At 41.7% G+C, this 104,041-nt stretch overlaps 4 protein-coding genes across 9 annotated transcripts in view; 2 read left to right on the top strand and 2 right to left on the bottom strand.

Moving 5' to 3' along the window:
• The first annotated feature begins 875 nt into the window (after nt 1-875).
• On the top strand, nt 876-10,147 carry GCM2 (glial cells missing transcription factor 2). Of its 3 annotated transcripts, none has more exons than XM_057555728.1 (6): nt 876-1,242; nt 2,642-2,766; nt 6,139-6,391; nt 6,524-6,636; nt 7,061-7,186; nt 8,241-10,147. In XM_057555728.1, the coding sequence occupies exons 2-6, from the start codon at nt 2,677-2,679 to the stop codon at nt 9,177-9,179; spliced, it is 1,521 nt and encodes a 506-aa protein (XP_057411711.1). In that variant the 5' UTR covers nt 876-1,242; nt 2,642-2,676; the 3' UTR covers nt 9,180-10,147. The 3 variants fall into 3 exon arrangements, with proteins under 3 accessions (XP_057411711.1, XP_007174005.1, XP_057411712.1); XM_007173943.2 differs by lacking the exon at nt 876-1,242 and adding an exon at nt 1,821-2,363; XM_057555729.1 differs by lacking the exon at nt 876-1,242 and having other exon boundaries at nt 2,407-3,110; nt 3,208-6,391.
• A 16,967-nt stretch (nt 10,148-27,114) lies between these two features.
• Nucleotides 27,115-77,837, top strand: MAK (male germ cell associated kinase). Of its 2 annotated transcripts, XM_007173940.2 has the most exons (16): nt 27,115-27,153; nt 27,728-27,958; nt 33,148-33,477; nt 40,342-40,396; nt 41,436-41,557; nt 43,443-43,522; nt 46,159-46,291; nt 50,783-50,954; nt 51,945-52,112; nt 56,186-56,497; nt 60,347-60,519; nt 62,502-62,650; nt 66,352-66,483; nt 68,157-68,231; nt 71,391-71,510; nt 76,410-77,837. In XM_007173940.2, the coding sequence occupies exons 3-16, from the start codon at nt 33,377-33,379 to the stop codon at nt 76,562-76,564; spliced, it is 1,947 nt and encodes a 648-aa protein (XP_007174002.1). In that variant the 5' UTR covers nt 27,115-27,153; nt 27,728-27,958; nt 33,148-33,376; the 3' UTR covers nt 76,565-77,837. The 2 variants fall into 2 exon arrangements, with proteins under 2 accessions (XP_007174002.1, XP_057411158.1); XM_057555175.1 differs by lacking the exon at nt 68,157-68,231.
• Nucleotides 77,838-89,638: 11,801 nt separating this feature from the next.
• Nucleotides 89,639-96,636, bottom strand: LOC103013328 (transmembrane protein 14C). 2 transcript variants are annotated; one of them, XM_007173939.2, is made up of 6 exons: nt 96,523-96,636; nt 95,385-95,454; nt 94,987-95,063; nt 94,055-94,156; nt 91,165-91,252; nt 89,639-90,160 (listed from the first exon to the last, which is right to left on the bottom strand). In XM_007173939.2, exons 2-6 carry the CDS (start codon nt 95,405-95,407, stop codon nt 90,106-90,108), a joined length of 345 nt encoding a protein of 114 aa, XP_007174001.1. In that variant the 5' UTR covers nt 95,408-95,454; nt 96,523-96,636; the 3' UTR covers nt 89,639-90,105. The 2 variants fall into 2 exon arrangements, with proteins under 2 accessions (XP_007174001.1, XP_057411159.1); XM_057555176.1 differs by lacking the exons at nt 89,639-90,160; nt 91,165-91,252 and adding an exon at nt 91,775-93,261.
• A 4,332-nt stretch (nt 96,637-100,968) lies between these two features.
• The window catches only part of PAK1IP1 (PAK1 interacting protein 1), a 13,346-nt gene continuing 10,273 nt past the window's right edge, over nt 100,969-104,041 (bottom strand). For both annotated transcript variants that reach the window (XM_007173938.2, XM_007173937.3), the window contains exons 9-10: nt 103,095-103,218; nt 100,969-102,614 (exon numbers count right to left, since the gene is read on the bottom strand). In XM_007173938.2, the coding sequence (XP_007174000.1) occupies nt 102,406-102,614; nt 103,095-103,218 (333 nt within the window). In that variant the 3' untranslated portion in view covers nt 100,969-102,405. The remainder of the gene's footprint in view (nt 102,615-103,094; nt 103,219-104,041) is intronic.

Raw genomic sequence — 104,041 nt, forward strand, 5'->3', positions numbered from 1 at the left:
AATCAATTATTTTCAGACTTTGGGGAAAACATACATCCTTTCAAACTATATGGTTGTTAACATAGTCAAAAATTCAGGAGAAATTAAAGATAACATCACAGACAACAGCATTTATTTATTTTATTTTGTTATATTTTCACTTTGATTAGCTTCTTTTACTAACATGTTTTACCCAGACATAGTTTTAGGGCAACTTGGAATATGTATTCTAATTCTGCTCAAACTAAATATGGTGGAGACAATGACATTTCTTTGGCCACCGGAATCTATTTAGGAAAAAAAGTATTTGATTAATTGATTTAGCTTTAACTTTTAAAAAATTGTACTTATTTATATTTTTGAAGGGTAAGGACTCTCTAGAAATATTCCAAAGTTACAGAGACAAGAAATAGTCTTAACAATGGTTATAATAAGACCAGAAATTAGTTTCTATGAATTCTCAGAAGTAATTTTAAGTTAGTTTTTGAAGTTATGTTAAAAACATTTTAAAGAGTGCATTATCTTAAACTTCACAAAGAAATGTCGATTTGTAAATAAATAGAGAAGTGTCAGTAATTTTAACCTTTGAAAAACAAAACAACGCAAAAAAGCAATTGAATAACAGGAGCTGCCGGGCCTTCGGTAGGTGGTTAATATGATGAAAGTTTGTGGATGAAACTAGTAGGTGAAGAGTGAACGCGTTTCCTCCTTTCCTCCCAGACCTTCGCGGCAACTCTGTGAGAGTGATTTTAACCAGAAACGCTGACCGACGCGACCAAAGAGAACTTTGGGGACGAGGGGGTGGGAGGAGGCTGGGGGATGAACTAGTCACTTTCTTCTTTGAGAACTTCGCGCCTCTGCTTGGGGGTGGGGGGAGGGTGGGGAGAAATCCCAGCGTGAAACCAGAGAAAGAAGAAAATTCGTGTAATTACCCAAATCTGGCCTTTCCTGTCTCGGGAGTTCTCTGCCGGTCGGAGGCTCAGAGGCGAACTTCACTATCGGGTTGACTTTTCTAACAAGCCTGACTGTGCCCCCGACCAGGGAGGTTAAGAGGACCGGGAGCGGGGACGAGGTTCGCTTCCTGGGGTTGTAAGGGCGCATCTGCTTTTGCCGTCTTTCGCCGAAAGAAGAGGCTGTAATCCTGCAGCGGGCGCTGGCCTGGGCGCCCTCCCCGCCGGCTCCCAAGTACCATCAGTCCGCACACCCGGTGCGCGCTCGGCGATGCTGAGTCTAGGGCCCGCAGGTCTCGGGATTTGCCGGCATGTAGGTTGCGTGCATCCTCCTCTAACAATGATCCGCCCTTAGAGGCCGGCTTCTCCCTGGCTACGGCTGGGAACTGGAGCGTGTAGCCCGCAGAACAAGGGCGCAAGGAATAAACTCCGGACACCCACCTTCCCTTGCTGCCCAGAGCGGCTAAAGAGCGACTTAAGCCACTTCAATCGGTTTCTTGTATTGGGCGCTTCCAACCACCCTAATGAAACGGAGGCACCGGTGAAGAAGGCCTGGGCGCAGCCCTGGGGAGCCCACGGCGCCCTGCGCTCTCACCTGGTTCCTCCGGTCTCCAGGAAGCCTCCGCAGACGGAAGGGGTGTAAATAGAAGGTTGTCGTGGTATTTTCACGACAATACCGATGCAGACTATTTTTTTAAAGGGTCCTTTCAGGTGGATGGCGATTGAGAACTCCCTGAGCCCCAAATCCTCTTTCAAACAGATAAGGAAACAGGCTCAGAAGTAGCCGAGGCGGCAGAGAGAACTACGGGTTTGGGGGCAGAACGCAGCCCCTTCCTCCCCCTCCGCCTCCCCCTAGCTCATCTCCCCCACCTTCTCCGGGTTCACTTTCCAGGACTCTCCTCCCACGGGGCCAGGTCTCTCCGCAGCCCCCGGGAGCAGGCGGCCTCCTCGGCCGACGACCACACGGGGACCTTCGGCACCCCCTCGGGCGTCCCTCCTCCCCTCCCCCCGAAGATGAGCACAGATTCCAGACCACGCACATCAGCTACAACAAAATCTCGGGAAAGGGCCGGCCCAAAGCCAGCTGGCTTGGGCGCATCTACTCAGTCTAGGGCGCGCGGCAGCCGAGGCTCTTACAGGTGGTGCCCGGGCTGCCAGGGAGTGGAGTACTGTCTCTCGGGACTTTGCTGCAAAGGCTCTGTCTGAAAAGCCTCCCTCTAGATCCAATCCGAAACCCCAGAGGCGGGGCGCGGTTAGGGAGACAAAAATGATTTTCAACTTACATGAGACACTCCAACCTCCCCCCGCCCTGGCCCGCCTTGGCTTCAGTTTCCCGTCACCCCGAGGGCTCGGGTCAACCTCCCCCTCCGTCCCCAGTTCTGCCCGGGAGGGGATGACGGGCCCTGCGAGGGCCCGGAGCGTGGGAGCTGGCGGGTGAGCGAGGAAAGGCGGAGCGGGGCGGGATGGGGAGGGACGGGGTGCAACCGTATAAACGTGCGGGCAGCGGCCGGGCGCCCGCGCTGCGCTCCGAGGGGCGACCTCTCAGCACCGCGGCCGAGGACATGGCTCCGCCCGGGTCCTTAACCCTTGTCCGCCGCTTCTGGATTTCGACATCAGTCTCTCTGTCTCTGTCTCTCTCCACTTTCCTGTAAGACAGGGGGAGAATCACCTTGGGCACCTCTGGGTTGGTTTGTTTTTCTTCTGTCTTTCAGGATCCCGGGCGGAGAGCGCCAGCGAGGAGGGCCAGATGCCGGCGGAGGCGGGGCAGCAGGCGGACGGCGCGTGTTCCCACGGGATGAAGCTAGGCTGGGACATCAACGACCCGCAGATGCCTCGGGTGCGTGAAACCCCCGCGCGCGCGGCTCTGTCCATCCAAGGAGGAGGGATGTCCTTGCAGAGACTGTGGACAGACCTCACCTCCACCCCCAAACACACACCCCTGAGAGTCCTCCAGTGTACAGGGACTCCACAGATGGCAGAGCTGGGTTCAGAGATGTGTCTTCTCCCAGCTCTTACCTCGCGCTCGTTAGAAAACACAGCGAAAGCAACAGGAACTGTCAATCAGGCTCCAAGTTCCAGGTCATCTGGCGGGAGCCGGACACCTCGTCCTTCACTTTCTTTTAACCGAGGTGGAAATCCGCTGAGTCTCTCCTTATCCATTATTTGCCATCCACGAGAAAGGTAGGGGAGAATCTTGGCTAATGTAGACACCAGTGCTTCTCACGCAGCAAAACTGTGAGATAGGACCGTAAATCGCGGTGACCCGACTCTTAAACAGCAGGACTTGGGCCATCAGACGCCTGCCCCGGCTGCCTGGATGAAGCACAGCTCCTGGGGGGCCTCTATAGTCATGCCAACCAGGGCACAGGCGCCCGGAGAGCCCCTGGAATCCGGCTTTTGGACGCAACTTCTGAGATTACTTCTCTAATGACAAGGAAATCACCATCATCCGTTTAGGGTGAATTTGTTTTATTTTGTTTTGTTTTAACCGAACGAAGGGGTTTGGAGCCTAGTACAGGGAATGAGCTGGGCAGTTATAACTGGTCATACTGGTTTGGGGCAAAAACTGAAAAGTGACTTTAAAGTCCTGGGTGTAGGTGGAGGGAGAGTTAGGAGCGACCTGGGAAGCATTCGCAAAGGTGGATTCCTGGCAATACTGTGGTATAGGGGTAAGAGACTTGGCCTTTATTCAGCATCTACTGTGTGCCGCGTATAACAATTCATTAGCAAGGGTGTCTAGCCTCTCAAAGAGATCAGTACTTTTGGGGATGTACGTATTTGCAGTAAGTTTGTTTATCTTCAAGTCTGCCTACTTTAGAGTCACACTGTGCTATTTTTGTGAAAGTGGACCACAGTACAGAAAGGGCATCTCATTCTCACTGACTTCTGTCCGCATACATCTTCATAGGGAAAAAAATCTAATCTTGCATTTTAGAAAAGAGCCGCATCCAAATAAGGGAAGGATGGTTCCTCTCACGAGTATTATTCTAGACTTCCCATGTAAATGTGAATAATTTTTCCTCTGGGAGATTGGTTGTTAAACAGAGAGAACGTGTGTGTGTGTGTGTGTGTGTGTGACATCTCAAAAGAGGCAGGTGCACTGGGCTATAGAAGGAGAACTGGAGAAAGAGGATCCTAGCCCTGCTCTGGCTAACCAAAGGAGGAAGCGCTAAACTAACTGTACGACCTTGAGACAGTTCCTGAATTTGCCTTAGTCTCAGGTTGCTCACCTGTCATCAAGCCGTGGAATTAGATAACAATCTTAAATTGTCGTCCAGATCTACTGTCATGTTCAGTGTGTGCACGCTTGTCTGTATGACCACATGTGCTCCCCTGCACCAAGACATTAGAGCAAATGAAACCCAATCTAGGAGTCCTCCATTCTTGTTTTGATTTTAAAATGCAGTCTCTGTGTCTTCCTTTTCAGTGTCACTACTTTGGTAGTGGGGGTCTAGTCTGTACCCTTGCAGGGGAGTGCGAACAAAACATTTTCTTCTGGAAAACTGTCTATTTGTTACTAAGGTCCTTAAATTGAAATATTCACTTTAAAAACAAAGATATAGCATTTAGCATAAACTTAGAGTTGATAGCACATCATTATGTATTTCATTTGTGATGCACCTTAAGTTAATGTATTGATTTATGTCAATTATATTTCTGAGAAAAGATAAATAATGCCTATTAGTAATAATAATGATTTCAACAATATCTCTGCGGTTTTGGAAACAAAATTGCCCATTTACCTATTACTGTTAGAATGTACAATACTAACGTGGTACACAAGTCTGAATTGTCCAACTAAGAATACTTTTGCTTTGCAGATGTTGGATCTAATTATCCTGGGCTGGGGGAAGGGAGAGAAGGTGTAAATGGCTTATTACTGCGATAATAGTTTACTGAGCCTCTATCACACCAGGAAGGTCAGTGGGGCCTGGCTGCCACAGATCTTCTCTTTAAACCCCAGCTCTGCCACTGGAGAAGGTTATCCATCTAATGTCCACTTCCTTATCTATTAAATAAGAGGAAGGATGGATGCTTAGGAGGCAAAGTTGTTGTGAGGATTGTAGGTACTGCATAATGTGGCCTTATGGGCCATACTGTCTCTGTCCCAAATACTCAACTCTGCACTGTAGTGTGAAAACAGCCACAGACCATACATAGACAAATGTACATGGCCATGTCCCATTACAACTTTATTTATGGATACCGAAGTTTGAATTTCATACGATTTTCGTGTGTCACAAAATGTAATTCTTCTGATTTTCCCCCCAACCATTAAAAAATATAAAAATCATTCTTAGTTTGTGGGCTGTACAAGTGGCAAGCTGGATTCGGCCCATGGTCCCTAGTTTGTACAGGAACCATATTGCAGTATAAATAATGCATAATATGGACAAAGGACCACCAAACGTGAACAGTAAAGCAGTGCTCAGTATCTTATATATAACATTATTTTAGCCATGCAGTTCTTTGTGTAGTAGAATGACGATCCGTATTGCTCTGGGAAGAGGTTAGCTTAACAGGCTCCACCAAATGCTCGGGTTAACCCTATGGTTAGGCTGTCATCATAACACCCTTGTAAACCTGGAGGGCTAATTTGGGAAACTGTTCATGTCTCTCTGATGTTGTGCTGGGTATCAAGCCAAGAGCTTTTGAAGAAAAAGCACTGGATGGAAGTAAAGATATTTACAGGCTCAACTGTATGTCAGTGATGGAACTTTCCAATCACTTTTTGCCCTGGTGCTTTACTGCTTAACTGGAAAATATCTGTAACATTTAAATACACCAAGAAGTGATATAACATAGTGGTAAGGAGAATAGGCTCTGGAGTCAAACTGTGAGGGCTCAAATCCTAGAGCCAAGTCTTACTAGCTGTGTGACCTTGGGCAAGTCAATGAAGCTCTCTGGTCTCCATTTACTATTCTATTAAATGGGGATAATAATAGTACCTATGGTCTGTATGCAGTATGAAGGCTAGATGAACGAATACATGTACAGCTTTTTAGAAGATAAGCACTATGTAAGCATCAATTTATAGCCAGTTGTCAGAAGGGCATACACAGGATGAGTGACATTTTCTAAGACCATAGTTTCTGGAATTAAAAAGACTCAGTTTTTATCCTAACGTGCTTGGGGAAGATAAAAACCGTGCTGTCTGTGGTTCGGGCTTGATAAACTTGACTACCCGTCCCTCTGGGCGCCTTCCCAGGAGCCGGCCCACTTCGACCGCTTCTGCGAGTGGCCCGACGGCTACGTGCGCTTCATCTACCGCAGCGACGAGAAGCAGGCGCAGCGCCATCTGAGCGGCTGGGCCATGCGGAACACCAACAACCACAACGGCCACATCCTCAAGAAGTCGTGCCTGGGCGTGGTGGTGTGTGCGCGGGACTGCGCCCTGCCCGGCGGCTCCCGTCTGCAGCTGCGGCCTGCCATCTGCGACAAGGCCAGGCTGAAGCAGCAGAGTGAGCTATGGGACTGGGAACGGGGTGGCCTTGCGGTCGTGAGTTCCCTCTTCCCAGCGAATTTCCCCTTCCTTCCTTCCGCAGGGTCTGGGGTCAGGGTGTTATTAATATTTCTCGCCTCTGGCTTTGCAGAGAAGGCATGCCCCAACTGTCATGCTGCTTTGGAATTGATCCCCTGTCGAGGGCACAGTGGGTACCCTGTAACCAACTTTTGGCGGCTTGATGGCAACGCAATATTTTTTCAGGTAGGTGGTGGGACACCACGGTTTGTGATGGACATTCTCATCATGTCACAGGGACCAAACCACCTGCCATGTGTCTCAGGAGCCCTGGACCAAACCAGATACAGCTCTGGTGGCCAGAAATAGGTGCTGGGGCTCCCAGGGCCTTACCAGGCTCCTAGGAATTAGTTCACCTACTGTGTGCTCTCTAAGGGGGAGAGGGTGAACCTAGATATAGTTGTTTTCATATGGCAAAAGGACTGTTAGGTCATCTTTTAAGATGTCTATTATTGGTGCACTTTTCATTTGTTCAAGAATTTTTTCCCTGTCTCTTTGAAAAAACAAAAAACAAACAACTTGGGGTATTGGGAAAGGCACACTCAATTTTTGATCAGCGTTGCCAGCTTCCCTCAGAGGAATAATGTGATTCATCTCCTTATTAATGCAGGCCAAGGGAGTTCATGATCACCCAAGACCAGAGAGTAAATCAGAGACAGAAGCTAGAAGAAGTGCTATCAAGAGACAAATGGCTTCTTTTTACCAACCCCAGAAAAAGAGAATTCGAGAACCCGAGGTAATAGGGAGCTGTCGTTACACTTGTGGTCTGTGTTCACCATCATTACCAAATGCACTGAGAATTATGTAAGATGTGAATGTCATACCTTCATTTAAAAGGTTTGATTTAATGTGAAAATTATATATCTCTAACAATGTCATTGAATCAACATTTTGAATAGGGTTTCTAATTCCTTTTTCTTCTTGATAAAAAAGCAGAATATCTCTACAGTTAATGATAGAGTGAGGATGTGAGCTGACATCCTAATACAAGGGCAATTATCAAATGGTCATACGGAAAGAAATAGGTGCATACCAATGACTTAACGGTGCATCTTCGAGAGGGTCCTTTACATTGTTTACATAGAACAGATAAAATTTCTTTGGGCAACTTGATCCAGTTTGGCTGTTCAACCACAGTATGCCAAGGAGGCAGAATATTAGTTTGAGATAAGAGACACTGGCCTTGTTTGAGAACTTTCTATGTGCCAGGCACATAGGGTTTAAGTCTTATACGTGAATTGGTCACAAAAGCCTTAAGAAGAAATTACTCTTATTAAGCCCCATTTTTTTTAACATTGTTATTGGAGTATAATTGCTTTACAATGGTGTGTTAGTTTCTGCTGTATAACAAAGTGAATCAGCTATACATATACATATATCCCCATATCTCCTCCCTCTTTAAGCCCCATTTTTAAGTGAGGAATCTGAGGCTCAGAGAGGTTAAGTAACTCGTTCAGTTCATGAGGGACAGTCAGGATTTGAACCCAGGTCTACGTCAGGTTCCTGAGCCTCTGCTGTATGCACGTAGTATAGGGAGAACAGACCATCTGCCACTCAGACCCACCCTGCCTGGCTACCATGGACCCTCCTAGTTCAGCAGCATGGAATCCAAGCCTGAGCTCAAGCTGTGAAATTCCTGGACCCTGTGCTCAGATCACGTTTCTGAGCTCCTAACACACAGCCCACCAACTGAGAGCTTGTTATTTGGTTGGTTGATGACTGTTACAGGTGAGGGTGTCCACACAATTTACATCTTTATTTACAAATAAAAATTTGTGTCATTTCTTTAGGCAGGAGAGAATCAAGATAACGGTGGCCATTTCAGCAACATACCTTCCCTGGAAAACCCAGAGGAGTTTGATATAATTCCTGACACTGGCTTCCCTGTTCCAGGGCAGCCTTGCTTTTCCTTTCCAAACTCGGATGCTTACAAAGCTACCTGTGACCTAGCTGCCTTTCAAGGAGATGTAGTACCACCCTTTCAGAAATATCCAAACCCAAGAATCTTTTTGCCTAGGCCACCCTGCAGCTATGAATTGGCAGGCCCTGGTTACACAAATTCAGGCCCGTATCCCACCCTTTATAAAGATGCCAGCAGTATTCCTGATGACACAGACTGGGTTCATCTGAATGCACTGCAATACAACATCAACTCCTACGGCAGCTTTGAGAGAAGCTTTGATTTCACCAGTAAACAGCCTGGCTGGAAACCAGCTCTTGGAAAAGCTGACCTTGGGGAGAGCACTGACCATGGACAGTTCCAGGCCGTGGCCACTCGCCCTTATTACAACCCAGAGCTTCCCTGCAGGTACCTCACGACGGCCCCACCAGCTGCTCCAGCCCTACAGACAGTAATCACCACCACCACCAAAGTGTCCTACCAGGCCTACCAGCCCCCTGCTCTGAAATGCTGTGACAATGTGCGGGAAGTTAAGAGCCTTTCTGGCTGTAACTATGATACTGAAAACACCCAAATGTCCATCTACCCGGAAGACTTGGACCTTCCAGCTACTGTCGCCATGGCAGCCTCTCCAACAGCATCACTTCCTTTGAAAATTCCTGGAGATTGCCGGGCCATCAGACACACTTTGCCTTTTCCTCAAGACTCAGCACCCTCCTGGACAGACGGAGCAGAGACATGGGATGTGTGTCCATCTGGACTGGGGTCTACAATTGGTTATTCAGGGAGAATCAGTCCGTTCTTTAGCTATGACCATGAGGACTTTTGAACAACAGTCCTGGGGCACAGCATAAGATTGGTCTCCATGCAGGCAGTAGAACATGACATGGCAACTCTCTCTTAAGTTGGGAGATTCATTTAGCATGCAAAGAAATATATATATTATATATGTATATATATAATAGTAAAACCAATTATCAGTGGAGTAAATTATAGGTTGGAAATGTTTAGATAATATAGGGAAATCTTGCACAGCATTTTACTTACTTTTTTTTTTTTTTTTCTGCCATGCCACTCGGCTTGTGGGACCTTAGTTACCAGACCAGAGATTGAACCCGGGCCCCCTGCAGTGGAAGCGCGGAGTCCTTACCGCTGGACCGCCAGGGAAGTCCCTGCACGGCATTTTTAAACCCATTACAGCACATAGAATTAGGTCTGGAATGAGACTGTTCCAAATGAACAAATAAGCATGAAAGTTAATGAGCTAAGTAAGTCCATTTAGTTTGTTAGCTGGAGTAGAAGTCAAGAATCCTGGTTCTCACTCCAAGCCTTTCCCCATTGGATCATATTAAGGAATTTCACAAATCTCTCTTCCGCCCTTAGGGGTTGTCAAAATAGCTTCGGGAAGAAATCTTTACAATCTTAGCTCCTGAGTCATTTCATAAGATTTTATTTAGCATTTACAACCTGTTAAAATAACTTCAGGAAGTAATTTTGATCATTTTACCTGCAAAGTATATATCTATAGCTTTTTAAGAAATCTACCGTGTTGCAATGATAAAGTGCAGTTGTTTTTAAGAGAATTTTGTTTTCCAGTATCAGCTGAATACCTTTTCTTAACATTTATGAATGTTTTCCTAACAGAGACAGCCTAACACTGATGATATGTATTTAATGCATTTTTATTGTACTATAATATACATTTTTTCCAGTTAGGTTTCAAAATTAGAATAGAGATGTTTTATTCAAATTTAGCTTTACTGTTCCTTTGTTACTCCTCATAAATGTAATTGATAATGTTATTCAATTAAATGTAATGAAGACATTTAAAAATAATGTAGCTGATGCTTGAGTTATTTCAAAACAAAAATAGGAAAAAAATGTTCATATTATAACCTGGGAAACAGTTGTTATAATAGATTAAACATATTAGTTTATTTAAGTTTTGTACTTTATTTTAGAAAAAACTATTTGCTATGCTGATAACGGAAATCCTCTTCAAAACAGTGCACATACGTGCACACACACACACTTTTGCACAGCTCCCAATGCTTAAGTGAAAATATTCAGTTTTCAAATAAAAACAAACTACGTAAATAAATTTTTGAGAATGGAGTGGGGGAAGGATTATCCTCAAATTTGCATAGAATACCCAATTTGCACAACTAAATTGCAGTAAATCAGATGTCATTTAAAATCTTTGAGCCTTACATACTGCTCACCTGATTCAGAAAGCCCTCATACCCTGATGTAATAAATACACGCAGTACTGGCCACAAGATTAAATATCAGCACGTGCCTATTCCTTAGCCAACTTTTCCTCAAAGGAAAAGATGCCTAGTACACTCACGGACTAGTTTTTTCTTTAGACTTCCATTGCCAACACTCGCAGCTTCTAATCACACCTAACATTTATATAGCACTTATGTGGGGCCAGACACTGTTCTAAGCCCTGAACATGTATTAATTTATTTAATCTTCATAACAGTCCTCTGAGCTACCTGAGAGAGGCCAAGTGATTTTCACAGTAAGTGGCAGAGCTGGAATTTGAATTCATCTCCAGAGACCCTGCTTTTAAGCACCACATTACATTAGCTTTGATTAGTTATTTATCAATGAAATCCCATTCGTACTTAGCAAGTATTGTACTTGGCATGAAGTAGAGAGTTTTATTACTTCTAAGCATTTATGTCCTAACACTGAATGCAAAGGATCCACGCAGCGTGGGTAGAAAGGGCAGGGAAGGGAGTGAGCAGACTCTAGGCAAAGCCCTGAGGTAAGCATTTCCCAAAGTGTGGTACAAGTGTGCTCTGGGTTACAGGGTGATTCTACACGGTCCACAAATATTTTATGTTCGTAGTTACGGATTTATTTTAATGTGTAATAGGGAAAGATATAAATAACACATCAAACCTATGATTTCAGGATATTTTTGCCTAGACAAAGCAAAACAATGTTTGTTTTTGTTTTAAGGCAAGGTAATGTAAGGGAAAATATTAAGCAAATAATAGCACAGATGTTACAAGAAAATGCAAAAAAGGAAATCATCAAAATGGTTGAGAGCTTGTGCTCTGCTGCTTGTGCTTAGTCATGCTGGCTCTGCACCTTTGTAAAAGAAGGTTGCCTAGAGCCTGAAATATATGGGATAGCCCATTCTCAAGGCTCTGCCTCCCAGGCTTGACCTTTAAAGGTATGACATTTTTCATTCACACAAAGATAAAAAGTTGCAGAACAGAGAATAACATTTGTCATGTTGGAGGTTTATTGATGGACCTACCCGGACAACTGCTAGAACAAAGGACTATCACATCCCCTCTGGGTCTGGCCGACCCCAAGAAGTTTGCAGCTATCAGCTATACTCCCTCCCCTTTTAGTATAAAAGAAGCCTGAACTCTAACTTGGGTAAGATTCTTTAGGACACTAGCCTGCCATTTTCTCTGTCTGCTGGCTTTCCGAATAAAGTCGCTATTCCTAGCCCTAACACCTTGATTTATTGGCCTGTCACTCAGCAAGCAGTATGAGCTTGGACTCAGTAACAATAGTTTCCTAGAGCAAGGGGTCAGGGGGCTGAAAATAATTGACTCAGCTGAAAATGGGAAATGGTGATGACAAGATTGCATAAAGCTGGAGCCTATGGGGCAAACAAGCCCAGGTGTGACGTTGGACATCTGCAAGTTTAACCCCAGTATTGAGGAGTCCAGAGAGTGGGCAACACTCAGGAGCCAGGCTGTGGGACTTGATCCCAGGGAAGGGGGTGAAGACAGAACATACCTCAAGTGTTGGCTGGGGGCCCCAGCTATGCCATCCTCCAAGGAGCCAGGGTCCAGGGCAGAGTGTCTGTGTAGCACAGATGAGTTCTTGCAAACTGAGCCACCTGAAGAAGGCGCAGGAAGATTTAGACACTGGGTCATAGCTATTGCTCTAAAAAACTGATCTTATTAGGGAGCAAAAGAGTTTTGTGGAAAATGAAAGGAAGTAGGAAACTTACAAGGGCCTAAATGTTATATTACTAATACGAAATATTAATTATGACTATGAGTTATGAGTAATAACTATTTGATTCCTAATTTAAAGCCTTCAAATGCGGCCGGTGTAAATTAGAGCAGCCAAAGCTTCTGACATAACTTTGTTCTGATCAGCTCATGATTGGGTTGAGCCCAAGCCTTCAATCAGACCCCTGACTATATCAGCTACTGAGAGCAGAGGAGGATAATGCAAAAGAGGTGAGGCCAGGCTGAGAGGTGACACCTGTGATCAACTGTCCCCAGTTAGACTTAACCAGTGCCACGGGACACTGAACAGAAACACAAGTTATTCACTTGCTAACCATTCTTTCCTCTCCATGAACAGTGCATAGTCTTGGAGTAGACTTGATATACTTACCTGGAAGAACTTCAAAGTATTGAACCCAACCTCTGACAAATTGTTTCTATGGAACATCTGTTGCAGAAGCTAACAGAATTCTTTTCAAATTTTAGGATCTTATGGAATGATTTTAACAAATATTCTGTGAGACGTTGTGCTAAGAAAACCACTGGAAATAGAATTTACAAACAACAAAAGAAAGATTGATAAATGGTCTCTCACTGCCTCTCTCTTTCTATGGTTCACAACCTCCCTCTACACATCAGAATCACCTGGGGAGCCTTAACAATCCTAGTATCAAGGCTGCATCTCAGGGACTTCCATGGTGGTGCAGTGGTTAAGAATTCTCCTGCCAATGCGGAAAACACAGGTTCTAATCCCTAGTCCGGGAACTAGGATCCTATGTGGCCCGCAGTGCGGCAAAAAAAAAAAAAAAAGAAGTATCAATTAATTATAGCAAATATACAACACTAATGTTAGATGTTAATAATAGGGGAAACTGGGTGCAGGGCCTATGTGAACTCTGTACTATTTTCTCCATTATTTTGTAAATGTAAAACTCTTCGAAAAAATAAGGTCTATTTAAAGTAAAAAATAGGGACTTCGCTGGTGGTCCAGTGGTAAAGAATCCACCTTCCAATGCAGGGGACGTGGGTTTGATCCCTGATAGGGGAACTAAGATCCCGCATGCCGTGGGGCAACTAAGCCCACACAGGACAACTACTGAGCTCATGCACCTCAACTAGAGACCCCCAGCCGCAAACTACAGAGCCCACGTGCCCTGGAACCCGCACCACAACTGGAGAGAAGCCCACGTGCCACAACGAAGATCCCGTGTGCTGCAGCTAAGACCTGACACACCCAAAAAATAAATTAAAAAGAAAAAAGTAAAAAATAAATATTCCTCCTCCTGGGTCCCACCTTTGACAGCAAAATCCCAGGCACAAAGGAATGACAGAGCAGAGCCTTTCACTAGGACAAAAATGTCCTTATCTATGTATCAAAAACCTTATGTCCCGCTTATGTCCTATTTAAAGGCATTTTTTTCTTGTATAGGATTTTGATCAGACTGGTGGTGCTTGGACCAAATTTAGCAAGAACCAATAGGATATATCTCTAGATGAGTATATATATATATATATACATATATAGAGAGAGAGAGAGAGAGAGAGAGAGAGAGATTTTAAGAAATTGGCTCACATTTGTGGGGTCTGACCAGTCAGAAATCTGTAAGGCAGGCCCACAGGCTGGAAATTCTGGCAAGAGGTGATGTTACAGTCTTGAGTCCAAATTCTGCAGGGCAGCAGGCTGGAAACTCAGGCAGGGTTTCTAGTTCCAGTCTTGAGGCAAAATTGCTTCTTCTTCAGGCAACCTCTGTCTTTCCTCTTAAGACCTTCAACCGACTGGATGAGGTCCAGGCACATGATGGAGGGCAATCTGCTTTTATTCGAAGTCGACCAATTTAAATGTGAATCACATCTGTGAACACCTTCACAGAAACATCTAGAATAATGTTTGACCAAACAACTTAGCCTAGCCAGTAACCTCATAAAATTAACCATCCCACTTGATAAAGGTGGATTAAAGGGACCAGGGATATTTAGCTTAGAAGAAAAGACTCAGATGGGAAATGATAAAATCTAGAAATATTTGCAGTCACCTCCAGCAGAGATGGGATTGTAGTATAGTGTGGCATTTAGGGTCATGGGCTTCAGATATAACTGAAAATAGTAAGCAGAGAAAGGATTCCACCAGGGCTCCCACAGCTGTTTAGAGGGAGCTGGGATTTGGACCCAGCCCTTCCATGCACCATGAACATGGGGAAGGCAGTTCCTTTTTGGGAAGAAATGAGGGCTGTAGTTCCATCCTCTCAGGGGAACTGAAATCTCTCCTTCTTATTCAGGGGCAGAGGTTCTAAATTATTTGGAGGATTTGTACAGAAATATGGGAAACGTGCTTTACAATCTAAAATAATTAAGAGTGAAAGTGAGCCAGAAAAAAGGATGTGGTCTAGAAGTTTGCTTAGAAGCAACCCACCTAAGACACGCAGGAAAAGACTGGAGAAAAACGCATCAGATTAAGCAAAAGCAGTTTGTTATCATAGAATCTTTTCCATGGATCTTGGAAGCCATGAATTGAGCTAAGCCCTCTGAGAATGGGACTCAGGACATCCTTAGAAGGAAGATACATGGTAAGACTCCAACATTTCCAATATCGATTCCATCACACATCTCCTGTTTTGTATTCTTCCATGATTCCCTCTGGACAAAAGTTCAGGCCAGACTTACAAACTGCCTAAACATAAAACACAGCTTACAATACTTAGACTTTAAAGGCTTGGTTTGTTTTGACAAAATTTAATTAGCATAATTTAAGATTAGACCAGATTATGCATTAAAAAACTAAAACATATTTTATGTGGAGAAGAAAAGAGAACTAATAATACGCAAAGTTAATATATGTAAGACTTTGTCTGCTCATTAGCATAGTAACCTCACCATAGTAATCTGTAACTCTTACTTTGCTACTATTTGGTAGCAAGTGATATCCTTCTACACTCTGCACTGCTGGTGGAAAATATTGAAGAGATACGCATGATTGTCATGAGACCCTGGAGATTCATTTCTTTAATGAGGACAAGTTGCCTTGAGTCTGGGAAATGTTATACCAAGCATTTGCTGAACTTGAAGGGCGGAGCAAGTGGTGACAGAATAACAAATGTTATCAGTGACCTGTATCAGCTGTGCGAATGCCAGGAAAATAATTTCAAGGTGATTTCTCAGGTATTTGTAATAGATTGTAAATCAAAAATGGCTGCTGGCTAGTAACATCAGGCATTCCAAAACCTTGAGTTTCTAGAGTATTCCTTGGACTGTAAATGTAAAAGTTGTTCTCAAAAATATAAATATGCCTACTTTAAATAATCCAGCAAAGAATGGATAAATATAATTTGAACTCCCACAATTACCTCTTTCTCTTCAAGTGTTCTCCAAGGGAAATTCTAAACTAAGTAAGAAATCAGTTCTAAAATGTAGAAATGGGGAATTCCCTGGCGATCTGGTGGTTAGTACTTAGTTTAGAAATTCTAAACTAAGTAAGAAATCAATTCTAAAATGTAGAAATGGGGAATTCCCTGGCGGTCTGGTGGTTAGGACTCCATGCTTCCACCGCAGGGAGCACGGGTTTGATCTCTGGTCGGGGAACTAAGATCCCACAAGCCACGTGGCACACACACCCCTCTCTAGAAAAAGTAGAAATGGAGTAAGGGATGAATTATTCTTTTTTTAATTGGACATTTGCAGTGGTGATATATCTATATCAACTGAGTTGGGGACAGCTGAAGGGGGAGCACTTTGGGGAAGTGGGGCAAGGAGAGAGTATTAGGAGCTGAGTTTGAACATGTTAAGTTCAAACTCTTAGATTTCTAAGTGAAGTGTTGAGTAGGCTGTTGGCATCTGAGTCTAGAGTTCAGGATGGAGGCACAGATTTGGAGATCCAAGTTTGGGAATCGTCAGCATACAATCAAACTTGTAATTGGTAGGCTGTAAAATGCTATTCAAATATAAAGTATCATTACCTAGTAATTACTCATGAATATAACACAACAGCAATCATTGACCCACTAACCCTTCTGTTTGGAACATCAAAGATACTTTCTGAAGAATGAAATAATGCCATTTGCAGCAACATGGATGGACCTAGACAAGTAAGTCCAACAGAGAAAGACAAATATCATATGATATCACTTATATGTGGAATCAAAAAAAAATGATAAAAATGGACTTATTTAGAAAACAGAAACAGACTCACAGACATAGAAAACAAACTTAAGGTTACCAAAAAGGAAAGAGGGGGAGGGATAAATTAGGAGTTTGGGATTAGCAGACACACACTACTATATATAAACTAGATAAGCAACAAGGTCCTACTGTATAGCACAGGGAACTGTATTCAATATCTTATAATAAACTATAATGGAAAAGAATCTGAAAAAGAATATATATATCTGAATCACTTCGCTGTATACCAGAAACTAACAGAACATTGTAAATCAACTATACTTCAATTTTTTTTAAAGTTACTTTTTGAAAGATATTTTTAATAGAACATTTGTTTTTGGAAAATAGGATATATACAAGTGTTAAGTTTTTCTTGTTCTTTCTTTCAACAGATTTTATATTATTGCTGATCTTAAGTACTAAGAAGTTCAGAGATTCTCTATTGATTTTAGGCTTACAAAATATTATCAATTGGAAGTTCTGAGAAGGCTATGTAACGACATCTTCAACAATGCTTATCTTCCTAGGAAAGGAAAAGCTCAAATGTGAAATGCAGTCTTAAAGAACCATGAAGCTGCTAGGTCAGCCCTTGTCTTGATAGGAATCAAGTACTGAAGGATATGCTGCCAATCTTTGATAAGGAATATGCTGGTAGTTTAAAAATATACACACTTCTTTTCAACACTCCATCCTGTAAGGAGAATTGGAAGAAACATCAATTAAGGTTTTTTTTTAAAGGATTTTATTTATTTTTTATTTTTTATTTTTTGGCTGCGTTGGGTCTTCGTTGCTGCCCGCAGGCTTTCTCTAGTTATGGCAAGCGGGGGCTACTCTTTCACTGCCGTGCATGGACTTCTTATTGCAGTGGCTTCTCTTGCTGCGGAGCGCGGGCTCTAGGCGTGCAGGCTTCAGTAGTTGTGGTGCGTGGGCTCGTACTTGTGGCTCGCGGGATCTAGAGTGCAGGCTCAGTAGTTGTGGTGCACGGGCCTAGTTGCTCCACGGCATGTGGGATCTTCCTGGACCAGGGCTCGAACCCGTGTCCCCTGCATTGGCAGGTGGATTCCTAACCACTGCGCCACCAGGGAAGCCCTCAATTAAGGTTTAACCACTGAAAAATTTATTATTTGAGGATGAAACAATTTATGGAAAGCACAAGGATGAGGATGTATAGGAGGGACTCCCCAAAATAATGATTACATTAAGCCACTGCCAATCCTGATGTTATGTTGAGACTCAGAATACATATTTTGCCATTTTGCTGTTACACATCTACACATCAGTCCTTCAAAATACAAATAGGAATATTAAGGTCATAGAATACAATATTGCTCTGGAATATTTGAAGTATCAACACTCAAAAGTAAATTGTTGAATTTCTAGTTCTGGAAATGGTGGAGTGGCTTGTATTGAACTAACTCTCCTTCAGGAAACAGTTATAAACTCTGAACAAATATAAAGCATAACTATTTGAAGGCCTTAGAAAAATCACCAAGGTCAAGTAGAAATTGGAGGGAATTTGGAGGGAAGGGAACCACGATGGCTGTGGTCCACGTCTACACAGCTTCTCTCCTCAGGACACATCCCCGTCCACACGACACGGGGCAGCTAGAACCGGAGCAGAACCCAGCGTTTCTGGCTTGTCAGAGGATGGAGTCTGGGGCTGCCAGAGCAGCTGGAAATTGAGGGAGGAACCTTGGAAAAGAGGAGCCACAGAGAGGAAGCCTCCTAAATCTAGGTACAAACTCACTTTAAGTTGACCCCTGACCTGTGCCTGCGTAGACGAGACTCCAAGGAGACTGTTAAAGCAACAGCTGGAAAAGCTGCAGAAACCCGGCAACCATCTCATCTGCCGGCTGCAAGGGAGACAGAGTGAGGAGTTAAGTCTCTCCAAGGTGGGCCTGGCAAACACCATGGGCTTTCCATCGAAACCCTAGAAGGGCCGTAGGGAGTAAAGTTTATATCCTAGGTCCGAAGAATGTACCCTAAAACTAATGGCAAAACTAAAACAAATCCATCTTCAAAAGTGCAATACCAGGGAATTCCCTGGTGGTCCAGTGGTTAGGACTCGGCGCTTTTACTGCAGGGGCCTGGGTTCAATCCTGGTCGGGGAACTAAGATCCCACAAGCCGAGCAGCCAAAAAAAAAAAAAAAAGTGCAATACCAAGCATCCACAAATGAGTCAGTAACATAACTGACTACTTAAAACAAAAATCACCACTCTATTAAATTTCCCAAAACTGGTGGAAAAACATCAACAGACAGATTTGAAAAGATCAGCGCATCTCAAAAATGATAAACACAAAGAAAATCACACCTGGGCTCATCATGGTCAAACAGTTGATAGATCAAAAATAAAGAGAAAATCTTAAAATCTTCGGACAAAATGAGGGAAAAATAATAAGCATAACTTCTGACTTATCAGAAATAATGGAGGACAGAATCACATCTTCAAATATCCAAAAGAAAAACGAAACAAAACACGTCAGCCCAGAATTCTATATCCAGCAGAAATGTGTTTCAAAAGTGAAGGCACAATAAGGACACATCCTATAGGCATCCAAAGGATAAAAGGAAAGATTATGACAACTGGAAGGCAATACATTAGACAAGTGCAATGAAATGAGAAAAATTCCTTGAAAGAAACTTACCAAAACTGATGCAAAATGAAATAAAAATTATGAATAAACCTATAATTATTTTAGAAGATGAATTTGTAATTAAAAACCTTCCTACAAAGAAAACTCTAGGCCTAGATAATTAAACCATTGAAGGCTATCAAACATTTAAAGAAAAAATAGTATCAGTCTACCCAAATTCTCTCAGGAAATAAGAGGAAGGAACACCTCCTAACTGTTTTCCCAAGTTTAGCACAGCCTTAATATGAAAATTTGACAAAACACTACAAGAAAAAAAAAAATTCAGATCAATATCCCTCATGAACATAATTGAAAAATTCTTATGGAAATATTATTAAACTGAATCCAGCAACATATAAAAAGGATAATACATCATTTTCAAGTGGGGTTTATAACTTTGACTTAACATTTAAAAAATTAATGTAATCCTGGATGGATCTAGAGATTATCATGCTAAGTGAAATAAGACAGAGAAAGACAAATATCATATGATATCATTTATATGTGGGATCTAAGAAAAATGATACAAATGAACTTATTTACAAAATGGAAATAGACCCACAGCCATAGAAAACAAACTTATGGTTACCAAAGGGGAAAGGCAGGGGATAAATTAGGAGTTTGGGATTAACAGATACACACATATAAAATAGATAAACAACAAGGACCTACTGTATAGCACAGGGAACTATATTCAATATCTTGTAATAACCTATAATGGAAAACAATCTGAAAAAGAACAGATATATATATATATAACTGAATCACTTTGCTGTACACCTAAAACTAACAGAACTTTGTAAATCAACTATACTTCAATTAAAAAAATAATTTAAAAAAAGAAAATAACCTTTCAAACTCATAAAATATGATCCACTTACCTAGATGAGTGACTAGAATGTAATACATTAAATACTTGTATATAATCTGTTATATTAACATGTGTAAATGAACATTAAATATTAATACTGATCATTATAATTGTGTTAATAAATATTAATATTAACATATTTTTAAAATTAATGTAATTCATTACATATCCACCTGGGGGGAAAATAAACCGCAACTCCTACATATACAGAAAAAAATTAATTTGTGTTGGGTAATAGACCTACATGTAAAAGCTAAAACTATAAAGCTTCAAGAAGAAAACATAGGAGAATATCTTTGTGACCTTGTGGTAGGCAAAGATTTCTTAGAACATGAAAAGCACTAGCTGTTAAAGAAAAAAACTTATAAATAGGACATTATCAGAATCTAAAGCCTCTGCTCATCAAATGACATCGTTAAGAATATCAGAGGGCTTCCCTGGTGGCGCAGTGGTTGAGAATCTGCCTGCCAATGCAGGAGACACGGGTTCGAGCCCTGGTCTGGGAAGATCCCACATGCCACGGAGCAACTAGGCCTGTGAGCCACAATTACTGAGCCTGCGCGTCTGGAGCCTGTGCTCCGCAACAAGAGAGGCTGCGATAGTGAGAGGCCCGCGCACCGTGATGAAGAGTGGCCCCCGCTCGCCGCAACTAGAGGAAGCCCTCACACAAAAACGAAGACCCAACACAGCCAAAAATAAACATAATAAATAAATAAATTAAAAAAAAAGAATATGAGAAGGCAAGCCACAACGAGAAAATATTTGCAAAACATATATCTGACAAAGAACTCGCAGGCAGAATATATAAAGAACTCAAGCTAATCAGTAACAAGAAGACAAACAACCCAATAAAAAATTGCCAAAAATCTTGAATAGTCACTTCACAAAAGAAAACGTATGAATGGCTAATATATACATGAAAAGAGGCTCAAAATTATTAGTCATCAGGGAAATATAAATTAAAACTAAATGAGAAATTTTGCAATCAGTGGAATGGCTAATATTTTTTTAATGTACAGTGCCATATGTTAGCAAGGATGTGGAGCAAAGTTGAATTCTCATACGCTGCTGGTAGAATTGTTAAATGGTACAATTACTTTGGAAAACCATTTGGTAGTTTGTTTAAAGTTTAACATACACCTCCTTTATGATCCAGCCATTTCACTCCTGCATATTTACTCAAAAGAAATGACAACATATTTTCATTTAAAAAATTTGAACAGGAATTATCATAGCAGCTTTATTTATATTAATTAATGTCAATTGACAGGAAGATGAACAAATAAATGATGGTAAATTCATATGATGGACTCCTATTCTGTAATTTCAAAACTGAACTACAGATAAACACAACAACACAGATGAGTTTCAAAACACTATGTTGAGCAAAAGCATCAGGGCACAAACGACTAAATCCTCTATGATTCCAATTACATTAAGTTCAAGAACAGGTAAAACTAATACATGATACTAGAAATCAGTTGAAGTTTGTGGAGAAAAGGAGTAGGGATTGGCTGTTGAGGGACACCAGAGAGCTCTCTGGGATGATGGGAATGTCCTATATCTTGATCCAGGTGGTAATAACACAGGTGTGCACGTTTATAAACACCCGATTAATTGTACACTTAAGGTCTGGCATTTCACTGTATGTAAAATTTGTCTCAAATTTTTAGAAAGTAAATTCTTTGCATTTCCTAGAATAAAATAGTAGCTTCTCTATGAACATTTCTCTAGAAATATAATAACTTTGGAGAGAGGCAAATAGTCTAAAAATAAATCCTTTAATCCTACTGAAAAGTGGTGAGAAACTGCTATATTCTTGAAGATGGGTATCCATTTTGGGATTATGTCAAGGCACTTAAAGAAAAAAAAAAACCTCTTTAGGTTGATGGAAGGAGTATGAACTAAGGTCACACATTGTGGCTCACTTAATGTCCCACCCCTTCTTGCTAATGCAAAGAGCAGAGAAATACGTCGCGATCCTGCACATTTTGATGTTACAGCTTTCTCCTAAAGTGACCCAGCAAGAGTGATACCCACTGATCAAATCCAATGATAACCCTTCTCCAGCATATATCATTTGGTACAAAGTGGATGTGAAAATTGAGGAAACTGTCAATATAAGTCAGGTTGCTCCGAAGTTAGAAATCTGGAATTGTGTTTGTTGAGGTGTGGAAATGGGCAGCTATTGAATTTATGGTCTCTTCATTGCTAAGAGTTTTTTGTTTGCTTGGATATTTTCCCAGTTTCCAGCATCATTTACCACTGTGATTCCTAATCACATGTGTGTGACCTGTTTTTTCTTTTTGGAAGCTTTTAGAATCTTCTATTTATCACTAATTTTTTGAAATTTCAGTGATGTGTCTTTGTGTGGGGTTTCCCCCTATTGTTTTACGGGGTGTTTGGTGGGCTCTTTGAATCTGGAAACAAGTGTCCTTCAATTCTGTACTATTCTTGTGTTAGTTTTTTGATTTTTGATTCCACTTCCTCTTCCTTTCTTCTGCACATTCATTAGTTAGAGGAAATACTTGATCCTCTTATTTTCTAATCTTTTCTCTTGTTTTTTTTTTTTAAACTATATGTTGTTTTGTCCTAATTTCTGGGAGTTTGCCTTAAATTTATCTTCAACTATTTTATTAATTTATTCTAGATTTCTGCCACCCTAGTTTTATTTTCTAAGAGCTCTTTATTATTCCCTGAATATTAATTCCTATTATAGGATCCTCTTCCTGTTACATTCATGGATACAGTATTTTCTCTTTATGGCTTGGAGAATATGAATTATAGTTTTGGTTTGTATTGCCATTTAAGAAGATGTTCCCTGTATTGTTTCTGTTTCCTCTGAGTCACAGAATCTGCTTAAGAGTCTCACAGTCCTTATTTGGCCTTGTTTGTTTGTTTAAATATTTTTTTATTGTGCTAAAATATACATAACATAAAATTTACCATTTTAGCTACTTTTAAGGGTACAATTCAGCAGCATTAAGAACATTCACAGCGTTGCACAACCATCACCACTATCCATTTCCAGGAATTTTTCATCATCTCCAAATTGAAACTCTATACCCATTAAACAGGAACTCCCCATGCATCCTTCTCTCAGTCCCTGGTAAGCTCTATTCCCCTTTCCATCTCTACGAATTTGACTATTCTAGGAATTTCATATAAGTGGAATCATGAAGTATCCGGCTTATTTCACTCAGCATGATGCTTTCAGGGTCGATGCATATTGTAGCATCTATCAGAATTTCATTCCTTTTTAAGGTTGAATAATATGCCATTGTATAATATGTATAGACCACGTTTCGTTTATCCATTCACATCCATCAGTGGGTATTGGGTTGTTTCCATCTTTTGGCTCTTGCGAATAATGCTGCCATGAACGCTGCAGCATGTTTTTATACAAAGCTATTTAACCAGAATTTGGGCAAGGTGAAAAATGGGTTTAAAATCTTCTCTAAACTAATGGTTCTAAAACTTGGCCATACGTTAGAATCACCTGGGGTGGTTTTAAAACCTTCCAAAACCCATGCTGCACCCCAGACCAATTACATCAGATTACCTTGGGAGCGGGACACAGGCCATGAGTATTTTTGGTAAATCTTACCAGTTGATTCCAATGTGCAGCCCAGTTTGAGAAGCAGTGCCCTAAATAGTGGTCACAGTCCTTATCTGGATGGGGCTTGTCAATCCGGGGGACTCAACTCTCAGTACCTGCAGGATTTTTTCTTATTCCAATCCACTTGCCCAGAAAGTACTGCTCTAATCTATGACCTACGGCATGAGCCAGTTGCCATCTTTCTGGAAGCCAAGCAGAGAAAGTGGTCCAGGGTCTCACCATTCAAAATGCACTCTCTTTCTTTTTTCTTTTTTTTAAAATTATTTATTTATTTTTGGCTGCGTTGGGTCTTCGTTTCTGTGTGAGGGCTTCCTCCAGTTGCGGCAAGCGGGGGCCACTCTTCATCGCGGTGTGCGGGTTCCCACTATCGCGGCCTCACTTGTTGTGGAGCACAGGCTCCAGACGCGCAGGCTCAGTAATTGTGGCTCACGGGCCCAGTTGCTCCGCGGCATGTGGGATCTTCCCAGACCAGGGCTCGAACCGGTGTCCCCTGCATTAGCAGGCGGCCTCTCAACCACTGCGCCACCAGCGAAGCCCTCTCTTTCTTAACCTGCCTATTTTCAGCAGCTGCCTCATCCAGCCTTCTGCTGTGCTAGCGAGGGGCATCGCCCGTTTGGACAGGCTAGAGGATAAGAAGACCTGGGGTCTGCTTCTTTTACAGACTTTCAGCCAAGCCTCTTTTCTTCAGCTCCACCTCAGCCACTCTCTGGGGTCCCGCGAAAACATTCAATTGCTGAACTTCATCTGGGTTTGGAGTGTGAATCAGGTTCCTTCTCCTTTGCCACTTAGTCTTTGCAGTTATGTTTTTACATTTATCCTCAGGAAAAAGTACTTTACTTGTCCTAATTCACCCAAACTTAGGCTTTGTGAGACTGTTTACAAGTAAACAAAAAATGAGCATGAATTGTTGTTAAAATATCTAGTGAATTGGACTAATTTTTATTTTATTTTAATTATTTTATTTTATTTTATTTTATTTTAAATATATAGCGCCTCATGGCTTTTATTTATTTATTTATTTATGGACTAATTTTTAATTAATAAATGGTAAACTTAAGAGAACAAACTCTTTTCTGTTAAAAAAAAAGACTATAAATCTTGACATTTAAATAAAAACATATCTGGAATTCCCTGCACTCCAGTGGTTAGGACTCCACACTTCCACTGCCAGGGGCCCTGGTTCAATCCCTGGTCGGGGAACAAAGATCCTGCCAGCCACGGGAGATGCAGCCAATAAACAAACAAACAAATAAATAAATAAATAACATATCTAAATAAATACCTCTAAAGTCTCCATCGTATGAAGCCAATTAAAAATTATACTTATCAATCAAAGACTTGTGTGGTGTTTTAAAAATGTGAAGCTGGGCTTCCCTGGTGGCGCAGTGGTTGGGAGTCTGCCTGCCAGTGCAGGGGACACGGGTTCGAGCCCTGGTCTGGGAAGATCCCACACGCCGCGGAGCAACTAGGCCCGTGAGCCACAACTACTGAGCCTGCGCGTCTGGAGCCTGTGCTCCGCAACAAGAGAGGCCGCGATAGTGAGAGGCCGGCGCACCACGATGAAGAGTGGCCCCCGCTTGCCGCAGCTGGAGGAAGCCCTCGCACAGAAATGAAGACCCAACACAGCCAGATAAATAAATAAATAATAATTAAAGGTGCTAATAATTTTTTTTTTTAAATGTGAAGCTTACATTTACCTCCTGTACTTTAAAAAGCTGCATTGATTTCCTGAGTTTTTAAACTTAACCTCCCCCAAATGTCCCATCATAACCCAAATCAAAAAGTATGCATTTTAAGAAATGAAAAAAGCTGGGAATGAAAATTTTAATTTCAGTAGTCACTTGTCTTTATGATGTCCCTGTAGTATTTAAAATTTTTTATTTCAGAGCTTTCAAACTTCATTTTGGGCAGGAATTTGATGATATATCACATTACAGTAGAATCTTCTAAGTCAGTGAATAAAACATATAAACAAAGTTGCTGGACCTAGAAACATATTGATAAAGATCAGCTCCTCAAATTCATTTGACAGAAGCAAACACACTTGAGGGGATATAATTTATGACTTCCTCTGAAGCAGGACAGACTCTAGACTTATTTGCAAAAGGAACGAAGTGAACTGAATAATCTGTTTAAACATAACGCAGTGAAGTACCTGCTTCTTGACAGACAGGTCAGATCTCAGGTTCCCAACCCTGTCCTGTGGCCCTTCAAGATGGTCAAAGTCATCCATAGGGATGTTTTGTGGCTGAAGTTCCAATTGAGTGCTTTGGGTTCAATGTCTTTTGATCTCCTAGGTATGAGCCCTCCCTGGCTTCCGCCTGAAACTTCTGGGATCACCCTGAGGCAGGTGCAGAGGATCTTAGCACTGGAATGACACCACTCATCTAAGCCACATGGTCCTGTCAATTTTAACTCCTAAATATCCCTTGGATTCTCTCCCTCTCTGTCCTATTCCCAGCCTCACGGCTATAGTTGGATTCTCATCATTTCTTCCTGATCAATTGCCATAGCCTCCTTTTTATTCTGTTGCCTGTACAGTCACTGCTGAAATCTACCTTACCCACTGCTGCTTTTGTGATCTTTCTGAAATGCAAACGTGAACATATCACTCCTCTGTAGAAAATTCTTCATTGGTTCCCCAGTTACTGCCTGATAAGGCTTAGGCTTCATAACCGGGCATATAAGACCTCCATGATCTAACTTATGCTTCTTACTTCCCCTGTCTTTTTCGCTTTAAGCTGTGAGAGGACCATGAACATGTCTGTCCTGCTACCCTGGCATTATTCTCAGTGCCAGGTCCAGAGCCTGACACCTAATGGATAATTACTAATAGGTACATCACTACCCCATGTCTCATGCTTCTGATTTATGGGCTTTTTTTTTGCTAGCCAATTGAGCTTTTTTTTTTTTTTTTTTTTTGGTAATAACACAAGTGTGCCCTTCTTTCACAACTCATTTATTCACACATTCACTCATTTACCTTGGGATCACTACGATCTAACACTGTGACTGGTACCAAGTAAGTACTCTGAACGAATAAGTGAAAATGGAGATAACACAGGCCTGAGGAGTTGACTGCTCTGCATTGCAACTGGACTTGCAATCCAGTGCAGTTTTTCCCCAGGCAGTACATGTATAGACAAATACAAGGACTAGGAGGCAAACGTTGCCTTCTACTTGCTCTTCACAAGTCTGGGAAAAAGATTCAATAAATCAAGACTTTGTAGAATGAATCGGAGCAAACAAAATAAAGAGCAAACAAACCAACTTCCAATAAGTAACTACAAAGGTAATCAGGACTCTCCCAAGCCCCAAATTAAACGGCAGAGAGCGCTAACTCCACTGACACCCAGGTGTTCCGGAAGCCCCGCCCCTAGGGAGGCGGGGCGTGCACGTATTGGGCGGGGCCTTCCGGCTCGATCACGCCCCGTGGGCGGGGCGTAAGCGGGAGGTCTGAGCTGGAGCATCCCCGCGGTTTCCTAGGAGATGAAACACACAGCACGCCACAGCTTGACAAGGGAGTGAACAAGGTAAGCGGCCGGCGCGGGCAGGTAATCCCTAGCGGGCAGCGGGGCCGCCACCCTCCGTCCGAGCCAGCCCGAGCCTGTCCTGCGAGGCGGCCCGGCATGTCCCCTCGGCTCTCTGTCCTACCAACGCCAACCTCCGCCGAGAGAAGGGGCCTGGACACCGGTAGGGGGAGGGACTGGAGGGAGGAGAATTCGGGGAGGGGCGGGGCGGGCAGGAGGCGGTCAACCTGCTCCTATAGCTGTCGGTTCGCTCCGAGACCCCCTCGACCACTTCCCTGCGCTCCTAGACGGCGCGGTCAGTCCTGGGTTGGAGGATGACGGCGGAATCCATCAGTCTGAGGGACCCGCACCCCCGAACCTCTACCCCAGGGTCTCCCAACGCACCCCCCGCCCTCCCCCGCTCCCTTGAGTGCTTAGGCTGGAGAGGACGCTACTTCTAGGAGTGAGGGGCGGGATCAGGTCTGGAGAAGGCAGTGGAATTGAGTTCAGAACTGTTACAAAATTAAAAAGGAGAAAGAAGAAAGAGAAACTGAGTCCAAATTCAGTCCTCATTCGTGCATTCCCAAATGACTCCCAGGTACAAGCGGAATCCCGGCACCGGGTGGACCAGCGGGCGCCCCCAGTCCTCACGCCGAGCCAACCGCGGGGGGGTCAGGGGCTCACCTGCCCGCTGCGGCCGGACACGCAGGGCCTCGGGGACGAGCCCTGCCCGCAGACTGGAGTCTTTTAAAAGCCCCAGTTTGCGAGAAAAGATCAGAGCGTCTGGGAACGAAAACTGCTTCTTTACTGCAAATAAGACGGAGACATGGTCAGTCTAAGGACAGGGCTGGAGTCGGGGGAGGGGAGGCAATAAAACTGGCTTTTTAGTGGTTCGTAATCTCAATTCTAAAAGGAAAGAAATGTATGTAATTGTGTTTAGATAACCTTTTAAAATGATCAGGCATTTGTTCTAATTGTAACGGAATTCTCATAAAGAGAGTCAAAGTTATCGGAGTGATTTTAATCAGAAAAACAACCCGTTTGGTCGAAATAGTGGCGGAGGCAAAAGTTACTTTCCAGCCTTTTGGCCTTCCTTTATCGGCCCCCCGCCCTGTTCACCGCCGAGTGACCGGGAAGGGACAAACCCTCCCCTCCGCCCCCAGGGCGGCCACCTTCTGCCTACGCAAAGCTGGCTGTTACATCTCTTCGTTGGGGTGGGTTATTTCGGTTTGGTTTTGCTTCGTTTTAAAACAGATTGTGAATATTAGCACAAAGCACCATGCTTTTATTTATTTTTTAACACAGAATCCTGTTTTCCCATTGTAAAAACTCCCCTTTTAATTTCTGTAAACGTATGATTTGGTTAGTTTGAAATCTTTTTTCTCTTTTGCTTTTGAAACAATGGTTTTTATGGCGTTACATTTTTTTTTTTAAACAAACGTTAATGCCAGCCTTAGCGTAATAACATTACAGCAGATTCTACAAAGACAAGTTGAAGACATGGAAACGTTATCTGCTCAGTGATTGGGCGGACACAAATTTTACCCTCCATTTGCCCTCTCTGTTAATCTTCTTTAATCCTATCTAAATCCCTTATTAGCTGGCAGGAGCTGTTGAGAATAAAGCTCAAGTTTACAGTAATTGCACACTTAGATAAAAGTAAGACAACTAGAATGGGAGAGAAATGATAAGGGTATTTATCTAACGTAGGCCTATAATTGAGCCTCTAAGTAAATGTCTTTTTCCTTAAACCAGAATATAAGGTTTGTATAACTCATAAGGAAGTCAGTAAGTATTGGAGCTTGACTGCAGAAAACCTTATATTTTTAGGGGGATAAGGGGACAGCTGAAATGGTCAGCTTCTCACCCTGGAGAGCTGTTTATTTTGTATTTAACATGACTCAAAAGAGGCCTTTTTAAAGTTTTGTTTGGGAGCATAGTATGTAAACTTGCGTTACTTAAAGGTTAGTAAACTGGCCCAATTCTCTGAGAGCCACAAGTCAGAGCTTTTTAAAATCTATGTCATACCCATAATCTTCACCCCTCAAATGAAAGAAACTGGGAAATGGCTGTGTCCCTTACTTATTTTTCCCTGAATATAAGTATCCTATGCTAAAGCGCTTGAAACAAACTTTGCGTTTCCAGTGTTTCTTTGGAAGATGATTGGTTAGGCTTGGAGTGCAGTTTCTACAATAGCCACTCCAAAACCAGTTGGGCTTCCAGGACAATGCAGAAAGGAGTCAATGACTGAATGGTCTGTTGTGCTAATAGTACTGATGATGGTGCGCTGATGGTCTTAATAGTGGACCAGAAAGAGGCAGTTAATTCCACTTTTGCAGGTTGTTGAGCCGCTGCAAGGGAAAGTTTCAATGTTTCTGGCACCTCTTACCTCTGAACTTCTCTCCCCATCTGGGCCGCTCCCTCTTTCACTCCCTTCTCAAGCCATTTGTCCTTTTCCAGAAGTGCCTACATAACTGCCGACCTCTCAGACCCTCAATGCCTGTCCTCAGTGAGGTGTTAACATGAAAATAATTTGTTGCATATGCAGCAGATTTGCAAAGAAAAGAAGATGCTATTTATCCCATTAAAATTCTTAATTAAATAATTTTGGGGGGTTGGGTAAAAATAATAATTTTCTTAAGGAACTCCAGGAAGACTCCCTTGTCCCCCACTCACACTCTTTCCCTTCACTGTTTCTGGCCTATAATTTTTCACTAAGTCCTTCCAGGTATCAGGATGAGACAGATGTAGCCCCAGGGCGTAGTGAGGGTGGGGAGAACCCTGTGCACTTTCCCGGCTGTTTATAGCATCTTGGCGTTTTAGGGTGAGGAGTTAGCAACCTTTAGGAGGTGGGGGGGCTGGGCAGCTTTCATTGAGGGGTAGATTCTACACGGTTTGGCAGTGAAGAGGGGTGGTTCCTTTAGCTGCACCAGTGATTGTAAAAGCTGCCAAGAATGGGTTTTTTAGCAGTTGGGGACTGCACTAAAAAACCAAACAGCTTCAGGCTAATGCAACTATTAGACTGACTCCATCATTGATTCTCTGATTGCTCATAGGTCATTTAATCCCTCTGTGTTTTTATTGTATAATTTTCCTGATATGATAAACACCATGGCCTTTTGGACAAATTTATTCTCTGTATTCTTACTTAACCAGAAGGAATCAGTAAACCTCTAGAAAGCACATTTCCTTAAAAGAGATAAGTGTATGTCACCTTAAATAGAAAAGCTAGAAAAGAATGTCAAGCAATTTAGGGATTCCCTGGCGGTTCAGTGGTTAGGACTCGGCACTTTCACTGCAGTGAATGGGGTTCAATCCCTGATTGATGAACTAAGATCCCACAAGCTGCCCGGTGCAGCAAAAAAAAAAAAGAAAGAAAGAAAGAAAAACAATTTAACACGCTGATAATAAAATGCAAAATACTGATTTAATAAGATTCCAAGTGATCAGAAGAAATACACTTTATAGTCCGTGTTTTGTTTAATCACAGCACAGGGTACAAAACAAACCCCCAAAGAGCTTTCAAAATTATATTTCCTTATCCAGATAAAGGAAAAATGAAGAAAAGCAAATACACGTTTTGGTCAGGAAATAGGTGAGGAGGCAGGGGGTGTTACCTTTCTCTATATTAATGCCTTAATATTGAGAATCTGTATCTATGTATAACGTAATGACCACTTACCAAAGAACTTCATTTTCAGGCAAATGGGGAACCATTTGCTGGCATGTGTTAAGACCATTTGCTCAGATTTAAGCTGAGAAAAATGAAGGAGCCACTAAATAGAACTGGAATTTACTATTGTGATCTCTTTTTCAAGATCCTGGCCACGGAGTTAGCATGGCCTAAACTACCTCTCATGTGCCTTTGAAGTGGTTATTATCTATATGAAGTAAAATAAATGACAAATTAACACACACTCCCTGTTATTTAAAAGCCCCACAGCTTCTTCCAAAGTTTCCTGTGAACAAATGTGTTCCTGTATAAAGGAAACAACATAGGTTTAGTGCACTTCTCTGCCATGTTTCCTCAGAAAGCCTATTTTTGGAAGCCTTAGGTACTTTGACAACTACAACATATTCTTGTCGCTCCTAAATTTCTGCATCTAATAGAGAAGCAATTTTTATGATTTTATTTCGTGGAAATCGTGCTACAGTGAAAGAAAAATAATCTTTGAATGAAGCACCAGATTATAAAAGGCATTTTATTTTTTGGCCACACCGCACGGCTTGTGGGATCTTAGTCCCAAACCAGGGATCAAACTCGGGCCCTTGGCAGTGAAAGCATGTACTCCTAACCACTGGACCACCAGGGAGTTCCCTGTAAAAGGCATTTTATTTTATTTATTTTCAAATTTATTATTTATTTATTTATTTATCTATTTTTGGCTGCATTGGGTCTTCGTTGCTCCACGCAGGCTTTCTCTAGTTGCAGCGAGCAGGGGCTGCTCTTCGTTGTGGTGCACAGGCTTCTCATTGCGGTGGCTTCTCTTGTTAGGGAGCATGGGCTCTAGGCGCACGGGCTTCAGTAGTTGTGGCTCAGGGCTCAGTAGTTTTGGCACGCAGGCTCAGTAGTTGTGGCTCATGGGCTCTAGAGCACAAGCTCAGTAGTTGTGGTGCACGGGCTTAGTTGCTCCACGGCATGTGGGATCTTCCTGGACCAGGGCTCAAACCTGTGTCCCCTGCATTGGCAGGCGGATTCTTAACCACTGCGCTAGCAGGGAAGTCCCTGTAAAAAGCATTTTAAAACAAACTATTTGATAGTGCCAAACATGTTGTTACACTTTGTAACTAAGCATACAGCCTTGTAACAGAAAGATAGAGATTTTTTAAAGCAACATAAGAATGATAAACAGGTATGAAACGAGAAATTGTTCCTTGAATGCAGAACTAAGACAGAACAATGGGAGGAAATTATTGAACGCTGTTGTAATGAGGTAGACACTAAGGCTTTATTTGCTTTGTGTGTTTTCTTTAATCATAGTTATAAAATCAGAACCTATAGAAACCTGTACCCTTCAAATATATACAGATCCACAATCCCTTTTCTGTAATTTTGAAACCCATAAAGCTCTGAAAGATGAATTTTTAAAAATTAATCTGGGGCTTCCCTGGTGGCGCGGTGGTTAAGAATCCGCCTGCCAATGCAGGGGACATGGGTTCGCTCCCTGGCCCGGGAAGATCCCACATGCCGCGGAGCAACTAAGCCTGTGAGCCACAACTACTGAGCCTGCGCTCTAGAGCCCGCGAGCCACAGCTACTGAAGCCCGCTCGCCTAGAGCCTGTGCTCCGCAACAAGAGAAGCCACGACAATGAGAAGCCCGCGCACTGCAACAAAGACTAGCCCCCGCTCGCCGCAACCAGAGAAAGCCCAGCACAGCAACAAAGACCCAACACAGCCAAAAATAAAAACAACAAAAAAAATTAATTTATTAAAAAAAAATTAATCTGTGCAAATGCATCAAAACATGACCCGAATGACGCAAGGCCATTTATGGTCTTCATTTATTTTACTTAGTGTACTTTTCATACATTTTTCTACGGGCACATTAAGATGCTGCTTGGGAGGTGTTACGTACTATATTACTTTTCTAAAATATGCAAATTCCTGGATTCCAAACACGTCTGGCCCAGGAGTTTCACATAAGGGATTATGGTCCAAATTAAATATGATGCAAACATTGATTCAAAGAATGGACATATTAGAGTGTCTGACTTCCCAAAATCTGATTTGGACTAATATAGATTATATTATATAGTCAGTAAAAAAGCAATCATGCAAATCATTAAGCCAGTATTGAACGTTCATGGGATAAGTAACATGGTACCGTGTAAATGAAGCATTCACCAGTGAGTACCATCAGTCTTTTATAGGTGAACATCATTCGCATCACACAATTGATTTACTGACACATGCTTAACACGTTGGTATTTATAATTTTCCTAGGTTACCAGTAAATTTTTGGAAGAGGTTCTTTAATGAAAATCCCTTTTATTCTTGTTTTGTTTTTTTTTTTACAGGGTGTTCATAAGAATGGAAGCACTGTTTCCTTGCCAGATTCCTTATTGCTATATCTTATGAACCTACATAATCTTGGGGAAGAGCCTGTGTTTAATGATGACAAGACTGTCACCAGTGTAGCAACAACAGTCTAAGGGCAAAAACGAACAAAAATAAAGAAGCATTTATAATTGTATTCAACAAGGAAGTCATTTCAGTCAACAACTTGTGCTGCATTATTTTTCCAAGATGAACCGATACACAACCATGAGACAGCTGGGGGACGGCACTTATGGGAGTGTGCTGATGGGCAAGAGTATCGAATCAGGGGAGCTGGTGGCCATCAAAAGGTACCATGGGCAACACTGCCAAGTTTGCCGATCTTTCTTTTCCTTTGCTTGCTCGAGACTATATTCAAGTACAGAGAGAAGTCTGGTTTAGACCCCATGCTTGTTAGGCTAATATGGAATGCCATTCTGGAGAAAACACTGCCAAAGAAGGAGTTCAGCTGATCCCCACATAAGTTAATTTTCTGATTTGTCCAGCTACATGGACAAATCAAAAAATACAAGGGCTCTGCTTTTTATGCATGATACATTTGAACTGAAACTGAAGGTAATTTTGGAACTTAAAGTTGAGTACAGGGCTTCCCTGGTGGCGCAGTGGTTGAGAATCTGCCTGCCAATACAGGGGACACGGGTTCGAGCCCTGGTCTGGGAAGATCCCACATGCTGCGGAGCAACTAGGCCCGTGAGCCACAATTACTGAGCCTGTGCGTCTGGAGCCTGTGCTCCACAACAAGAGAGGCCGCGATAGTGAGAGGCCCACGCACCGCGATGAAGAGTGGCCCCCACTTGCCGCAACTGGAGAAAGCCCTCACACAGAAACGAAGACCCAACACAGCCATAAATAAATAAATAAATAATTAATTAAAAAAAAAAAAAGTTGAGTACAGAGTAGAGCTTATTGTCTCTTTGAAACAATAGGTCTCAAAATCAGATGGTATTCATAGTATCAAACTGAGTTCTGAGTGGCATATGGAATTTTCCTGACCGTACCAATTAAATAGAATTAATTATTATTAACTTATTTCTTTAATCCACTGTATTTGTTATCTATCATATGTAAAAAAAATTACCCCAAAGCTCAATGATTTAAGACAAGGACAAACATTTATTAATTCACAGTTTCTGTGAGTCAGGAATTTAGGAGTAGCTCAGCTGTGGTTCAGGCTACAGGTCTCCCATGAGGTGGCAGTCAGAGGTGGGCCAAGGTCACAGTCATCTGCAGGCTGAACCAGGGCTGGAACATCCATGCCCAAGGTGGTTCACTGTTATCAGTCTGCTGGGGGTGCTATAACGAAGTACCACAGACTGGCTGATTTAAACAATGTATTTACTTCCTCACAGTTCTGGAGGCTAGAAGTCAGAGATCAAGGTGTCAGCTAACATGGTTGGTTCATGTAAGACCTCTCTCCTTGGCTTGTAGATGGCTCTCTTCTCCCCCTGTCTTCACATGATCGTCTCTCTGCGCATGTCTGTGTCCTCATCTCGTCTTTTTTTTTTTTAATTTTATTTATTTATTTATTTATGGCTGTGTTGGGTCTTTGTTTCTGTGCGAGGGCTTTCTCTAGTTGCGGCAAGTGGGGGCCACTCTTCATCGTGGTGCGCGGGCCTCTCACTGTCGCGGCCTCTCTTGTTGCGGAGCACAGGCTCCAGACGCGCAGGCTCAGTAGTTGTGGCTCATGGGCCTTGTCGCTCCGCAGCATGTGGGATCCTCCCAGACCAGGGCTCGAACCCGTGTCCCCTGCATTGGCAGGCAGATTCTCAACCACTGCGCCACCAGGGAAGCCCCTCATCTCTTCTTATAAGGACACCAGTCATATCAGATTAGGACCCACCCTAAAGACCTCATTTAACCTGAATCACCTCGTTAAGGGCTACCTCCAAATACACCCTGAGGTACTGGGAGGTTAGGACTTCAACACAGGAATTTAGAACATCATTTGGCTCACATTCAGCTTCTGTAGCAAAGTTTAAGCCACAGACTGGGTGGCTTAAACAGCAGAGATTTATTGAGACAGTTTTGGAAGCTAGAAGTCTAAAATCAAGGTGTCAGCAGGGTTGGTTCCTTCTGGGGGCTGAGAGAACAGGATCTATCGTAGGCCTTTCTTCTTGGCTGATTCATGGTATTTTCTCTCTGTATCCCTCCCACATCAACTTCCCTCGATGCCTATCTCTGTGTCCAAATTTCCTTTTTTTATAAGGACAAAAAGAGGTCTCAATTTCTCTCTATATGGGGCTCTACAGACAGTCACTTGAGTGTCCTCATGACATGGCAGTTAGCTTTCACCAGAACGAGTCTTGGAAACTGATTACAACATCAACTAAATGATGATCATCTAAAAGTTAAATGCTTTAACAAATGTTTATCAAATGTTAAAAACTTTACACTATCATGATCTAAAACTTTACATATATAAGAAAATACTTTTATAAAATATTGTTAAATAGCCATTATTATCAAATAAGTAAATGTACAATGTACAATAACTGAAATGAAAAATAGGAATAAGAAGAAACTTCCCTGACCTGAAAGGTGAAATATTACAGGTACTTCTTGTAAAGTTGGTTTTAAGACCAGAATGCCTGCTATATCCCCTACTGATCAAGATTGAACTGGAGACCCTAATTAAGGCAATAAGAGAAAAAAATAATAAATGAGGTGTAAGTATCAGCCAAAATGAGATGAAATCATCCTTATTTGTGGGTTAAGCAATTATGTAAATTCACACAAATAAATACATCATTACACATAAATAAATTTATATGTAAAAATATCTTTAAAAGGACTGTAAAGATTTACATAAACTTTATGAAAGCTGTGGCTTCTGGGGAGAGGGGGTAAGAAAATGAGAATGAGGGTTGGGTCTCGTGGTATCATTTAAGGTTATTACCGTTGGTTTGTTTTCTATAACAAAATGTTCATTATTCCTTCTGTGTGGCAAGATCATGTGTTTGTTTCAGTCTTCAGTTTCATAAAATGGGGAATTGGGCCTTACCTGCATAGAGCTGGGTAAGACCTTGAGAGAAGTGAGAGGTCAAATACTTTAAGAAGTCAAATAGACTGAATGCTGAGAAGAAGTCATACGTGTATAATTTAGGAATGCTTTCGGTGTATGAAATAAAAAAAACTGGGCTTCCCTGGTGGTGCAGTGGTTGAGAATCTGCCTGCCAATGCAGGGGACACGGGTTCGAGCCCTGGTCTGGGAAGATCCCACATGCCACAGAGCGACTAGGCCCGTGAGCCACAATTGCTGAGCCTGTGCATCTGGAGCCTGTGCTCCAACAAGAGAGGCCGCGACAGTGAGAGGCCCGCGCACCACGATGAAGAGTGGCCCCCACTTGCCCCAACTAGAGAAAGCCCTCGCACAGAAACGAAGACCCAACACAGCCATAAATAAATTAATTAATTAATAAATTAATTAATAAATTTAAAAAAAATAAAAAAATAAAAAAAACTAACCAAAAGTAAATTAAATAGGGATTTATTTGTTTCACATTGTGAAATGTTTTGAGGTAGGCCGCCCAGGGCTCATACCTGGTCTTAATGCTGTTATCACAGACCTAGGTTCTTATGTCTTCAAAAAATAGCTGCAGTAGGAGAGGGTGTGGAGAACAGGGAACCCGCCTACCTTGTTGGTGGGAATGTAAATTGGTGCAGCCACTATGGAGAACAGTATGGAGGTTCCTCAAAAAACTAAAAATATTGTTACCATACGATCCAGCAATCCCACTCCTGGGCATATACCCAGACAAACCTATAATTCAAAAAGATACATGCACCCATGCATTCATAGCAGCACTATTTACAATAGCCAAGACATGGAAGCAACCTAAATGTCCATCGACAGATGAATAGATAAAGAAGATGTGGTATATATATGCAATGGAGTACTACTCAGCCATAAAAAAGAATGAAATAATGCCATTTGCAGCAACATGGATGGACCTAGAGATTATCATACTAAGTGAAATAAGTCAGAAAGAGAAAGACAAATATCGTATGATATCGCTTATATGTGGAACCTAAAATATGACACAAATGAACTTATCTGTGAAACAGAAACAGACTCACAGACATAGAGAACAGACTTGTGGTTGCCAAGGGGGAGGGGGTCAGGAGAGGGATGAACTTGGAGTTTGGGATTAGCAGATAGATGAAAACATATATAGAATGGATAAACAAGGTCCTACTATACAGCACAAGGAACTATATTCAATATCCTATAATAAACCATAATGGAAAAGAATATGAAAAAGAATATATATAGATACATAACTGAATCTCTTGGCTGTGCAGCAGAAATTAACACAACATTGTAAATCAACCATACTTGAATAAAATAAATTTTAAAAAATAGCTGTAGCAGTCTAGGCCTTGAGTATGAGTTCCAAGTAAGAAGAAATAAGAGCTGAAACAGTTACTGTTACTGTCAGTCAGCTGCTGTACTTTCTTCTAATTAGGAAAGCAAAAGCTTTTCCCCACCCCTCTCCAGAAGACTTCTGGTTACTCCTCAGTGGCCAGGGGTGTGTCACGTGGCGCACGTAGCAATAAGAGAAGCTGGGAAACTGAGTACTTAGGTGGCCATTTTGTATCCCTGGGTTAAAGCTGATCTGTGTTACTAAAGAAGAGAAGTGGCTCTTGGATAGACAAGTCATAGCGTCTGCCACATTCAGTAACTACTATGTGCCGGACAGTGTTCCTACCCTAATTAAAGACAGAGTAAAAATGAAAGAGAAGAGGAGGAGTCATCTGGAAGGCTTGCAAAAAGTTTAAAAATTCATTGAACACGTAATTGTTAAGCTCCGATTACACTTGGTGCTCCGGACAAATGGGGATGGGATAGATGAGTTATAAATAGACCAACAAATTAGAAAAGTTACAACACAAAATATGATAAGTCCTATGATGGGGAGATACTGGGGCCTATGGGAGCACAGAGAAGCAGTGCTGGAGAGGTATCTTGGAAGGCTTCCCCCATAAAATGAGATCTCGAGAATGACAGAAATTATCACGAGGAGGGGAAGGATATTCCAAGCTGTAAGAATAATATGTATGAAAGCCTAGAAGCAAGAGAGTTTTTCCCTTGGGAAATTTAATTTAGGTCACTGGTAAGAAACCTTGTGGTATCTGCTGCCATCTCCAAAAAAAATCTGTAACAGAATTCATTCTAGGGGGTGCTGGTAAGATCCCCACACCTCATTAAATCAACAAATATTGGGGCTTCCCTGGTGGCGCAGTGGTTGGGAGTCTGCCTGCTAATGCAGGGGACACGGGTTCAAGCCCTGGTCCGGAAGGATCCCACATGCCGCGGAGCAACTGGGCCCGTGTGCCACAACTACTGAGCCTGTGCTCCACAACAAGAGAGGCTGCGATAGTGAGAGGCCCGCGCACCGTGATGAAGAGTGGCCCCCGCTTGCCGCAACTAGAGAAAGCCCTCGCACAGAAACGAAGACCCAACACAGCCAAAAATAAATTAAATAAATAAATAAATTTTTTTAAAAAAAACAAAAAAACAAAAAACAAATATTATTAAGCTCTCTGCCCTTTAAGGACCTGAGAGGCCATTCCATCCCTGAGGATCTCCCGTTTGTGGGACAGTTCCTCAGGAGCCCAGCTGTGGGTATCGAAATCCATCCACCCATTTAGTAAACATCGATGGAGCACTTACTTATGTGCCAGAAACTGAGCAGGCATGTGGAGGTGTCCTCAAGGAGCCTGTGTGTGAGGAGAGGGGAGAGGACTAAACATAAAAGTACACTCTGTGGTATGTAAGAAGGTGGGTAAAGTGCTACGGGAGAAAAAGCAGAGCAGGAACGGTGACCTCACAGCCGTGAAAATCAGCTCCGGGCACTGAAGGAACAAGGATCGGCCTGAGGTGGTCCCTCATTTCCTCTAGCCAGCCCAGCTCTTTCTAGCTGTTTCTCTCTGGCTGAATCTTCTGTTCAGCCTTCACATGCTAGCACCTTCTGTCTTTCAGGTCTCACCTGAAATGCTGCCTCATCAAAAAGGCCTGGGGCCTGGCCAATTCATCTCATGATCCTGAAAGCTCATTTGTATGTCTGTTTTTGTGTTAACTAAAGTCTATTTCCTGTGAGATGGGAAGCATCAGGGTAACCATCTCTGATTTCATCACCCTGGTGTGTAGGTGTTGGACGAATCAATAAATGAAAGAGAAGATGGCAGGGAATCTAAAAGGAATTCTAACAAATTGGTTTAATTTTTTATAATTAATTTCTTTAGAAATCGGGATCATTGTTTTGCAAGGAAACTTCTGTATTTGCTGCATATAGATACATGCATTACCTTAGGGTAGTATTGATAACTAGTAATTGCTGAAAAGAAAGTAGCATATTAGTATATGTGGATGCAGCTAGTACAGATTTTTAAGAAGAATAAAAGTTTCAATTTGTACTAAATTTTGAAAAGGAACTTGGATATATTAACTAGCCTCTAAAACACTGGATTAAAAATTCTATAATTACTTTTTAAGAATCATAGCGATTATACGTATAGTTTTGCATGGATTTGATCAATTTACTAAAATACTTTTATACTATATTTGAATTGACTTCTATTTTATCTCAAATTGAGCACTGTGCTAGATTTACTTTTATCATTTTAGCAAGACATTTATAAATCTATAGTACTGAAACGTATCTTTTGGTAAGTTGGTTAAGCCCTCAATTTCTTCAAGCTCCTTCATAAATTTCTAGCACCTGAATGAGTATAACTGAAATTCTGATTCACTAAGGATATTAGAGATAATAGTAGTGATGCCCTTCATACCTTATAGCAGCTGACCACAGATACCGGTAAAAATAAGGATATCTACTGTAGTATTTACTGAGTGCTGAACTAAGCAGTCTACAATAGGCTTTTCTTATGCAGTAGTTCCTACTTTATAGCTCAGCAGTTTGCAGCACAGAGAAGTCATTAGGCAATTTGTCCAAGAAGTGACACAGTCATGAACCTGCACCAAATGGCCTTGAGATACACAGAAGGGAGATGATCTCCTTTTAAGGAGGAAGGAAGAGAGATATCACAGCTTGCCCACAGTGAACTAATTATAGGGTAAGAAAGCCAATGGTGTAAATTGTGTCTTCAAATCCCCAGTCCCCACACACTAAACTTTTCTTCTTTTATTGCAGAATGAAGAGAAAGTTCTATTCTTGGGATGAATGTATGAACTTGAGAGAAGTTAAGGTAAAATCCCAGAGATGAAAAGAATCCCAGAGATGAAAAGAACCCCAGAAGGCCTTAGCGCTACCTCACACGTGTCTCATTTCTGAGGATGGTAGCTAAGGAGATGGTTCTGTTCTCTGCGGGAAGCAGACCAAAGATAATTATATTTCTTATGTTTTTCTTTATGTTCCTAATTTCTCATTTCTCATCAGAATGTCAGTGGAGAACAGAAAGTAACTATACCCTCATATTTAAAAGTATACTCTCACTTTTAAAAGAGCATTTTAATCCATATTGTCAAAGGAAAGATAATTTTTTAAATTACCACATACCATTTCTTTATATTTTATGTTGCATAACTTGGATAAATTTTTGGAGACTTTTGCATGGCATTCCACATAGTTAAGTCAGAAAAAATTAAACCTATTTAATGGCCAAGAAAAAAAAAAGTGACAGACTGAAATGTTTTGTAGCTATTGTTGACCTGGTTTATTTTTGCACTTATATTCGTTACTTAGACAATTACTGCTTACTTTATATATTTTTTTAATTTATTTATTCAATTTATTTATTTTTGGCTGTATTGGGTCTTTGTTGCTGCGTACGGGCTTTCTCTAGTTGCGGTGAGCGGGGGCTACTCTTCGTTGCGGTGCGCGTGAGCTTCTCATTGCGGTGGCTTCTCGTTGTGGAGCACGGGCTCTAGGCACGTGGGCTTCAGTAGTTGTGGATCGCGGGCTCTAGAGCGCAGCCTCAGTAGTTGTGGCACACGGGCTTCGTTGCTCCGCAGCATGTGGGATCTTCCCGGACCAGGGTTTGAACCGGTGTCCCCTGCATTGGCAGGTGGGTTCTTAACCACTGTGCCACCAGGGGAGCCCACTGTTTACTTAAATAGATGTTCTAGATGTTTTTAGACATGGAAATTTTTATAGATATTAAAAATTTAATGAATTTAGAAGAAATGGAAAATTACTGAAGGTACTTATCATCCTAGCATTGATGAGATTGTGCCAACTTGTATAACTTTGCTTTAAGAATTTTAAGCTCATTTGCTCTATTGCAGTCTCTGAAGAAACTTAATCATGCCAATGTGATTAAACTGAAAGAAGTTATCAGAGAAAATGACCATCTTTATTTTATATTTGAATATATGAAAGAAAACCTCTATCAATTAATGAAAGACAGGTATGTCTTTATGAAAACTAATTTTTTCCTTATTGTCTCCTCCACGAGTCCCTTGGATCCCTTCATTATGTCACACTTGGCAATGTACAGATTTATCAGTCCATGAAGTAGCTTTAGTTATCTTTATCAAAGGATAATATCTAACGTTGAAGAACCATCATTTTTCCGTGGTAATATCTTAAAAGTCAAGGTAAATATTTCATATAAGCACACTATCTATCTATACTTTTTGAAACAAAAATCTATCTATAGTTTAATACTCAATAATAAAGCTGGCCTGGGGCAAAATTGAGAAAATTGTCTTTCTTACTCTCCCAAACATCTTGCAAAAGGTTAATGAAGGAATGGAGGAAAGAATGAAGTTGCTTTTAAGAAAGGATCTAATACACTTGTTTATTAGAATGCTTAAGTGAATGATAAAAATGTGTTACCAATCCCAAGGAAATTCTCATTTTAATTTTTAAACATACGAACAGAATCTCTAAAGAAGGAGAGTTCAGTCATCTGCCATGAGCTTGGAGAGGATAACATTTTGGTGGTAGCTGCTGGTCACATCTGGGAGTTTAATGTCCATTTTGGCTGTTTTTAAAGCCAGAGTTGTTCAGCAAAAGAGCCTAAAATAGGAAATGAATTTCCCAGTAGAATGATGTTGATTTCTCTCTCTCTATTTCTTAAACACACACTCTCTCTCTCTCTCTCTCAAGGTCTAAGGATGGTCAGTGAATTTTTCTTTAATCATATTTTTCCTTCTTTCAAAAAATACTTACTGTATTGAATGCCTATTATGTTTCAGGCTGATATCATTATGACATTAATAGCAGTTAAAATAAAAGTAAAGGATATTCTACCTCTCAAATCAGTGTTTATTTTTCTAGAGTTCTTTCTAGCTCCTGTATACAGACATGCATATTTTCTATGTAGTTGTAATTTTAGTGGTGATACATTTTTCTGTTTGATTTATTCACTTATAGGCATTTTTTAATGCTGATACATAATCTTCATAGTTACCATAGCTAGTATGTTCTGTTAAATGACTATACCAAGCTTCACTTATCTCTTTGAACTATTTAAAATAAATAACTATCAATGGGAGAATAGGTTGGTAATTACAGTGTATACTACTGATGTAATTATTTTGTAGCCATTAAAAATGATAATTATGAAGATTATAAGAGTGCTTATAAGTGCATAAAAACCAGAAACCAAAGTTGTATTTATGTAACATTGACACCTAATATAAAAGTTATACACACAGATGGATTAGGGCTGGATTAGAATACTGAAAAATCAAAATAGTTTCCTTATCAGGTGGTGGGATTATGGGTAATCTTCTTGGCTTCTAATAATAATTTATGCTCTTTAAAATATATGAAATGATAAACATATGCATGGTATATTGAGATATAATTTTGAAGAAAAAATTAAGTACATGTAAATACATGAAATATTATACTTTCATATAATTTTAAATATATATATAAGTGGAAGTGGTGAATGCAATTGCAAATGAACATTAAAAACACTCAGCTTTGGAATTTCATGATTCAATTCTGGATTTCTAAATTAAAAGGAAATTAAAGTGATATTGTTTAGAATATTATTCAATGTCAAAAGTATAAATTAAACCATTAACAACTGTACATGGTAAAGGGCTATTTGAGGTTAGTGGTATTTTTACACTTTGTTTTTGGTAGCTTAACTTCCTGAAATATTGTTTTTGAGGATTAATTTACAAGCCTTTTTTATTCAAGTAAACTTCTTTTCCATGTCAACTGAAGACCAATATACAAAACCTTTGCTCTGATACTATAACTGTACCTTTAGTGTACACCATTCTTTTTACAAATTGAATTACATAACTGTTTATTTGTTCATTTCTTCACAGAAACAAGTTGTTCCCTGAGTCAGTCATCAGAAATATTATGTATCAAATATTGCAAGGGCTGGCATTTATCCATAAACATGGTAGGTTTCATTGCCCTGCCTCTTTAGATTATTGTCACGGTCATGCATAGGAATTATATATAAACTGTTAAATAATATTATATTGGATAACTACAAGTTTGGAGTATGTGCCTACTAACTGACAGTTTTATTTTAAAAATTTAGAATTTCAATAATTCTATATAAAATAGAATTTCTATAATCTGTAACTATCTTCCTCTACAGCAGAATTTTTTTACAGTTTGATCATCAGCATTTAGTCTCAGTCATCATAACCCCATCCTGCTACCTCATTCCACCTAATTTTACCATGGAAATGGAAAAAAAAAAAAGGTCCCTCTTTTGGAAAAGATTGGAATGCTTTGATCTATCATGATCAATTATTAACACTTAAATAGTTTAAAGCACCTGTGCTATGGTATTTTCTAGTTTTCCTTAGTATTTACATTTAGTTGTTTCTATATTTGGAGAAATTATTTTTATGCATTTCTTATTTATGTAATCTTGATTTATAGTTTTTTGCATATCTATCAAACCAAAATAAAGTTAATATTATTATGAAAATTTTTAGTGATTTAATGATCATTAATTTTTAATGATGCTAGTTTAGCATCACTAGATGTTTAGACAGATATTAAAGATGTTTAGATAGATATTTACTAGATATTAAATTAGGATAGTTTATATCATACCATTGCTGCATTCTGAGCATTGGCATTCAAAAATCACCATTATTAGTCTCCTTTCATGTTTCATCCTATATTTTATATTTTCTTCTCTCCTTTCTCTTTTTACTACAGGAAATAATTTATTTTCTAGCAATGCTATGCAGAATTCCATATAAACATTGTAAGAACATTCCTGAATCCCCAGGGTTATTTTGTCTTATGTAAACTATTAAGGTCTTTAAAAGCCTAAAACCCATGAAAATATATTACAATCCATTGATAAAAGTCAGTCATTTATTAATTACATGGAATGTAAAGGATATATGCTATTTTAATTGTTCATATTGGATTCCTTATCTTCAACTCATTTTTAAACTCTGGTCAGCATGGTTAACTCTTGATATTTGCCTGCATTAATTTATGCCAATGGAAGCAAGTGTGATGTGGAAAATCAAAAGCCTCATGAATTCTCTGATTTTTAGAAAGAGTTTTGTGTTTTGATCATATTTTTTAGGCTAGTAATAAAATTGGTTTAGATTCCTTGGATATATACCAACTATCAGCAACTTCAGAGCATAAGGGATTGAAGGAGGAAACCAGCTTGGAATTTAAAAATTGTTGCTGAAAGCAAATAACATATGAGTAATCTAGAGTTGGCTTTATAATTGCCTACATAGTGATTTGGGAAACCAGACTCCAAGAACAATACACATTTTTACAAAAGCTAAATTATTCTTGCCATAGTTCGTAAACATCTCAGATGTAATCCTTTGAGAAAATAGATATTTTAAAGACAGTAGCTGTCAAAAAAAATGGACTAATATTTTAGTTAAAGTTAGGACCAAGTTACCAATACATTTATATTAGTGAGGATGGGGAAAACCTCAACTGTGGTTTAATTAAGATTTTATGGAGTAATGTCACTTTACCATCACACGTGCTCCCATTCCTGTCTTCATATTATGAAATTACGATGTGTTTCTCTTGGAAGTTAGTGAAATGGATGGATCTCAGTAGCTATTTTGAGTAAGGAGTACCAGGTAAACAGAGTACAAAACTGTTGTAGATGTCATGGAGAGCCCACACTGGCTTTGAAGGGGTTAAAAAAGTTTAGGTTTAGAAAAGTCTTCCTAGCTCAAATCTGCATGAAAACCCTCTGGTGATAATGATGATCACCTACAATTGATGACCAGGCCCGTTCTTAATTCTCCACCCTACAAAGTCATTAGGATACAAGTCATCTGTGTACAACCAGTGTGCTTTACCTACTCCTTAGACATTTGCAAGGAAGGCTTTCTGCCCTCATTTTCACTGGGCTGCCATGTAGCTTTGGTAACTAGCCTTTTACTTTATACATTAAATTGGTAAATAAGCATTATAATTATTGGGGTTGTTTCAACAAGGCAGCTACCAGGGGAGAACTGAGCTGTTAAATAATTTTAAAAGAAGGAGTTGATTCAAATGTGTGGTGTTCCATTTGTGTTTAATGGACTTCTCAAAGTTATTATACTCAAGGAATCGCAGGTTAAACTACAATGTGGTAGAGCAGTAATAAGACCACCTTCACTGACTGAAGCCTGATATGCAGCGCTCCTTGAGCTTTCACTAGACTGCTTCTCTCCAAGCTTCAACCTCCTCATCTGCTACCCACTCGTCATCATAATACCTCCTTAAGGGTGTTGTTCAAATTAGCGGAGATAATCATAATGTGGCAGTATCTAACCCAGTGCCTGAACTCACCGGATCCACAAAGAGAAATACATGTGGATATTTATTTTTAATGGCCATATATACTGTATGAACTTCCTCGCCAAATTATTTTGAAAGCAGGGTCCCCACCTCCCATCACTGTGTAGACAATAAATGTGGTTTATTTTTTCCTAAGGTCACCTTCCTGATTAGAACAGAGAGGCTCAGCTATCTTGTTAGTAAATCAAATATGTCTAGATATGATGATTTATTATTGTTTTTCCTCTCTATATTACCAAGGCTTTTTTCATAGGGATATGAAACCAGAAAACTTGCTTTGTATGGGCCCAGAACTTGTGAAAATTGCTGACTTTGGACTTGCAAGAGAATTAAGGTCACAGCCACCGTATACTGATTATGTATCCACCAGATGGTGAGTAGTTTTTTGCAACTGTCCAGAGGCAAATGTCTCTGTTGACGTTTTCCTACAGTAGATTGTTACACATCTCTCTGGAGGTTCCATATCAAGTATTTAAAGCAAAATGTAGAACTGAATTTTTGTGTATTCTTTGGAGAGACAGAAGGATTGCCTCATGACTCTTGTGATAAATGAAAAGGGAAGGAAAAAGGATTTCACGCATCCATTCATTCATTCAACAAACATTTACTGAACCCCTATTACGTGCTGGATACTATTTTAGGCACTGGGAACACAGACGTGAACTAAGCAGAAAAGAATCTCTGCCTCATGCTGCTTACATGACAGCCAATACGTAAACAAATAGAGAATGTCCTGAGTCACCAACAGAGAGATACACACACGTTCATCACAAGACACGTAACTGTCCCATCTTGCACACTACCCAAATGTCCATCACCAGAGGCATATATATTCACCCAGTGGACTGCTTCACGGCAATGAGAACGAAAGGCCTACGACTACGTGAACAATGTGATGAATCTCACAGAGACAATGTTGTGAGCAAGAGGCCAAACAGAAAAAGAGCACATATAATGTGATTCCATTTATATAAAGCACAAAAGTAGAACGCACCTGTTAAAAGTCAGGATAGCGGCTACATGGTCGGGGTAGGGGCAGTAGCGACTGGAAGCGTGCAGGGGAGGGGCCTCTGCGGAGCTGATAACACGCAGTTCCCTGATCTGGGTGCTGGGCCCACGGGTATGTTCTAATCGTAAAAATTCAGCAAGCTGTACTCTTAGGACATGTGCATTTTTCTGTATGGATATTGTATTCCAATAAAACCAGTTAAGAATATTTGAGTATCAGATAGTGATACCTATATATCTCTACATATTATTATGCAGAAAAATAAAGTCTGGAAAGGGACAGGGGGTTGGAAGAGACAGGGGAGGGAAAGGGTATGTTGCTGTTTTAAACAGGCGGTCTCACGGATGCCGGGCTGGGGAGACGTTGGGGACGCAAGAGGTTTTCAGGCAGAGAAGATGCTGAGTGCAAAGGCCTGCGGACAGGAACGCCGCCGTGGATTCTGCGAAGAGCAGAGTGAATAAGGAGGGCGGGAGTGGGAAATGAGGTCAGGGCGTCTGTGGGGCGCTGGATGTAAGGACTGGGGTGTCGTGCTCAGCTGAGTGAAGCAGGGGGCCCCTGGAGGGCTTTCTCTAGTTGTGGCAAGCGGGGGCCACTCTTCATCGCGGTGCGCGGGCCTCTCACTATCGCGCCCTCTCTTGCTGCGGAGCACAGGCTCCAGACGCGCAGGCTCAGTAGTTGTGGCTCACGGGCCCAGCTGCTCCGCGGCGTGTGGGATCTTCCCAGACCAGGGCTCGAACCCGTGTGCCCTGCATTGGCAGGCAGATTCTCAACCACTGCGCCACCAGGGAAGCCCTGGGTGTGTTTTAAAATAGAGCAGATGTGATTTCCTGGTGAAGTAGATGTGGGGAATAAGATGAAAGAGAGAGTTCAAGGTCTTTTCCACGAGCAGCCAGAGGGCTGGAGTCAGCCCTGAGGGAGCCGGGGCTGCTGTGGGGCTCGTGGCGGGAGGCGCAGTTGTGTTTCGGGTTGAGGGGTGCCTCCGAGACAACCACGGGGAGACGTCACGGTAGGCGGTGGGACCTGTGACCTGGGGTTCAGGGAGCAGGGCTGGGCTGGAGATGTAAACTTGGGACACTTCAGTGTTAAAAATTACAGGGTTGGGTGAGGTCACTAAGGGACTGAGTGTGGTTAGAGAAGAAAAGAAGTCTGAGGACAGAGCCTGTAAAGAGTGATAATATGTCCTGGTTTGCTCCGGACATTCTCGGTCGATGCCTGTTATCAATAGTTTCATTAAAACAAGCTGGGACACGTCTGATCGACCTCCGCTGTATGCTTCCTGATTCCTCCCTGGTCTGATCTGGTAACATGAGAGACCCATAAACCAAGTTCACACTTTAACACATGGCTAATTAACAATGTCAGTTTTAAATGAGTGCCTTCCAACTGGCTTCGAAGAGAAAAATCAGTTACCTTATTTCTAACAATGGTTTGATTTTTTTCATCACAATTCAGAGAATCAAAGTGAAGCTTTTGGAAGGTCATTCCTTGAAAAGCGAAATGTCTGACATTATTATGAAGGCTATTTAACTTCAGTTAAAACCTTTGAAGACAAAATTATTTTTGCAGTGGTAATACATATACAAGTTTTAGTGAAGCCTAGCATCATAAAAACAGTATTCTTACTAAATTAAGAAACCTAGAAAGCAGAAATTTATTTGGATTGGTTAAGATGCGTATCTATTTTGTAACTGCATCCAAATAAGCTGCTAAATTTGCATTCTACCAATCAAAATAAGCTGCAGTTGTCAGAATTTGCACATTACACATACACGCAGAGGGTAACTGCACTACAAAATTTTTGTGATGCTATTGATGTTGACTACAAAAACGGCTGAAACATGGCTGTATGTGCTTTCTCTCTTTGCCGTCTGTCATTCGAATTTTAGAATTGTTTGAGCCTTTGAAAAACTACTTTGTAAGTCAATTTAAATGATTTACAGTGATATCTAGCTTTTTTGTAAATAATCCCTTCATATTTTGGTTGCATTTTGTTTCAAATCACTTGGAAATCTTCATTCAGAATTTTTGATAAATGGATGCCAAAAACCCAAAGCTTTTGACGTTTATAGGAAACTGCAATTATTGAAAATGAAGTTTGCAAACAGGAAGATAATGATATTTATCCCTACAAAAGCAAAGGAGGAACTGAACAAATTAAATAAGAGCTCAAAGTGTTCTAGTTTTATCTTTTTTAAATGTATAATTAGAATTGGAAAATCTCTTGCAGGAAAGAATCTTTTTAAGGAGCTTCTATTTTCAACTGGGTAAATTTAGATTCTATACTGAAATGGAATGAAATTGAGAATACTTGTTTTCAGTATCTAAATTTGGCAAAACATTCAAAACAATTTTGTCTCCTAAAAATATCAAAACATAATAAAAAGTGTTGGCAAGGATGTGGAGGAACTGGAACCCTCATACATTGCTGGTGGGAGTGTAAAATGGTGCAAAACAGTCTGGCAGTTCCTCAGGGGTTAAACATATAGTTACCATGTGATCCAGCAAAATCCCACACCTAGGTATATACCCAAGAGAAATGAAAACATATGTCCACACAAAAACTTGTATATGAATGTTCACAACAACATTACTCATAATAACCAAAAAGTGGGAAAAACCCAAATGTCCATCAACTGATGAATGGATAACCAAAATGTGGTATAGCCATACAACGGAATATTATTCAGCAATAAATAGAAAGAAGTACTGATATATGCTACAACATGGATAAACCTTGAAAACATGTTCAGTGAAAGAAGCCAGTCACAAAGGACCAGACAGTGTATGGTTCCATTGATATGAAGTGACAGAATAGGCAAATCTATAGATAGACAGTAGATTAGAGAAATGGGAGCGTAGGGCTATTGGAGAGGTGTGGGGTTTCTTTTGGGGGTGATGAAAATGTTCTAAAGTTGATTGTGATGAAGGATGCACAACTCTTGTGAATATACTTAAAGCCACTGAACTGTATGCTTTTAAATGGATGTATTGTATGTTATGTGAATTATATCTCAAAGCTGTCAAAGAAAGCTACTCTGAATGGAAGCCAAAGGACAATACCGCAAAGCATTTAGGCTGAAACGTTTATGCATTTCAACATGGAAAAAAAATTGAGAATATCCTCCACCAGCTACCTTTGCCTTATAAATAGAGTATTTTTCTAATTAAAAATATTATCAATTAAGGAAATTGAGTCAATTGAGGAATCAGCACTTTCAAACAGATAAGCCAAAAGAAGGATGGATAAACAAGCACAGGGAACTATATTCAATATCCTGTGATAAACCATAATGGAAAAGTCTACAAAAAAGAATGTATATATATGTATAACCGAATCGCTTTGCTGTATGGCAGAAATTAACACAACATTGTAAATCAACTAGACTTCAATAAAATAAATGTTTTTTAAAAAGATAGGGAAAAGCCCACTACTCAGGGATAATCTTTGTTAATCTTTTGTTTTCGATCCTTCATGTGAATATATCAGGATTTAATGCGTTGTAAAATTATACGACTGCTCCCATTCAGAACGTATCTGCTTCCATTCAGAGCTTCTCCGCCTTTTCTTAATGTATTATATAGCATTTCCACATTTATTTGTTGGAGTCCCTATCTTAGGCCACTTGGACATTTCGTTTATAGTCGTCTTGAGCTCCACTACTTGTTTGTGGTCAGGAAAAATGTGTGCTAGTCAATATAAACCCAACACATTGTGCAGATAGATGCCTGATACACAGAAGGCAGTTAATATCTGGTTCTCGATTGAAATGCCTGACCAAACAAAATCCTACTGCCATTCCACCTCTGAAACTACAATCAAAATGGCCTGTTTTGTTTTGTTTTCTATTTTCATAGGTATCGTGCTCCTGAAGTTTTATTAAGATCTTCAGTTTATAGCTCTCCCATTGACATGTGGGCTGTTGGGAGTATAATGGCTGAACTATACACGTTAAGACCACTTTTCCCAGGGACAAGTGAGGTTGATGAAATCTTTAAGATCTGCCAAGTTTTAGGGACTCCCAAAAAAGTAAGTACTTTTGTCCTTAAGTTGTTATAACTTTTGATTATCTGTAACTTTTGGCCAGCCAGCTGATATTTTCATTTTCAAAAAGGCTTATGCTTTAAGGGTTAATTTTCTTATAATCAGTCTTTTTTTTTTATTGGGATGGGATGAGGGTTGCAAGAAGCCAGAATCCCACCAGACTGTAGAAAAAGGGGCTTACCTTTCTTTAAGAACTTAAGGGAAAATTCTCTATATTTAGAATTCTATGTATTTAACTTTGGTCTGATGACCAGACGATGACTACATGCTTAGCCTCTTTCCTACTTGTTCTGTGAATGTCCGTTGGGATCAACTCATTAATGCCAGGTGCCCTGGATTTTATTTTCTCTTAACCTTTTCTTGTTTACATTTATATACCTCTGCCATGGATATTTAATTTCTTGAACTGAGTACTTTTCAATTAACTATTGCACTCAGCTAGACTTCACTTTCTGAGATGCACTTATTTAATAAGTTTAAGTATGTATAATTACACCTGAATTAAATGAGTGTGTGCCTCGTAGTTAACATTAGTCAAGTTAACGCAGCTATTAAAGCTTTAACGTAACTCATTTCCCAGCTGTGTGCAGTTTTTGACATTGGATGCAATGTATAACATATAATGAGGATCTCTGTAATAATCAGTGTCTGTAAATCGCTTGTCCTTACTTGTTCAGAGCTGCCTGGGTACCATCATCACCATCGAGATCCAAAAGACCAGAGTTTAACGTTTTGAAATTTATAAAAGTGCTTTCTCATTTTTTCCCTAATTCTCAACTCACTGTTTGTTCTATACTGTTTATAGCACTGAATTGTGTATGTGGTCTGGTATTTCATTTTCACATTTATTTATATGAGTCAACATTAAAATTTTCATACACAAGTGATTTTTATATTATTACTCTGTTTTAAATTGATATTTAAAAACAAATTACTTATTGTCTCCCCTCCCCCACTTATATATTCCTTAAACAGAGTGACTGGCCAGAAGGGTACCAGCTTGCATCCTCTATGAATTTCCGCTTTCCCCAGTGTGTTCCTATAAACTTAAAAACTCTTATTCCCAATGCCAGTAGTGAAGCTATTCAGCTTATGACTGAAATGTTGAGTTGGGATCCAAAGAAACGACCAACAGCAAGCCAGGTAAGACAGATCTCCCTGGTATAGTTGTGTGTGGGTTGTTTTTTTTTTTTTTAATTTGAGGTTTTACAGTATCAGGGATATTTTTCTTTACAAAGACCTGTCTATTTTCAACCAGAGTTTTACCGAGAGAATTAAGCCCTAAAGCTTAAGGCATCCAGTGTATGTAATGATTTAACTTCTAGGCCTGTAAGATTCTTGGGAGAATTGCAAAAATAGCCGCTCCAATGATTTTCTGTTTTGTGGTTCAAATGAGGAACCCTGTGGAGGTTGAGGCTGAAAGGAATTAATCTCTAATGGTAAAAATTCAGGCATGTCGACACTTTGATCTCTGACTTCTAGCCTCCAGGATGGTGACAGAATACATTTCTGTTGTTTAAGCCACCCAACCTGTGGTACTTGTTATAACAGCCTTAGAAAACCAAACGGTGGGGATAACTATCTGGGGGAATAAAGCTGTATTTCTCTGGCTTTTGAGGTGAGGGTAGAGGCATTTGAATTTACTATTCCACTTATATGACGTACACTAGGAGAAAAATGATCCCGCCACCACCACCAAAGGAAATAAGTGGTTGGCTATGAAGGCACAATGGAATCTGGACAGAGAATGAATGTCCATTTCAGTAACCTTTCAAGAAAATTTTGAAATCACTATTCTTTCAATATTTATTGAGCACAAACTAAGAAACTAAGTGCCTGGTAGTATGTAAGGTGGTGGGAATTTCAGATATGAATATACGACCCCTTTCCTGGCCCGGTGGAACATTCTGCAAGTACTCAATCTCCTACCACACTTTTCTGGGGGACAGAGTGCTTTGGTAATTTAGAGGCAGTTAACAGAGACAGGTATAGGGATGATCCTTCCACCCAGAGGAAGGATGGTGGTAAAACGTAAGGAAGAATTTGCACAGGAAATGACATTTACACGAGGCATTAAGAATGTTGGAACTTGCTCACACTTGTTTTCCTTCTAGCATCTTCCGTTCCCTTCTTTCTCCGGCAGAGCGATAGAGCTCTAAACGTTGAGGCAGTGGCAGAACCGGAGGGTTAATGGGAACGGGGGAACGGTGGGAAACAGGCTAGAAGGACAACTATGAAAGAACAAAAAATCAGATTTAGAGTTAGAAGAATGTTGACCTGATTTGCACAGGATAGTCTGTATTTTCTGTAAGACTCCAAATGTTTATGACGAGCTTGTGTTCATTTCATAGTTTAAAAGAATAAAGAAGAAAGTAAAAGTCAAAAAAAAAAAAATTCAGGCGTGTGACAAGCTAATTAGGAAGAAACTTGTCACAGGTAGTAAAAGAGCATCTCTTCAGTTAGACAGCCTAGTAGACTTTCCCACGCTCTCCTACCGTGTAGAGGACTCGGGTTCCCTCTACACAGCAGTATCATCCCTCCACAGGACCGGAGTACTGCTCGCTCCCACAAGAGGGCAGCGTGTGGGCCTCGCTGGTGGCGCAGTGGTTGAGAATCTGCCTGCCAATGCAGGGGACACAGGTTCGAGCCCTGGTCTGGGAAGATCTCACATGCCGCGGAGCAACTAGGCCCGTGAGCCACAACTACTGAGCCTGCGCATCTGGAGCCTGTGCTCCGTAACAAGAGAGGCCGCGATAGTGAGAGGCCCGCGCACCGCGATGAAGAGTGGCCCCCGCTTGCCACAACTAGAGAAAGCCCTCACACAGAAACGAAGACCCAACACAGCCAAAAATAAATAAATAAATAAATAAATAAAAATTAAAAAAAAAAGACTGCCATGGATACTACGTAATGAGGATAATAATGTTAAAAAAAAAAGAGGGCAGCATGTGATACCTACGCTTGGCTCCTTTGTGACTATACCCTCAACACCTATAGATGAATCCTGTCTCATGGTCTTAAAAACGCCATGGTTTTATCTGCAAAGGGCTTAAATTAAAAAGTCATAACAGGCTTTATGGTATTCTCATTGTTATTTAAATATAAATTGAGGACTGAAATCAACCAAATAATTATTTGGCTTTTAAAAAATTTAATTTGAGAAGATATTTTCTAAAGGTTAACTGGAAGAACAAATAGGAAAGAATAGCCAAGACAGGTTTGAACAATAATAAGTAATCAGAGGACGGTGGTAGGGTTAGACAGCTTGCCCTGTCAAACGTTAAAATAATCTGTAAAATGATAGTAATTACAACAGTGGGGTACTGGCATGAGGTACTTAGAGTTGCAGAAGCTGCAAGTCTGTGTAAGGCAAAATCTCTCTCTCTCTATATGTGTATGTATATGAAAGACAATGTATATGAAAGACTAGAAAGAAGTACTGAAAAGAAAAACATCAAAATGTGAGCAGTAGTTTTCTCTTGGTGTTGCCTTTAGAGGTGATTTTAATTTCTTCTTGAGAACTTTCTATACATTCCTTATTCTATTCAATCAATATTCCCTTAACAAACAGGAAAAAAGAAGTTATTATTTTTTAAAGATCCTCTGTTTCTTTAAGGATGGTAGCTCGTATCTTAAAGAGGAAAAGTTACAGATGAAGCCTTGAAATTACAAAACATTCATAAAGCTTCTAGCTCCAAAATGTACATTATTGACTTAGGAATAGTGACATACTAATTAATGGGGCTACTTAATTCAGAACTTGAGTGCCTTCTATGTGTCAGGTACTGATGTATTTAAATTGTCTACAGTTGTTGAGTTCCACTTAGCAATGTCCAGTCAGGTGTGGTAGGGGACACAACGAAGTTTCTAAGGGGAAACTCAGAAGAAAAACTTTTTCTACCTCTGCCAAAATATACACCTCCCTGCCCTTCACCTCTTCCTTGTTCACTATTTCATTGCCCTGCTTTTTAGTGGAAGCAGGGAGACAGGGAGACGTTAAGTTACAGGAGTTGCGTCTGTCCATCTAAAATCTGCCCCTGCACGCCTGAGAAGTTAACTGTGGGTCAGGGCTATGCCTCCACGTAGGTGGGTACTGGCTTAGGGCAGGAGGTGCAGGGGAGCAGGGCTTGATTATCTTAAGGAGCAGCCCCTTCCCCGATACACACACACACACACACACACACACACAAAAAAAACAGCAGAACTGGGAACTTTCCTCCCCACCCAGACGTGTAGTACTGATAAGGGGACCTGTATCCACAGCTGAGCTGCACAGAGAGCTTCAGACACTCTCCAGACCAGTCTTCACCAACCTCGGTACTACTGACATTTCTGACCCGCTAATTCTTTGCTGTGGGGAGGCTGTCGGGTTCGCTGTAGGATACTGAGCAGCAACCCTGACAGCGTGCCTAGGTGCCCGGAGCGCCTCCCAGCCCCCGAGTTGTGACAATAAAAAAAAATGCCTCCGAAGGGGCAAAATACCCCCAGTTGAGAACCGCTGCTCTAGCCTGTGTCACCCAGATGGTCACCAGCTCTGTCCCCTACCCCCCACTTCCATGCAGTAACAGTGATTTGATGACTGATCTAGTTACAACTCAAACAGTGACCATTTTTACTTGTACTTTTGTAGTTTATTGCCATAAGTATTTTCTCATTGCTGATATATTGTTAAAGCTTATTTCAGTTTCTTAGAATTTTTTTTTATTGCGAGCAGACATGTACTTATAGTTAGGCTAAAAATAACCCTGAATTTTATATGATGTTAGAGTTAATCATTTAAAATAAACTATGTAGAAGGCTTTCTTAACTCATTTCTTAATGCCTTTACGGAGTCTAAAACATTATCAGAATCTAGTGTTTTAGTTTGAGTTAATCACATCAAATTCAGCCAATGCTTATAAGCTAGACTTTGTTTTTTATACAGAGTCTTTAAAACAACAGTTGCCTTGACTGGATGTTAAAATTACAAGTGAGTTATACATTCTTTCTACTAATATGTACTTTTTCATTTTTTTTAATGAAATTTACTTCTCAAATCATTTTTTTTTCTGGGTATCTTTTTAAAGTCATCACATAAGGGGAAAACTGGATGCTTTCTAAATCTCTGAAGCTTACCTAGACTAGTGATATATGCCTAGCCCAGCGCTGGACAACAGTTTATATGCAATAAATTCAGGTGAAACCATTTTCCATTTGTTATTTCCATGCTTCTTTAGGCATTGAAACACCCATATTTTCAAGTTGGTCAAGTATTAGGCCCTTCCTCACATCATCTGGAATCGAAACAGCCTTTAAATAAGCATGTGCAACCACTAGAGTCAAAGCCACCTGTAGTTGATCTAGAACCTAAGCCTCTGCCAGACATAAGTGACCAGACTGCCGGGCAGCCCCAGTCGAAAAATAGCCACCAGCCACTGCAGTCCATCCAGCCGCCACAGAACACGGGTGTCCAGCAAGCGCCCAAGCAGCAGAGTCAACAGAAACAGCCGCCAACGCTATTTCCAAGTATCGTCAAAAACATGCCAACCGTAAGTAGCCCATAATGACACTTCAGATGCGATGGTTTGGTTCCATTAGGATTTTGTTTCTAGGCATTCTAAAAATGTTGAGGAAGATATAAAAGATGTCTGTCTGTTTGGTTTCTCAGTACAGACCCAGAACCCAAAACAGTGTCTAGCACATGGTAAATTCTCAACAAATATCTGTTGAATGAATAATTGTCCACACTGTTTTTGAACCACCTCCAGGGTCTTGAGGAGTCCACATTATCTTTGGGGCAATTCTGACTACTAGAAAGTTCTTCCTCATACTGAGCTAAAATCTGGTTTCTGTAGCTTTTAATAAAAGTTAATCACTCTTCCAGAAAGGCAGCCTTTCAGATATTTGAAAATCGCCCTTATATTATCTGCCCCCTTCTCTAAGAGAAACACCCTCAGTTCCTTCACGTACTCCACTGGGATGTCATTCACCGATGACTGAGTGACCCTCGGTTCCTGTGTATGAAGGAGCCTTTGAGTCCCCTCACCCTCCTGCTTCCCCTGCCAGAACTAGAGGCAGACAGTAGGTAGGAAATATAAAACAGGGTGAATCACCGCCAACATTCCAGAACCCTGTGTTCACTCGTGCCATCAAGGACTACTTTTTTTTTCTTGGAAGGCCCATAAAATGTTGACTCACACTGGGAGGGAAGGAAAGGAAGTTAACATTACTAAATAGCTACTAAGTGCCATGCACTATGCAACACCTCCCGCCCTCTCGTATGCATTCACTAAGTACCCAATAAACTAGCCCGAAATTTTTAGATGGCTAATGAGTTCCAGAGTTGGGATGAGCATCCTGTTAACTAAAATTCCCGAGTCTGTTTTTTACAAGTGCTTCTGCTCAATCACATATTCTGTACCTCCTGTACCTTCACGATGAACAGAATAGCAATGTGCCCTTGGGATAGCAAGCCACTAGAACCTTCTTCTAGGTGGATACTGATCCATTCATCAGTACTCTTGGTCAGATTATTGAACTATGTACTTGTCTCAGTCTGCTCAGGCTGCCATAAGAAAATACCATAGACTGGGTGGCTTAAATAACAAAAATTTACTTTCTCACACTTCTGGAGGTTGGGAAGTCCAAGATCAAGGTGCCAGCCAACTTGATTCCTGGTGGGGCCCTCCTCCTGATTTGTAGACAGCACCTTCTTGCTTTGTCCACATGGCAGAGACAGAAAGCAGCTCCCTGGATTCTCTTCTTCTAAGGGCACTGATCCCACCATGAGGGTCCCACCCTCATGACCTCATCTCATCCCCAGTTACCTCCCAAAGCCCCATCTCCAAATACCAACCCATTGGAGTTGGGGTATAAATTTTGGTGGGACATAAACATTCAGCCCATGACAGTACTGATGCTCCTTTGTTGTCCTTTCATTACTTCATTTCTTTGATAGCATGAAAGAAGACCCTGTCACCTCCTTTGCTGAAGGCCATATAGACTACATGCATTCACTGTCTGCTTTTTATGAAAAATGGTTGCCTGTGCGATCTACCACCTTTCTTCCTTAGTGCTCAAAGACTTTCTCTTTAATAACTGATGTTAGAATCTTTGCCCTCAGCTGGTACCAAACTTATTAATGTGGAGTTTGCAAAAATCCACCTTCTACTTTATAAAAATTATTAATATTTGTCCCTTTCCAATCTTCTTAGACATGAGACGACTTGATGTTGCTGGCATTGTTCAGCAGGACCCTAATATACAGTTCCACTGAAATAAGAGTCTCGGACTCAGCCAAGTATAACTTTTGATTAACTCTACTCACCTGGGGCTTTAGGTCTTCTTATTCTCCTTAGTCTGGAGCGCATTCTCTCTGACCAAGAAGCAACAGTATAAGAGAAGCTGGCAAACACCACTGTTTGTTCACCATCCATCACTGTGGCACCATCAGCTTCGAGCAATGGCATATCCATTCTCTAAGCATCTTCTTACTTCAAACACAGCTGTCTTTGCTGACCCTGCTTCCAAATTCCCCAATTTTCAATTGCCTTTTGGATTTTTCAGTTTATATGCCCCCAAACCACCCCATGTAAATTTGAATAAAACCACCTCATGGTCTGCCCCAGACCAGGTCTTCTTCCTCATTCCTTATTTCTGTTCACAGAGCTACCGTTCTGAGACAGTCAGGCTCACATTTTTCAAGTCACCCCTGCCTTTCCTTCTCTGTGTCCAACAGGATTACATTCAGTGGCTCAGGACAGAACCTGACCACTGTGGCTTAAACCACGAGGGGTTGTTTTTCTCTCACAGCGAGAAGGCGGGTGGTGGGTAAGCCAGGGCTGGTGCCGCTCATAGAAGGAAGCAGGCTGCTCGGTCCTCCTGCTCTGCCGCCCGCCTCGGCAGGTGGCTCTCGGTCCTGTGGCCACAGCTGGCTGCTCCTCTGGGGTTGCATCTGCCTTCCAGAAGGGGGAAGAGCGGCAGACACTGGCACAGGCTGCCAGAGCCTAAACTGTTTCTCGTGGAAGCCCCTCCCGACAGACTTGCACTTACAACTCACCGGCTAGGTCGTGTCCCATGGCTACATTGAGCTGCAAGGGAGGCTGGCATTTCAGATCTTTCACGTGGGCATATTGCTGCCCTGGACAAAATCTTAGCGAGGAAGCAGTGTCTGCTGCACTCTCCTTGACCTCTGTTCGGAGAGACAGAAAAAAGTCCAGACCTTTCATTTCTTGTTAACAGCAAAGGTATTCTTTCCTGAGCGTTCCAACCACTATGAACCCGTGGCTCTTGTTACCGCATGCCACTGTTAACTGCAAAGGCCTCCTATCTGGGGAGCCTGACCTTTCTCGAATGCTGCCTTTATCACTTTTTTTTTTTCTATTTTAAATATTTAAATATTTATTTAATTTTGGCTGTGTTGGGTCCTCGTTTCTGTGCGAGGGCTTTCTCTAGTTGCGGCGAGCAGGGCCACTCTTCATCGCGGTGCACGGGCCTCTCACTATCGCGGCCTCTCTTGTTGCGGAGCACAGGCTCCAGACGCGCAGGCTCAGTAGTTGTGGCTCACGGGCCTAGTTGCTCCACGGCATGTGGGATCTTCCCAGACCAGGGCTTGAACCCGTGTCCCCTGCATTGGCAGGCAGACTCTCAACCACTGCGCCACCAGGGAAGCCCTATCACTTTTTTTTTAATCTCAAAAATATCCAGAGTTCTCCACTACCCATAGGACAGCCGTGATGTCCCAGGCATACAAGGAAGGCCCTTCATCATAGAGCATTGGCCTGTCTTTACAACCCTGTCCTCCATCCAGCACGAACCATCTGCTGCAGGAAACGCAGTCTGCCCTTTCCCCTGGAACACGCTCTGGCACTTTCCTATTAAAAAGCCGTACCCTATGCATCTCCTCTTCCAAACTCTAGAATAACAATCACAACAATAATACCTAACCTACAGTAACGCTTATGTGCCAGGCCCTATCCTAGAAACTTTTGATGTATTTTACTATCAAATGCGAAAACACTAAGTTAGATAAATACTGTATGTCGCCATTTAAGGAGAAGGAAACTAAGGCTTTGAAAAGTTAAGTCATTTGCCCAAAGAGACACAGCCACGCGTGGCAGTTTTCCAGATTACACATCAACGAAGAGTCAATTCTGATCCTACGTATTCAAGTTGCCCCCAACCCAAGTTCACAGAGATCCGTCCTCTCTCAATTTCCTATCATATTTTTAGCACGTGCTACCTATTTTTGTTAATACTTTTAAATATGTATATATGTTATCTCCTTAACTGTACGGAAAGCTCCTTGAGGATGGGGACTTAGCATCAAATGTAATAGCTTGCACGTAGAAGGCATTCGGCACCCGATTAAAGAGGACGATACTGGTTTCCCACCACAGAAGCCAAGTGGCACTCTGGGCCATAAAGGTGCCAGGAGGCGCTGGGGTCAGGCTGTGTTCAAGGCTGAAGACGGCTGGGAAGTGTTTGAGGACTGTGACGTCGGAGTCTCCCATTCCAAGAAGCCAAGCATCAGTGTTTTCAAAGAAACGAGGAAAAAAGATTCTCCATTCCGGTAAGATTTCACATTTCTCGGGAAAATATGTTTTCATCATGCATCAGCTTTACTCACTAAGTATAAATGAGTGTACATATTAAAAGACAAGAAGTAGCCTAATGTTGTTTCTTCTGTCAAATCCATATCTCCGTGCTTTTACCTCTGAAAAAGCAGGACTCCTGCCTCCTCACAGTAACGATTCTCAGCATCAGTGGCTGAGCGTGTGTGCAGGGAGGAGTTCTAGTTCAGTCTCTCGTGGCCCCTGTTAAATTACGATCACCATAATTCCCACTTGAAATCCACATGCCTCTTGGCAAAAAGCAAAGCACAATCTACAAAGGTAATGGTTTCCTCTGGTGGTGGCGTTCAGAGTTAATCATTTATTTGCTTGCTGTTCTAAACTTTTTTGATCATTTTCTAAACTTTTCCTGGAAGTTTGATATCTCTAGCAATCCCTTTTCAGTTGCATTATTCAACTTTGAGGTGAAGATGGGTGAAATTTTGGTGACTATTTTGGGAAAATATTTTCCTTGTCCCTGCCCCGCCTTGGAACAAAAGAGGAATAGGGAGAAGAGGTGGCGCACGAGTCAGGGAAACTTCCCTCATAGCTGTTTGGCACTGTACAGTGCAGAAGTCTTCACTTTGGAGTACACATAACTCTGAAGGTAGATGAAGACTTTCCATGGGGAGATAATTCTCAGTCAGTCAATTTCCAGATCCCCAAGTTCCATAGGTACTCCTCCCTAAAATCCACAAACTTGAGAATAAACAGAATAAACCTGCTTAACCCCCCTCCCACTTTAAGTCAGAAAGTCCCACCTCTCAGCCACTTCCAATCTCGCCCGGCACGAGGGTGTAACAAGCGTTGTGGTGCTACCCAAAGGGAGAGACTGGAAGACTGGCTCTTCGCCCTTCCTTGCCCTATATGTATTTCTCTCAAGGGGAAAACCCGGCATTCAGAAATAGGGTATTTTAGCCTGTGTTGGAAAGCAGGGTGTAAAGACAGTGGCCGGAAATGAGTAGGGCTGTTTCTAATGAAGGGGGCTCCCTGTGTCCAGGGCCACCCCAAAGTGGTGGCCAGCAGTTCAAAGGGCCAATCACATCAGCGTCCATCTCTAAGGGGGTCGACGTGGTGAGCAGGGCTTTCCCGGGGGGGAACCGCGGAGGCCTGGGGTCAGACAGGTGACGAGAGCTGGCCAGGGGGGCCAGGCCTCAGCACGGGAAGAGGCCCAGTCACAGGTGGGAGAGAAGGTCGTGGTGCAGGGCCACACACAGAGCGACAGGCAGCAAAACCAATCGCAGCCCCGTCCTCTGGCAGCGAAGGCTGCCGCTCGGACAGACGGCCTCGGGAACTAGACAGAGCTAAGCCTGGATGCCGGAAGGCCTCCGTTCCTACACAGAGCTGGGGCCGTAGGAGGCCGGGCCCTGGGGGACGGAGGCACCCCGCCTGGTCCCCGCCAGGCACCCCGCCAGGCGCTCGCCACCGTCCAAGTCGATTCTGCCTTCCTAGGAGCAGGCACATGTCAGCAAATGCATGGTGTCTCTGTATGTCATTAGGCTCTTTGGAAATTCTGTTTGGGGACTTGCCTAACACTTCAGTTCTCTTAGCCCAGCCTAAACCGTGTTCTAACAACCTTGGTGGTTACACACCGCTGGAGTAGCCAGCTGGAGATGGCTGTGATTCTCTTCCCTTCCAACATGCCATCTTCCCACATCACAAATCCACAGCTGCAGCAGTCGCAGGAAAAATGGAAACATACTGTACATGCTGCTTAGTTACAAAGCTTTCTGCCTCATACTGTCCAGCATTAGGAATGATTCTAGGCACTGCCCAGTATCTACTCGGGAGAGGGGCTGTCATTTAGTGCTCCTGTCAGCAGAAGGTCTCTGATGGAAACCACTGACTGCTTTGAAAAGATGTGCGGAGGGTGGGCGAGAGCATAGCAGCCGTCATCTTCCCATTCTTCACCCGGTGATGCTACTTTATGTTGACTTTCAAGGCTTCCAGAGTCAGTACCTGCAGGCCCCAACCACTCAACAGGGGAAAACAAGAACTTACCCGCTGCTATTTCCCTAAAATCTGATTCTGAATTGTCAACTGCTTCAACAGCTAAACAGTACTATTTGAAACAATCAAGATACCTTCCAGGTAAGCAGAGAAAATAAAATGTTTCCTGGTAACTAGAATAGTTAATAGGTCATGCTCCAGGGTCTTTGAATCCCTGAAGAAAGGGCACCAGTGAAATACAATCACAGCGCTCTTTTCGGGCTCAGCCTGTCCCCGGGGACTTTTCTGGACCTCCTGCCTCTGTGAAGTCTGCTCAGGAAATGCCTGGCAGTCACCAATCAAGATGACGAGTATGGTTCAGAAAATACCACCCTCCCCCACCAAAGCTATGCCTTCTGTAAACTGTATTCAAACAATTCTGCACTCCCATTACCAGTTCTTATAAAAGGTAGAATTTTATACTGTTTCCTAAATGATCTGATTTGTGTTTTTAAAAGACCATTCTGGCTGTTAGGTAGACCACGCTAGGGGCTCAAAAAGGGTAGGGGACTGGTCGAGGGGCCCAAGGAGACTGGTCAAGAGGCCACTGCACACGTCTGGATAGAGAGGGTGATGACTTGTTCCTTAGGACGGTGAGAGGGGTGGGAATTAAGACCATAAGAGAGGGTGCACTTTTGAAAGGTGCAAAGACACCAGTTGGTTAGTAAGTTTCGGTGCTGAAACCATGAGGTAGTTCTGATCTGACTGCAAAAGCAGGAGTGTAATAAAGTTTCCAGAACACAGATTCATGGGGGACACTTTTCCCTGTTTAAAAACAAAGAAAATTGAATCCATTTCACTGAAATAAAATCAGTGCTTCATCTTCGCTGTAGAAGTGCTCCCTCTGGTGGTGGGAAAGGGTATTGCAAAATTTTTGGCAGACACCTGTTTTCCCAGCTCTGCTTGCTCCCTCATGCAGTTTTCAGGAACGTATTTCAGGGTATCTGAGACCCATCCGATCATTTCCTTTTTCACCAGGAAGATCTAACAAATTCTACTAATTACTCTGGGTCAGAAGCATAGCTGTAATTGAAGCCTAAGAAACAGACTCAAAATTAGAACGAACTGTTTGAAATCTAAACCTGAGCCTGACTGTACCCTATTTTGGCATGTTTTGTCTCAAAGATGGCCCCTCTAGAGCTGGGTGAGATTTGAAACTAGAACTGAGCTCAGTTCAGTCACTTGCACAAACATTTATTGAGCACCTATCGTGATCCAGCAACTGCAGAGGACAGAAATGCAAAGAAGAAGTGATCCTTGACATTTATTTATGGTCTGTAGTTAATTCATTGAATATCCTCAGGAATAACAAAGAGTATTATCTTTGGGAGGCTTCCATTTTTTTTGTTGTTTACCATAAAGCCAAGTATTAAGGTCTTATTAAGCATCAAACTTTAGGATCAAGGGAGCTCTAGAAATGTACCATATAATTTCAGGGCAGCCTGACATTATACTGCAAGGATTGGCAGATCTGTGGCACTGGCCTTCAGGGAGAGGGACGCAAGAGTCATAGTTACTGACCTGCTACTGGCCGGCTGTGTACTGGAGCGCGACTCTGAGATTCTGTTTTCTGTTACTTAACGATGGGACTGCAGTCATCCATCAGCTCGCCCGTAAGCCTTAGGTACTTAATTATCACAAGGTAGTTGTTGCAAATAGAGTATACAGTGGAGGTGCTAACGATCTCGGCGGTGCCCTCTGGTCTCACGCCCGGTCCCAGCACTTTTGAAACCCTGTTCTGTGGATCCTTCTCGAGTTCCATTATCACTTACGGTCCTTCCTTCCACCCGGTGTATCCAACGTCCTGTGTCATTTGTATATGTGCCTCTCCTACTGCGTTTTAAATTTCTTAGCGAGACACACGAACTCCCCTGTGATCTGCTGCCTGCTCCCCTCTCCAGCCTCACTCTGGGCCACGCCCTGTTCCAGCTCCATCCTTGCCTACCGACTCTGACTCCGAGTTCTTCCCCTTCCCAGGTCCACTGCCCACACTGACGCCTCTGCCAGGAACACACCTCCCCAACTCCTACCAAGTCCTTATCATGATTCACATTCCAGCTTAAAATTACCTTTTCAGAAGACTGGCTTTGTTGCTTCTGTTTTTTGCAGCCTCAGCACCAGATTCTTCTGCATAATTTGCACACTGCTAATTACTCACCTAATTATCTGTAACTGTTCATGTCTCCCTTCTCACTAGAGTAGATTATAAGAGCCACAAGGGCAGAAACTGGTCTACTTTGTTCACCACTTTTTCTCCAGTGCCACACACACTGCCTGGCACATGGTAGGTGCTCAGTAAATATTTGCTGACTGACTTTTTAATCTCCTTTGAGGGGACGGATGATAGTATATTAATTTTTGCTTCTCTTTAACGGTGTTTGGTTATAGAAGGTACCCCAGAAAAGCTTGTAAACTAATACGTTTTAAAATTCTAGATTTTGTCTATTTCCAGGAAAATTGAAATCTTTTAACAAAGAGTTAAAGCAATTATTTTCAATAGTGTAGTATGTATTTACTGAAAAAAAAAAAGACTAGGGATATCGCAAGGCTAATTGTATTAAAACAATATAAGTATTCAGGGCCCATTCTTTGTTGAACTGTATTTATAAAAAATATTCACCTAAAGAGATTTGTAGTTTTCTCCCCAACCTTGCACCTTCTTTGGGGGTAAATATCTTTTGTGTGTGGGTGTGGGTGTGTGTGTGCGCGTGTGAAGATGTTTTTAACCTGAGTAATTGCTACCTAGTGCATCTTCTTTATTGTCAGGGAATTACCTATTATAGTTCTATTTGTAGGTATTTATTAGAAACCAAAATCCGTAAGGAGCAATATCCTATAATAAAGGGAAATGATCTACCTGATAGAGTGTTTCCTTAGAGAACAGAGAACTGATGACAGGTAACCTTGAGGCTTGGTTCGGAACAACCAGGCTTGTTTCTGGCTTTAAAACAAGGAATATTATTATATGTCTCATAAATGTGAAACCTTGCCAAGGAGTTCACTTTGGGAAAATTCAAAGCTCCCTTGAAACAGGGACTGACCCTCTCTGTACATTAATAGTAGTCCTCGGTAAGGATGCTTTCTACACTCAAGAGAACCCTACATGTATGACCCAGAGGCTTAGACAGTGTGATGTCTCTGGCGTCTGCTAGGCTGAACCCAATTTAATTATCAGTCAAAAGAAAGCAAGTTCAGGAAGTTCTCAAATCTCTTAAAACTAGGTTAAAACAACACCCTTTGACCACTGGGACCAAAGTCCAAGGCCGAGTCCACATTTCACAGATTTCAGAAAATCATAAACAATTAACCGTTTATATTTTACTATATCCGATATGCAAATAAGCTTCATGGATGGATCTTTAAACGTACTTCCGAACTTCTCAGTTCCCCTGGGTTCTTGGCCGCATGTCTGTTTTCCCCAGCTACCCCAAGTGTTCCTCAAGGGTCTGGCACAGAGCATACACTCAAAGTAAGTGTATGACATGGAAATATCTTTTGGAAGAAAATTTTTGTGCCACCTCAAATTTTAAGAGACATTTAGCAAGAAACATCCAATGTTTATCATTACTTGTATTACAGAAAATAACTTAACGTTTCTAAAAGACACTGTGAGGGTTCCAGGCTATTGTGTTTAGGGCTGAGGGTCATGTTAGGGTCCATCAAAAAGCAAGTATTTGCTCCACTGTAGCCCAAATTTATTTCCATTCCCTTGCGTTCTTTCCAGTCTTAGTTTGCATGTATATTTTTCCTTCAAGTTTATGACGGCACTCTAACCTTCGAAATGACTGTTCTGTTCTTCTAAGGTGTAAGCCCCAAGAACGTGTCCTTGATAGCCAGTGGGAAGGATATGAACCCATATACCTGGAACAGCCAGTTATTTCCTAAGTCGTTGGGACCCATGGGGGCAGAACTTGCTTTCAAAAGGAGTAATGCAGGTAAAGCAAGACTACATTTAAAGTATGAACTTACACTGTTTTCCTTCTGCGGATTTTTACTTTTAAATGTTTCCTTCTTCCCCAAAGTGTACAAATATGTGGGGTGACAGTCAAAGGGCTAGTTTGATATATTGGTGTCAGTGTTGAGAAAGTGAGTAACTCTGATGATTGGGGAACAAATAAATCCTTTTTAAGTCAAGTGGTTTCCAGTTCTTAGCTTTTAAAAAATTGAAGGAGAACCTAGTTGAGTTATAGCTAACAGATAATTAAAAATCATTTGTGAAACTAACACAACACTGTAAATCAACTGTACTCCAATATAAAATGAAAATTTTTTTAAAAATCATTTTTTATGAGATCACTATGTGATATTTGATCTGTAACTATGAATAGTGTTCAAAGACTATAGTAACAAAGCTGTAACAAAACACCTTTCATTCCCTACTATGCATTTACAAGATTTCTCCTTGCTTCCCATTGTTAGAAAAAAAAAAAAAAATGAAGCTGAATCCTGTCTGATTTTAGCAATAAGTAATATTTATTGATGGATACATGAACCACTTGAAAAAGGTCCCATCTTTCTCATTAAGAGATGAATTTCCAAAAAAAATCTGACTTTTCACTTTTAATAATCAAATTCTATAATTTTCATCTTTTTGATGAATTATATACAATGAATCATTCTAACTATAATTAACTTAATCCAGAAAAAAGTATTTTAATATACTTATGGTTGGTTACAAGAAATTTTTTTAAAGGTTTCAATCTTTACAGATTTTTGACTGGTTAATTTAAAGACTTTAAGTCTAAAATTATATTCAGATAAAATTTGGGAGTTGACATATGAATGAAAATAAAATTTTAGAGAGAAAAGGGATTCATGTGAAATTTCTACCTGTTAAAAAGGACTGTGGTCATGTATTTCTTTTTTTTTTTTTTTTGGCCTTACCACGTGGCATGTGCGATCTTAGTTCCCGGACCGGGGATCGAACAGTGCCCCCTGCAGTAGGAGGGCAGAGTCTTAACCACTGGACCACCAGGGAAGTCCCATGTGGTCATGTATTTCTTAAGTCAGTATTGGTCAGCATAAAATCACTATGGTATTTAGATTCCACTGATTATAAGAGAGATGTAATAGTTTTATTTTTAAATGTCTATAATTACAGTATGCCAGAAGTTAAATCCTTTGGGACTGTAAAACTTATGAGGAAACATTTTAGATATCAGCTTAAAGTGTCTGAAGAGGTAGAGAGCTCTTTCTTAAAAAATATGTAGGTGGTATTGGATCAAAAGAATTTGAGGATCACTGTAGCAACCGAGGAGTCTCCTGAGGTGTTCTGACGTGACATCAAATGCTGTGGATATCTCATCCATTTAATAGTGCTGTGGCACTGCAATTTGCTAATTTTTTCTGTTATTTAAAAATAATATTCACTGAACCAAGTGGTTAAATACAGTCAGGTAAAATGACAGCTGCACAACTTTGAGTCTCAGGGAAATATACGACTGACATCAAATGAAAGCTGAGACAGCACCGAGCACATTTTCTCGGAGAAACATTTTAAGGTTTCTTTCTGCATCTTTTCATTAATCATGGAATCCATTTTTTCTCTGCTTTTCCTATAACATTCTCCTTATTGTTCATTCTTTCCTTCCATCTGCCTTCTCTTTAGAAGAAAGCATAATTAAACCAATTGAAAAACTATCATGCAATGAAAGTTTTCCTGAAAAATTACAGGACTCACAAGGTAATTTCTGGGCCTTGTAGATGAGTACAGTTTGTTCTTTGAATCTCCTGTCCAATTTTCTTCTCAACATCTACCCCAAATCTTGTCATAAAAGGCCACTACGAAGGCCAAGGTCACCTGCTTTTAGGGGTCAGATCAGGACTAGGAGAGACAGAAGCATCCACACCGTCAAGAACCTCTTTCTTCGGGAGCTGGAATTCTAAGAGTAATTAGCTCTCAAAAAGCTCTATGCTTGTCTTCTTAAATTAATTATGACAATTTAAAGAAATCAAGCAAATCTACGAAAAATAATTAAAGGGATATTTTCTAATTTTATAGTCAATATTCCTGGAAATTTTTTTTTTAAGTTCTGAGACTCATTTCTGAGCATGAACCATCATTTAAAAGAAAAAGTTAACCAGGTTCATAGAGATGATGGATTTCCTAGAATTTTGCTGTCAGTGGTTTAAACAGTGCTAACTATTGGCTCCAACCTAAAAATTTGCAGCTCACAAGGTACTTCAAATGAAAAGCCAAAATAATTTAAGAAGACTTAATTTTCTATGCATTTTCCCTTAGCAACTTCTTCCTCCAATAGGAAGAAGCATCCTGTAACCGATCAGTGCATCGGTTTTAGAGCCTGACGTGTCCCTGTTCAGTCACTCACTAGCCTTGTCATCTTGGACAAGTTACTTGGGTCCTCTAAGTCAGTTTCCCCGCCTGTAAGACAGAGGAAATAATACTGACCGAGGCATTATTATACGACCATCCCTAGGATTTTTGTCACACAATAAGCATTTAATAAGTGTTTGCTCTGATGATGGGGATGAGAGTGGGAGAGATCTTTTTTTTTCCGGTCACGCCACGTGGCATGTGGGATCTTAGTTCCCTGACCAGGGATCGAACCCACGCCCCCTGCATTGGAAGTGCAGTCTTAACCACTGGATCGCCATGGACGTCCCGGGAGATATGTTCTCAGGCTGCTACTGAATGGGATTACTGCCTTGAACTTCCCTTTCAAAAAGTCTTTTGAAGTAAAGGGCTGATTCGTAAATTAGAATGAGCACCTCAAGGTGAAAAGAAAGGACAAATGAGGCAGCGGTGCCTATGCAAAATTCAGCAGTGTTAAAAATCGTATAAACTGATAATGTGTTTACTGTGTAACATCCTTTAGGGTCTGATAAATAATATTGCCGTTTGACATTTGTTGGTTCAGGAGCAAACACTTATTGAGCGCCTGCTATGCACAGCACCGTGACAGACGTGAGGGACACAGGAAGGCCGAGTCCAGCCTTGTGGTCAAACGACACCATGTAAAAATAAGCTTCAGTCGTAGCTGCCAGATGAACGGTTCTTTGAAACCACCAAGGCGGTCAGAGCCCTGATTCACCTTCTCTCTGACAAACCTGTCCCTTTTCTGGTGTAGCCAGGCTCCTTAAAAGAGAAGCTATATTCGTTTTTCCTCTGATTTCCACTTTACCCCTCGGCTCACTGCAGTCTGTCCTCAGCTTGCCTCGGGCCACTGAAACAGCTCCTGCCGGGGCCTGTCCCAGGGCAGTGCCAACCCCACCAGACCTCTGCCTTATTTGCTACTCCTTCCTTGTCACACGCTGTCTTCTCTGGAGTTTCCAGACCCTATTCCTACCGTCTACCTCTCCACTCTCTCCCCAGCAGGGTCCTTTTCTTTTCTCCCCCTTAGTGCTGTTCCCTGGGTTCTGGTCTTTGCACGTCCCACAGTCCCTCCGCGCTGGCTCCTCCAAGCCCACGGTGCCATCACCGCCATGCCCCGATCGTTCCAGATCTCCAGGCCTGCTGGGCCTCTGTGACTTGCACCTCCCATGGGCACCAGGCCTGCTGGGCCTCTGTGACTTGCACCTCCCATGGGCACCAGGCCTGCTGGGCCTCTGTGACTTGCACCTCCCATGGGCACCAGGCCTGCTGGGCCTCTGTGACTTGCACCTCCCATGGGCACCAGGCCTGCTGGGCCTCTGTGACTTGCATCTCCCATGGGCACCAGGACTGCTGGGCCTCTGTGACTTGCACCTCCCATGGGCACCAGGCCTGCTGGGCCTCTGTGACTTGCACCTCCCATGGGCACCAGGCCTGCTGGGCCTCTGTGACTTGCATCTCCCATGGGCACCAGGCCTGCTGGGCCTCTGTGACTTGCATCTCCCATGGGCACCAGGCCTGCTGGACCTCTGTGACTTGCATCTCCCATGGGCACCAGGCCTGCTGGGCCTCTGTGACTTGCATCTCCCATGGGCACCAGGCCTGCTGGACCTCTGTGACTTGCATCTCCCATGGGCACCAGGCCTGCTGGGCCTCTGTGACTTGCATCTCCCATGGGCACCAGGCCTGCTGGACCTCTGTGACTTGCATCTCCCATGGGCACCAGGCCTGCTGGGCCTCTGTGACTTACATCTCCCATGGGCACCAGGTCTTTACCCCACACCTGATTCTTCCCCTGAATCCTGTTCTCAGTCACCTACGCTACAGACTTGGGGGGTTTATATTACTCTCCTTCCCACCCCTCCCACCCCATACACCTGCGAGTTCCCTCCTCCATCCCTCCATGACCGTCTAAGTTCAGACTCTCTTACTTTCTCTCTCATTTCAGCTACAGCAGTGCCCTCCTGACTGGTCTCCTGCCTTTACATTTCCCCCCAGATTGATCATTCACTAATAGCGATGAGGATGGTGACAGCTGACATGTCTCGGACTGCAGAGCCTATGCTAAGTGCTTTGCATTCATCTCATTCAATCCCTACAACAACCCCTATGAGAACAGGCGCACTTATCAGGGTGATTTTACAAGATGAAGAAGTGCTCAGACAGCACCGCAGGGATGGGGGCTTCCTGGCAGGAAATATACTCTCAGGTTAAAAAGTGGAGTCATAAAAACCTGGGTACATTCAGGGGGACACCTTGGGTTCACATTCTAACCTGGTCACTTACTAACTGTGAGAAGTTAGCCAAGTCAGGTGTGGATAGTAACACGCCTCCAAGAGGGTTGTTATATGGACTGAATGGGAACATCTGTAAAACCGTAGTGCCGCGCATGAAATATAGACGATGCCCCCAAAACAGAATTTAGAATTAGTAGTGGTTGTAATCAAAGTTACTCTCCGGTGCTTTAAAATATTAACCTTCTGACTCTGAAACTTTATGATACGTCACTAGGCAATCTTGGAAGTTATGCTACTTACAATCAGTCAGGATATGTTCCTTCCTTTCTCAAAAAAGAAGTGGGGTCAGCTGGCCAGAGGATACACTTAGCAACACTCGGTGCGACCGCTTCAGGTAAGAACAACTTCAGATACAGTTTTTGAGAATTCTGATCAGAAAGGAGCTTTTAAAGTTTATAGTCACCTTTCGTGAGTGAAGACTTTTAAATTAGTCTCACCTATTAACTACAGTTCTAACTGTTTTTGGCAAAATGTCCCATTTTTCTCCCAAAGATGCGGTTTGAGAGTCTAATAAGAGGAGCTACTACCTCTGATTCAGTGGTTTTTCTCGGTCAGACACACAGATTGTGCCACTGAATCCTCCCAATGACCTGATGAGGTAGATCTTTTACAGATGAGGAAACTGACATTGAGTCATTTACCTAGGGTCACACAGCTTGTACATGGTGGAGGTGGGATAGAAACTGTCTAATTCTGAAGAGTGTGCTGTGCTACACGACGAGATGTGCGAGCATGCACTTTTCAGAGCTTCCCGCCTGGTACCTGGCACGGAGCGGAAAGCGCAACAGATGCTGAGACTTTGTTATGTATCAGTTAATGGGTAGTCCTTCTGCAGTTCCATCTTAGGGTTTAGAACTAAACTGCGGCAGAACTTTGACTGGCTTTCGCTCTGTAATATATTAGGTGGTGAAGTTTTATTCCCCACCCTCCGACGCTATGACTAACTTGGTCACCTGCTCTGCAGTGGCGTGGCGTGTGACAGCCACATTCAGGGGGACGCCCTTGAAACTGAGGTGAGGATTCTGTACTTGAGTTGACCAGATCTGACTGTGAATGTTCTCTAAGTTATTTCAGTCTAAAATAGATACCCTTCTTAAAGCACCTAAGATAAACACTGAGGCAGGTAATTACAAGTTTGATAAGATATCTAGTTACAGTTTAATTTAAAAGTTGACTTCAAAAGTCTTCTCCCAGTCTGTCCCAGCCAGGATCTTATATTACAGAACTCCTGATTAGAGTTACCAGTCTTTAAAGTTCATGCTCTCGGAGCTAAAATTGTAAAAAGCACTGGACTTACGTAATTTTTTATTTCTTACCATGGTAGAACTGCTTAAGCAGTACTCAGTTACCTTATCTGCGAAAAGAACTGCTTGATTACCTCTCTGCTGAAACAGAATATATAAATAAACATTTTATGTACAGCAATAATTTTTATAAAGCCTCAGATACTTTAGGGCAGCCTTATCATGACTCATTAGCCATGGCTTGGTAGCAATTTTTAATATGAAGGCAGAAAATCATAACGTCTCAAATTAGTTTGAGTACCTGCCCTTAGAAAGTGAAAGTGGGTATTTTTGAACATATTTTTATAAGGGATTGGAGGCCTTTATATATTAATTATTCTGTCAGATTAGCATGCATATTCCTGTTTTCATTTTTTTAAGTAAAATGCTTTCTCATAACTTTTCATCTCTTCATTTTACTCTGCTTATCAGATTTTCCTACAGATCGTGATAGGAGGAAAGGTAAAAAAAAAAAAAAAAGAAGTAAATATTAATCATTCTCAAGTGGTCAATGCAAATCCTTAGGAAAACACTGTTCTGTAAGAGATGTGTCTTCCAGCCCTCCCACTGGTGTGACAGTTTCCCACAAGAGAATAAAACCAGGTTATTACCATATTTACTCGACTATTTCCCCTTCTCTCAGCCTCCCTCTCTGCTCTTCTTCCTCATCCTCAAGTCTGGAGAAGAAAAATCACATTAATTTCTTCCTCCCTCCCCATGTCATCTCTCAACCCAAACCCCCTCATACCTCCTTGTCCCCTGCTCTGACAGTAACAAGGACTTAGAGGAGTGACTTCTTTCAGACACAGCCGCCCTCTAGAAGTACGGGGCCCTGTGCTACGTGCTTTACATGCATTAACTCACTGAACTCTCTCCCAATGGCTCTAAGACAGAAGGTACCATCATTATCTCCATTTTACAGAAGTTTTCTATCTTGCTAAAAGTTATATAGCAGTGGCATGGATTGCATTCTTAACTAGAGGCAAACACCTTTTCCTTCAGCAAACATTTCCTACAAGAAGTTAAATGCCCTTGATAGGACACATGCAGGTTTTAAAATAAATCCACAGCAAGTGTTAGAGGGCTGCCAGCTCCGTTCTGGGGAGCGGTGAGGTGTGGGCACAACCAGCTGCTGAACAAAGCATTTCTTTGCCCCACACGAGACCTGGGCTCCTTTGTCAGCTACTAAGTTCTTCACCAAGGGTGCTGGAGTCCTAAAACTCTGTTCTTTCTCAGAAAGGAATCCTAAACGTCAACACTACCGCCTTACTGGCAAAATGATTCCCTTTTCAAAGAAGGTTTTACAAAGGTTGGCCTGGACACAGTTTCCTTCAAATGCATTTAGGACTTAAGACTATGTCATCATCTGGAAAAAAAGCTTCTCTGGATGTTACTCCCCAGACGCCTCACTTCTCACCCACTGTTAGCTTAAGAATGGGTTTTCCCTTTCCCTTTCTCTCAGTCACGGAGACTTATTGTCTCCTCCCTCCTGCCCTCCCCTCCCATGTGCTCTCTCCTCTGCCCATGGTACCATTCTGATGTGAGTGCACTAATTTATCAGACTGATGCTGGTGTATATTGCAGAGGGTTAGACTAAAGGGCTATTCCTAGAAAATACGGTGCACTTAACTGGCCCTTCTAGACACTGTCCCTGTCTTTGTTAAGGAGCTTTTTATTGGCTTTGAGAACTTTAAACCCAGTAAGAGTGGGATGAAATGACCTGTCAAACCAAGGAAGAACTCTTGGCCTCCTTGTCCCAACTGAACCACAAAGCAGTTGGGGTGACTGTCACCAGGGCGGTTCCTCACGTAAGGCTTTGTTCCCTTTAAGCTGAGGTTAACAACACATCAGGACCCACATGCTCCCTTAAGTTCCTCCTATACTTCCAATTCTACAGTAAACAGAGAAGAAAAAAATGGGAACACCATGCAAATAAATATAGTACAGCTAGTGTTAGGCGTACAGAATGGTTAGAGAGTCATTTCAAAGTTGACTCCTACAGAGTATAATCCAAGAATGACAGCTACCACATAGTGTGAAAAGATATTTAAATCCCAAACAGAAAGATGGAACATCAGAGAGAATAGCTCTGATACCTAGCTCCCAGTTTGAAGTGAGGAAGGGGTGAAGGAAGGACTGAGGATATTAAAGTTTTCTCTGAAATGATTTACTGCTTTGTCATTTGACATGTTCAGGCAATCTGAGCTTATAAATTGTTCAGGTAACAGATGTCTAACACATTAAAATTTTCACAAAATTTTCATCAGCCAATACATGTATGAATAAAACAAACCTTGTGATGAAAGGTTTGGGATCCTAAGAATGGCTCACTTTTCAAAGGGATTCTGTTATCATCCATCGATTTCCCAATAACACATGAAGTTTCTTGGCTCCAAAAACCACATTTTCATGTGTAAAGAGAAACCTGCTATGTGACCCCACCTGTGTGGCTCTATGAAGCCAGAGCTTTGCAGGATTCGCAATTCTGAATGCATCTGCTGTAGTGATACTGGGTTCAGATATTATTTAGATGTAACCACAGTGGGATTTTAAATAGTCACTGACACTGTGGGTATTGCCCATTGAACTTAAACCAAGGAGTTATTCTTGGTCATCCCAGTTGATATGGCCTATCAAAATATGATGGGCACTTCAGTGAGCCCAAATAAGAAACAGCAGCAGTGTCAGAACTATAAACCAGAAATTATGGCTCTTAAGCTGCTGAAAATGCTAAATGGTGTCAGCATAATACTACAATAGAATTTTTGGCTTATATATATATATTTTAAAAAAAACCTTAGAGACCACTGAATTAATCTTTTAAAGACAAATTCAGATTTTCGGACTTCCCTGGTGGCGCAGTGGTTAAGAATCCGCCTGCCAACACAGGGGACACGGGTTCGAGCCCTGGTCTGGGAAGATCCCACATGCCGCGGAGCAGCTAGGCCCGTGAGCCACAACTACTGAGCCTGCGCTCTAGAGCCCACGAGCCACAACTACTGAGCCCATGCGCCACCACTACCGAAGCCCACACGCCTAGAGCCCATGCTCCGCAACAAGAGAAGCCACCGCAATGAGAAGCCCAGGCACCGCAATGAAGAGCAGCCCCCGCTCGCCGCAACTAGAGAAAGCCCATGTGCAGCAACGAAGACCCAACACAGCCAAAAATAAATAATTTTTTTAAAAAAAAGATAAATTCAGGGCTTCCTTGGTGGCGCAGTGGTTGGGAGTCCGGCTGCCAATGCAGGGGACACGGGTTCGTGCCCCGGTCCGGGAAGATCCCACATGCCGCGGAGCAACTGGGCCCGTGAGCCACAATTGCTGAGCCTGCGCGTCTGGAGCCTGTGCTCCGCAACAAGAGAGGCCGCGACAGTGAGAGGCCCGCGCACCGCAATGAAGAGTGGCCCCCACTTGCCACAACTAGAGAAAGCCCTCACACAGAAACGAAGACCCAACACAGCCAAAAATAAATAAATAAATTTATATTAAAAAAAAAGATAGGGGCTTCCCTGGTGGCGCAGTGGTTGAGAATCTGCCTGCTAATGCAGGGGACACGGGTTCGAGCCCTGGTCTGGGAAGATCCCACATGCCGCGGAGCGGCTGGGCCCGTGAGCCACAATTGCTGAGCCTGCGCGTCTGGAGCCTGTGCCCCGCGACGGGAGGGGCCGCGATAGAGAAAGGCCCGCGCACCGCGATGAAGAGCGGTCCCCGCACCGCGATGAAGAGTGGCCCCCGCTTGCCGCAACTGGAGAAAGCCCTCGCACGAACCGAAGACCCAACACAGCCAAAAATAAATAAATAAATAAATAAATAAATAAGAAAAATCCTTTTAAAAAAAAAAAAAAAAAAAAAAGATAAATTCAGATTTTCCCCCATAAAATGAACTGCTTTATTTTGAATTTAATAATCATCTGAATAAAATTCTAATTTCTGGTTCTGCTTTCTTTCAGAATATCCCTGGAACACAAAAACTGGTCAGGGGCACTTTTCAGGACCTACTTATAATCCTACAGCCAAGAATCTAAATATCGTGAACCGCGCACAGCCAGTCTCCTCCGTGCACGGGAGGACAGACTGGGTGGCCAAGTACGGAGGCCACCGATAGGAGTCTGGTGTGAAGTCCCACAGCATCACTCCACAGAGTCTGTGCAAGTCCCTTGACCCCGGGAAATGTCTACAGATGTCTATTTCTACTGAGTTCCGGAAGAAATATGTCATAGTGGGTACTCTGAAGAGCAAAACTCATCTCCTGTTTTCTTTCTTTCCTAGAAATGAAATGCATTTTCTTAGCATCATTGCCCACAGTGCTGATATATGGGTAGGACTTTACAAAGTATTGAATAAACTATTTGCCAAAGTGTCAAGTATTTGATCTACAAATTAATAGATACTAAGTACAATAAGAAGCTTTTTTAAAAAATGCCTCCAGAAATAAGTGTTTAGAGTGTTTTATATTTGCCCAAACTATTTAAGATTTCATCATTTGGCCTCAGAGGTTTTTGTTTTGGGTTTTTATAGCAATTACATAGATGTCTGTGGACTGTCAGTTACGGTTCTTATTTGGCCAAGGTTCTACTCTACCATTTTGGCAATGGCAGAAAGATGGTCATTTATCACTTTTCTACTTTGGAATTATGGAAGCAATGATAATTCTAATCTAAAGCAGGACATCTTTCTTAGAAATAAATATTTCTTTAACATAGAGATGTCAAAATCACATCACCTGATTTTAGTGGAGAAAGAGTCGATTGTTCGATTTTGATCAATACAACTGCTATGAATTCGTGGTGACTATCAAACCCAATGGCTTGATGACTTCCAAATTAACCAAGTCAAGGTTCTGTCATCTTCACATCAAGTGTGTTCATCAGACTTTCAAAATACATTGTTTCCGTATTCCCACGAGGCACAAAGATGAAGTATACCAGCTCTTTCCCCAAAGCAAACTCCCGCTTCTGCTGCAGACAGATCACTGACTCCGCTCTGACCTTCACACTTGCTCTGAAGAACAAATGCATTCAGTTGCTATCGCAGTGATTTCACTTACTACATATTTTCTTAGTTTTATTTCTAAACTGGTATTTAAAATAGACATTTTGAACTTAGGACTACTCTATTCAAGCTTGTCAATTTACGGAATAGATATTCTTTTTAAAGAACAATGTTATCAAACTGCTTATTTTTTATGTATTTTATGACTTTGTAACAAATGCTAAAGTAATTGGTATCATCTTGTGGACATTATGCAAAGGCATAGTAAGAACATGGTATTTTTGTACAGAAGATTCAGCTCACCTTCTTGAAAAATGTTAAAATCTAAAGAGTAATTTATGTTAGTGGTAATGGTTATATATATATATTTGTACAGTTTTAATTAATGTCTCAAAGCAAAAATCTTATTTTGTGTTGCTGGGAAACTTTTAAACTCTGAATAGATATTAAAGTTAATATGGTTAACTAGTGTGTTTTCCTTACATTGTTAAACTTTACACTTATACTCTGAGGCCTTTTTTTGTTGTTAATTAGTCAACTTTTTTTTCTTTTTTCTTAGCAGTTTTAAGTTTACGGAAAATTTGATTGGAAAGTACAGAGTTTCCACGTACTCCCTAATCTCCCCCCTCCTCAATTTTCCCTATTATAAATATCTTGCATTAGTGTGGTACATTTGTCACAACTGATGAACCAATACTGATTCACTGTTGTTAATTAAAGGCCATAGATTACATTAGGGTTCACGCTCTGTGTTGTACATTCTATGGGTTTTGACAACATGTATAATGGCATGTATCCACCAATACAGTATCATACAAAATAGTTTCACTGCCCTAAAGATCCTCTGTGCTCTACCCGTTCATCCCTCCCTCCCTCCCTGCAAACCTCTGGCAACCACTGAGCTTTTTTTTTTATTATCTCCATAGTTTTTCCTTTTCCACGATGTCATATAGTTGGAATTACGAAGTATATAGCCTTTTCAGTTTGGCTTCTTTCACTTAGTAATATGCATTTAAAATTCCTCCCTGTCTTCTCTTGGCTTGATAGCTCATTTCGGCTTATCACTGAAGAGTATTCCATTGTCTATATGTATCCTAGTTTATTTACCCATTCACCAACTGAAGGACATTTTGGTTGTTTCCAAGTACAGGCAATTATGAATAAAGCTGCTATAAACATTCATGTACATGTTTTTGTGTGGACATCAGTTTTCACTTCACTTGATTAATTGCTGGATCATATGGTAGGAGTATGTTTTGTAAGAAAGCACCAAACTGCCTTCCAAAGTGACTGTGCCGTTTCGCATTCCCACCAGCAATGAGTGAGCGTTCCTGTTGCTCCACATCCTCACCAGCATTTGGTGTCGTCAGTGTTTTGGATTTTGGCTGTTCGAGTGTGTAGTAGTATCTTGTTATTTTAATTTGCAATTCCCTAATGACATAGGATGTGAAGCATCTATTCACATGCTTATCTGCCATCTGTATATCTCCTTGCTGTCTATTCAGATCTTTTGCCCATTTTTAAATTAGTTTGTTTTCTTATTGTTGAATTTAAACAGTTCCTTGTATATTTTGAATAACAGACCTTTATCAGTTGTCTTTTGCAAATCTTACCTCCAGTCCGTGACTTGTCTTTTCATTCTCTTAAGGTCCTCTGCAGAGCAAAAGTTTTTAATTTAAATGAAGTCCAGCTTACCAATTTTTTATTTCATGGATCATGCTTCTGGGGTTGTATCTAAAAAGCCATCACCAAACCCAAGGTCACCTATGATTTTCTCCTATATTCTAGGAGTTTTACAGTTTTGCATTTTACATTTAGATCTATGATCCATTTTGAGTCAATTTTTCTGAAAGGTATATCATCTGTTACAGATTCTTTTTCATGTTGATGTCTATTGTCCAGCGTCGTTTGTTGAAAAGACTGTTTTCTCCACTGAACTGCCTTTGCTAATTTGTCAAAGATCAGTTGACTGTATTTGTGTGCATCTATTTCTGGGCTCTCTATTCTGTTCCATTGATCTATGTGTCTATTCTCTCACCAATACCACACTGTCTTGATTACTATAGCTTTATAGAAGTTACCTAAGTCAGTCCCTCAACTTTGTTTCTCTCCTTCAATATTGTGTTGTCTATTTTGGGTCTTTTACTGCTCCATATAAACTCTAGAATCAGTTTGTCAATATCCACAAAATAACTGGGATTTTTGACTGGGATTGCAGTGAACAAGCAATACAGATCAAGTTGGGAAGAACTGACATCTTGACACTCTTGGGTCTTCCCACTCATGTACAAGGACTATCACTCTATTTTTTTTACATCTTCTTGTACTTCTTTCATCAGTGTCTTGTCATTTTCCTCATATAGATCTTACACATGTTTGTTGGATTTATACCTGTTTATTTTAGTGCTAATGCAATTTTTAATTTCAAATGTGAATTGTTCATTGCTTGTATATAAGAAAGCAAATGACTTTTCTATATTAATGTTGTATCCTAATTCCTGTTATAATCACTTATTAAATCCAGGAGTTTGTTGATTCTTTGAAATTTTCTACATAGACAATCATATCATCTGCAAACAAAAACAGTTTTATTCTTCATTCCCAATCAGCATACTTTTTACTTCCTTTTCTTTCTTATTGAACTAGCCAGGACTTCCAGTACAATGCTGAATAGAAGTGGTGGGAGTGAACATCCTTGCCTTGTTCCTGATCTTAGCAGGAAAACATCTAGTTTCTCCCCATTAAGAAAGGTGTTAGCTGTAGGGTTTCTGGTTTTTTTTAATAGACTTTCTTTATCAAGTTGAAGACATTCCTCCCTATTTTGCTGAGAGTTTTTATTATGAATGGTGTTAGATTCTGTCAAATACTTTTTCTGCATCTATTGATAATCACTGATCATACAATTTTTTTTTCTTTAGCTTGTTGATGTGATGGACTACATTAATTGATTTTCAAATGCTGAACCAGCTTTGTATACCTTTAATAAATCCCACTTGATCATATTATGTAATTCTCTGTATACATTGTTGGATTGGATTTGCTAACGTCTTGTTGAGGATTTCTGCAGCTATGTTCATATGTTCATATATATATATATATATATATAGAGAGAGAGAGAGAGAGAGAGAGAGAGAGAGAGGAGAGAGAGAGAGAGACTAACTTTTCTCTAAATTTGAAAATTTTCAAAATCAAATGTTAAAACAACATAAATATGTGAAGCAAAGATTAACCACAAATACAAGAAGAAATTGACATAACCACAGAGTGGAAGGTTTTTCTTAGAAAACAGATCTAGAGTCCTTAAAATAAGTACATGAGTAACACAGTAAACAAAATTTACCCACCATACGTACTATATAGAACTTTGACCAATAAGGCAAAATACTATACATGTAACATGCACCAAAAATTGACCTTATGTTAGGCCAAAAAGAAAATCTCAAATTCTCAAATGTTGAAATATGTAAGCCACAACTTCTTTCCACAGTTTAATAAAAGTAGAATAAAGAAGTATGCCTCCAAAATCATCCACTTAAAAATTCAAAAACATTGTTCTAACCACTACAAAGTCAAAAGGGAAAATCAAAAATGAAATAAACATCCTTTAGAAATGGACAATGACAGACCTCTGTATTAAAACCTGTAAAACTCAGTCAAAAGAGATCTCAAAGAAAAAAATTATACACTTGTTCTATTTATGAGAAAAACAAAAAATACTGAAGACATGGTGAATTTGAGCATTTAGCTTAAGAAACTAGAAAAAGGAATAACAACTTTAAAAAGTGAAAAGGAATGAAAAGTATAAAATAATGTCCTAGTAGCAACAAACATTATCCAGCACCAGGTCTTGGTTTCTAATATCACTGTCCAATAAAAGAAACTAGGGCTACTTGGAGAAATGGCTGATTCTAGTATCAGAGCATGAAATATACAAGATGAGCCTGGAGCCTTTTACAGTGCCAGAAAGTAGGGAAGTTCTATAAAAACAAAAAACAAGGAAAAAAAAAAAAAAAAAGCCTACACTGATTGGCTATGTCAAAGGACCCATGGGCCAGCTGAAAGAGCTCCCAATGGTCAAAACTGCAACAATTTGAGCAAGAAAATTAATGGAGCAGTATTGGATTATAACCCAAACCAGGAAATATATATACATGAGTCCGTACTGAAGGAGTGGATGGTTGGATGGATAGACAGGGAAGAAGAGGCATCTTCCATGCAGCAGAATTCCAAATAATTTATGTAGATACTCTGCCCTCAAGGAGGCAGAGCACAACTCCCCATTTCTTAAGTGTGGGATATGCATAGTGACTTCCTTTTAAAGAGTACAGTATGGGAAAGGGGGAAAAAAGGAATAGCTTCACAGTGGAGAAGCCTGAGGAACACTACCTCAGCCGGATGATCAAGGTCAACATCAACAGTAATATCATGTTCGTATATGTAACTTTAATATGATGTGATGAAAATGACACTTCACCCCTGTGGTCTTCCTCCTAAAAACCGATAATCCCAGTCTAACCATGAGGAAAACACTAGACAAATTCCAATGGAAGTGCATTCTACAAAATACCTGATCAGTACTCCTCAAAACTCAGTCAGCAAAGACAAGAAAAGTCTAATAAACAGTCACAGCCAAGAGGAGCCTGAGAAGACATGACAACTAAATGTAATATGGTATCCTGGATAAGATCCTGGAATAGAAAAAGGATATTAGTTAAAAAATAGGAAACACTGTATAAAGTATGGACTTTAGTTAGTGATAATGTATCAGTATTGGTTCATTAGTTGTAACAAATGTATCATGTATCAAATGTAAGATGTTACTAATAGGGGAAACTGGGTGTAAGGTGTGTGGGAACTCTCTGTACTGTCTCTTAAAACTGTTCTACAAAATAAAGTCTATTTTTAAGAAACAGATTTGATCAATCTATCCATTCAGCAAATATTTACTAAGTACCTACTATGTACTAAGTGTAGTATATATGGTATATATGGTAGAAACGAAAAGGTCATTTTCTCCGATCTCATAGAACATACATTCCGGAGACAGACATTAAATAAACACACACACACAAAAACCCCTGTATATTTGCAAATTATTATAAGTGCTATTAAGGAAAAAAAAAAAAAAAACCCAGGATGTTATAGAGACTAAAGAAGGGATATAAATGTAGTGAGAGATGACTGAATAATTTTAAGACTAGGAGTCTAATTATACTTGATATATGCCTCTGCCTGCTGGGTAAAGAATTAATTGTTAGGCCAAAGCATGAAAACAGGGAGTCCTGTTAGAAGATTAAAAGATGGTGAGGCTTGGACTTGGGTATTAGCAATAGTATGGAGGAGAACGGATGATGGCTGCTGATAGAAAGCTATTCGGTTTTGGTGCTGATCTTGTTTCTTGCAGCTTTATAGAACTTCCTCGTTAGTTATAATAGGATTTTAGTTGCTTGTCTTGGATTTTCTAGATAGACAATTATATTAGCTATTTAAAATCTTTGATTTCTTTCCTTTTCCACTATTACTTTATACCTCATTTATTTCTCTTATTACTTTGTCTAGTGTCTCTAGAACAATGTTGAATCATCAGTGATAGCAAATATCCTATTGTTTCTAACTTCAACATAAAGCCATAGCACTAGATAAAGGGTAGTTGACAAAAACCTAAGGCAAGCAATGTGCTTGAGTCAACTGAAGCATTTACATTAATATCAGAAATTCATTGCTCAGATTGATACCTAATTAGAAAATATATATGAAGAAGTTCCATTCATAATAATAACAAAACTATAAAATATCATGCAATAATCTTAATAGAAATGCAAAGAACTAAGTGAATAAAACTCTAAAATGTTTTAAGACATTAAAAAAAGAAAAACTGAATTAAATGAAGGGACATACAATGTCCTGGATTGAAGAGTAAATATTTTATATACAAACAGCTCATATAGCTCAAAATTAAAAAAAACAAACAACCCAATCAAAAACTGGGCACAAGATCCAAACAGACATTTCTCCACAGACATGCAGATGGCCAACAGGCACATGAAAAGATGCTCATCATTGCTAATTATTACAGATATGCAAATCAAAACTACAATGAGGTATCACCACACACCACTCAGAATGGCCATCATCTAAAAGTCTACAAATAATAAATGCTGGAGAGGGTGTGGAGAAAAGGGAACTCTCCTACACTGTTGGTGGGAATATACATTGGTGCAGCCACTATGGAGAACAGTATGGAGTTTCCTTAAAAAACTAAAAATAGACTTGCCATATGATCCAATGCTCCCACTCCTGGACATATATCTGGAGAAAACTGTAATTCGAAAAGATACATGCATCCCAATGTTCACAGCAGCACTATTTATAACAGTCAAGACATGGAAGCAACCTAAGTGTCCACTGACAGATCAATGGATAAAGATATGGTATATATACACAATGGAATACTACTCAGCCATAAAAAAGAATGAAATAATACCATTTGCAGCAACATGAGTGGACCTAGAGATTATACCAAGTGAAGTGAGTCAAAGACAAATAACATATGATATTGCTTATATGTGGAATCTAAAAAAAATTATACAGATGAACTTATTTACAAAATAGAAACAGAGTCACAGACACAGGAAACAAACTTATGGTTACCAAAGGGGAAAGGGGGATGGAGGGATAAATCAGGATTTTGGGATTAAAATATAAACACTATTATATATAAAATAGATAACCAACAAGGACCTACTGCATAGCACAGGGAACTATATACTCAATATCTTGTAATAACCTGTAAAAATCTAAAAGAGAATAGATATATATATATACATGTATAACTGAATCACTCTGTTGTACACCTGAAACTAATATAACATTGTAAATCAACATTTCAAAAAAAACTTTTTAAAGAATAAATGTTTTAAAGCTCCCAAATCTTCCTAAATTTATCTATAATTCAATGCAATCATAATCAAAATCCCTAGTAAAATTTAAAGCTGAAAGGCTAAGTCTAGATTTATCTGGAAAAGTATGTAAAGAAAAATCAGAAAAGTAACAATGACAGACTTGCCTTACCAAATATCAAAACACAGTACAATCTACAGTGATTATAGAGTCACAGATCAATTAGAAAAACAAAAAAAGGGGAGTTTACAGAAAAAATATACATCACTGGTCAATAAATATATGAAAAGATGCTTAATAAGTCATACTAACTATATAAAACAATGGCTTCGATCAGGGGTTGGAACCATGGTCAGTGAACCAAATCCAGTCCATTGTCTGTTTTTGTGCAGCTGGCAAGCTAAGAATGTTTTTTATAAAAAAAAAAAAAAAAAAAAAAAAATGGTCGAAAAGAATATCAAAATAAGATTATTATTTGGTACTATGTGAAAATGATATGAAATTCAAATTTCATAAATAAATAAATTTCATAAATTCCATAAATAGAGCTTTGTTGGAAGGTAGCCATGCTCACTCGTTTATGTACTGTTTATGGTGGCTTTTGCATTACAAGGCAAAACTGAATAGCTGGAGAGAGACGGTATGGCCCACAAAGCCTAAAATGTTTACTATCTGGCCATTTACAGAAAAAGTTTGCAGACCCCTAGCTTAATGTGTCAAAGATAAAAAGTCTGATAATACGCAATGTTAGCAAAGATTAGGAAACAAAATCTCTCAACCGCTATTGGTGGGAGTGTAAATCCGTACAACTCTTTTTGCGGACAATTAAAATTTTAAATGCTCATCTGCTTTGACTCAGCTTTTAGGGGTATAACCTAAAGATTCATTTGCACATGTGCACCGGGACTTAGTGATGTTCCTTGGTACAGCATTTTTTTAATAGCGGAAAGCTTTAAACAAGGTACCTTTCTGTCAGTAGGGGAATGGTAAACTAGATAGCCACATCATATAATTAAAAAGCCACTAAAAAGAATGAGGTAGGTCTCCATGTCCAGATAAAGAAAAGGTGTTAAGTGTGATACAGTGTAGCAAAGTGTAACTCAGTGTTAATTCTGTGTCCTCACTTGTCTTAACAGTAACCAAAAAAGGATACATTTCTATGTTTTATACTCACAGAAAACTTCTGGGACAATAAATAAATAATGGCTACCTCTTAAGTTGAGAGACTAAGTGTCTGGGATCAGAAGGAAACAATTTTGCTGTCTTACATGCATTCTTTATCACAAGCATATTTTATCTCAATTTTAAACGACCTTGTGAACTAGGTATTTTTATAATTTGGAATAAGAAAGAACTTTGTAAAGCAATGAAGTAATAGATCTGACTATGTAAAGACGTACAGAAACTATAAACAAAGTTAAAAGACACACAATAGGTTGGGAGAAAATGTAATATATAATAAAGGACCTGTGCCCATTATATACAGAGAGCTTCCACAAATCTTTATGAAACGAAAACCAACAAAAATGATGAAACAAAATACAACAAAAATGAGGGGGAAAATGGATTACATTCAAACCTTTAGCTGGGGATGTCAAGGTCATCTAGATTTGACCTTGCCTTTCAGTCTCATCTCCTGCTGTTGCCAACCTCACCCGCTCTATGCTATTCACACCAAACAACTTGTAGGTACCCAACTGCGCCAGGCAGTGTCATGCCTCAGAGGCACTGCACATACCTTCCCTCTACCTGCAACATTTGTCTGTCCTTGTTTATGAATTCCTCATCCTTCAAGGCTCAGCTCAACCACCATCCCCTCTGTGAAGCCCTCCTAGACTCCCTGAAGAGAACTGACCACTTTCTTGTGCCCCTGGGGTAATGTAATGTCTACCTACCTCTGTTAGCCATGTATTTCTTTATTTTATTTTATTTTTTATTTTTATTTATTTTTGGCTGCTTTGGGTCTCTTTGTTGCTGGTCACGGGCTTTCTCTGGTTGCGGCGAGCAGGGGCTACTCTTTGCTGTGGTGCACAGGCTTCTCATTGTGGTGGCTTCTCTTGTTGTGGAGCATGGGCTCTAGGCACGTGGGCTTCAGTAGTTGTGGCACATGGGCTCAGTAGTTGTGGCTTGTGGGCTCTAGAGCACAGGCTCAGTAGTTGTGGCACATGGGCTTAGCTGCTCTGCAGCATGTGGGATCTTCCCGGACCAGGGCTCGAACCCATGTCCCCTGCATTGGCAGGCGGATTCTTAACCACTGCGCCACCAGGGAAGCCCTAGCCATGTATTTCTATATTGCCTTTGTTTGTCTAGATGTCAGTGTTCTCCACTAGACTCCACGATGGCAAGCCATGCTTTGTTTTTCTTTTCCTTCTGGGACCCAGCACAATCTTAGGACAGTAAGTACTTGGGAAACTTTGCCGGGGAGAGGAAGGGTTTCTTAGCAAGGACCCTGTCAAGGCTGCTGGGCCATGAAGGCACCCCACCCCACCCCCGCCCCTTAGAACTGCAGGCAGCCTTAGAACTCTCACAGGTGACCACAGGACCAGTCACACAGGGATCTACCTTGGACCTAAACTAATTCCCACCTCCAGGGAATCGTTGTCACTCAGAGTCTAAGGCTGGTGCCCCAACCCTAGAACTGAAGGTGGCCAAAATTGGTGCCCTTAGGAAACACTTCATGACAGAAGAAAAACCAGGGCCTCGCATCATGATTTGAAATCCCTTCTGGAAGGATGGGAGCTTTGGACAGTCTACGGCCGCCTGATGCCTCCACCATCACAAGTGCCTTCATCGTCAACAGCCAAGGGTTAGTTTGGGTGCACACGCACGCACATGTCACATGCACATGTCACACACACGAACGGAGAAGACAGAAAATATTGACGAGGACTATTAAATACATTTAACCATAATATTTGAAGCAGCTATTTATCATGACGATCACTGAAGGGCTAGCTCAGAACCCAAAATGTGCTTTTTCTGATGAACAGAATGACTATCTTTCGTTTAGAACAATCTTTTTCTGTGCCTCTGTGCTTACAACTCATATATGATTCAAACGTTTGAGGAACAACAAGTCATAACTGATGTTCACGTCCAGCCGACCCTCACACAGAAGCAGCGCTCAGGGAAACAAGCATGGAGATGAAGCTCCGTGAACACAAACAATACACAGGCGTCTCCTCTCTGCTCAAGAGAAACCCAGCCTACCTGTGGGTGTCCTGACCTTTGTAACACTAACTACAACCAGCTGTTTCTTTCCTCCCAAACACATTTCCATAAAAATCAACTTTTAAAATATAAAAGGGACAAAGAAAATGTTCTGCTTACTTGATTTTCTTTGTCCATTTTCCTTTAGACTGTACAGGACTAACGTTTGAGAAGATCACAATAATCTGATTCACCAGGGCATAAAATCATACCAGATACCAATGAACTGTTTGGAAATGGATTTGTCTGTATTATTTAAACTATGAATTTGGTATAACTATATGATAAAAGGCAATTACTGACTATGCCAGGAACTATGGATTTTTTTATTTAATCAAAATACCTCCAAGTATGTGACATCAAACATCAACCCTTTCTTATCTATGAGTAGTTATTATTAACAGCAGCATGTGAGTAAAAGAACTAGGGTGTCAGTGGACCAAAAGCTTAATGACTCACTGCTGTGATGGGGCTGTCCAAAAATCTTATTTTGATTCTGGTTGTACTAACAGAAGTGTGTGGTCTAGAATCCAGTATCCTGGTCACACCCCATCTGTGTAGAGCTATGGGCATTATGCTTTAAGAAGGGGTCCTGTTCATTTCCAAAATATATAAACAGCTCATACAACTCAATAACAAAAAAATAAACAACCCAATCGAAAAATGTGCAGAAGACCTAAATAGACATTTCTCCAAAGAAGACATACAGATGGCCAATAGGCACATGAAAAGGATGCTCAACATCGCTAATTATTAAAGAACTACAAATCAAAACTATAATGAGGTATCACCTCACACCACTCAGAATGGCCATTATTAAAAAGTCTACAAACAACAAATGCTGGAGAGGGTGTGGAGAAAAGGGAACTCTACTACACTGTTGTGGGAATGTAAATTGGTGCAGCCACTGTGAAAAACAGTATGGAGGTTCCTCAAAAAACTAAAAATAGAGTTGCCATAGGATCCTACACTCCCACTCCTGGGCACATATCTGGAGAAAACTGTAATTCAAAAAGATACATGCACCCGAATGTTCACTGCAGCACTATTTACAATAGCCAAGACATAGAAACAACCTAAATGTCCATCAACAGATAAATGGATAAAGAACATGTGGTACACATTTACAATGGAATACTACTCAGCCATAAAAAAGAATGAAATAAGGCCATTTGCAGCAACATGGATGGACCTAGAGATTGTCATACTAAATGAAGTAAGTCAGAAAGAGAAAGACAAATATGATATCACTTCTATGTGGAATCTAAAACATGACACAAATGAACTTATCTATGAAACAGACTCACAGACACAGATAACAGACTTGTGGTTGCCAAGTGGGAGGGCAGGTGGGAGATGGATGGATCGGGAGTTTGGGATTAGCAGATGCAAACTATTATATATAGAATGGATAAACAACAAGGTCCTACTGTATAGCACAGGGAACTATATTCAATATTCTGTGTAAACCATAATGGAAAAGAAAATGAAAAAGAATGTATATACATATGTATAACTGAATCACTTTGCTGTACAGTAGAAATTAACACACTGTAAATCAACTATACTTCAATAAAAGAAATTAAAAAAAAAAAAAAGGCCCTGGCAGACACGTCAAACCATGGCATACACAACAAAGATGAGGAAACTAGGACTCCTTTCAAGGAGCTTAAGCCAATCCACAAAATTGTATATGCCTGAATTACATATTCTAAACCCAATCAATACCAGTTAGGATTGAGGTAAGTAGCAAATATCCCTTTTCTTTAAAGAGGGGGAAACTAAAGTAAGGGGTACCAGAATGAGTTAACTCAGTGGTGGTTAACAACAATTCCATTTTTTTCTTTTTTTTCTCTTTTTTTGGTTACACAGTCCTACTAATCTTAGAAATCCAAGGCTCAATGCAATGTATAATCAAATAATAAATAACTTTCCTTCCTTGGTCTTTAAATTATTCAGGATGGGTAATTCCTAAATAAAATGTTAACAAAAACACCTTCATGCTCTTTTATCTTCTTGCTATTCACATCTCATTCTATGTTCTAGACAGCTCTGGCAACAAAGACACCGAAGAAAATATTATTTACAGTAAACTTTATTTTCATTGATTTCACTTAATATAATTTCAAAGTAGGTCTGTGCTCTAAGATAAGCAAAAGAACAGATATCCTAAATCTCTTTAACAGATCTTTTTCACACTGTTCCTCTGAGTAGGGTACAGGGTTTCAGGGACCCCAATGGCGACACCTTACATTTTATCCCTGGAGATTTTACCTACAGATTCAGAAAGAACAGATAACACCAACATACAAGAATCAAACTGTATGCTTCTACTATAGGAAGAAGCTCTTGTGTTACACTCTACCCACCTCTTTAGGGTTGTAATGATAATAACTGACATTTTTCTCTGTTAAGTTGGGTTTTTTTGGTTTGTTTTTAAGTAAAATGTCAGGATATGTGAAAATGCTGTACTTATTTATCTTAATATGCTAAAAATAGTGAAAATTTTAAAATTCTTCATGAGTCCAAGCTGGGCCATGACTACTACTCATGGGGTTTACCCAACACACTAATTCCAAGTTTGGCGACCATCAGCAAACTGTTCAAAGGAAACACATAAAAAAAAAAAAATCAGATAAAGAACAGCACAGGCACTTGACTATTTTTAAGGGGCTGGGACTCAGCAGGTCCCTCACAACTGCATAGCGAGGAGGTGCCACGGCAGAGCCGGCGGAGGTGAGCTCCCACGCCTGCAGGTGCCACGGCAGAGCCGGCGGAGGTGAACTCCCACGCCTGCAGGTGCCACGGCAGAGCAAGCAGAGGTGAGCTCCCACGCCTGGAGGTGCCACAGGAAGAACACGCCAAAGGCAGTCCCGCACTGGGGCTTTGAAATCATACACGGGAGTTGAAGCTCCTAATCTAACAGCCAATCATTCAAAGATGAGAAAACAAGGCTGGAGAGACCAAGGCCTCCCCAGTCACACAGGTCATCAGTGGTAGGTCTCCAGCCTCCCAGTTTACAGCTCTTGACCTTGGTCTATGCTGATTATAAAACATGATTCTTGACAGCATCATAACTATGATCAAAGTTGGGTAAATAACCTTTTTCCAAAGCAGATTTTTAAAAATTCTATTTTGGGGGGTATCTTTATTATACTTAAAGACTACATTTTTAAGAACAATCTGGTTTGGATTTTATAATTAAAGTTAACTACGATTAACGTTAAATAGGATTCAATCAGATTCCCTTTCAGCAAAATTTTCAATAATAAAGGACACCTTACAACTAAGAAACATGGACCCCATGCTGAAAGTCACACTAACGGCTGCAGTCATGGCTTTGCACTGAAGCTTCCTCCACTAAAGAAAGGGGCCAGGATGGACCAGAGAGCAAATGTGAAAGCAAAACCATTTCCAAAGTGAATGAATATACTTATTTCATTTTGACATTAAATCTGCTGTTTTTGCAGCCTTTCCTATTTGTATATAAATTTAAATCATTTCAGTCGATGCTCAGCATCAGATATACTGAAATAAGTAAAATTTTGAATGTCTAAAGTGTTTGGGGCATTAAACTAGAACTAGCAATAGAGCAGAGGGTACCTGGCACCTGCAATTAAGCCTGCAGGCATAAATTTTCCAGAGTGGTAGAATCTCATTCCCATAATGCCAGCCAAGGTTCCAGATGTAACTGATGGAAAGATAAAAAGAGTCAAAGATCACTACACCTTATATGTTGGAGGATGAAAATGTGGCCAAACTCCCACCCATCTTGCAAGGGCCCAGACCTCATCTCATACCTCCTCCTTCCCCGAGTCAGGGAGCTCCACGGCCACCCACAGTCAACGGGATTAAGTACAAATACTGGAGTCAAAGGCTCTCAGTGTCTGAGCCCAGCCTGCCTCTCCAGCCTCACCTCCTACCATTCTTCAGCCCTAAATTTCTTAGTTTCTCCTCAACTGCTGTAGGAGAAAACTACATCTTTCCTACGCCGATGCTATTTACCCTGTGCGCTCCTAGGCTCCTCCCACTCGACGCTCTTAGGCTCCTCCCACTCGACGCTCTTAGGCTCCTCCCACTCGACGTCTATTCACATACCGACCACCTGCCGTGCGCCGCACCAGGTGCTGGGAACACAACTGTCATCAAAAAGATCTCTGCCCTGACGGTGCTTTGAGTTTGACAGGACTAACTTGAAAGAATCACACAAATAAAGACTCAGAAGTATAATCTGTGCTACAGGCGCAATTAATGCAATACAAACAACGTGATGAACGGGATCCAGCCCATTCAGGGAGAAGGACTTGCTGAGAAAGCAAAGGTGGAGCCGCGATGTCGAGAGTCGCGATTAACGAGCTCAAGGGGAGGAAAGCACGTTCCAGGCAGAGGGCGTAATATACGCGGGGCCCCGCGGCGAGAGGGGGCTGCTAGGCGTGGTGTGGCACAGAAACCGAGACTGCGTGAGGAAGAGGGCCACAGCCTACAGAGCCTCGAGGGCCACGGGACGGACTGCGGTCTTCTTCCGAAGAGCAATGAAAAGCCATGAAAAGATATTACGCAGAGGGATACATACCAAGAGCTGCATTCTGCAAATATAACTGTGGCTGTACCATAGGGAACACACTCCAGGGAAAACAGAGAGGAGGTAGGGCACCAACTGAGAAACCTCCTCGGGAATGCAGGCAAGAGGGGGGCTAACTGGGGCGTGGATGGTGGCCGTGGAGGTAGGGAAGGGGACGGCCTGGGATACGAGTTGCAGGTAGTGTTGACAGGACTTGCTGATGAATCAGACAGAGACGGAGGGGAAGAGAGCAATGGAGACCCAGATGGAGGGGGGACACCAGGAGCCCAAGCGTGTGTGAGGACACGGAGCCAGGTCTGGGCAGATGCCGTGACACAGCTGAACACTTTCAAGCAGGCAACTGGATATACGCGAGTAAGGCTTGGAGGAGAGAGAAATTTGTGAGTCATTTGTGTTATCGATGGTAATTTAAGACCTGGGCTTCAACCATACTGCCAAGTGAGAGAGTATAAAGAAGATTAAAAAAGCCAGGTTTTAAGAACCTTAATATCTAATGGTTGAAATGGAAGACAGGTCGACAAAACAGACAAAAGGGAATCAGAAAATAAAAAGGAAAAACAAGAGAATGGGAAATGGATTAGTGTACTGTGCTGAGAACAGCTAAAAGGCCAAACAAAATGAGGACTGAAGAGTGTACGCTGAATTTTGAAGCATACAGGTTCCTGGCAGCCTCGGGGAGAGCTACTCCCGTGGACTAAGGGGACAGAAGTGGAGGCCGAAGTGGGCTGAGAATGTGAGGTGAGGAAGTGAAGATGCGAGTGTAATGGATTTTTTTTAAGAGAAGTTCCTGAAGAGGAAGCAGAAGGGCAGCAACTGAAGAAAGCAGTGGGGTCATGAGAGGTCCTCTTTTTTTTTTTTTTTTTAAATGGGTGAGAGATGAGCACATCGGAGCATCAATGGGTGGGATCCACCTGAGAGGCAGGATACGAGGAAGAGCTGGCATCACTGACGGTGCAAAGCTCCGGAGAAGGTGAAGAGTAGAGACCCAAAGCCTGGCGGAGGGACCAGCCTTGGAGACGAGAGAAACAGGACAGGGGAAGGCTTAGAGGCCGATGGCAGCACGGAGTCTCCACGTGACGGCTGCTGTTTCTTCTTCAAGTAGATGGTGAGGTTGTTCGCTGGAGTGGAGGAGCGGGGTCAGAAGGGGGACAAAGGGGCCTGAGAGTAACCCCGGGGCTGGGGGCTGGCGAGAGGGAGCCGCCGAGCAGGGCCGAGAGCTGGGCGCTTCCTCCTTCCCAGCCCAGGCCGACTCGGACAAACCACCGCGACACGCCTGCTCCCTGCGTGTTCTCTCACCCTGTGGGTTTGTGGGGAAAGCGAGGGGCCCACACACCCAGCAGGGTGTCTGACGCAGGGTGGAGCTCAGGAAAGATGCAGCAAAGCCACCCTGATAAGTAACCTTCCCCTCCCCGCGCTCCTCGCCGTCTGTGCTGGTCACAGGACACTGCAGCAGAACCAGTCACGTTCTATGTCCCCAGTGAAGGTAAAGCCTCCCTGAAGGCAGGGCCTACATCTTACACACTTAGTTTACACCTAAAGGGCTAACAAATGATTTTCAAATGGGAAAAATGCAATACTGATGCAAACCTAACCCAGACACATGGTCCTTTAGGGATGCTCAAGCAGGCGGTCTTCAGCGGGCAAGCACAATGGTTAAGAGACACATGCTTGCCTTACACAAGTTTAACACTTATTTCACTGGGTAAATCTACATTCATGAGGTATGAAAACCTTTCCATATTCTGTACATAAAAGATAAGTAGAAACCAGCACAAGACGCACCCCCCCCCCCGCCTCCATTTCAAAACTTCCCTAGGACTTGGCAGAAGCAGTAAAACTGTCGTAATGTGAAGAACCTATCACATCCCACCAACCCAGGGACGCATCAGGGAGACACTGAAACTGACATACCTAAGAAAACCCAAATGTTCCTTGGATCCTGCGACAGCTGATAGGCACCGAGACCCGCTAATCCACCGAAGAGGAGCCCGGCAGCCAGGGACGGGACACTGCCTGGAGGGAAGCAAACACACAGCTGCATTGCAATGGCAAACACTCATGCCACTGACAGAAGCCACCAGACCGCCCTCCCCTACAGAGGAAAACAGCAAAGAGAACGTCTCTCAACGTGGTTCAGGACCAAGGCATTCTCAAGCAGGAAAAAGTTCGGGGGAGTCTGCTATTTTACCAGAGAGGTCAGGGTCGTACCACACGGGTCCTCTCTCCTCTAACAGGCAGGACACCTCCCTGCAGGGAGAAAGGAAGGGCTCCAAGCCAGGCCTGACTAACCCTGCAAGGACTGGGACTCTCCAAGGGCAGGACCTTGGGCTCATCCCCAGAGGAAAGGGAAAGAGGGTCAGTGAGTTAAAAAACAATCTGGGGAGCAAGAATTCTGGTGTGTGTGATGGGGACAGGGATGCCGGCAAGGAGGGGAGTGGAAACAAGCACGTTCACTGACACACCTGTGCCTGACTTAATGCGGAGACTTCAAAACTGCTTCTGCAAAGACTAGAGGTTTCCTCCTGCTTGAAGAGCAGAGACGGCCCTCTGGGGTCAAGGCTGATGTATGGCAGGTGATGATAATAACAATCTACTACCATCCCTAACCGGTCTCTTTATCTAAAGAGTCAAAAACAAGTGACTGCACAAGAAGCCTGGCGTAGCTCAGCCAGATAACCGCAAGGCAAGTGCAGGAGGAGCTACAGGGCTGATAATAAGCCTGTACTCCAGCGAGAGGGCCTAAAGCAAACCTGACTCCAACAAGACTGCAGTTTGAGGACCCTGGGGACTCACTCTTCACTGGGAACAAGATTTTTAAGAGGTTAAATAACTACAAACCATACCTGCTTTTGCATAGCCAATGATCCCGCCGGAAGCAACCAGTGCCGCATAGCCAAAGCCGATCCAATGTAAAGGCACTCTGAAAATCGGTGCCAACCGTGTTTAAAAAAACAAAGAACAAACAAAACAGCATGGAACCATAGGATGGGATCAAAAAGGTCATCATTCCAGAACAATCCTATCACTGTATAAATGCAAATAAATCCCAGAGAGGTTAGATGACTTGCCTAGACTCAGCGGCAGAGCTGGGACTCGAACACAAGTCCCCGGCCGACACGTCCTTCCTCCCATAGCCCAAGCTGTCCAGCAGTCTGGGCTCAGCGCCCTTTTCAGATGATGAAAGAAACTCTGGTTTTGAAAAGCTCCTGACTATTCCACCCCCATTTCACTGGGCACTTACAGTGGGCCAGAGTCCTTCTCCATTGTTCTCTTTCACTCCGTCCAAATGGAAGATCACACCAGGCCTGCACCTGTGGAGGAGGGGCTGGATCAGAGGTAGTTAACAGCACAGCTCGCTAGCAGCCAGGAAGCAGTGGGTCCAAGTTCAGCTCCAGCCCTTGGGAGCTGAGAAGAATGGGCAAGCTACCCAACGTCTCTAAGCCTCAGTTTCCTTCACTGTACCTACGCTGAGGATAGCAATGGTACACATTTCCTAGGGCTACTATGGGCATTAAATGGGATAATATGTAAAGGGGCTTTGCACAAAGTAATTGCTGAACCATTCATACTAGATACCAACCATTCTAGTAATAACCTAAATTCTAATATAGCACAGGCCCACAAGACACTTCACTGACCAGCTGTGTACAGTTAATGAGCTAATCTCCTCATCACCTAACCAAATTATAACTAAACTGGAAAGTAAACACACCTCCTGTGCCCTTAATTCAAGTATTTTAGTTGCCCTTTCTGGGGGGAAAGGGTGCTGCTTTTCACCCCTGCCCAAAGAATTGATTTCAATACTCAACATTTGTAAAATTTTCAGACGGTTATTTAACTTTGCATCACTCATAGTTATTGTTAGATGGGGGGGGAGGAGGAAGGATGAAATATACAAAGCCCAAGTCATAATTACGTAGAACACTACAGCCTCGGCAAAGTAGGGTGTAACTCCTAATTTCTTAAAGAAATGCGTCTGGTATCCAACGAGGCTAAGCTTTAAAATGCATAACCTCTTCTGTTTAAATTACTGTCTATAAGGGGGAAGGGGGCTTGGAATTGTACCAGTCATTAATTCGACGTAACGTTGAGTCACCGAGATTTTTAAGGAGATGGCCCAATAAAATCTCCAGGAAACTAATGACCTCGACGCTACCTCGGTAAGCATCTGCCTCGGGAGCTCACGGTCTCCGCCGGATTCACAACGCACTTTAAGGAAAGCTGGAAACGAGGGACTACACAAGCACCTACCACGCAGCCTAAAGCCGCCGCCTGGATCCGGAGGACGAAGAGCAGGAGGCAGCAAAGCCTCTCAACTCATTTCTAAAAGTCAAAACAGCTGTAAAATAATAGTAATAATAATTCCAAAGTACACGAACCTCCTTCCCGAAGGTCTGCACTCGCCGACGACGGTGCACACGCCTACGAGCGGGGAGTCGCAGGCCTGCCGGAAATGTCGCGGCGCTTTCTCTGCGTCCGGGGGCGGGGCTGGGCACGGGGCGGGGCTAGAGTCAGGGGTCGCGGCGCTCCCTGCGCCCCGGGGGCGGGGCATGGGGCGGGGCTTGCGCCGGATAGGCCGGCGCGTGCTCTTTGTCCCCGGGGCAGGGAGTCGCCGAGCACTTCGTGTATCCGGGGGAGTGGGCGCGGTGCCGGCCGTCCAGCACTCGTCCCAGATCCAAGCCAGCCTGGCCTAAAGCCGGAAGCCCAGGGTTGGAGTCTAGTTTTGCAAGAGGCCTTTGCGAGCTGGGCCAGGTCTGCGGTGAGGGTGGGGGGGGGCTCACCGATGGGGGTGAAGGGCGTCCGAGGCTGGATTTTGAAGGACTGCATCAACAGAGGGCCCTATTACCAGGTGTCAACCAGATGCAGGCCATCGGGGAGGACTGTCACTCTAGCCCCGATCACGTTATTTGCTACCATGGGAAGGGACTACTTTCTATCTGCAGAAGATAGAGTGGCCACTAGACAGGCTAGACAGTGTGGCTCACTTCCCTGTTTGTTTCAGAGAGTGAGGCTACTTGAAAAGCATCTTAAAAGGGGACAGTGAGTGAGTTACATTTGCAAGTACCTCTGCGATGCCCCCGTGGCCACACGTTATCGCCACTCCCACTCCATATCTGCTTCTCTTCCCTGCGTTTCCTGCACCACCATTCACTCAGTTGCTGTAACACCAAAATGTGGGTGGGTGTCACGTTTGGCGTCTCTCTCTTTCATCCCCTACAAGTATCAACAAGAATAGATCTTATATATACAATCTTGAGTGAAAAAGCAAATTGCAGTGCCTTGGCAACTGAAAAAAAAAATGCACAAGGAGACAGTTGTGAGCTAAGTTTTATTGGGGGCAAAATGAGGGCTATAGCCCGGGAGACAGACTCTCAGGTAGCTCTGAGGAACCGCTCCGAAGAGGTGGCGGGTGGCAGGTGAGTCAGTATATGTGCTTTTGGTAAAGGGGGTTGGGTGCCCTCAAGCACACATTTTGACAGAAGGTTGGTGCTAGTCACGAGGAGCAGGTATCTCTGTTAATGATTTTAGTGCTTTTCTAGATATGAGAAGATGCAAGAAATTAGGCTCATAAAACCTTCCCCTGAAAATATCTAACTCTCTGAAGGCCTGTTCTGCCAGTTTTTCCCAGAGTGCGGGGTGCCTCATTCCTGATCTCCAGCCAGAACTCCTTTCAGGGTGTGTGGAAGGTCAGCGAGTACAGTGGCTAGGGACCTAACCCTTGTAGAGGCAGATGGCGAGTGACAATTTTTTGTTGGCAGCATACATACTGGGAAAGAAGACCTTACACTTGCAGCAACTCCTACTTTTCAGATATCAAAAGTGAAGTCTGTGTTTACCACAGCTGATTCTGACCAGCCGAAGCTGATAATGACTAAGAACTCTGAGCAATTCCACTTAGGCCAGACCCTCAACAACTTAATGGAAGACTCTCCTGAAAAAAACAATGACAGGCCCTTCCCAGGTGGCGCAGTGGTTGGGAATCCGCCTGCTAGTGCAGGGGACACAGGTTTGAGCCCTGGTCCGGGAGGATCCCACATGCCGCGGAGCAACTGGGCCCGTGCGCCACAACTACCGAGCCTGCGCTCTAGAGCCCGCGCGCCTAGAGCCCGTGCTCAGCAACAAGAGAAGCCGCTGCAGTGAGAAGCCCACGCACCGCAACGAAGAGTAGCCCCTGCTCACCGCAACTAGAGAAAGCCCGCGTGCAGCAACGAAGACCCAACATGGCCAAAATAAATAAATAAAATTTATATATAAAAAAAAATACAGTGACAGGACTTGCCTTAACCAGCTGGGATGATTTAGGGATTCATCTCTCCCTATGCAGATGCAAGCTTCAAACCATAGTTAAGCCCACCATGATCCTCCCCCTGCCTTTTAGACTTAAAGAAATTGAACCACAGAGAATGTTACCTATAGTCCTAGCCCTTGGTAGAGCTGTTATTTGAAATAAGCTCTGTCCTACACCCTTAACTCTACCATAACGCATAGTTTCATGTGCAGTCCATCATAAAATATAAAATAAATGAAAGGAACCAGTTTCTGCTCTGTTTCGATTGGTTCCACACAAGGATTTGTGTTTAGTAATGTTTCTAGTTGACATTAGCATATTTTAGAAGATAGCTCAGCCTTAACTAGGAGCCCACTGAATAGTACTGGAACACTGAACCACAAGTGTGTCATGGGGCGTGACCAAGATTGTGTGCGGGACTAAGTTTTTAGTCTCTGGCCACTGGGGCCTATCAATGGCATGTTTTTCTGTTAGTTTGTTTTCTGTGTTTTTTTTTTTTTTCACAGAGGCCTCAAGTCAGGATTGTCTGCTAGACACACGTGTACACCCACCCATAACCAGAGCAATAAAGACCATCTGCCACAACAGAAGAGCTCATGAGGAAGGAATAGCGCTTCACTTTGAGCATTATTTTATCATTTTTGGAGCCTTGTATGTGTTGAATTTACACTTAAACAGACCTCAAGCAAAAATGATCAAAATCAAATGCCAGTTGCAGTGTTGCAAGTCAACGTCTACTGAGTATCCACAATACTAACTACTAGGTCTTTAGGAACATTTTATAGTTTTAAGATTGACATCATCCATTCAATAAAATTTTCTCCAAGAAATTAATAAATGAGATTATGAAAAAAACTGCCGATTTTTTTCAACCTACCCTATCTGCCACGTGCTTCTAGGACCTCATATGTGAGAGCCATAATAATATGAGCAAAGCATACAGTGTGCTTATTACACACGGGACACTGAAGTGGTTGACATCGATGAACGCATTTAATCTTCATACCAACCCTATGCAGTAAAGACTATTACTTTCTTCTGCTTTTATCCATGGAGGAAATTAAGGCAGAAAGGGGTTCTCTAGCTGGTATAAGGTCACACAGTAAAGGGTAGGGCTGCCTAACTCCTTTAGTCTGTTCTCAGTACCGTGACCAGGACAATCCAGTTACAAATTGGACTGTGTCATTCCTCGGCTCCAAACCCTCCAGTGGCTCCCGTACCTCCTGCAAAGCCCTGCACACCTCCCTCCCGGACCTCGGCTCCTGTTCCTCCTGCAAAGCCCTGCACACCTCCCTCCCGACCTCGGCTCCTGTAACTCCTGCAAAGCCCTGCACACCTCCCTCCCGGACCTCGGCTCCTGTACCTCCTGCAAAGCCCTGCACACCTCCCTCCCAACCTCGGCTCCTGTTCCTCTTTCCCCTGTGCTGATGCTGCTCCAGCCTCCTTGCTTGCACCTCCGAGCACTTGCACGTGTGGCTGTTTCATCTGCCCGGAACCCTCTTCCCAGATCATCTCTCGCTCACTCCCTCACTTCCTTTAAACCTTTATTCGAATGTCACCTTCTCAGTAAGGCCTTCCAGGATCATCTTATTTAAGACTACAACCATCTGCATTTCCTTCGGTAGCTAATTCTTCTCCACGGCACTTACCCCCTAAGTGGTCTATAACTTACGAACTGCAATCACCTCCCCTCTCCAGCGTGCAAGTTCTCGAGAGTGAGGATTGTTGCCTGGCACGGCATGGCTCCTCAAGCATGCGCTGAACGGCCGAGGACACGTAGGGAGAAGTCCGCAGCTGCTCTTCAGAGAGAACGGACAACCGGCAGAGTGAGAGACGGGAGGGAGAGATTGCCCTGGCTGCGCCCTGCCCCTGAGGTCTGGTTCTCTCCCTGCCCCGGCTTGTCAGACACCTGCGTCCTTGTCATAAACCCATCCCCGTGCCTTCTGCGTAAGTCTGGGAGAGCCAAAGTTGCTTTTCGCTTCTTGCAGCTGAGTCTTTCTTAACCGCGGTAGCACCCCGTTCCCTCTGCCAGAAATGCCTTTTTCTCCTTGTTCAAAACTCAGTCTCATCTCTTACTGAAGTCAAGCTGCCACCAGCCACCATAGGCTGTAATATATTTCTTACCAAAGCTTTTGTCCTTTGTGTAGGGATTTTTTTTTTTTTTTTTCCTTTTCGGCCCCTAGAATCTAGGATAGTGCCAGGCACGTGGTGAGCGTTGTTCAACGCAGGCCCAGTGAATAAACAAATGGAGAGTGGAGATAGAGGTGGCCTTCAGGGCTTTCAAAATATTGAGTGAATTTGCGATAAGGAGCTGCTCATACATAAATATCAAACTAGACAATTCAGCACAGAGATGGCTGAGATTATAAATAGACTATACATTCCTAGGAGGAAAAGAAAATGAACGTGACTCCCCCCAAATAAATATTTTTTGATACAAACTTGTTTGTGCAATGGCCTCCAAGTACACTACCAGGCAAGCTCAGCCAGAGGTCACTGAGCAGACAAACTCACAGACCAAAATAAAATGCTCGAATCACATGGTTTATAGCAATTTTATATGTAATTGCCAAAACGGGGAGGCAACCAAGATGTCCTCCAGTAGTGAATGGTAAACTGTGGTACATCCAGACAATAGAGTATTATTCATTACTAAAAAGAAATGAACTATCAAGCCATGAAAAGACACAGAGGAAGCTTAAATGCATGTTAGTAAGTGGAAGAAGCCAATCTGAAAAGGCTACAATACTGTATGATTCTAACTATATGATATTGTGGGAAAGGCAGAACTTCAGAGATGATAAAAAGCTCAGTGATTATCAGTGGTGGAGATGGGGAGAGATGAATAGAACACAGAGTGGCAAATCTGTCCCTTCTCTCAATAATGTTATAAACCCAAAACAGCTATAGAAAAGTAAAGTCTCAAAAACAAAATAACCAAACCTATATTCATCTTTGTTTACAGGCCTGAAGTAAGACAACAAAGAGGTGGATGGAAATGTCAGACACATGGTTTGGTTCGTTTCCTAGATGATTTCCTCTCATGAAGTGCGCGGCACTTTAGTGTCCAAGTGTTAAGATCCTCACTTTGCCTAATCAGGAGGGAGTCCCCTGGTGGCCTCAGGGATTTAACATCTTCCCAGCTAAGTCAGACCTATGAATCCTCTACTACTGTGTCTCTTCAAAACATCCAGTAATCCATTAAGGAAAATGCTTTAATTTTCTAGATAAGAAAAGATTATCATCAACGGCTAGTTTTAAGACCACCTTTGTCAGAAGATTAGCTAAATGAGTTTTTTGGATACCCTGAAACAGATGGGAAAATAAAAAAAGGAAATGTCATTTTCCTGTCCTTAAGTTACCTTGTAAACTTGGAAACAGAATAGTTTCATGAAGTTTGGAAGCCTCTCTTTAACCTTCTTATGTACATAGCCCTAAACTTGAGCATATGCTTTATATGTACATATTTTATTTTATATATCTAATTTTTAAGTTTGTCTTAACATACTCCCTGGTCTGAAAATATTTTTGTATCTTTTGTTACCAAAACGAACAAAATCCGCATTAAAATTACTAGAACCACGTGAAAAAGCCAAAGTAATGCAGGTTTTTCATTCTTCCCTCACTTAGGAGAAAAATCTGAAAAACAATTCCTTTATCTACTTCCTGTAAAGAAATGTGTTCAAGATTTTGTATTATTTTAAGCTGTAATAATTTGAGAAAGATCTTTGCTTTACACAACAGTAAAAATTATATATTACACATTAACATACTATATACTGCCATGATATATAATTAATAAAATATTGCCTATCAAAAAGTTTTACCACTGTTTAAAAAAACAAAAACCTGAAAGTGATTTTTAAGCTGTACATTTTCTTCAAAAGAAGAAATTCCTAGCTTTTACTCAGAAAAAAAAAATACATTTGAAAAAGTTTTTCTCTTAGGAGAAATCTGGGATTCACTGCATCATTCATATTTTCTTCTTTTTTCTCTTCTTTTTTTCTAACATTTCTACTGTTTTCCTCTTCTTGGTTGACACCAGGCTGCTTCCTTTTGTTGGCTTATTACTGTCACCAGTTAAACCACAGTTCTTCGTGTCAGGTTTTAGCTGCCTTTCTTCCTCCTGGACTTCATGGCCAGATTCCTTTTTATTCCTTTTGGACTGTTCTTGTTTACTTACTAAAACACAAGAGACAGTGCATTTAAAGACTGTTTTTCCCTTTGAAATAAACACAAGCTGACAATAAAGTAAAGTCATCTGGATCTCCTCCACTTTAATGACTCAAAGAGATAGCAGAGGGCTTCCCTGGTGGTGCAGTGGTTGAGAATCCGCCTGCCAATGCAGGGGACACAGGTTCGAGCCCTGGTCTGGGAAGATCCCACATGCCGCGGAGCAACTGGGCCCGTGAGCCACAACTACTGAGCCTGTGCTCTGCAACAAGAGAGGCCGCGATAGTGAGAGGCCCGCGCACCGTGATGAAGAGTGGCCCCCGCTTGCCGCAACTAGAGAAAGCCCTCACACAGAAACGAAGACCCAACACAGCCATAAATAAATAAATAAATAAATAAATTTAAAAAAGAAAAGATGACTACTATCTTTAAAAAAAAAAAAGAGAGAGATAGATTATTTAGTTTCCGTAAACGATCAATTTCATTTACCAGGAGGTGGTTCTACAGCTGGAAGCAGGCTTTCTTTCGTGTCTGTCACTCTGTCCAGCCACACTCCAAGACATGTCAGCCTGGCATTAGTGTTTACTTCACACAGCAAAGACGGGGAAACCCCCTAAAACAGGAAAGGAAATTCGTGATAACTAACATAGAGGGATTTTAAATAATTACTTTCATTTTTCCATAAACAAGTTACCTTAATTTAAAACTTACACTGTATTTTGAGTATAAAATATACTGTCTAGAAGAAATTTATTATCTTGATTCATGATCGGTTTGACTAAGTCCTTCACAAGAGCCAATTTCTAAGAAGTGCTCCACTAAGGAAAGCGACCATTTTATCGTGTTCATTTCTGGGTTTAACAAAGAACCATGCACAAAGTAGGTACTCAACAAACCACATTCACAGAATGTGTTTATAAGAGAATGAAGAACAACAAACCAAGAATCTGTAAGAGGGAGACTACTAAAGGGAATTTAAATTTCCAATTATCTGTTTCAAAACTACTGTTAGGGGCTTCCCTGGCGGTGCAGTGGTTAAGAATCCGCCTGCCAATGCAGGGGACACAGGTTTGAGCCCTGGTCCAGGAAGATCCCACATGCCACGGAGCAACTAAGCCCGTGTGCCACAACTACTGAGCCCACGTGCCACAACTACTGAGCCCACGTGCCAAAACTACTGAAGCCCATGCGCCTAGAGCCCATGCTTCACAATGAGAAGCCACTGCAATGAGAAGCCCATGCACCACAGGGAAGAGTAGCCCCCGTGTGCCCCAACTAGAGAAAGCCTGCACACAGCAATGAAGACCCAATGCAGCCAAAAATAAATAAATAAAATTAAAAACAAAAAACAAAAACTATTGTTAATTCTACAACTGATCAAAAATTCCCCAATTTTTTTTTTTCTTAGTAATGGCACTATTTTTATTTAACGAAAT

Source organism: Balaenoptera acutorostrata, chromosome 10 (genome assembly GCF_949987535.1).
Source record: "Balaenoptera acutorostrata chromosome 10, mBalAcu1.1, whole genome shotgun sequence".
In the NCBI taxonomy this organism is placed as follows: domain Eukaryota; kingdom Metazoa; phylum Chordata; class Mammalia; order Artiodactyla; family Balaenopteridae; genus Balaenoptera; species Balaenoptera acutorostrata.

What these genes read in the sequence shown, in the direction of transcription:
- GCM2 (XM_057555728.1), top strand. Translation starts at nt 2,677, where the DNA reads ATGCCGGCGGAGGCGGGGCAGCAGGCGGACGGCGCGTGTTCCCACGGG. An exon ending in ACGACCCGCAGATGCCTCGG is followed by an intron (nt 2,767 to 6,138) that starts GTGCGTGAAACC and finishes GCGCCTTCCCAG; the next exon opens with GAGCCGGCCCACTTCGACCG. An exon ending in GCAACGCAATATTTTTTCAG is followed by an intron (nt 6,637 to 7,060) that starts GTAGGTGGTGGG and finishes TTATTAATGCAG; the next exon opens with GCCAAGGGAGTTCATGATCA.
- MAK (XM_007173940.2), top strand. Translation starts at nt 33,377, where the DNA reads ATGAACCGATACACAACCATGAGACAGCTGGGGGACGGCACTTATGGG. An exon ending in TGAACTTGAGAGAAGTTAAG is followed by an intron (nt 40,397 to 41,435) that starts GTAAAATCCCAG and finishes GCTCTATTGCAG; the next exon opens with TCTCTGAAGAAACTTAATCA. An exon ending in TTTTAGGGACTCCCAAAAAA is followed by an intron (nt 50,955 to 51,944) that starts GTAAGTACTTTT and finishes TTCCTTAAACAG; the next exon opens with AGTGACTGGCCAGAAGGGTA.
- LOC103013328 (XM_057555176.1), bottom strand. Translation starts at nt 95,407, where the DNA reads ATGGAGAAGGACTCTGGCCCACT. An exon ending in CATTGGCTATGCAAAAGCAG is followed by an intron (nt 94,157 to 94,986) that starts GTATGGTTTGTA and finishes GCTTCCCTCCAG; the next exon opens with GCAGTGTCCCGTCCCTGGCT. An exon ending in GAACATTTGGGTTTTCTTAG is followed by an intron (nt 93,262 to 94,054) that starts GTATGTCAGTTT and finishes CCTCCACTCCAG; the next exon opens with CGAACAACCTCACCATCTAC.